The sequence below is a fragment of the Megalops cyprinoides genome, chromosome 9 (assembly GCF_013368585.1).
Source record: "Megalops cyprinoides isolate fMegCyp1 chromosome 9, fMegCyp1.pri, whole genome shotgun sequence".
In the NCBI taxonomy this organism is placed as follows: domain Eukaryota; kingdom Metazoa; phylum Chordata; class Actinopteri; order Elopiformes; family Megalopidae; genus Megalops; species Megalops cyprinoides.
In genome coordinates this window covers 19288258-19411233 of record NC_050591.1, presented here as the reverse complement: position 1 = coordinate 19411233, position 122976 = coordinate 19288258, and the positions used below count along the sequence as shown (strand labels likewise).

Sequence of the window (122976 nt, the reverse complement as noted above, 5' to 3'; positions counted from 1 at the left end):
AAATGGCACAATGCACCCTGTGGAATAAAACTAAATCGCAACAAACAGCCATAGTATTCAGTTAAACAGAAATCCCGGAATGTGACGACTCCAATGCGCATCATGATTACAGGTCGTTTATATTAATTACAAGGTGTGCTGGGTCTCGGAGTCCAGATCTTATCACGTTGCATGACATCACTCAACTGCAGAAATTTTTCAGCTACATATATGCGAAATAGTCTCAGTTGAAAAAAAAAGATCCGTATGTTTCCTTCATCTCTTACATAAAGGCTTGACGTATCCATATCCGGTTGAGTTGACACGAAGACGATATATTTCAAGTATGGGTTTTTCTACGTGAAGCATGGAGCTTTTCAGGAGAGGGGCCCCTTCGCTTGAGATGAAGCCTGAATAGCCCTGCAGATGTCAGTGTAGCCTGTATCACAGAATCAAGCCTGTTTTACTTCCACGAAGGAATGGCGAGAGGTGATCAAATTGCTTTAAAAAGGAAAGAAGCTGACAAAAACACTAGCCCTGTGAATGAGAAATGGCTGTTTGGTTACATTATATACAGACGACTGTTAATTCTGGATCCCTACCTGTATTTCACCATAGTCAACAGTTTCATGTTATTGCATTTACTTTCACGGGGTTTGCTGTATTGAGAACATCACGTGGACAGATCAAAATTATGTCAACGTCCATGGTACTGGGGTGAACTGAAATTTGTTACAATGAAAGCCGTTTTGGCGAGGTTTGGGTTACATCATTTTAAAGACCGGTTCATAAAAATGACGTAGCCAAGATAACGTCACCACCGGCCGGCCATGTCTTCACACGGAGCGGAGTGGCTACATTGAACCTGCCACAACCGGGGACCGCCTTCGCTGGTGCAGTGTCCGCCTTCCGTGCAAGACAGACTACGAGGGAGATCAATTGCTGAAAGGTAGATTTCGGGGGTGACCAGTTGCACATTGGCAGACTGCTTGGTGGGCGGGCGTTGCTATGTAGCAGTTTCGTATGAGCCTGACAATAGCCGGAGACAGACAAGTTTGTGGGGAAGAAAGGAGGAATTGGTGAGCAGTGCGTATGTCGTGTGCATGAGTGGACGAGCGAGCGAGAGCGAGTGGGAATAGCAACTGGGAATTTTCTGCACCAAGACAACAAGAGGCAAGTGTTTATGTGTGCGGATTCAAACGTTCGCCTTTCCCTTTTAGGACCGGCCGCTTTGAGCAGTGTGTAACCCTCGGAAGCGTCTGCTAGGGTGCTGTTATACGACCCGTTTGCTAGGGTATGTAGCTATCTCATGAGAAAGGCGAGCATGCCCATGCTATATGAGTAGGTAACAGTGCAACACTGAAACGGCAAGCTAGCGCGGATCATTCAGGCTATTCGTTTTTTGCTGCTGTCGACTTGAAGTCTAACCATTTCTTTTTGACACTTAACTCACCTTTTCAGCCCTTATTTTTTCCGCATACCATTATCCGACGTGGGTTAAATTCAAGATTTTTTTTGACCGTTACATGAAATTTACATTTTTATTCTTCTTGTCATTCTGTATGTGCATATCGTTCGTTTTCAGTTACGTGATTATACATCACAAACATATTTGAATACAAGTAATTATCATATTACATTGCCCATTAAGGTACATCGTTAGCTAGTTTGCTAGCCATGCAGTGAGTTGCAATGGCAACATTAGCCAGTATGTTGAGCCGACGATAAACTCACTATGTCGCTAGCTAAGATGGATTTTAATGAAAGTAATATTTCAGTGTCTTTCTTCTCATACTGAAGCTGTATTAAACACGATCACGTGATTTATTCACTCTTTAAGTAGCCTGTTTAGCCCTCATTTGGTTCATTCAAATTATTGGATAGACAGTTTAATATTGCAGATTGTTATGCGGAAAAGTAGCTTGTGATATCGTTATATAGTTGAACGATTATTTTTTAGTCATCGGTGCCAGTTTGGTAGAGATCTAGAGGGTATTTTTTGTAAAGAACAAAGAAATAGGTTGGCTATATAGGTCGTATTGTGGGTTGCTGTTTGCTTCATTTTGCTGTGCGAAATCCAGTCCAGTAATCTTTAGGAAGATTTTTACATTGGCATCGGGGTAGGATTATGGTACCCCCTCTCTACACACCTTTTGTTTTTGGTTGGTGCCACCTGTCTTAGGCAGGGGATATCACTGCAGTCTTTTAGACAAGTTGAAATGGGACTCACCGGCATCCTTTTCTCCCTCAGTATACCGTATATTAAAAACATGGCTACACCTAAATCTGAATACACTTAACTCGCCGTGACAGTGAAAAATAAACGAAATGGATGCAATTGAAAAAGGTAATCTTTATACTTTGGGTAGATACGTAGCGGTCCCTCGTCTCACAAGTTTCAACTTAATTCACTTGATGCTTTGTTTGTGTCGGGGTTGTAATTATTCATCATTGTGTGGTTGGGAAAGATAAACGAGGGAGGAAGGGTGAAACTGTGTAGCGACTTGATTAGAAAACGCAAGCGGCAGATCTAATTGAGACACATTGCCTGACGCTGCATTATTTTAAAATAGCACATTAGATTTATAATTAAAGAGACTGTCAGTTTCGTGTTTGCCTGTTTCTTGACCACCACGCAGATGTTGGCTACGCTGTCTGACAAACTCACTTGCGCTGTTCAGTCATATTACCGCGCAGTCATATACAAACATATATTCTAGGCAGGAAAACAGAGGAGACTGTTCTGGCTTTAGTGTTTTTCATCAGTCAGTGCTGTCCTTTTCACACCTCAATTTTACAAGTGCAATAAAATAGGCGTACCTTGACCTCTGATCTCAATAAAATCTGCATCGAATTAATGTTTACCAGCATAACATGTTACAGCATGGTAATATTAGCGACAGCTGAATTTGTGTAAGTTGACAGGCATAAACGGGAACCAAAAGGGGGGGTGTAGAATTTAACCATCTGATTTTGCTACAGTGGGTCAAATGTGTTCTCTTTGGGCAGGAGGAAATATATTGGCACACCTTCTTATACACTTCAAGTTACCCTACAATTTCAGCAAAGCACAGATCCTTTAGTGTAGGGTGCTATCAGTGTTAAGTAAATCAGTAAGACTCCATAACAACTGCAGGATTTTAAAATAGGGTGTGTCAGTTTAGATTTTCAGCTTTCAGGGTATCAATTTTTGAGGCCGAATTGAAGTTTGAATTTAATAGCACCCTTTGCAGCTGTGCGGTTCGTTGTGCTGTCAGAGACAGAGCGAGCAGTCCCACAGTGGCTGCACAATATAAAACCCTGCTCATCACCAGTTCAGCTTCAGCCACGCAGGCTATTTAAAAAAATAAAGCATGTCCATGAGTTGACACATTCTGACTAAACTTTCGGTCCTTTAGAAAATATTGTTTTTCTCTCCCAGAGGGTGACTTCACATCTATCCAGTCCTTGTAGGCTGTTTCCTGTCATGTTTCTGTCATGTCATGGAATTTGGTTGTGCCTTGCTCCATCCAACACCAGTTGATGTCTGCTTGAGGGGGGTACATGTATCATGTATCTCACAGCCTTCTGCTTAGCAGTGATATTGCTGATCTAGGTGATGTGGCCTGGGAGTATGAATCTGTGCTGAGCAGCGTTTTGGTGTGGGCTGTTCTGAGCCATATATCTCATGTGATGTGATAGGTGTTGCTCTGGGTGTGTGTTCGTATGTGTGTGTGTGTGATGGCATATGTGTTGCTGTGTGTCTCTGATGGGCTATGTGTTGCCCTCTCTGTGTGAAATATGCCCTGTCTGTGTGAGATATGATAGATGTTTTGTATATGTTGTGTGATGGGTTTTACCGTTGCCCTTGTGAGTGTCCCCTTATAGGCAGGGTATGTGTCAACCACATAGGCCTCCTGTGTGTGGCGGGTGTTCCCCTGCCAGTGTGTGTGATGTCTGCGCTCCAAAGCACCGCGCGATCCGTCTGCTTCACCCCTGATTTCTGCCTCACCTAGAGCGCTTTGCCGTATACTGTCCCTCTGTCTCCGTGTGAGGAGTGTGTACTTTGTGGCCGAGTCGCTGAAGTCCCTCAGCAGCACGTCCAGCAGCGAGAGGTGATGTAGTGCAGTGGAGAGATTGTGGATGGGTCGGTCAATCAGAGGTGTGGTCAGCCCTACGGCCGTAACTCACCATATGGTTACAGCTCGCCTGCTGTTGTCCGGAGCAACAGCAGAGCAGCAGAGGGTACGCCACCCACTCCCCCGATATGCACTTGGCTGAGCCTGTGAGAGACCTCTTCAGTTTTTTTTTTTTTAAAACGGTCGGTGGGAGAGAAGGAGGCGGGGGTGGGCGGTCATTTGGCCCCAGGCCAGAGGGTATAAAACGCTGACATCACGTAACTTGTGTATGGGACTGTCGTCAGCTGGGAAGCGCATTTGGCGTGGCCACACTGGTTTTTTTTCTGTAATGCCTCACAGCACAAGGAGCTTGTGTTGTTCATAGAATTAAATCCTGAAAATGGGTCTTGGTTTTGATGTTTATTTGAAAAGCTGCCTGGAGGCCTGTTATGTCTCCCTCTCCGGTGCTTTATCAGCAGGAAATCCTGGGACCCGCTGACAGGTCTTTGTTAAGATGAGTGGAGTTTAAGAAGCAGGTGTTTGCTCTTTAAGACGCCGCCGGTGTTTGAAGCAGACGCCGCCGGCGGTGGTGTGGGTATCACCCTGCCATATGTGTGCGCGTGCACGCATGTGCTGGCATGTGCATTTTGTGTGTGAGTGAGGGAGCGTGCCATTCCTGTGCTGATAGCTCATCGCTGCCAGGAATAGGAGGACGTTTTGTGATGTCATGGTTTATGGATACAACACTGTACACTATTTGGTAAATACCAGTACTGCTTAAATAACCAAACAGGACCAAGCTGACAAGGTCAGACTGTTTGGAAGCGTAACTGATAGGCACAGGCATTGACATTGACAAAGCTGATGTGCTTTTGACTGAGAACATAGGAAGTTGATACGTGGGGGGGGGACAGAGGCATCGGGCAGTTCATCCTATTCATCCTAAGTGCCCATTTTTGGATTGTTAAATTTCTGGGGTGTTCCCCGGTGCACAAGTCTCATCCTTCTTGGAACTGCGGGACACTTGGAAACCGCAGTGGCAGCGGGGACTGCCTGTTTGCTTATGGCTTCCATTACGCAACATGTGTCAGATTGCATCAGCGTCTCCCGTGTATTTGTGCCGGCTTTTTAAATGAGCGGAGCGCGAGCGTGCGCCGCTCCGCGTAGCCCTTTACTCCGCAGGCCTCCCGCGCTCCTCCGGTTGTGCATCCTGCGTCCCGTGCAATCTCCTATCCGCAGCCCTGCTCCGTGGGACGGAGCGGACCACTGTCAACGGGGGTACCGCGGCCAGTGAAGCAATAATAATACTATCAGCTATAAATAACTCTCTGCAGTCCCCGTGCTCCCTGGGGTAGATAATCGTAGTGTTAACACGTAAGGGTTGAGAGAAATGGGGGCCTCTGGAGAGAAAAAAAAACAAAAAAAAACGAGATGTCATAATCTCTAAGACAATTAGGATCTTGTTCATTTTGTCAGATGTTCCTTCTGGTTCTAGGCGAAACGGTTCTGCCATGCTCACCCCCTGGGCGGATCACTTAAGATCCCATCCTCGCTGCCGTGCAATGTTTGGAGAGCGGCCACAGCAGTCTGATTCCGTGGCTAGGGAAGAGGGTTAGGTGGAGCCCGCTGTAAGCAGAAGAGATCTGAAGAGATTTGGAATGACAGTTATCTCTCTGATTTAGCGGTTGTGGCGGGGGTGGGGGAGTTGGGGATTTGGGAACTTCGCGAATTCACAGCGTTGGCCTGTGTGAGACGGTCCTCGCGACACGGCGGGTCGTGTGATCCCGGGCCCCCCTCCGGAGCCAGGGCTTTAGACACCTAATTGGAGGATTAAACATCTGACCTGCAGGGTGATTCCGCCTGCAGGATGGAGCGTGTCTCAGAGGAGGTGTCGCCATGCCAACATGGTAAAATGACTCAACGTCAGGAGCGGGGTCCAGGACTCCTCTGTCTCTGTTATAATCACAGGTGTTAACTGGCTCAGAATAACAAGGGGTGGTTTTATTTATCATTTCATTTACCCAGGGAGCAGGGTTAAAGGGAAGGGAGTGAAAACGTAGCATCTTGTGTGTGTAGTGAGGTGTGATGTACTTCCCTGCATAACTGAGCATTCAAAACCGTGTCCTAGGAGCTTAGAACCTCACACTCCTCCTTCCAGCCAGAGCTTTTCACCAAAGAGAGAGCCAAGAGAAATGCAAAAAAACTCTTGAAAAGAGTCATGTATCGTAAAACAGTAAATTCACATTATATCAACTTTTAATGATTTGACATGAGTTTTATTTTAAGATAGAGTAACTTTTGTCTTGTGCTGGTCATGCGATCTGTGGAGATGTGAAGTACATCTTATAATGCGCAAAACCTGCCAGTAGGTGCTGTAAACTTGTAGGCAGTAGCTGTGAGAAACAGAATTGCTACAGAGACAAAGGGAGATGTGGTTGGATTCTGGAGAAATTGTGTACAATTGAGCTAATCTGTATTTTATGAGTAAATGGTTACTCTTATAGGTCAGACTTGCCTAAGAAAGTGGATTTTTTACAGCACAACAGTTAGATCTAAGCACAGAACTGCATGCAACTGGCCTGCATGCACACGAACGCACCAGTGTTTGCTCAACCGCAGGGACGTTCCCATTTACTGCTGTTACCTTAAACGCTCACGCACCTCTAGACTCTTTGAGGCGGGGGGAGGGTGGCGTTAATAATGACGGATCCTATTACAAGGAGTGCTTCCTGAACCCTGCGAGCCGAGCTGACCTTCCAGATGCAGCACCTTGCTTAGGTAATCGTGGGTAATGGCGCGGAACGTGCGTCTCCTGGTACCTTTGTGACACGGGTGCCGTGTGGCGGCTGGATACAGTGGCCACGACAGCGGGAGACGGCTCGTCTGCAAAGGAGCAGAACGTGGAGGTCGCTATTGGTTGTGGCAGCGGGGATAGCGGTGACAGGCTAGCAGGAATTTCCTCTTTTTTTTGTATGAGGTTTAACCTCACTTGTCCCCCCCCCCGGGAGTGAGTTGTCACACTCTCTGGACCTCCACAGCAGTGTTGGAGTGAGAGGCCTGAATAAGGCTACTGAGTGTGTGTGTTTGGTGTAAATAGAGAGGCCCTCTGGACTGACGAGGGAAGGGAAGGGGCTGCCGGGCCTTCAGGCGGAGAGGCTGGGGGTGGAACAGAGGGAGAGGGAGAGGGAGAGGAGGAAGGGAGATGGAGGAAGGGAAGGACGAAGGGGTTTGGACTGGCTTACGGAGTTGCGAGAAGTGAATGGGACAGGCAGGCTGAGATGAAAGGACCTGGGTTTTGGACAGGAAGCAGGGAGGCAGTCGGGGAGGGATGTCCCTGAGGGAGTACAGCAGGGGTCCTGTGTTTCGCTCCCTTTCCAGCTATAGAGATGCCCCAGCTTCCTCAGCCAGGGTGTGAGGAAGCGCCAGAAAGGGTATGTCAGGGTAAAGTCTCCCGCTCCCTCTCTTCCCTTTCTCTGTCTTTCTCTCATTCTCGCTCTCTCTTGTGTTCATCTCCTCTCTTTCACTCTTTTCCCCTGCCTCTCTCTTTTCCTGCTTCCCTCTCTATACTGCTGTCTTTCTTCCTCTTCCTGTCTCACCCACCCTCTCTCCCTCACCTGTCTGTGGGTGGGGACTGTCACACTAAACAAACACAATGAGGGGAACCAGCCATGGGTGCAGCCTCTGCCCTATTAACGCTGCTGATTACATTGTTTTACGGGCAGAGTAAAAAAAAAAAATCTTGGTTAATTATTGAGGTAGGGAGTCGACTTTAGACCAGCCCAAGGCTTGCTGGCTGGAGATCTCCAAGCCTCCCCTGCCGTCTCCGTTCTTCGTCGCATGTGCTCTGCTGGTGGGTGTGTGTTGGAATCCGTTGCCATGCCATTAGGTGCCCCCGAGTATCAGCTCGATGAGCGGAGCAGAGTTACGACATCGCTGTGACTGACCTGCCCACTGCTTCACCCCTTCGAGTGATTGCCGCCCCATGGGAAAGGTTTCTTGGTGAGCTCGTTCATTCTTCATTTTAGTGGAAGGGGTTTATTTTGGACAGTCAACTGTCACAGGACACAAACCTGATCTGCTGTGTGTGTGTGTGTGTGTGTGTCTGTGCGCGCCTGCGGCAGGGGTAGGGAAAGGTGTCATACCCGTCTGATATTGGATCATGCTCTACTGCCATATTTAGTACATGTCTAATTCAGAGCTGGAATCGCAGGTGATTCCCAGGGAATTAAGGATTCAGTTAAGCAGTGCACATCTAAGGGAGGGACTAAGACCACATCCCATCTGGCTGGCAACCCACGGCTTGCAGCACTTGTCTGTGGGGGACTCCGTAAAATGATAGAATTTGGAACGGTGGTGGGTGTGTGATGGGAAATGCCTTGACGTGCAGAGATTGTCGCCGCTCCGTGTGTTCAAAGGCGTTTTGGTTGTTGCAAAACTGTTGAAATTGTTGTTTGAGGAATCTCAGCGGGGCTGATGGCTGCAGCGTATGAGGAGAGCCTCTGGCGTGATATTCTCAAAGCACGTGATGCGCGCTTTGAGATGTAAATAGCAGATACGGTTTGAGAGGGAAGCGTTTACAGCGGGCTGAAATATGATGTGTGTCTGAATGGTGAATGTAATGGCTGGTCAGATCTTTTTCTCCCCATCTGACAAATTTATGTAGTGCAGGAGGGGGTTACGACCTCATTATAGGAGTATTTCTGCAGAGATCCGTTCTGCCTCTCTCTCTCTCTTTCGCTTTCTCCCTCCCTCTCTCTCTCTTTGACTTTATTAAATAGAAGGGGTTCTGCTGTTTCTGTAAATAGTCTGTATGATTAACGTGATTATCAAAACCGATCGAAAAGCCGTATGGATGCTAAAAACGGCTTTGAAGCTGTTTGAATGCATTAATATAAATTGTTTTTCAGAATTAGTCTCTTGCTTGTAGATCAACACTGGATAGATGCGTTATTGAACATGCAGTTTGCATATATTAAGTAGTGTCAGCTTAAGCATTTGTTTCATTACAGTATTGCATTACACTATTCATTTTCCTCAACGACACCATCACTCAGGCCCTGTATCATTGATTATACTTTAAATTGGAATTATTTCCACGGCAGATTTATAGGTGTACAGTGCAATCCCCCCCACCCTCACAGGCGTGGGATCTTTTGTACAGTGACCTAGCCGTTACTCTAGGCCGCTGCCTCCATGTGCAGAAACACTATGGGGAATAGGCCTTGGACCACAGGCCTGAAAGAGCAGTTGCAAACAAGGCTGGCCCTTTTACGGTCCACTGTTCCAGGTGCGGGCTCTTAGTGAAAGTTGCACAGGGGCCCAGGTTGGGAAGCACGCGCCCTGTTAACAAAGCCGATCGATTGCGGGACGCTTTGTCTAAGCGCCAGGATGTTGGCGGCGGTTCCCCCCCTTTCCCACTCGGACACCCCATTAATCAGAGGACTCCCGGCTTGCCTCACACTCACCCCCTCCTCCCACGTGTCTTTGGCCGTAAGTATGATGGAGCGCTCTTGTGCATTATAGGAACCCTCTTTATCGTTTCGCTCAGCTCACACCAGCGAAAAAGGCTGTCCTCCTAGCTCTCTGTCCTGCTGCTGTCTGTACACAGTCAATGAAAATGTTCCACTCCAGGAACCTGTGGATTCACCGTTACTCTGATGTTTGATCAGGGATTGGCAAAAGTGGATCATCTGATTGTATGACGTAACATCTTAAATTTCCGAAACATTTCCTAACAAACTTACCTCGACTTTAGATAAGAAAACCATTTGAAAGTATTCCGTCCCCAAAGAAACAGACTTTTATGGATTGAAAAAAGTTCTTTTTTCTCTCAATTACTTCTGATGCCTGTTGGGAAATCAAATGTTTGCACAGAGATAAAAAGATGGCTGTTTGACCAGACTGCTTCATATCGATTTGATCATGTTTCAGACCTCACTCGTGATGCTTTTCAGGGCAGCGTCAGCCAGGGATTTGGACCCATGGGGGCACTCACAAAGTCCCCGAAAACAGAGACACTTGAGCAGGACTCCTCCCCCCTCCCAGCTCTACCTGATACCCCGGCAGAAAAGAGCCCTGGGCCTGAAAGGGATCAACTTTGCACAATATTCCATGAATAATGGAGAGCTCTATTCTACCACAGGGCCTGCATTGTTTCCTTTCTGTGTCCCTCGGTCTCGCAGAGAAAGAAAGGAAAAAGTTCACAGCAAGGAGAGACGTATGAATTCAGCGGGAGCCTCTTTCTAGGATAGATTAAATAGATGGATAAATGACGAAAAAAGAAAAGAGAGAAAAAACGTTGCCACTTTTTGTGACTCGGTCACAATCAACGGCAGAAGAATGGCTGCGAGAAAGGGGGAAAAAAAGGCTTAGGATTAAGCCGTGAATGATGAGGGTTTTGACGGACCCCGAAAGAAACAGCAGAGGCTTGCTGTTTATCTGAAGTGGAAATTTTCGGAAATGTTTATGCGCCGGGCAAAATTATACAGGGTGAGGAAGAAAGTGAGAGCTGAGGAGGGTAATCGTTAAGTTGAGCAGGGCCAGACGGGTTGCCCTCTCGCTGCTGCCTGAACCGGCCTGGAAGCACGTCCAGGGTTTTGGTGTCTGCATTATTGAAATTGCCTGACGCCAGCAGACATTCAGATTTATTTCCCTCCCTCCTTTGCTCTTATCTTTGCATTAAGTGTAGGTCATTAAGCGTTATTAAGTAGGGAGGCCTGGTCTGGACTGGGTGATGGTGCATTGCGTTGTCGGAGTAAACGTAGCTGTCAGCGGGTGAGAGAGAGCGTATGAGGGAAGATGAACGGTGCTCAATAACTGTGTCTCTCTCCCTTTCCCTCTCTCTCTCTTTCTTTCTCTCAACCCCCCCCCCCCCTCCTTTCTTACCCCGTCGCTCAGTCTCAGTCTTTGAGATTATGCTGGATTTGGCCAGAGCATTTCCAGTAAACCTGGGGTCAGTTACCTTGTCAGAGAAAGGCGGAGGTGGCTGAAAGGTGAGGAAGTGGGCCTGCTTTTTGTGAAATCAGAGCCCTACGGTAAACATTTCCCCTTTTGTTTCATTAAAGCTGAGCTACCTTTGTAGGTGCTCGGATATGTGTATACTGAAGGCCCTTCTCAGTGCAATTTCTGAGCCATGTGGCAGCAGTGGGAAGCTTGTGTTTAAAGCTGTGGAGGTTTTGTTTTCTGTCCAGCAGGTCTGTATTATTAGAGTGAATGTAACTTGCTCTGGGCAGCACATGGAAATCGTCTTTGAAAGCAACCTCTGAACCTGAGTGATACCGGGAGGGGTGGAAGGAGTGAGGCGGCCACATTGTTCCGAAGTCTCACGCGCATTATTGGATTCACAACCGTCCTGTATTTGGAAGGGAATGCTGCCTTGAGGGGAGAAGCGTGATGTGTTGGGTGGAATAACTCTGTGGAGCCACCTTGGGCTGTTAACGGCCGGGAAAACAAAACCGCCCCTGTTCACGTTCTGACGAGGGGCTAAATATGTGCTGAAAACAGAGCTCTGCTGTCCTCCCTTGTCTGTGGAGCTTTTTTTTTTTTTTAAAAAAATCTGATTAAACTAATTCAAAACTCAGCACAAAGGCTGCAACATTCAGGCGGAGTAGAATTTTCTTTCTGCTGTGCCAGCCTTCCAGCTGTCGGGCTCTGCAGGCGGGTTTCTTTAGCAGTAATCCGTGTGGAACCGGGCGCCCAACGCATTCCACCCCCTGGCTTGGAGAAGCTTGCCGGTGGCTCCTCTTCATTCCCTGCTCGGTCCTGCTCAAGCTCTCGGGTTAACACACGCCTCTGACACCTCTGATGTCATCAGCACCTGCCCAAGTGCTCATGACCGTGAAGGCGAATCGGGGGTTGGTCTGAACACTCTCACCGGTGGCATCTGCCAGGCGGTGTGAGGGGACGCCCCCTTTCCCCTTTCACGCGAGGGGACGCTCCCCTGTGAGGTGTCATCGTCAGGGGATCGGGTTCCACACCGCTTGCCCTCAGGTACAGGGTGTTGCTTTCAGCGGTGAGGGAGACGCTGGGGCTGGGCTGGCTGACGGTGCACCCCCACCCTTAACCCCGCCACCACCCTACCCTGCTCTCCTGGACCAGCACAAACGGTGTCATTGTTCTAAGTGTTGCCCGTTACGGCAGCCCTCCAGCACCCTGCCTTCTGTTCTTTTTAACTTTGCGTGCCACGTGTAATCCTTCGCCTCCAAGCTGATCTCAGTACTGGAAGGGGGGGGGATGTTTGTGAAGGACAGGAGAGATACCTGTCTGAACATTTTGGTCTCCAGTTCTCCGTGGGAACACTTATGAAACAGTAAACGGGGAAAACATATCATTCTACCTACTGGATTATCTACAATACAAAAGAGCCCCCAAGCACCAGTATATCATCTGTTTAATGCTATAGAAAAACACCTGTGAAGTGAAACGCACATCATGTAAACAGATAAATCCTCAGCAGCAGTCCACACACTGCCCCATCCTAGAGCAGCAGCAGGTAACCTGCTACCCCCCTGAGCTCAACCCGAACGTGTAGCTCTGTCGTAAAGACACTCGAGAGAGGAGGCTCACCATCGACCCCAGCCTGCCTCAACAGCACATATATACGCACACCAACACACGCACACGCTCATACAGTCAAACACGGAGACACACAGCAATACGATCACACTAGTGCAGGAGTAGATACACACGTGTGCTACACTCGCACACGCTGTGGCGGTTATTATTCCGGTCTCAGATGAAAGGAGGGAGCCTGTTATTTGGAGGGAGGGGTGAACTGGGAGAGGTGGGTTCCCTGTGAGGTAGGGGGGATGGGTTGTGTTCTGTCTAATGAAAGAGAAAAGCACAGAAACCAAAACAAACCCCATAAATACCTCCCGCCTCCCAGGTGCTGCTAGCTTCAGCAATGAGACTGGGGAGTAGATTTTCTGTGACACTGTAATAAAGAGGCCCAGGAGTAGTTTACCTGTAGCACTGTAATAAAGGGACCCGGCAGGGGGTTTCCTGTGACAGTAATATAGAGACTGGGGAGTAGTTTTACAGTGACACTGTAATGGAGGGACCGGGGAGTAGTTTTACTGTGAGACTGTAGTAGAGATACTGGGGCATAGTTTTGCTGTGACACTGTAATAATGGGACCTGGTAGTGGTTGTCCTGTGACGTTGTAGTAGAGAGACCTTGTAGGCGTTTTCTTGTGACATTGTAATACAGGGACTGGGGCACAGTTTTGCTGTGACACTGTAATAAAGAGACTGGGGAGTAGTTTCCCCGAGGTGCAGTAATAATGGCAGAGGGTCGTATCTTGTAGAAATAACCAAGCCCTGAATGAAACTGGGAGAGAGCACCACCACTGGGAGAGAGGATGGGTGGATATGGTGAAAATTGCTCCTTATTTCATGAAATGCGGAGCCAATGTGATCACAGCAGTAATTGAATCAGGCCCCCTGTAAAATCACCCGAGTAATTACCATATGCTGGCTCAGGTCATGAGGGGTTTTCAGTGGGATTCGGCACTGGAGTGGGGTGGTGGGGGGTGAGAATAATGATGTTAATGTGTTGTGATACTGTATCGAAAACATTTGCAGCTTGATGATGGGAGTAGGCCCTCTCTCAGCTGCGTGCACCGCCAGCCCTTTCTGTCTGTGCGTGTGCGTGTGTGCGTGTATGCGTGTCCGCGTCTCCCGGCGCACACGTGTTTGTGAGTAATTACCCTGGAGGTTTGTTTGCGATTTGGGTGTGTATAGATCTGCGATGCAGTCACCGCCGCTGTAGGAATGGGCCATCACTCTGAATCGGTTACGCATGGGACGTCTGCTAGTCCACCCCCCCCCCCCCCCCCCCCCCTTACACACACACACACACACCCTCCCTCTCTGGGCTCACTCATCCTTGCCCATCCCCCCTCCCGCTGTGGCTTGTGAAGAACACCCCCCCCCCCCCCGCCAGCCGGCCCATGGGGACAGAATGATGCTCTCAAAACTAACAAGGCGAAAGGCATCTCGTCGATTACGCTTGTTAAATGCACCAGACAGGGCTCTCTGTCCAGGACACGTCTCTGGAAGTGGAGGGAGACGTGGCGGATGTGAGCGGGATTTGGATTGACGTGGTGAAAGAGGACTCTGCTCGCGCTCCCAGCTGTGTCCCGGCACCTCAGTATCTCATTTTGCTGATGCTGTGCTTGTGCTTTTGATTTGACTTTTCACCTCTCCATATTTGGAATCTTTTTTGCGCAGTTATGTATTTTCAGTCAGTTCGTCAGTCATTGTGCACTGTGGGAGCTCTCAGAATCAGACAGTGAAACACACCAGGGTTTTAAACTCACAGAATCGATTGGTAGCCTCTTGGCTCGATGTCTGAATCGGAAAGGAAGAGTTAAGTGTTTTGTGTGGCGCCGGCTCTGTGTGCATGTGTGCGTGTGTTTGTGTGTGTGTGTGTGTGTGTGTGTGTGTGTGTGTGTGTGTGTGTGTGTGTGTCAGTGATACTGCTGAAGACTGGATGAGAGCGATCGAGTGGCTGATGGATGAAGTGTTGCTCTTCCTCTCTGTGATTGGAGCTGTCACAGCTCATCCGTCAGAGAGCGTTGCCCTGGGCGGCAATAGGCGGGGCGTCTGCACTGATAGATCTTACACCAGCAGATGGACACGCCCAGGCTGCTCCCTCTCAGGAAGCAAATGCATTTGCCCCGCAGTACCGTTTCACCCAGAACAGAGGCTTTGCAAAATGATGTTGCAAGCTGATTTTGAATCCTTGTTTCTCCAAGATGAGGACAAGACTTATTTAAATGTGCTCATGAAAGTGGTGCTGTCTCTTTTCAGTTTGGATCAAGTGCAGGCTTCTCTTTTTCTGGAGTCTGATGCTGTCCAGGCAAAGCAAACTGTCCATCTGCTAAAGGTGTAATAGCATGTGGAGAATAACTCTGATCGTGTTTATTCACAGTGAAAGCTGTTTATCTTCAAAGACTTGCCTTTGGGGAGTGTGGTGTGGTTTTTTTATTGGTTGTTTCTTTTTTTCTGATACTCCTCCCCCTGTCCCACACAAAGAGCCCGCAATATACTGTCCAGAACTGGCTTCTTCCCCGTTCATGCGGAAGAGAGACCCCCCCTCACTCCCTGCCTCACCCCATCCCGTCCCGGAGGATTTTTGACCAGCAGGTGAACGGAGTCTTGGTGCCGCAAAGCTTTTACTGGACCCATTTACATGCAAATTGGCCCTGCCTGCTTTAATGCCATCTGCTGTCCCGCGCTGGCCCTTCTTACTGGCTCTGGGGACAGGTGGGGCCTCCAGCAGAAGGCCCGAGCAGCCCCTCCCTCTCTCACGCCCAGCGTGTCTCTACCTTGTTTTTGATAATTGATGAGTCGGCTGAACCGGCGCGCTGTGTGGCAGGGTGTGAGTAACGCACAGCCTGGCCGGGAAAGGACGGAGGACCCGGCCTTCCTGGCAGCGTGGCCGAACGGTCGGTACTCTCTGTCCCTTCATCGCAGAGCGTGCTGCTGCCGTCCTGCCCCCCTCTGCAGCTACACACACACACACACACACACACACACACACACACACACACACACAGAAACACACACACACACACACACAGAAACAGAAATACAGGTATCAGTACCTTGCTAATCTATACCTATCAACACGTTAGATATTAAAACATGTAATATTCTGACTTATGTACAGACCCTCACCGCAGGTATATGCTTGTGTTAAGCACTGAAAGTCCAGTTACGTCCAGTATATTCTTGTCTTTTTAGCTTTAGTTGTAGTGTTTTTAGTGCGGTCAGTTTCAGTCCCGGTTGAGTGGCATACACATGTGCTGCGCGTTACGTGGAAAAGAAGCGCGGGTGTACGTGTGTTCGAGGGAGAGTGTGAGGGGAAAAACGTGCTTCATTCCTGTAGGCTGCGTTTGGCTGGGAGTTCTGGGAAGCCTTGAGGGGCGAACGGTGCGCTCGCATTAATGAGACACTTGTTCTGCGCGTGGGCACGCAGTGTGTTTGCTCTGTGGGCTCTGAGGGAGCAGGAGCCGGAGCCGGGGGAGAGGACGTGCCGGGGGCCTTTAGCGGGGTCTTGCATACTTTGACACCTGAGATCTTTGCTGTTTTTCCACCAAAGCCGCCAACAGTCAAAGTGATTTTTTCTCTCTCTCTTAAAACCAAAATGATCATCATTTCTTTGTCATTCCGGCGTTTGACACCTTTGTTATCACGCTGTGTGTTAGTTTCTCTTTGCTCTGGAAAAACAGCAAACTTAACTGAAAAAACAAAGCCAGTACCATTGTGTCCCTGGGGACAGCTTTAAAGAGGGGGGAGGCGCGTTAGGAAACAGGCGGGTTATTTGAGCCTAAAATATGGTAAAATATACACTTGAAGTTCCCTTTCACTCCCCAGCGAGGCGTTCATTAACATGTACATAATACCATAATACCTTTTAAAATCTGGAACAAGCAGAGTCTTGCTGACAATGTTTCCTTTTTGTTTGCACTGACACATACGCGAACACCACACGCACACACACACACGCACACACTCACAAAGCAAAAAGGAGGACACTGCTTTTGGGTATATTCTGCTTTTTCAAGGCTGCTTTCTTACATTTTCCCCGCATCTCCAGGGTGCTGTTTAGATTGCTTTTTTTTCTGTGGCTGCTTTGAACGTCAGAATTGAATGTAATTGGTCAGACTCGGGGGGGGTCCCCCGGCTCCGGCGGACACCACAAAAGGATCCGTGTCTCCCCGTCTCTGCCGCGCCGCTGCCCTGTAATAGAGAAGGCCGCCGGCAGCGAGGCGGGAGTGGCGCGGCGTGCGGCACTTGCGAAGCGGGATAATCGCAGGCGAACGAAGCGGCTGCCTGTCCCGGGCCATATTATGCATTTCAAGTTCTTTAATTATCAGGTTCATCAGGTGATTACGGGAAACAGTGCTAATCAAAGCTGAGCTTATTTAGGTTCAGAAACAGCAAGGTGGGTTTTTTTTTCAGTGAGGGCTGAAATGTTAGTAGTGTTTGATACTGGGTTTTTGCCGTGGTGGTATGAGGCACGTGTAGCGGTGGATGAGACCGCAGCAAACTGCACACTACACTGGATGGACTTGGTAGATACCAGCGTTTTGAGCACTGACCCCAGGAGAGGCTGCTCTTTACTGAGCTTGTTCTAGAACCACCTCACTAAATGAACCACAGACTCTGTCTGGGGCAAACATCTACTTATAACACACCTGTGCCGTGCTGCCTGTTCACAGTGACCCAGCCCGACTCCTTCCCAATGGCAGGAAGTGCTTGGGAGCGCATCGAGGGTTGCCTTAAAGCCCTCCCCCCGAAGAGCAGCTTTTCATCAACTGCCTGGCAGCTCTGCAGATTGCAGATGTGAGGTGTGAAGCGGGCGATTGGGCTGCCGATAACGCAGCGGTCCTGTCTGCTGTGGGAGCGGAGTGTGGAGAGGAGCTCGCGGATTTCCCAGCGGAGCCGCGGCACGTTTCCCAGTAGAAGCCCTTCCAGTAACCGGCCCGGTCTTGCGAGGAATGTTAACAGCGCGCAGCTGAGCGAGCGGATGGTAAAGACTCTCGCGTGGCTGCAGGGCCGCGGTGTGACTCACTGAGAGGAGCGGTCACTCCGTACGCGTGGGTAGTGGTGGGAATTCTGGGATAGCTCCTGGCCACACAGGGCTTCTAAAAACCAGAGCAACGAGCGGGACAAGGTTCTTCCTGTGTCCCATCGTTGCTTTTGCTGGACTAGGAGGACCTGGAGACCTAGCGTTGCCTCTCGGACGCGGAGAGTGGTGGTTAAGTGGCAGCCTGTCCAAGGGACTGTTTGAGACTTCGGGCATCTCAGGGCTGAAACTGAGAGCTGATTCGCAAGTCAGTGCAGCAAAAACAATCCCCGCTAAAGCTGTTATAGTTCACGTCAAGTCATGTCAATCCTTCTGTTCCCAGCACCACTGCAGAGCTGAGCACAGTGGCCTCTCACTGCACAGCCAGGAGATCTGGCCTATTACTGGTGCTATTTCTGATACCTCAGGGGCAGTCAGCGACGTAGCAGGGTTAGTCCTGTGCTGTCTTCATCTCTGATACCGCAAAAGCATGTCATCTTAACAGCAGCTTCCCTTGTCCAGGGACCGATCTGTACATGTTGCTACTCCAGCAATGTCTCTTGACTAACTGTGGCTCCCCTCTTGCTCCTTGATAATTGAACTGAATAAATCCTTGAGTTCTGAATGAATCAAACCTTCAGTTACCACCCCTGCTGCCCCTGTACACCACACCCCATTACAAGTCCTGCCCCCAGAGTCCCCCCCCCCCCCCCCCCCCCGCGCCCCAGCTGTATCCCTGGTGTATAGATAATAGTTTTAATAATAATAATACTATATAGTTTTAGTGAGAGCATCATTCCAAATTCACTTATGTGATACAGTGTGCTTTGGTGATCATAATGACAGTTGGTTCCTTTCTTCTGACATTACGCCATGTAATCCCTTGATTCAGTGGGTAACCTCTTCCTCTCTCCTGTTTATTTGGTATTTTTGAATCTGTTAACATGATATCTTAGTTGCCAGTACTTGTTTTCACCCCCTACCCCCTCCCGACAAACAGATGGCTCAGAGGACATTCTTCTATGATTAGATGTGTTTTTGTCTGAAGCATTTGTGTTGTTTGCAGTGATAACAATGATAATAAATAACATTTATACAGGGCCTTTCCTGGGTCTAAAAATGCTTTTACATGCTAGGATGATTCACGGCAGTCATTTTTTAGCCTCTTTGCACCAGTATACTCACCGCACATCACTTAGTAAAAACAGTAAGTATTTATTTAGCTATTTAGCCGACCAAAGTGGGCGATGCTTACATGGCTAAATTGAGAGGGCCTGGTCTGAAATGTCGCCAGGATGCTGGGAAAACCCCCCTTTATGTCAGATACCATGGGATTGTTAATGACCACAGATAGCCAGGCCCTTGTTTTTGAACATCACGTCTGAAGGAAGAGGAGGCCGCAGTGATGGAGGCCGGATGGAAATGCGGTAGTCGCTCAGAGGGAAGCCTCTGGTGAACGGCACACACATGAGGCCGTAACTCACCCCTGTGCGGGGGTGGCCCCGACGCTGTAGGCTCACCGTGACGCAGGCCGGGGGAGCTGACACGCCGGGTGCGTGGGGTCAGGGTAGCTGAATCATTTCCCGTTTTTACTGCACACAGCGAGACCTCTCTTTGACTTTGTTGTCAGCGAAGCCTAGAATTGAAGGATTGTGTCGACCCAGAACATGGCTTGAGAGGTTATGTCTCAAATGGGCAGACCCAATATGCTTTTTCCAGTACAATGCAGTTAGTTAATTCTGCTGAACGTCTCTGTCTTTCTCTTCCTCTCACCATGCCTCACTCATTCCCCTTCGTCTGTATTTCTGTATTTTTCTTCTTTATTTCTCCCTGGGTCTACTGTGCTCTATCTTTAAGGGTTCAAAGGATTCTCACTGGCTGTATTACCACAATGAGAGTTACTCTGTTTTGCCAAAAAGTCTTGAACATAGAAAAACTATCGCTATCCTCCCTCCTTCACTCTCTCCCCCTCTCTCCATCCATCACCAACAGCCCATGTATCTTGAGGTGGCAGCTGGGAGGTGTCAGAGCTCAGAGCGTTTCTTATAGATTAGGCCCAGTTCCTTCCCAGAATTCAGTTTGCTGTGACGAAAGGTATGTGCCTGTTGACTAAATTGGGTCTGCCTGCTTGAGAATGTGTTAAGGCATTCTCCTGCAGTTTTCTTTGTGTTCACACATAAGAACTCCCTGAAATTTCGCCAGCTGTTGCCCTTAATTCTGAGCTCCATGAAATGTGCCAAGCCCCTATTTGCAAAGCGAGTTATTGAGCGGACCTGTAAAACACAGATACCTCAAAATGTCATGTTGCAGTTTCAGGTTATTATAAAATGAATTATTACTCCCCATTTCACTATGTGAGTGACTTCCAGGGTTAGTCCGAAAATTAGGCTCCCTCCAAATTCATTTTTTGAAATGGAACAAGGCTATTATCTCGTGCGGCTGATTTGTCTCCGCAGTACAGTTAGTGTTGGTTGTTTAATTGGTCTGTCAGTTGATATCAAAGGGCTTGATGTGCAGATTATTTTGGTAGGCTGTGTTGCTGTGATACTTGTGAATGTGACAGACAGGCGGGTCATAGCCTCTGGGAGTTGACATTGCACAGTGATCGCTGAGAGAGCTGACAGGGCAGAAGAGTGAACCAGGCCATGGCGGTCCAATACAGAGAGAGATCTGCATTTAAGTTGTCATGGGTACACGGTTTGGCCCCTGGGGCTCCGGGCTTCCTGTGCAGCTGAAGGTAGGGGTGCATTGCAGGGCACTGTTAGCTGACCTCGTATTTTAACAGCTGATGACAGATGAGGTGAAGAGAGGGCTCAGAATGGATGCCCCCCCCCCACACACACACACACACACACACACAGACACACAGACACACACACACACACACACATGCAGACTGTGCCAGTCATGCTCTTAGCCCTGCAAAATATGCATTTTGAAAATATGTACATTTTTAATGGATTGTAACCATACTGTCTTGAATAAATTTGACCTATTTGAATATTTCTGCTACCATTTACATTTGCCCCTCAGTCTATCGTCAGTGGCCCTTGCCCAGGGAGAGCAGCCAGTCAGACCCTGGTTCCAACAGTTCAGTGAAACTGATTGGCTAAATGTGCTGCTGCTGTTCATCCAGGGATAAGTTAGTAAACATACACTTGTACACATGGTTCACAGAATAGATAAAGAAAATATAAGCTACATCCTGTCAGCAATATGACCAGTCAGGGCTGGGTGCTTTTTTTCTTCGTTTTACCGCTGGCATGAAGTGGCACGTGGGTAAAGAGAATGGCTTTGGTTTGGTAGCGATGGGGAAACGAACCCATCAGCAGCAGGCTGTGAGACGGCATCCTGTGACTCGTGTGTGACTCCGCACAACCCGGATTTGAACCCCCTGTCAGGGAACCCTGTCCCATCGGAAGGAAGATATTTGGTTCCCTTAAGCGATTTACCCGATGAGCTGTGTGATACGGGCTGTCGGGGGGTCAAGATCGTATGAGATAAAGGCAGAGAACGGACTAGAGAAACCAGAGTAGAGTCAGGGAGAGAGTGGGTGTGAGACAAAGGTATGGTGTCTATCTTGCTCTGTTGGCTCAGATTGGCACTGAGAGAGAAAGTCACCACAGTGCATCGTCTCACTGTGAATCATTACACACTTAACCAACTCTGAGCAGACAGGGAAATACACCAGGTCTGATTCACAGTGGTGAAGTTTTTTTGCATTCATTCATTTGTTTTTCTGAGGTATCAGCCACGCTGATGACTGTACTTTACAGTCTTATGTAAGTATCGGCCGAAAGGCGATCTCTGATACTGTGCTCAGCACACTGTATTGTTTGACAGTAACACTGGCAACACTGTTAACACTGAAAACCCTTTTGCTGTATTTCAAAACTGTAAGCCACATTGACAACTCCAATATTCTACAGCTTCACAGAGGTTTTAACCGCACTGATAGCTCCTGGCTATTTCCTACTATCCTGCCAACTTTGGGCAATGCTTTTTGGCCCAGACCAGTTTTGGACAGCATTTTTTCCGGGTCCCCAAGAAGAGCCAGGCTGCTTTCATCCCGACAGCGTTCCGGTACTGGTCCTGCAAAACTAGGCTTGGGTTAGCTCTTTCCAGACAGGAAAGCAAATTTCTTTGTAATCATCTGAACTTAGCCTACTTCTTCTTATAGCACAATGTCAAAGAAGCACTACTTGTTTTTTGATTTTGAACCGTGTGCCCACCGCCACTGCCAGTGACTCCTCTGCCCTGCATCCGTGTTGGAACACAGCTTACCTTTAAACATAGCAAACAAGTAAACAGTGAACAAAAAAAAAACAAATTTAAGAAGGCAACACCTTTGTAAACTGCCATTCTCTCCACCGATTATGAGTACCTTTACAAACACCGTTTCCGGCATTGGACAGTTCTGGAATCTCTCCGTCTGTGCCCTCCTTGTGTGCTGTCCTGCAGAACTCCACACTGGCCTGCTTTATGAAATTGCTGTTGAAACACGACCATGCTGTCCTGGTACACACAGGCAGGTGCTCAGTAGCTCTGTCATTGGTCCTGCACTGGCCTGGCACTGTAGTGGGAAAACGGGCACCCGATGCATTTCTGTCTCGCAGCAGTGAGGTGTCCGGGCCCCGGGGAGACCATACAGATCTGTGACTCACCCCGCTGTGCTAAACGCCGCGACTCCACTCCCTCGCCAATAAGTCAATAAGCGCCACAGTTTAATTTACAGGGCAGTGCCTGGGAGCGCCGGTGTCGCGGAGCTCCCATTCAGAGGCTCGTCGGGCCATCTCATTACACGGCGTATCTAGCCGGCCTCTCCGTCTGGGGTCGCGTGCGGTGACCACGCTCGCCGCTCAGCGGTGACGCGGCGCAGGTGGACCGTATTTCGCAGATGGCCCCTTCGGGTGATGAAATAAAAAACAGAATTAAAAGGGAGGCCGGCTAAGTGCCGAGGTACTGACCGCAGTTTGACACGTCTGTGATGTGGTTGTGTGGGCTGTCTCATTTCCTGTTACAGTATATCTGCAGGCTCTGTAGCCAAATGAGGAAATGTGCTGGGAGTCTTCACACTGGTGTGTGTGTGTGTGTGTGTGTGTGTCTCTGCACCATGGCCTCCTTGACTGTCTGCCAGTTTCTGTGGAAAGCACCGGTTTGTGAAAACATACACCTGCATGAATCACTTACTGCACTTTGGATCTTAAGAGTGTGGTTATTTAAAGGATGAAAGGGGTCAGGGTCATTGACTGTTAATGTACCAGGATGTTAGGAGTCACTGGCTGAGAAAGGGGCAGTGTGTGTGTGGGGGGGGGGGGGGGGTCAATGACAGAGAAAGGACGGTGTGTACTGATTCCAAAATATTGCTGTAGCTGAGTCACCTACAGGGAAGTCTGCATTTAAATGACAAGAATGTTACAAACAGGAAGGTTAAGACATCATTTACTGAAACAGTGCCCCCCCCCCCCCGACAACAAAGTAAGGCACCTTTCCAAGGCCTGCCAACTTAACTGCCAGTTAAAGATGGGGAACACCTTCTTTACTTTTGAATTTTTTCTGTTGTTCTTGTCAATTGTCTTGGTCATTCTGATATTTAACCTTGAATTGACAATATTTTTTCTTAAATCTGTCTGGTGTGCTGTTCATATGGGCTGGTTTGGGTTATGGAGGCTTGCAAGAGCTGGGCTTTGGAAAGCCAGTTCTTGCAAAGAAGGCCGGTGTGAAGAAGTATTTACGCAAGTCGAGTCCCAGCTCCTCCAAAGGGCTGGACCACAGTTCAAGGCCAAGCCTTCCTAAGCAAAGCCAGGCTGTAAATATGTGATTTCATGCGTGAGATCACTGCATATATATGTTTGAGTGTAACTCTTCCCTCGCCCTGCTTCTTGACCTGTTACTCCCTCCATCTCTCTCACACTGCTTCTGTCCATCTCCTTCTCTGCTTTCCTTTCTCCTCTCCCTGTCCTGTTTTCCGTCTGCGTTTTCATTCTGCCCCTCTCCTCTCCCTCATTTTCGCCCCCCACCATTCTCCTGTGCTCTCCATCCTTCGCTCTCCCAGGCACCTTTCATAGCCTCTGTCCATCTGGTTCAGGAACCCCACCGTTGTCTGTAAGGGCTGGTCAGAGGGATCAAACTGTGTCCACATGTGTTTCTGCTCAGTGTGGCTGCCTGCAACATCTACCTGCACTTTGTCATCATAGCTGTCTTTTCACATGCCTGCTGTTAGCCCAGCCCTCAGCACAGTGATTACCATTGTTACCGTAGCTGCAAGGTTTTATTTTGTTGCGGCGTGTCTGCTGTCTGAGATCTTTGATCTTTTGTACAATCCCTCTGAGATGAAAAGGGAATTGAGCGTCTCTCGTGTTATTTCCCTGTCGCGTTTACGTAAGACGGGGTAATCATATTTGTGCGGTCGCGGACGGAGCTCCGCGACGATAGCGGGGGCCTGCGAAATGTGACAGCAGTGTCTGAAATGTGACACGTCTCTCACATTTCTTCACAGACACTGTGGGATTGGGGGGGGGGGGGGGGGAGTTGGGGGGCAGGGGAAACCCCATACACCTTTTTAACAGAGGTGTGAAAGGTGCCATGCAATTAGAGAGCTGTCTCGTCAAGGCCTCAGACAACAGGGTGTTGGTCTGTGCCAGTGTGTGAGCAGCTGGCTCTTTGTCACCACAGCTGTGTGTGTGTGTGTGTGTGTGTGTGTGTGTGTGTGTGTGTGTGTGTGTGTTTATGCTTGTGTGCTGTAGATGCAGGGATCGGATTACCCCATTCATGCCCAGTTGTGAGGCCAGTTTTGCAGTTGCAGGCCAGGCCCACACACCCTTAGTCACCTCTGACATCATGTCTACGAAGTTCCATTCACTCCACGGTGGCTTGTTGACCAGGCACTCTGCATGCAGCCCATCTAAATCTTACTCTGGGATTACTATCGAAACATTCCCATTTCAAACACATGAACACAATATCCTCAATTTGCTGCTTTTAACACCCTTACGTTATAACTCATACCCTTTGATTATCTGATTACTAATTTGAACCCTGAATTTAATCATTTGTACCTTCACATTACTAATTCAGAGGGTTCTAATTAGTGATTCGAGGATACAGAATAAAAGATTGAGGGCTCCAATTATTGAATTGAGGGTCACAAATAGTCATTTTAGGGTACAGATTATTGAATTGAGGGATCCTGTTAGTAATTCAGTGGTAATAATTAGTAAATTGAAGGCTTGAAGGAGTAATTTGATGTTATCAATTAGGAGGAGAATCTGTTTAAATTTGGAATTTTTCCCCGCTGAGGGACTCTGCATAAATGAGGATGAGTACACTGTCATTTTCCACTATTTGGTTGATTCCCTTATTAGTGTGCACACGTGGATTTTTCCATCATGACTGAAGTAATTCAGGTACTGTACCTAGTACAAAGTTGCAACAGCAGCTACACAACTGGGGTTTATGTCAGCAGCCAGGTTTAACATTGAGATCCAGAGTGCTTTGCCCTGACCATTACAGCCCGCTGCTGGACAGTGCTCATTTCCAGGCTCAGAAACCTGGATTTCCCTGATTTAAAATCTTGTTACATTTTCTAGAGTCCTCGAGGAAAATTGCGTTGTAATTTGTAGTGTTTGGTAGTGAGGTTTGCCGTGAAATAAGTGTGTGACTTGTTTATGTGTGCGTATTCGCCAAGACAGAGAGCTGGTATCGGTTCAAAGAGCTGGAATCTTACGTGTGTACAGTTTGCGGTTGCACTCTCACTGATAGCAAAGATTAGACCATGGAATAATTTGCTGACATTGTGTTTAGTCATCAGTAAGAGCGCGCCTTGGCCTTCGGTGAGGATGACTTCATCAGAAGTGGGTGGGTGGGGTACCAGAAAAGTTCAACTCTAAATCGGTTCTGGGGCTGAGCCACGCTCGAGCAGCAGGTGAGATTCCAGCAGTCGAAATGCGAAGTGCCGTGTTGGGTCGCATTAGAAGGGCAAAAGTCCAGCCACGGCGGCCGGCGGTGTCAGCCTCAGGGCTGCTCTTTGAGGGTCGGCGCTTGTGTGCCGGGTTACTGGATCTGAACCGCCGCAGCGCATATGCACGCGCTCACACATGTTCGCGGCCAAAAATAACATCTGTTAGCTCATGCAATGCTGCTTTGGGCGGGGGGGGGGCAGTGGAATCTGTGAAAGTGCTTCTGCCAGGCCAGGCCAGGCCAGGTGCTCTGTTCTATGTGTGAGGGTGAGGATGGGGTGTAAAGCTGTTTCGGAGCGTGCTGATGGGATGGGGGAGGGGAGGGGTGAAGCGCGCCTCTCTGTCAGGATGACGGGAGGGGGCTTGGGGGGGGGGTGCGATCTGTTGGTGGGACCCCCTGCTGAGAGGTAGTGAGAGAGAGACACACAGAGATGTCTTTGAGACCGGGCCCCCCCGTTGCTGGGCCAGATATGCGCCCGCGGCTCATGCGGAGCCTCCGGACACAGGGACTCTCTCATGCAGATGCTACATCTCTCACAGGGCCCCCCTGGCCCAGCCACCTTCCCCTCTCAACGGACAAACACGGCTGCAGTGTGGCCAGACTTTTCCCTCCGTGCCCCCGCACACCCCTTTCCCAGCTGTTGGGCGCTGCTCTCCCACACAGGCACCCCCCCCAGCCGCTCCCTGGCAGCTTAGCAGGAAGCATGCGGCTTTCACTGGAGTGTGACAGAGCCACAGCAGACCCCGCTGCTGTGGGCAGACAGGGACAAACACACGGCTGCCCACTGTGTCACAGCCAGAAATCAAACAGGCCTGCTAGTAAGCAAACGGGAAGGCACTAGCAGCCTCTGCCCTTTAAACTGCGCTATTAACCTTCGCTCACCGTAAGTGGCTGTTAGGTGTGGCTTGCGTCCTTAACCCCTTCATTCCTGTTTCTCGCAGTACAACGGGTGTGACGTGAGCTGTAAAGACCAGTTGCTTGTTTCTCTTTGGAGAATCTGACCAAGTTGTTGGTTCTCTGTCGCTGAATGTTGAAGAAGCTGGAACTCTGATTGACAGCATCTCCACAGCAGAAGAGGCTCACTCTGATTGGCTGTTAGTCTGTCCTTTTGAAGCAGCATCTCAAACCTGATTTGTCACCTTTGCAGGAGTCAAAGTATATTGGCTACATAGTCAAAGTGTATTGTCTCTCTGTTCCATCTGCAGAGGTAGAAACTGCCGTAGCCCAAGATGTCTGACAATGGGGAAGTCGAGGACAAGCCGCCGGCGCCGCCCATGCGGAACACTAGCACCATGATCGGGGCCAGCAGCAAGGACACGGGGCCCCTCAACCACGGCTCCAAGCCCCTGCCCCCCAACCCCGAGGACAAGAAAAAGAAGGACCGCTCCATCCGCTCCATCCTCACCGGGGGAGGGGACAAGAGTGAGTGACGGGCCTGTGTGTGTGTGGTGTATTGTGGGTGAAGTCACCCCCTTTCTTAAACAGAAACAGTTGAATGTCCTGACGGGTTTACCTCCACACCCAGCTGAACCTCTAACACTGCGAGCAGGGGCGCAGTGCCTTGGCGGTGATCAGTAGCTTACCCCCAGAGAAGGCAACTGTAAATCAGGGAGAGAGGTGGCCGTGTTGCTCTAATGCTCTCATGTCTGTAATGGAGGAGCGTATTTGGCTGGAGAAGATGTTGAAATGACAGAGCGATTAGGCGGGTCATCGGCAGACTGCAGGAGCACTGCGCTCCTCTTTACTCCATGATTTACTCAGCACAGACTCCGCCGTGGCTGTCCCTCCCCCCTTAGAGACTGGCTCCGCAGCCCTGTCCGCTTTACGGCTGTCTGTGACGTCACGTGACGACCGCCGTGAATAACAATGCTCTCTCAGTCTCTTACCCTCTGTCCACAGAGCTGCTGAACAGAAAACCCAGCGCTAAGCTTGCTCTCTCTACAGAGGGGATCACACCCGGTGTGGGGAAAGTTGTTTTTTTTCCTCCTGGCACCTTTTATTCCTTGTCATTTTCGGGAAACGCACACGCACACACACACACACACACACACACACACACACACACACATACTCTTTCGCTCTCTTGCCTGTGATTAATGTGGAAGTACTCTGAGAGAAGGCAGTAAGCCCCACAGCCCTGTGAAAGTGTTACACCTGCCACGGCATCCACATTAATCATTTAATCACCCCTGTTGGATGCGGATCCTCTGTGTGTGCTCCTGCAGTCTCACATCATGTGTCAGCCTTGATCACTTGACCTCTTGCCTTGGGTTCATAGTGGCAACACTTTCCTTTGACAGGGACTGTAACCCTTGACAACTGTTTGTTTAAACATATGTGGAAGGTCTCTGTTCTTGTTAATAAAATGTCCTCAGATTGACATTTGACTGTAGTGCTTGTATGCATGTGATATATTCTAGCACAATTGGCCCAGCTTTTTTTCCCAGACTTCCTAGTTTAAAGTAGGACCAATGACAGCTGTTAACGATCACATGTATCATTATTTGATCCCCCTCTCAACAAATGTGTGGCAAATGTGACCTCCAGATGTAGACTTGCGTGGTCTCCAGCTTTCTTAATTTGTTGTGCAGTATGGCTGCTCCGTTCAGTTACCCCTGTGTAATGCATTTCCTTTCTCTTTCACTCTCTCTCTCTCTGTCCCTCTCTGTCCACTGTTCTTCATGTCTCTCGCTCCCTTGCTCCCTGGCGTCGCTCACTTGCAGCTAACAAGAAGAAGGAGCGGCCGGAGATCTCCTTGCCGTCTGACTTCGAGCACACCATCCACGTGGGCTTCGACGCCGTGACCGGAGAGTTCACCGTGAGTGTGCGCCCGACAGCGGTCCCAGTCAGAGGGCAGGAGAACATAACTGCTCTGTCCAGTCAGTCTGTCTGTCACTGTTTGGACAGTCTCTGTCCGGAGGCCAGTGTTACACTGATGCGCATTTTTTAAAAACCTCTTTAGTAAAAAAAAATCGAGTTGTCTCTGGTATCTTGAAGAATGAGTCATAATTAGCGCCTGGAGTCAGTCGGCGTGTTTATTAGAAACGCGCTGCTTGGATAATTGAGTCATCTAAATGACTTAAGTGAATTGGGCCCCTGAGGGTGACCTGTTCTCCCCTGTTCTCCCCTGTCCTTGCCACGGTTCAGTCCTCTGCCGTGCAGGCCTGTCCTGTATCTCAGAGTCACGCTAACTCCTCTCATTATAGAACAAAGGCCTTCTTTTCTGGCCCCTTCAAACTCTCCTGATTTATTGTCACCTACACCACTACCTGTCTCCTGACCTCAGCCCCCAGTTCATCATTTCTGTGTGTGTGTGTGTGTGTGTGTGTGTGTGTGTGTTTGTCACAGACTCATTGTAATGCAATAGTGCGTTGCATAGTTCACGTTATCCTATAAAAAGGTAAACAGAACGACACAGGTCTCTGCGTTGATTGACGCTGGCCTGGGGCGCTGCTTCTTGATAATGATGTCTGTTATGATCAGCGTGTGTGTGAGTGTGTGAGTGTGTGAGAGAGAGGTGCTTAGGCGTGAATGAGAGAGGAGACATGAGGAGAGAGTTCTGTGCTGCGTGATGAGCAGGGAACGACAGTGAGAGACAGAGAAATGAGGCTGAGGTCTGTGACCTAGTTCTCTGACCACTGCAGCAGAGCAGAGCGAGGCCAGGGAACTATTCTCCTCCTTCAGCAGCCTCCTCCTCTTCCAGTTCCTCTTCCTTCTGGTCCTCCTCTTCCTCATCTTCTTCCTGTTTGACTTCATCCTCCTTGGCATCCTCTTCTTCCTCCCACTCCCCCCCCCCCACCATCTTCCTGTCATAATTATCCTTCTCTTTTACCCTCACTCATTCTTTCCCTTCTTTCTACTTCTTCTCTCTTCCTGTCTCCCTCGCCTTCCTCTTCCTCTTCCTCTTCCTCCTTGTCCTCTTCTGAGCATGCTCTGTATGTGTGGGTGCACAGGGCATGCCGGAGCAGTGGGCGCGGCTCCTGCAGACCTCAAACATCACCAAGCTGGAGCAGAAGAAAAACCCGCAGGCCGTGCTGGATGTCCTAAAGTTCTACGACTCCAAAGAGACCTCCAACAGCCAGAAGTATATGAGCTTTACAGGTGAGCCCACTCTGTAGTACACAGTACTCATGGGTGTGAACAGCAGTCAGAAGTGGACAAGAACAGTGTCATGGAGGAAGCAGTGAAAATGCAGTGGTCATAGCACCAGAGGGACATGGGTTTGAATCCCAAAAGTGCCATTGTCCTTGAGTAAGGGACGATTGATCCCCATTTGTTCGAGGAGAGGCCCAGCAGTATAAAATTCCTCTGCAGACTGCATAAGATGTGAAGTTGTAGCCTGATAACATGAAAGTATGTCCAAAATACAGTAGATTCACAACTGGGACTGTAAGATAAATGATTATACATTAAATGTAGACTGTAGAAGACTATATAAGACTATGGATTAAATTAATTTCCTTGTTTTAATCCCTGAAGGTCTTATATGAGCTGGCAGTAACAAGAGGTTTGGTTAAGATGTTTCCTGTTGTTTACCTAACAGAAAAATCTGTTCTATCCACAGATAAAACCTCAGACAGTTACAACTCTTCAAATGTTCTGGTAAGAGATAACTCATGCAAGTCACAACCTATCTCTGCGTTTTGCTGCCTGACTGCCTTGTGAAAAAGAGAAATGGTGACAGGGAGGGAGAGGCATTGTGAGAGAGTTATTAGTTGCTTTGCTGATACCGTACATTGTAAAGTCTCAGCAGTAAAGCCTGATCTGAATTTGAGAGAGAGAGAGGGAGAGTGCATGAGAGAGAGAGGTACTGTGAGTGTCTTAGAGGCAAAGTGAGAGAACTGGTTTTTTGGAAAAGATTTATACTGTTTATGCTGACACTTTTCATTTACATTATTGTTGATAGAACATTTTTTCATTTAACTGCATATACTGACATGTACATTTTTATGTGTGCTGAGATGTGTACAGTACATTTGAGATAAACCATGAAGCCTTTCACAAATGGCCTTTGAATCGTAGACTGTTACCTTCTGATGTTATTGGTGTGAGAAAATCTGAGAGAATTCATTTGGCTTAACCTTAGTCAAAGGCTGTCTCCCAAGCTCCCAAGATGTGAGACGTAGTTTCCATGTTAACATTAATCTGTCAAAGATTCATGTGATTTTACTTATTTTGTCTAATACTAAGCTTGGTATTTAAACAATAGCACATCAGTATGGGCAAAAATGGAACAGCAGGGTTGTGCAGCCATGTCTTTTTTCCCCAGTGGACTTTTTTTAGAGGAAAAGGGGCCCCAGAGGCTCATGGGTAAGGATGCATTGAGGACTCTGAGGCATGCCTTTTGGCTGCCACTTTAGCTAAAGACTAGTTAGTTGCTTAGTGCTGCCACTGTTGGTGTGTTGGACATGTACTGGCTGTCTGTGCACTGTATGGTTACCCAGGTCAGTTTTTTGTATGTACTGTGGTATCCAGAGGTAGGGATCTGCAGGGACCCAGAATTATTGATGAAGAGGAGGGAGGAGGAGGGAGGGGAGGCAGTGGAAGTAGCAGTGTAAGGCACTGCTTGTCTTGGGGGGGGGGGGGGGGGGGGGGGGAGTGGAGGGGGGGGAGACGGATGCAAGGCTGGGGCTGCCAGGCACTCCGCTCCTCTCCCTGCCAGTCCTTGAGTCGTACCCTGCCCCTGCTCTCCGCACCGTGAATCAGCATCTTTTTACAATCTTTAATGGCTTTCATCCGCATTGGCCCCCGTCTCCCCCGTCTGAGCACGGGGACGGCTGGCACGCAGGTGGGGCCGCGCGGGCACAGCCCTCTCGGAGCTCGCTCTCTCTCCCCTCCCGGCGCCCCGCGCTGTCAGACGCGGGACGCCCATGGCAGGCTCCGCAGCTAGCTGCAGGCATGATCGGGATAAGCTTGGTCTGGCTCCACGTGATGACGGCAGGGCGCGCTAACCGCCTCGCCCCCTCCCTCTCGGCGCAGAACTCGAAGGCCGTGTCCGAGACCCCCGCCGTGGCCACCGTCTCCGAGGACGACGACGAGGACGAGGCCACCCCGCCGCCCGTGATCGCCCCCAGGCCGGAGCACACCAAATCGGTGAGTGTCCTGCTGGCCGTCTCCCTTCCCTCTGTCTGTCTTTCTCTCCTTGTCACGATAAACAGGATGTTGCTCTACCTCTCTGTCTAGCTTCCTTTCTCCTTATGACTGTTACTTTTTTCTGTCTGTCATTACCACTGCCTGTCTGTAGTTTATGTTTTTGTCACTCTGTTTTACTTTCTTTCTCCATTGCTTGGCTTTGGTTTAAGTACTTTGACACTTATCTCCCTCCATCCCCTTTTCTGTTTTGTGTCTTGTTCTCTGTTTCGCCCTTTCTTTTTCTCCCTTTCTGTTTGCCTTTCTCCCTCTGTTCCTCTCTCTGTTCGTCTCTCTTTATTTTCATGTCAGTATCCATTTCTCCCTCTGCCTTGCGCCTTCATTCCCAGCCCTGTGCTGCTGCTCTGTTCCCTCAGACTCAGCCCAGCACTGCTTAACTCTCTCCCTGAAACTCTGCCGCTAATATGCTCCTTAGTAATAACATAAGCACCGCGCGGCGAGGAAAGGCATGAGCGACGGGCGGCCAAAGTCCAGAGATGCTAAATCACGTGAGCCTGACTCATCGGGCTTCCCGCTCCCTTTGTGTCGATACGCGCCTGCAGTCTGCCTTTTGATGTGCCGGGGGAGCGTCGGGAGAAGCGCAGCCTCCCTGATTAAAGCACCTTCTCCCCCCCTGCGCGTACGTGACGCTCCGGCTGACAGGTGTGGTGGTTTGTCTTTGAAATCTGAGCGTTTGGTGGGGGTGGGGGGCTGTTGTGGGGTGGGGTGGGTTGGGTTGGCTTGGGTGGGGGTGGGGGGGTGTGGCAGACGGGTGGGGGGAGGGGTGCTCATTAGCGTTCCCCTCAGTCTCCGTCACTCGCGGGAGCCTCGAAAGGGAGACTCAAATTGATGTTCTCCTCAGTCGGCAGGTGCCGGGAGCTCGTCCTGCCGCCTCTGGTTCTGCGCTCCCTCTGGGGCGCCGCACCGCGCCACATGACAGTTCTGCCGTGCCGCTTGCCGGTTTCTGCCCTGCCGGGGTAGGAATTTTATCAGCAGCCTCGCAGACCGGCGCCCATGGACCCATCCCAAAATTGCGAGCGCTGCGCCATTCCGGTGTGGGAAGAGCGTGGCGATCGCGCCTATTGTAAATGTGTTGTTGTGGTTTTTGAGATCAGCGAGCGTCTTGGGCAGTGGGTGCGTTTGCGTCTGCCTTGTTAACACTTGGCTGCGCTCGCACATATTACTGGTGGTGGGAAAATGATTTCTAGAAAAAATGTTTGTTTAAAATGTCTCTCTGTCTCTCACAATAAAACGCTCAAGCTGTTTTTGCTTTTAAATCACTTGCAGCCATAGAGCTCGCTAATAAAATGTGACGCATCAGAGACTTGAGTTGGAGAGGGCCTGGGCTATTTTTAAAGTGTTTATATGACAACATAATTCTTTTACAGGCCAGTCTTGTAAGAACCGGAATTTAATTTTTTTTGATGAGGAAACGGCACCCTCTGGGTTTTCGTGTGTACTCTAGTTTTTTTTGGCTGCTTTTTTTTCCCCCTCGCATTTTAAAAGCAAATTAGCATGACATTCTCTCTTCTGTGGCAGGAATAGAAATAATTAGTTTATTGGTGATTCACGCATCTCCTCCTGTTGTGTGTAATTGTTTGAAGTGGCAGTGGCTCGATATAAATGATGCGGAGAAAACTTCCTTTCATGCGTCGAGAGCGATGGGATAAGTGGCGCACACATCGTACCTAACCGCATTAATGGTGGAGTCTGTTCGTCCGGTCGGAAGTTGCCATGTGACATCGCTCTGAAGGAGCGGTCCTGGTGAAGGAGGGGGCTGTGTGAGAGGAGAGAGGAGCCTCTTTCTCTCGTTTCCTCTCGAGACGAGTGCCACGGCTGGCCACATCCAGTTGCCTCTGATCACGTCCTGCCACGTCCAATCCGGCGCGTGAAAGGGACCCTGGCCGTTCGCCGTGTCAGATGCCCGGTTTCAGGCGGTTTGACCAGAGTTCACCTGACTAGTGACTCAAGCTGGTTATGTTCTCCTCATCCTGGCACGCCTGCCGATGTAATTCAGCAGCTGAGCCCACACGCCCTGGGCCCTGCCCCTGCCTGCCAAAAGCTGTAATGTAAGGAATGAACAGCAGGGCAAACCAGCCACAGAGGTGTCCCGTCATGCACTGACCCCCCCCCCCCCCCCCCCCCCCGTTCAACACACCGGACCTCACCCTGTTTGTTTCCCTCCTCCCCCCACCCTCATCCTAACAGATATACACCCGCTCTGTGATCGAGCCCCTCCCGGCACCTCCCACCAAAGATGCCGCCACCTCGCCCATCTCCCCCCCGGCAGAGAGCAGCAGCCCCACCCCCTCCGCCACCCTGCCCCGCGCCGCCGACAAGACCAGGAAGAAGACCAAGATGACGGACGAAGAGATCCTGGAGAAACTACGTGAGTGTTTCCACTCCATTCTGCCAGTCACAGCGGGCTATGTGCTCAAGTCCCCATGAAAACAGAGTCTGTCTCCTCATCTGTTACCGGCATGCGCTTAAGCGCCTTTCCAAGATTTTAATCAAAGGGTTGTGCATTAGAATCTGTGATGGGTTGTTATGTATCACAGTGTTCATGAAGTCTGAAATTTTGAGCACACGGTGTGATTTCTTATGTTTGGCTGACAGCTTCATAGTGTGTCCATGTGAATACTCTAACTGTGGAACGCTTATTGCTGTTACTATTATCACTGATATTTAAATTTAAAGTGATCATAAACATTTATTGAGTTTTGGAAAAAATGTTGGCAATATATGTATTTTCTCACAAATTTTGAGTTTTTTTTTTTAAGTCAAATTGAACTGCATCTTTAAGTCTGCATTTTGTCAAATGCTCTATGCAACAGATGTGCTAAGGTCGCCCTCTACTGGTAAGAAAGCGAAGCTCTCAAAATGAGCCGACCGTCAAGTGTCTCTCCTGTTCTCTTTCCTCTCGTCTGTGTCGCTCATGTCCTGGTTCCTGTCACTTGGTTCCGCACTCTGAAGTTTCGCTGAGATTCTGCGGTCACCAAGTGACTGGGCAGAACAGAGCGTTCTGCACGCCGTGCTCCCCGTCTGACGTTGATGTCTGAACCCTGAAGGGGAACAGGGACGGAAACTTTCTCCCTCTTCTGTCTGCAGCGCGTGTGTGTGCCTCTGCGTGCGTTTGTGTGTGTATGTGTGGTTTCCCTGACTCTGATTGGTTTACATTCTGCTGTGGACCAGCATGCACCTGACCTGTATGCCGTCCGACCGCGGTCTTGCTGCAGAAGTAAATGAGAGACCCCTCCCTTCTTCAGAGTGTCTTTACCATGTTCCCGTAGCCGTGATGCCTGCCCGTCTCTCCACTCCTACAGTGGCTCAGACTCCTGTTGCACTTCCCCTTCCCTCTGGGTACTCGCAGAGACGGGGACAGTGTTCTCTATCTGCATGCTGTCTGTGGATTCTCCCACAACGCATTCATCTGCAGCAGTCACCACTCTGGGTCTATACTGCAAGAAAAAGCACGGGTGGGGGGGGGGGGGTGTTTATGCCACTGCATAACAGAGTCTCTCATGCACTGCACTCTCTCTGTGAGCAACTGAACCATTTATGGATTTCATTCTGATGCGATGAATCCCAAAGCCCAGTTGCTGCTTGAAATCCCTCTTACTCTGAGGATTTAAAGGCACATCTATGTTTGCCGCAGCCTACAGGACAGTACGGACGAAACCGACAGGCCCCGGCTGCTGCTTGTGAAGGTTTCTCTCTGTCTTTGTCTCTCTCTCTTGTTCCTCCTCTTTCTCTGGCAAGGTAAAGAGGATTACTGCCCCCCTTCCTCTGAGGTTATGTCTCGTCTTTGCACCCCACCGTTCTGCAATATGTTATTCCCCTGACTCCCATCTCTCTCGCCCCCTCACACAGGGAGCATCGTCAGCGTGGGTGACCCTAAGAAGAAGTACACACGCTTCGAGAAGATTGGACAGGGGTAGGCCTCACTCTCTTACAATCTCCCCAGTTAAGGAGTAGAGAGAGGTTTTTCAGGAGCACGTAATTCACCCAGATATGTGTGACCTTGTTATGAAGCTGTGACAGCATTAAAACTTAATTACGCTGCAACCATTTGTGAATCTCAGTTCAGAATAAGTGAACCACTTGCCACAATGCAGGAAATGGCAAATCAGGCCTAGCTACTGCTAGCAAAGAAACATATGGTAGTGAAGTGAGATACTGGATTGCAATAACATGATACTCAGGATGTTTGGTGTTTTGTTATGGTGCCAGTTGGTCACTCTCCCTGCCTCCTCCTTTCTTTCTGCCATCAGGGCTTCAGGAACAGTGTACACGGCAATAGACATCGCTACTGGACAAGAGGTAAACCTTCTGTCTTATCTCTGTTTTGTCAGTAATGGACAGAGAAGTGTTCAAGGCTCTGTAAAGCCCAGTTGCACATACAACAGTTTGTGTTCTGACATATTCGATTCAAGTTCCAAAATTAAACAGTGCTCAGTTTGGCGTTTCTAATTTCATATGTTTGCTAAGCTGTATGGTGAAGTATCTGTCCCACCCAGGGACAGCAGGGCCCTCTGCTGGCCACCAGTGAAAGCACAGGATTGAACCACTAAACTTTCTGTCAAATGTGGTAATAGAAGGTGCTTGGCTGTTTGATATATGTAAAAGGTCAGGCACACTGGTCAGTCACAGCCAGTTTAAAAACCCACAAATACCCCACAGAGCTGTACAGATCCAGCTCCAGGGATGTGTGATGGCCATCGGCCCATGTTAATCGCTTTTCCACTGCAGAGCTGAAACCAGGCTAGCACAGGGTGGAGCCAGAGTTGGCTCTCCTGGTGTAGCATGATTGCTTTTTCAGTCCCAGAAGCCACACTAGCCTTTGGCCTGATATTGGCCTATGCACAGATTGAGACAGTTGCCTTGGCTTTGTCTGCAGGTCATCAACGTGTAGAAGTGCGAAAGTGAACATTTTGGATCGCGTTTTTTTTGTTTTTGAATTTTTTTGTTCATAATCTTAGAGCATTCAGTATGTTATCTTACCCAGACATTATTCTGTAACCCTCTTGTTTAGGCATGCTCTGCACAACAGCCAGCTACAGTCTGTATAACCAGTACATTAGCAGCCGGGGTGACGTGTATTGATGCCCCCCCTCGTGTTTGCTTGAGTTCACTACATACTGGAACCGCATGCATTATAGATGGCTGAGCCGTAGGGAAATGGATCAACACATTCAGTTTTAAAACTGTTGCAGGGTGTGGCGCAGACTGATCCAAGGTCATTTTGCACAGAGGCGTGGGGCGGGCCGAACTGCGCACAGGAAAAGAGGCTCTTTTTTTGGCAGCGGGTTTCTTTGGATATAAGACCTCCTGCAAGCCGTGACACCTGCTCTCTGTCCTGTCTCCCGCACTCAGGTGGCCATCAAACAGATGAACCTGCAGCAGCAGCCCAAGAAGGAGCTGATCATCAACGAGATCCTGGTGATGAGGGAAAACAAGAACCCCAACATCGTCAATTATTTAGACAGGTGAGGGAGAGGGGCGACACGTCCCGCAGAACCTTCACTGCGGTCCCGTGTGCGTGGGTGGGTGTGTGTTCCGTTTAAAATGATGGGTTTGGTTGTTCCAGGAACTGCAAACGGGAAGCCACAACATGCTAAACTGCCAAAGTCAATAATGAATCACAGTTTTTGGAATGAGTAGTCTACAGTACACATACATACACCCATGAATGCACACACATACATATACTAGTACCTTAGTTACAAGTGCATTTACAAGTGCAAGTTGTGTTATTCACAACTAATTTGATTTTTGGGAAACACTGCAGAGTTGACACTCTGCAGTCCATTTTGAGCAGAACTGTAAAATGTGTCAGATTCTTTTCTGAGTGCACGTGTCTTTTCTGCCCTCGGTTACTTGATGTGGACACTGTAGTTTGTATATATATGCAAATTTTGTCAGACACGGACACTGCAGGAAAAGAGATATTGTTACACAGGATGGGTGAAAACTCATATTGTCATTAGGGATATCCTTAGGGATGTGTTTTTAAATCTGTGCAAGCCAGTTACATTGTGAGCACTGTCAGCAGTGTTATCCTCTGAGAAAAGAGTCGACACCTCGTGTTCATGTTAGGTGCTCACTCTGATGCACACGGTATTGATTAACACGACATTTGTGTGGGAGTTCAAGTATCCGTCCTGTTTCCATAGTTACCTGGTCGGGGATGAGCTGTGGGTGGTGATGGAGTACCTGGCAGGTGGCTCTCTGACGGACGTGGTGACAGAGACCTGCATGGACGAAGCACAGATTGCTGCTGTGTGTCGTGAAGTGAGTCCCTCTCTCATTAGACTGCAGTTAGGTCTGTGCAGCGGCTCTACATGAGGGCCCATGGTGGAGCTCTGTATGAGGCCCACGGTGGAGCTGCATGTTGGGAGCTGTCACTGAGCTCAATATCAGGGCCTGCAGCAAGTCAGCAAGCTTTGTATAAGGATTCAAGGTGGCTGTAGATTTTTGATGGGGGTGTGGGATAGTTGGCATTGGTGTATTATATTGTGTAATGAGTACAGTTTTTGAAAGTCACTGCCTCCTTTTCACACTCAGTGTCTACAAGCCCTGGAGTTCCTGCACTCAAACCAGGTGATCCATCGGGACATCAAGAGTGACAACATCCTGTTGGGCATGGATGGTTCTGTCAAGCTCAGTGAGTGCACTTCCTGTTCCTCTGCCCAGAGGTCACAATGGGAGGCTTACATCAGAGCCCATACAGAAGAAATTATTCTTTTTGGGTCCAATCTTATGTCATCGTTTAACTTTAGCCTTTTATTCAGGAAGGGATACAGTCTGAAAGAAAGAAGAGTCTCCGGCATTTTAATTTTTTAATGTTATTAATATCATTAATGTTTACTAACATGAATAGTTACTAACATTAATAACAATTATTAATGTTGTATTTTAATATTATTTCGGTGGGTAAATGTAATAAGGCATAAATAAGCTCATGAAAAAATCTTTTGTGGTAGGTAATGTAGTTTTGTGTTTTCAACAGCAGAGGGCAACATTGATACATTATTTGTGCCTTATTTGTACTTCAGACTGTTTCTCCCTCCAGTGTCTAACATGGTCCACTTTTCATTAAAAGATAATCCGTTTTGCCAGGAATGCAGGGAGTACAACCTAATCACAATGAAGAATGCAACGCATGGACCAACTGACCCAAACCCTCATAATACCACTTTTGCACTCCTCTCCCCTCCTCCAGCTGATTTTGGGTTCTGCGCTCAGATCACCCCAGAACAGAGCAAACGCAGCACCATGGTTGGAACGCCCTACTGGATGGCGCCAGAGGTGGTGACCCGCAAGGCCTACGGCCCCAAAGTGGACATCTGGTCCCTGGGCATCATGGCCATCGAGATGATTGAGGGGGAGCCGCCCTACCTCAACGAGAACCCGCTTAGGGTGAGCATGTTATCACAGAAAACACTGTTATGGTTTTAACATTGCTTTCAATAGTCTGATAACCATTTATACATTAAAACACGTTAACAGGATATTGAGAGTCTCATTTTAGTATGAAGGGTTTTCTGAAATAAGTTGTAGACAGGAAATAATAGTCTTTTGTGTCCAGAACATTGTAATGTCGTCCCATTCTGCTGAAATCTGAAATCTGTAGCGATTGACGACCTCCTGTCAGAGGTTATCAGCACACAGTCACGTGAACAAAAAGATCAAGAGCCACATCCAAGTAAAGGTTATATGTTTGTGTTTTCACATTCCTTTTTCATAGTGATAAATTGACAGCAAACTCAATAGATTGATGGGAGTATGTGACGGAGCTGCAGTGGGTTTATTGGGATCATCATTGTGGGTCGTAGTGGATAGGTGAAATATTTATATGCAGGGTGGTTGTGCAGGGTTTTATTGTGGTTTACCTGATCAATATTGTATAGGTAACATGTATTTTGTGTGTTGTGTCGAGTTTGATGGATGTAGAAGGTGTCTGGGATATATTATAGTCTGTATGGCAGACAGGGTGGGTATGTGTGTGTGTGTGTGTGGTGTATGTGGTTTATTATAGTTTTTGTCATGGACATTGTGTTTATGTTTCCAAGTGAGCCGAATATTGCAATGCAATGTCAGGTCAAGGTGTGTAGATACTCTTAGTAGAAGCCTCTGTGAAGCTGATTGCTCAACCTGCAGTATGGTAAGGGATCCAGGGAATGGGGGTTCTTGTAGTAAGCGAAAATAACTCCCATGTTGTCAGACATTTGGTCAAAGCAGTGTTGAAAATACGGTGTGCTCAATACTGTTTCTGTCCCGCACAAGCAAAAACATGGCATCTCACTGGAGCAGTACTGTGCCTTGCGACCGTTTTGTGCTGTTTTAGTTATTTATTTATTTTTTAACTGAACTGATCTCCCTCTTTTAGGCGCTGTATCTCATAGCAACCAACGGAACTCCGGAACTCCAGAACCCAGAGAAGCTGTCAGCGATATTCCGAGACTTTCTGAACCGCTGTCTGGAGATGGACGTGGAGAAGAGGGGCTCTGCCAAGGAGCTGCTGCAGGTGAGCTGTCTGAAGATGTCAGGCCCAAGAGGATCCCAGTGTTACCAAAGAGTTAAAAATTAAGATGCCTTTAGACACAAGGGGTCCTACTATTAATATGAATAAACAATGAATAAAGAGAGTAAAGTTAAATAAAATACAAATAAACTATAATGGTTTATTTAACTAAATGAATAAAATTGAATGCAATGTAATTTCTAATGTAATTGTATAACAGAGACTTCAGTGAGAAGCTATTTTTGTGAAGTGCCTGTTCTAGCTCCAATAAGTGTATGTACTATTTTTTCATTTGTGTAAAAAAAAAAATGGAGGTTTCATAAGGTACCAATGAACAAAGCCAGTGGCCTTATCTGTGCCTGCCTGGCTAACAGGTGCCAAAACCATTCGGGCTGTTGTAATTGTACTGGTGCAATTGAGGTGTGTCACCCAGGATTTGAACCAGGCCCAGAATTTTCTCCATTTAAAAACATGAGGTAGCTGGCTGAAAAAGGTTTCTCTCTGTGAGGAGAAATGAAGTCAGCAGGACCTCTCCGAGAAAGAAAGCAGAAAGGCCTGATGGGAAATGTGGCAAGCGGTGTGTCACACCTTGGATGACTCAATGGCAAGAAGAACAGAGTGAAGAGGTGGGGGGAAATAATGGGGAAAAGTTATTAGCCTCAGAGGTGCACACTGAAGGATGAGGTGACCCAGCAGGAAATGAGAGTGAACAGTGCCTACGTGAGTGGGGTACTTCTGACCAGCATGCACCGTGCCCTCGGCTCTGCTGTGCACCATTTTGTTTTCTTTTGAGCGGTGGAAGAGGAACAGGGACAGAGCATGGGGGTGCCATCCAGCTAGCAGCAGCCCGACTGCATGTCACTTCATGTGAAACACACGCTTCATGATTTCTGTTCACATGCTTTCCCATTCTGTGTGTGTGTGTGTGTGTGTGTGTGTGTGTGTGTGTGCGCGTGTGTGCGCGTGTGTGCGCGTGTGTGCGCGTGTGTGCGCGTGTGTGCGCGTGTGTCCGCGTGTGTGCGTGTGTGTGCGTGTGTGTTGGGAGGTGTTCTTAACATCATCTGCACAGTTGTGTTTCATTTACTCCAATCTGGAAGCAGCTTGTGTGAGCCAGCCCTGACTGCTGGCCAGCTGAATCTTGTTATGGTTTAATGAAAATCGGTTCAGTCAGGCTTGTTACCTCAGCCATACCGCAGCTCAGGAACGATTGCACTCCTGTCGCTGATTTCAGGGCCTGTGGCTACTTCCTGGTTTCAGTCACGGGCCACCATGTGGCACACACACTCTGCTAATAGTACGTCTGCACCATGCCAAAAAGTCACGCAGTGCCAGCACACCTGGCACATTGTAAACGGATATGGCCATTGTATGGAACCTAGCGAGGGGCTGTATAGCTGCACACTTGAGCAAGGTGGTTTAGCAGGATGGATGGGTTTCTGACATGTAAATTCAACTCGGTTTATCCATTTAGCAGATTTACATAGGTTACAATTTTACGTTATTTATTTATATTGCCCAAGGGGAACAGCAGCTACGTACCTGCAGGGAATTGAACTAGCAGCCTCTTGGTTACAAGTTCTGCTCCTTATCACTATGATACACTGCTGCCCCATTTATTTGATCATGTTAGCCTTCCTTTGATGTTGCTTGCTGGATAAGCAAAAATAAGAACATTATAAATGAGAACATGAATGAATTTATCTGAATTTCTTTCTCCGTCTGCCTCCCCCTCCAGCACCAGTTCCTGAAGGTGGCCAAGCCCCTCTCCAGCCTCACCCCCCTTATCCTGGCGGCCAAAGAGGCGGCCAAGAACAACCGCTAGCCACGGGGCTTCCCTCCTCCCCTCCGTCTGCTCCCTCTCTCCCCTGGGGGCCCGTGGGGGGGCCCCAGCTGGCCCCCTCCCACTCTCTAGGCCTTTTGTCCCAGTGGCAGGGTCAGGTACGTCACTTCAGAGGCTCCAAACGAGGACAACGAAAAACTAGACAAACTGCCGATCTCCCCCTGAAGGTCCGTCTGGGGAAAGGAGTTTCTGTACACTTCAAACACTGAAGGAGTCCTCCTGCCTCAGTTTGGCATTTTGTTTATTTGTTGTTTTTATTTTTTTTTTTTTCTTGTAGTAAAAGTGTGTTTTGACTCCTTTTTTTAAAGGTGTTTTTGGGGGGGGTTCGAATGTAGGTTAGTTTATCTTAATAAATTAAATCTGGTTCTGTTAAACTGCAGTCTGAGCTTTGAAAAATAGAATGTTTTTTCCGTATAATGATGCTGGGATTGTGTGGAAAAAGGTACGCATGTCAACCTATCTCTGAAAATATGTGAAACAATGATAAGAAGAATTTAAAAAATAATACAATTGTAATAATACCCAAAAGATGCCTGGATAAAATGTTTTGGAGTATACATTCAGTCACGGTACAATGGCACAGTGTTTGGCCTCTTAGCTGTTTTTCCCAGTTCTTATTGAAAACACTGCAGAAAAATGGAAATTTAAATAATTCACGAAGGCAACCTTTGTGTGTTGTATTAGGTTCGAATTGAAAATAATAATGGTTAAAACCTAAATGATCTAAGTGACCAACTTTTTTTTATGTAGCATAAATGTACCTCTTGGCCTTAAACCATCTTGCAGGTATTAGACCTTATCAAAATGGCATGACATGTTCGTATTTGCCACCTGAGGATTCGCCCAGACCTATGGGCAAGTTGGGAACACACAACGATGTCATTGTTGTAACAAAGAGTCTTGCATATTTGAGCCATAGATCAGAATAAAAGTAATTTTGAATTTCTTATTGAAATGGTACAAATGATTAATGGCATGGCTAGATAAAAGCTTATATCAGGTGTTTTTTTTTCTTTGTATGTATTGCCTTATTTGGATTATTTTATCAGAACCCAATTGTCAGATCAGGAAATATGATTCAAATTTAAGAAGGTCACATTAACAGCTTACTCTGTACAGAGAGAGAGAGGCACCGTACTGTGACAGTTGTTTATTTTAATTTATGTGGTTATCAGTTGAACTTTTCCCTTTTTAGATTTTTTTTGTGTGCTTGTTTCAGTCTCTATTGTGTGCGTGTGTGCGTGCGCGTGTGTGTGTGTGCGTGCGCGCGTGTGTGTGTGTGTGTGTGCCTGCATGTGTGTGTGTGTGTGTGTGCGTGTATGTGTGAGAGAGAGAGTGTGAAGCACCTTCATGGTGCTTATTGGCAGTGTCCAGTAGGCTAATATTGACAGTGCGCAAGATTTTGCAGGCACTGTTTGAAAGCTTTAGGCTTATCTTGTTCATTATTAGCCTCAGTGTTGGTAAAGGATGAAAGTTTATGATTTGATGAAAGATCAGTCTTGGTTAAAGCGTTGGTTCTTTTAGTTTAACGTCTAATAGCCTGAAAGTCGTGTTTAATCTTTCCCACACAAGTGGCTGTTTTCACTGTGGGGAATTAAAATTCTTTTCATACTCAAGCACCCTTTGCAACTTCAATAACCTGTCAAAATGAAAGTTTTCCTTTATTGTAATTGCAAGTAGCTGGACAAACAACAGCTATTGCCCCCACCAAGCCCCCTGTCCCAACGCGCACACACACACGCAGACACATAGACACACACCTGAGCAGACATATTTTGTTCTTCAGAAAGACAAGAGTTTGGTAGTTTGACTAGAAACAAAAATATTTTTGGTTGTTTGAAAGGTGTAGAGAGAGTGGCTTCCTGCTGTATTGTTGCCCTTGTGACCTGATGTACAGACTCTTGGCTCGGAGAATCACTGCTGAGCGCTTGCAAGGAAATAAACTCCAGTTCCAGTTGTAACATGCCTACCTGGTTTGAGTCATTTACTAATCTGATCCCACTTTCAAGTGTTTATTTTTTCAGCACCAGTTACATGTGTAATCCCACTGTGTTTGTAGTTTGTAGTTTGTAACGTCTGCAGTTACTCCCTGGGGACCAAGGTACAAGCACAAGTGGAATGTGGTTAGTCTTCAGTGCCAGAATTGTGCCCCGAGTGCTCTGTGCTTGAAAGCTGGATAGCTTTCAGATGTACATCTAAGCAAGCAATATTCTCCCAATTTCTCATGGAGTAGCTCTAATATATGTATAGTTACAGCATCAGCATACTGTGGTCATTGCTGTGAATGCATTTATCTACTAGAGATGACTTTGTAGTAGTGTCATTCTTGTTCCAGTTTGGACCGTACCTTAAATGACAATTTTAACCCTAACTTGTTTTGACATGTCCTATCATACATGTCTTGTTTACATATGTAGGTAAAGATTAACCATATTATACTTGAAAGGAAGTTAAACAGGGCAGGAGAACCTGCTTAATATCACATCTGCCTCGCTTAATATTATTTCAAAGGGGTTCCAGCATTATCCAGTGTCACTTTCATATGAGAGAACAAAAAGGCATTTAACTGTGCTTTTTCATGCTATTTACAGTCAACTAAAGAAAATGTGGCATTCTTCAGGTTTTTTGCCATATTGGGCTGCTATTGCAGTATCATAAATTATTTCTCCGGTCCAAAGGTTTCACTAATGATGTACTGTGCTTGACCCATCATCATACTCAATTGTCAATATATAGGATAGTACTTCAAGACCATATGAACCATTATTCTGTATTTCACAAAATCTCTTACTTCTCAATCTAGCATTGAAGAGATTAAAATAATCTGTTTGTTCAATGATATTGTATTTTAATTGCAAAGATAACTAATAACAGACTTGCTGTTGAAAATGTTCAGGCACTATATAGGCATATATATGGTAGAAAATACAAAGAATAAAGACAGCCAGCAGTTAGCCAAGGGACTGCAGGTAACTGGTCTCACTGAAGACAGTTTTGAATGCTGAAGCTCTGGGTTAAATGTGTACTATACCTGTTTCCCTTTGCAAAAACTGACTTTGACTGGTGGTTCACAATGCTTCTACAGCTAAGTGTGGTACTATTTTTTTAATCGATTATTTGACGCTATAGCCCAAAGGGCATACAGTTGATCTATTGACTAGACTAATTGACTAGTCTGAGGCTGACAATAAATGGGTTTCCTGGTGATATTACAAGACTCTAATGAACACTGCAACCAAGTGGCTTTGGAAAAAATGACATAAAGCCAGTTGTTGATATTAAGGTGACATTAACTGGACTCTCAATATATAACGCTTCCATGAAAATGAAACTTGTGATCATTATATCATTTATGATTGTTTGCACCCTAAGCAACCAAATGGATTAGCTCTGCTTATGCCGACCAATCCACACAGTTTCACGTAGTTGACCTAAGCCTGAGTTCTGTCTCCAAAGTCTGTGTCTTGAAAGTCATGTAACTGCCATGATGAAACTACAGGATTTGTAGAGATTGGCTGAAATTAGTCCAATGGGCCTGCAGTTGCTTGTTGATTGGCTGAAATCAGTGCAAAATGTACTGGTTTGAGATGTGATAGGCTGAATTTAGGCCAGAATGCTCTGTTTTCCTCATACTCCTCTGGGAAGGATTTGTCAAGGTCACCATCAGGTATAAATTCAGAATGTGTGTGTATGCAATTTAATCCACAGGAACTGGATCCATATTTGTCAGGGATGAAAGACAGGAGAACAAAAAAAATCTCCTGTGCAATATGCCTTATACTTGTCACCTTAAATGACATGTTTTAAAATGTGACTTTTTCCCATTTGTGCTTCCTGTAGCGAAATTAGTTCTGTAATTAAACCAATTGTTAATGCATTCAAATTCTTAAGCTGCTGTCTTATCCTGGGGGGGAGTAAGGACTTTGAAATAAAGAGAATGCAAATGGGTTTTGCAAAGCTAATTCGGTGTTATGTAATATAGGCTATTACTCAGTTTTTCGCCTGAGTAACACTGAGGTTGTGAACACACCATGTGTGCACAACAGATGTGCAGTGAGGCCTCCCAGGCACTGAGCCGACCCCCCTCCCGTTTCGCCATAGAGCCTGTGAGTAAACCCCCCCCCCCACACCACACACACACACACACATACACACACACACACACACACACACACACACACACACACACACACACACACACACACACACACACACACACACACACACACACACACATTCACGCTAAAACACAAACAGACTGGCTCAGAAATCAGCTAATACATAAATAAATAGAAATGAGTTGCAGAAAGATGAGATGACAACTGTTTTCTCTCAGGAATAGGGGAATGAGCTTTGTACATGGGCACAGAGATACCTTCTTTTGGATGAGACATTAAACCAAGATCAATTCCAAGGCAATTATTAAGGTCATCAAAGAGCATATTAAGTGCATACTGACTGAATTGTTGGCTAACCCAAAAGAGTTCTAGAGTGGTTCAATAATTGTTCCAAGCATAGTATATATTCTCTATATAGTCTGTTTCACTCATTTTACATGTGTGTATCTGGGAACCTGCTATTGCAATCAGATATCGGGACATCATATAGGTGATGTATACTAATGAGCATTATGTATAGGCTTCTCAGTTTTATTTCATTTCAGACATGTTTTTAAAATGTATTGGACGATTTAAAAGTATTTGCTGGAATGACTGCAGGCAGGCATTTTGTGTGCTTGTCCTGTGAATTGATCCCTGGATTTTGATGTACATGTTACAATTATCCCCTGCCTGTTCTCCCCTTTCCACCCATTCTAAGCAGGACATTGTTGCTGACTTCACATCGACAAGATTCAGTTCCATGGGAAGTTTCAACGCACACGACAGTTGGAAGCAGGGGAGCGGAGCAAGGGAAACGAAGACACGCTCTCTGCAAATCCGCTCAGGCTATGAGCGTGTCTCCGTTTCGCAGGGCATTATTGGAATTACTCCAGCATTGTGACAGCATGATGTGAGAGAGAGAGACCGTCTGCCCGAAATTAAGATCAGTTAATGGGCTTAGCGCCAGAATTGTGGTGGATTACTCAGCAAATGACTTAATCGTTTACTTAAGCCTCCCATGACAACCTGAGAACATGGATGGCACGCTTCATTTATCTGCAAAACGTGCAAATGGAATAAGACACTGGGTCTGCGCCTCTCCTGCTGTTCTCGCAGGAGACGCAGAAATGCAGGCTTTTGCGAAGGTAAGTGAAATCTTGTTTAGACGTTTGCCTTCTCTGCTGACTCCACCGCAAGGGAGTAAAGTCATGTGTGGGGGATGGTCCCACTCCTTGCCAGCTGAATACTCTGTGTGTTAGCTAAGTAACTGAAGTCCGTTTCGGTTGTATATGTTCCCAGTCAGCATGACACAATGATGGATCTCCTTCACAGTCCCACTGCCATCATTCACCCTACTGGCGCCGGGAAGCCAGTGCTGCCAAATCTTGCATAACAGAGACTGCCGCAGAGCAATACTGCAGAGCCCCCCGCTCCCCAAACACACACACAACCACATAGCTGCATGCACAATATTGCTCTGACAGGCCATCTGAATGTATGTCCTGTTAGTGTACACATTGCGAAAACACTCTCACACACGTGCACACCGGCATCAGCAGTGACACAGAAAAGTGGCTGTGCAGACAGGGGCTACTTGCGGTTATTGATCCATGGCTTCGACTCTGCTGCAGCCAGCAGGGGGAGAGGATCCATTATGTACTTAGCCTCAACGCTCAGGCTGAGGCGTGGCGATATAAAATTCACAAGAAATGAGCAGTCAGACCTCATATCCACACAACATATCCCCATAAAAGTGACACCATCAACATGCTGTGGAAAAGGCATCTCACACACAGAATTAACTGATCTTTATGAATGGGTTGTGTGTGTGTGTAGGTGGGTGGGTGTGTGCTGCTGGGATGTTACTTCACAATCTGTTGTGTACTGTTGTTGTATACACAATGACCTCCCTTACAGTCACACCTGTGGTGAATTTGAATCCAAGTCACAATGCCAATTTCTCCAACATGGAAACATGTCCTTCTCTCTGAGCGGGAATCAAACCGCCAAACTTTGTGATTACATGACATGACTGCAGGGAAGATGATCTCCACTAAATAATATCATCGTCTGAGAAAAGGTATGTACATCACACGTCTGACAAGGTTATTTCTGTTCCAGGCTGGTGTTGGATGCTTTGATTGTGGACACTTGGCTATTTCACACATGAAATCGCTCTAATAATTTCAACAGCCTATCTGGAGATCTGCCAAAAACTAATTACATAAAAATGAGTCATCTTGCAATAATGACTCGGACGATTTGGAAGTACAGGAAAAAAAAATTAATTTTCTCTAAGGACAAAGGGTGAAATTGGTGAATTGTACACATTATTCCTTGGTACCATTATAAGTTATGTTGCCAATATATCTCTAACTGCAATCATAAAATTTTACACCTTATTTTGTATGTCAATGGCCACTGTCCTGCCAAATCTAAATCTGAGATCAGTGCTTTCATAACCTCTAACCTCACCCTGTCCTCTTAACCCAATTCATGTATCCTCACAGATCCACATACACAGCAGTTACGGAGTACTTATCAAGCTACATAGTAACTGTGTATGCAAATTATGAACTTATGTAAATTATGAACTTTTCTTCCATTAAACAGACTTCCCCCTAAAGATGCCCCCTGCAACCACTCTCCTACTAAATGCAATCATCTGGTTTGGATTGACTAGGCTTTTCATGCATCGGTATGCACTGATTAGAATGATCATGGATTAAGACTGCAGTGAAGCTCCATACCATTGGAGATAGGAAAAAATATATAGTAGATGCCTCACAATCAGTGCTCTCTGTGAATTAGAAAGATTAAGTTTTCCATTAACCTACATTTCTACCATGGAATTTCATTTGTTCAATCTTTTTTTACAATGTGGAAAAGAACTGGGTAAGTAGGAAGTAACTAATTTGTGCAGCATAAATAGTATGAGCACAGCCTGACAGAGGTTTTCGATGGCTGCTGCCTCTCATACATTTCCTATTTAAGGTTTGAAACACCAGTAAGATTGTAAATATGCAGGCTAACAATTATTACTAACTCTGAATAATTTTTCAAAAAAATTGACATCCCTGTTCTTCCCCTTTCTATATTGTGGCCTTGGTATGTATTCTGGTAAGATGTAACTTACTTTTTTCCTAAAAAAAAAAGGAGGCTGGAATATTTTCATGTTTTCCCATTTGTATTATGCTGGGTTTTCCAGCTTCTCTCTAATGAACTAAGCTGTCTTCACCTATCCAAAATTTTTATTGACATTTCAGATGTGTGCTGTTTGGTGACCTACAAACTCTTCTGATTGAGAGTCCCCACTAATCTTTCTGATTAAAAGGCCTGTAAATTGAGAGAGTCCCAAAATCCCCCACGGCATTAGAAAAGACATTTCGCAGTGAGGGTCACAAACTCAACATTTTACAAGAATTTGATCTGAGCACTCTGGAAATATCTGAGACATTTCACCGCTGGCCTTTTCACCTTGCAGCGTTGTTGAGCTGAGTTCACCTGGAAATGGCTGGAGCAATAACTCATTGGTGCTGTTTTTCTCCCTATAGTTTCCCTTGGGTTATCTGAGAGGCAGCAATCTCACAGCAAGCAATTTGTCTCTCTCTTCCCTGTCTCTCAGGTCAGGACTGCAAAGATCCGTTGGCTTGGAAAGTCGCACTGCAAACTACAGTCATCAAGGGACCAGCTTGGTCAATGGAAAACATCTGCTCAGAAGAATACTGAAGTTACAACTCTGAGAGTCTGTGAAACTCCACTTTAAAAGATTGGGGAAAAAAGCAACTAGTCAACCAACTAGAAAGCAGTGTGATCAGAAACTGTTAATTAACTGTAATTAATTAGCTGATGTGCCCCCTCGGACACAATAAATAGAAAAAATAATCCACTCATCTCCGTAGTAATCTCAGCAGGTCTGCAAGGGATGTTAATGCAGAGCGCCTCCTTCAACAGTGTTAAGTGTATTTTTCTCCAGGGTGCGCGCAATGATGGGAGACGGGGTTATATAAAGACAATCGATCGTCCTGCTCGAGGGAGCACTCCTTGCGTCTGCAATCGCGTATGCAAGATGCAACGAAGGCTCGCACACGCGCGCGATCGAGCCTGGCGATGAGGAGAAATAAGTGTGGCCGAGACTGCAGTAGACTAGCGTGTCCGCCCCCTGTTAACCTTCAGGTACATGCATGCATGCATGCATTTTCCCGTTCCAACATCACAAGATTGAACGAAGCTCTTAAACGAAGCCGGTCTCAGCTGGTAAAGAAACTAAGAGGGTGTAGAACGGTACATCTCCTTGACTACGCTGAAATTAAATTTCCGGGTTTCTGCATCGCAATATACTGTATAAGTATACTGAAGGATCTGTTTAACACCCGCTGCGGTGAATTTACAGATGCGGGGACCAGTGGTGCAACCTCTAGGGTAAGTATGTTTTTTTACGTAACTTGTTTTTAAGACAGTTTTTCGTGGAGATAGAGCGAAGCATTATTTTTATAATATGCAACGTTTAATCCGGGAAAGTGAAATCGAAAACTACTCATAAAGTGTGTCCTACTCATGTTCATGGTTGTTCGTGGGAAGGCATAACGCTCCCATTGATACTTCAGGAGTCTTTTTCACCAGACTTGCTCTTCACTTGCAATGCTTAGACCCTTGGAATCTTATAAATAGCCTGTATAAATCTGTTTTGTGTGGGATCATTTTACAAAAAAATGCACTGACTGGAATTTTTACCCGGTACACCCAGATAGGTGCCGCAACACTAAGAAGGAAATTACTTTTCAAAAACAAATACCTTAGGCGTTCAAAACATAAGCCATCGCTGTACCTAATGTGGGACCCCAATTAATCCTAAAAAGGCTATCTGATCGATTTATGCGATTTGTAAGTGCTAATTCCAAAACCAATAAATAAAAATTCATGAAATTACCTCTGCATTAAACTAGGCCTATGTACTCCTAAGACTTTTGAGCACACTTGCTTGATATATGCTATGATACTTCAGCTACCGTGGGTTACTTCACACAACATGTAGCATAGTGGTAAGGAAGGTTGCTGTTTCAAGCCCCTGCCAGGTCACTGCTGCTGTACCCTTGGGCACGCTACTTATCCCAGAACTGCCTCAATAAATATCTGTATAAATGGAAAACTGTAAAAACTGTAACCTGTGTACGTTGCTCTGGACAAGAGCATCTGCTAAATGACAATAATGTAATGTAACATGTACTCACCACTGAGCAGATTGTTGAAGACCCAAACTTTATCTCAAACAACAATATATGTAGTCCTGTGTGGAGTAAAGGAAATGACCATGTATGTGGTTAATATATGTTCTGGAACACAAGCTAAGAACAATAATTATTCATTCATTCAAGCTCCTGTTAGCCACAGCAACACCTCAAAGTTCTCACTACACACTGTAATGTCACCCTCCCCTCCCAGGTGTCTGACAGTAATTCTCCAGTGGCTCTGAGTCAGAGATAATGGCCATGAACAACTGCGTGGGCGCATGTACTGTAGCTGGTCACCCCTCTCTGGTTAGTGCTGGACTCTTATGTAACCCTGCGCCGGCCTTGATCGATAAGCAGGTCTGAGACAGAGAGAAAGGAGTTCCTCTTATTGATCCAACCAAAGTGGAGTGTGTCTGCAAGACTTGCAGCAAGTCATCCACGGTGTGTGACATTTTCTCTGCTCTGAGCTGGGTGGGTGAGTCTCGGATCAAAAAAAGCATCTCTCTTCTACTCTGGACATGTTTGACTGCACTGTAGTCAGGAACAAATGGATGTGCTGGATATGATAGAATCGGTATCAAAATCAGATTATGATTTGTTTTATCCAGAACAAAAGCCACTAAGATTCCAGAATGTCAAGGAGTTTAGCAACATGTCCATTAAGGACACCCTACCAGATGGAAGAGTTTTATGGAAATGAAATGCACTTATTAACAGTCTGGAAGATCTGTTCCTGTAGTTCTTGCTTCAGATATGTGGGGCAGGCACTTCCATGACCCCTGGGCCAGAACCATTCTATTCTGAACATTTATTGAAGCAGTGATGCACAGTGCCGTAACCTTTGAATTTTAGGTGATATGATTTTCTCTCAAAACAAGGACCCTCATTAAAGCCACTGTGGTCTTAGATTTAAAGAAAACATTATTTGCAGGCTGTCAGCGACAAAGCGTGACCACAGTCTGATCATATACTCCATCTGTTACTCCAAAAAATTTGGTCTTACGTGGCATTGTTAATGCCCACATGCCTAATGTCAGATTTAGAGATGTGTTAGAGATGGGCAAACATGAGAGTGTACAGCTTTTCTGAACAACAGATCAATCAATGTGCAATCTGTCCATTTACACAGAGAGGAGGGGTTCTTTTGCCAAATGCTACACTTGCGCTCTATGCTCATAGCAAGGAGGTGCTCATGAATAATACAGTGGGTGTGTAGGGCTGATTTGCTACACCATGGTGGCAATTCCTGCTGCACTGATGCATATTTATGAGATAACTGCAAAAGGAATGATGTCTCATTACCCTTGACAGGAGATAGGCACACACATTTTAGCTGATCAAACAGTGGATGATACTATGATAGACAGGCGCATTCCTGACTGCAATAATGATGATTATTCTGGTTCATATTAATTTCCTGAATGACTTGGTTTATGGTTTATGGTTACATGTGTTAACACAAGTTTCATCACCCATCACTTTTCATAACTGGACATGTGCTTTTATACCTTTTAATTCTATACAGTTGGTTTCTTTAGCTTAGTTTTTTTTCTTCTTCAAAGAGGTGATGCCCTTTGCATAACATACTGTAGACAACCTGTGTGGTATGATTAGCACTAACCCTAATGTGAGAGTGACCCTCTAAACTGCACAGCTTCTTCTAAGCAATATCTAGTCTATTGTATTTAAATACATAGGTCTTCAATCATGCTTATGTTCTGGTTTATGGTTTCTTTGTTCCAGAATTATCAATATGATTTATTTGGTTCACAAACACAAATGGATGCAGTTTGAGTTAAATTTTAAATTCTTCAAAATTGCCAAAAATAACTAAACTTTTTAGAAAGAAATTCATACATAGGCATCAATTTCACTATTTATGTTTGTGTCCAAACTTTTGATCGGAACTGTAATTCTGAGGAATTGACATAAAACTGACCCATCTATTCGCTGCAATGTTAATTATTTTCAGCCCAGTAAAAGTGTTCAGAGGTAGACCTAAAGTTTTGAAATGGACTCATGGTGACAGCGCAGGCGGAAGCCTTTTGTCTTTGTCATGTCTCTCTTGAGTGTGAAACTTTTAATTGTTCAATTTCCTCTGGCACAAGTGGCTAATTCCCCCTGACTGAACAAGTGAATTTGCATTCAGCTCCATTATCTCCTCCTGTCAGAGCTGTTCAGATTCATTAAGATGTCACATTCAAAGGGAGAATTGTGGGTTTGCGTTTTATTCGCCTCAACTTTCTGAGAGGTTTCAGACAGGGAGTAGAACACTCTGTAATCTTGTGGGTGAAGAAAGATGATCCTTTCGTTCATTGACTCAATACGATTTTGTTGCCTGTGTTTCAGCTCTGTAAAAACTTATTTCCATGTAAATTTTTCATAGTGGGCAGCATTTTCCAATAAGTTACCTTTGTAAGGTTGTGCAAAAAATGATCAAGAAATTAAGTAATTTAATCAATTTGAGAAACTGTGGTTGGAAATTTCTTGATATCCGTGGTGTGGCATTTTCGTGCTGTTACTCGTTTATAGAAATATGCTCTACCAGGACTAATGTGGTTGAATTCCAAAACCAATGTCTTAAGCTAATGACTAACACACTAGAAAGACTGAATGACACACTTGGCTCAGCTCGCCTTTTCCATGGAGTGCTTTTTTGTTACTCCATAGCTGGCCTAGGATTACTCTGTGCTGTACATATTGTAGAGCTGGTAATTGAGTATTACCTTGAGTCTGTTGTATTACCAGTTGCGTGTTCACCTTTCATCACAGTGCACTAATCAGTGAAAGTATGGGAAAATAGCACAGTATAGTTCGAGGTCAACAGGCAAACGCTGATGCCTAAACTTGCCATCCCCTAACAACCTAACAAGTCTTTTGTCTCACTCCTTCCCCACTGATTGAACATGTGATTGGCTTTCAGATGAAAACATATATACAGTATTGTCATTTAGCAGGCAGTCTTATCCAGGGAGACTTACGTAGGTTACAATGTTTACATGTTATCCATTTATACAGCTGGATATTTACTGAGGCAATTCTGGGTGAAGTGCCTTGCCCAAGGGTACAGCAGCAGTGTCCCAGCAGGGAATTGAACCAGTAACCTTTTGATTGTGACCCCTGCTCCTCACCACTATGCTACACTGCCACACATACTACAATATATGCTAGTAGTCCTGAGTGCCATTTGGTGAAAAAATAAGTGACTACAACAATATCAAAGCAACCATGAGCAGTTGGATCTGCAAGTAAAGCATGTTCCTTCACCCTACAGCTCATGCTTTGTATGAAAGTTAGGATATGGCTATGGATTCTTTGATCTTGTGGATACAGTGCAGTTAGTGAAGGTCTTATAAATGCTTTAAATATTTATAGTCAGTGCTATTGGCGTGTATTTTTTGGGGCTGCTATTTTGAAAATTGTGTAAGCGTTCCTCAGAAGTATTCATAAGAAATCGATTCACCTGTTTGTTTTAATGCATTTCTGTGTAACATTTGCATGTTTTTTAAACATTTAATCCAGTTGGAAAAAAACATCACAGCAGTAATGAATACATCTTTTGTCACTTGTTTTTCCAATAGTTTTGAATGCCACACTGGAACAACTTTCAGAAATTTCTCTAAGGCTCCATTTAAAAATGTCAAGATCATTTATGTGTTTGCTGGAAGCTTTTATTTTCTTTTTTGTCCTTATTTTCCCCAATCTTTGTCTAAAATGGTAATTGATTATTAACTTGGCATTTACGGTAATATTATAGCTCTTGGCACTTTTGTATTGAATGTACAATGATTCCTCAGGGGAACGTATCATTTGTCTAATCTTTAGGCTAGGGCGATGTCAGCTGATACCCCATAAGCCACGCGCAATGTTCCTCATTTCACGTTACAGTGCACTTAATGAAGGTTAGTAGGTTAGAGGTCGTGTTATTAGCATAGTGAACAATAACCGTTTAAGTAGCCAAGAAGGACACGTAATTCAGCTGCCCTACTGTCCCCAGAAAGTACTGTGCGGTATCGCATGATCGTTGCAGGCGACCTGTCTGCCCAGCTCTCAAGAAAACAGCGTCAGTAGCGTTTTCCGTCGCTTTGTGACGCCTTTCGTAGCGGGGAGCGAGCGCTGTGTTAGCCGTATAATAAGGATCTGCCCGCTTGGGCACTGCTTGTTCGCAGAGTTCAGATAACACGCTACAGTAGGGACAGCAGAGAGCACCCGGCAGAGATACAGAGATCGAAGGGAGGGAGAGAGAGAGAGAGAGAGAGAGAGAGAGAGAGGAGGGAGTGAGGGCTATGCTGTATTTGCAACAGGTGGAAGCTGACGCTGAGCCTCCTTTACTGCGCTTTACCTGCGCGGGCTGCCTTCAGTGCGAGCTGATACCGTATATCTCACAGCTACAGCGCAGCACTGCGGCTGTGCATCGCGTGGACTCCACGGGATACAACGGGGATAAAAAGGAAAAAAGAATCCAAATATCTGCACACGTAAGTCGGAACACCATCCGGTTGCAATTTACATTTTTGTGCGTTTTTCATTTTCATGAACGATGTTTCATATAGCTGTGTAGCATGGGGAAGCATAAACGGGGCGTCATGTTGCCAATGTTAGATTTTTTGTGTTGTGTTAAATTGTATTAGGATTATAAAACCTTTATGTGAAAGTATTTTTGAAATAATCTAGAATTAAGAAGACATTGAAAATAGGTTCAAAATGTAATTTCAATAACTTATTTGAAGGACAAACGATTGCTTCTGTGCCTTGCTCTGTCCCTGCGTGTGATGTTACTAGCAGTGATACACCCTGAAACGCAGTTAGTCCGGAATGACATTTGGAGACTGCTAGAATTCTGGAGAAACAAAAACGTTTTGTTTGCCTTTCCCCTGCTCTGTTATGCGGGGTGTCAGCGGTCCTACTCTGCTACATTTACACGAGATAAGTGCCAGGCGTGTGTCAGTTGAAGGTTTGGCTCTGAGAAGAAAAAACAAAAACAAAAAAAAAACACGGACAACCCACAGCATGTCGGCGATAGTACTACATTTTAAAAATAATTCGTGTAATCAAACATTTACATTACAAAATGTCATTATCATCTTTTATTCAAATAATCGTGGAACCGAGTTTCGACAGCAGAGTTCTTGCTGAATGAGATAACTCGGTACTTTGCGAGTGAAAGAAGTCACCAATTCAGAGGAAGATTTTCCTGAATTTACCAACGTATCCTCCACCAGCATCTGAGTGGCTCTAGACAGTGTATAGTGGCTCAGCGGCACAAAATGTTTTTGTCTCCTGCATTAGTGGGATCAGCAAAACTCCCATTATTTTCATGTGGAGCCTGTATTATACGTACAACCGAGCAATAATGATGTGAAACTATGTGCTAAGTTGATTAATAGCGATTGGTTAATTGTTAATTGCTTTCGATTCAAGATTCTGTGGGGTGTGTGTGTGCAATTGCCCATTTCAGGCTGTTGTACCCTGTAGAAAGATTCTTCAGGGTTAACGCTGAGTTATTAGAAAACAAAAGCATAGCACTTTTATAGAACATTTCAAAGGCACCAGCATTGATGGTATAATTTTGGTTGTCTGTTAATATTTAATATTTTACAGGAAGATGGAAAAATAAAGGAAAATCATACTGAATTAATTAATTATGTCTGCTGCATTATTGGAAAACCTTTTCTGCTCCAAATAAAACCAGTGCTTGGCATCCTTATGCAGCATATCAGATCTAAGGACTATACAGGGTTTGCCGTGTTAAGTGGGTAAGGCTGCAACCACAAGTGTATATATGTATAAAAATATATATACAGCATAACATTAGCCAAGGCTAATATTGTTTTGTTAGTCAATAGGGGTGCAGGTTTTGATTAAAAATATTCTTTTAAGAAGTCTTGTACTTCACAGCTCATGTTTGTTGCTCCCTTTTGAGTGCACTGAACAGGGTAAGGCTGTGTCAACAAGCTTGGGGGGTTTGGCCTCGGAGTAACTATATATAGTGGGAAAGCACATGATGTAGCTGGCAGCCAGGGTGTGGAGCAGATCGCTCCTGCCCAAAGCCGGCCCTTTCACTGTTGTTGGTCATTTATTCTTGAACATGGGCTGATAAAGGAGAATGAATGAACAACAGTAAGCTGCCACCACAGTGATCTATTGTTCTCATGTTGTTCATTTCTCCTTTTTTTAATGCATTTGTGCCCCTTCCTTGGTCAGTAATCTCGGCTGAATGGGAGGCTTGATACTGTACGCGCCATGTCCACTCAGGCTTTGGCAGAGACAGCCCGCCGTGAGCAGTACGCATCGGGGATGAGTCAGAAACAAGTTGCGCCTGAAGGTTGTTAAGGGTGTTAGGCAGTTGTGCAGATACCTGGAGTGAATGAGGAGGATGCTGCGTTATCTAGCTCTCTGCTGCAGTACTGTTTGCTGTGGATGTTGCTGTGGAGATGAACTTGGGAGTTTGTGTGACACATCATCAGATCTGTCCATATGGAGACACATTGCCCTCTCTCTCTCCTGAAATTGTTTCCTGCGTTTATAGCTTTATAGTCAGACTGTTTGAAACTTTATGGGTGTTTTAACCCCTAGATGGTCAGATTACATGCAGATGAAGTCACTTTTCTTTAACACACACTCTGCCTCTTGGCGACGGTGAGCAAAATGCCCCCTCTGTAACTCTCAGCTAAGCTTTCTCACTGTATAATTTTACATTTTATTGAATGTTCATTGTGGGAATTTTGTATGCTGCAGTAGTATCTATTCATGAATATGCCATAAGTATTGATAAACAATTCTATTCTATTCTAGCCATTGAAAGTTGTATCTTATTCCTGTCATTCTCCAACCAGACAATTTTACTATGGCTGTCATGTGATGCTTGTGTCCTAACCCCCTCGAAATAAGAACATATTTGGAGTTTGTAACAGTAGAGCTTCCCAGACTCAGACACTTAAATGTTTAACCTGAAGGCTGAAGAACGTCATGTGTTTTTACCTGGGTCAGAGTGATGGTTGGGTCACAAGGTATTACTGAGATAAATATGGAGGAAAGGTGACTACAACTGCTCCTGTATATTAATGTACTTATGTTTGTGTGTATTTTCAAGCATTGCTTGTGTATAACTTTTTCTGATATATTTACTCATGGAATTTAATACTTTTGTTTTATGTAGTGACAACTAAGTATATATTAGCCACGGTTTGGTTTTGGTAGGGTAAAGGAGGAACTGAAACATAAATTGATGGGTGAATATGCTATAAATGAATGTGAATGCTAGGAAAAGGATGGAGTGGCTGAAGTTTGAGGACATTTATTTATCATTTCTGGCCTTGTCTTAGCGTGACAGGCTCTGCACACAGGAGCGCAGGGCAAGTCGAATGCACTCTTCCAATACACATGCACAGTAACGTGACTATTTTTCACACTGTAAGTCCCACTGTGCGCTAGGAAGCAGATGCTGTTCAGATGATTGGTGCATCTCCCTGACGTCATGTGAGAAACACACAGGCCCCCGCATGGCTCGCAGAGTGCTGAGAATGGTGCAGCAAGGGACCCCTGGCTGACATATTCACCCCTACCCCAGCACAATTATGCCAATTTTTTCAGCTGCTATGGGCTCCCAGTCGGTGTTGGCAGATGGCATGACTGGTTTCGAATGAAGACTGTAGGGCTCAGCCTGCTCTCGGAAGAAGCATGTTAACTGTAAGCCACTTGTGAACCCCTAGTCTTTTCTAATAGAATAAAGTGCTGTTTTTGTAATAAATGTTTTTTTAAACAGTGTTTGTTTATTTTGGAACCCTTTTGAATTCAGTCTAGACAGATCAGCAAGTCTGTGCAAAAGTTTAAGCTCTTTTTTGATTTGTCTTCCTGGAAATGTCTTTTCCGAGCATTGCTGAAATAGTTTCGTACTGAGTGTTGCCAGCTGAGTTTAAAATCTCATGAAATGTTTTTGTATATTTTATTTATTGTTCTAATTCCTCCTGTACAGCACTGACATATTTTAGTTTAAAGGATTAACCACCATTTAGAATGGAAAACTGGGGCAAATCAACAGCAAAAAAGCTTTCCCTTGGCACCTCTAGTTAACTAATATGCAGTTGGCTGCAGTGCTCAAAATGTCCTGAGTTCCACTCAGTCACATGAGGAACTGGGCGCTGGTGCTCATGGCCAACCCGGTTTCCTGGTCATTAGTTAATGAGGAACCAAGAGAGGTGCTGACCCTAATGCTGTCTTTTGGCTTTAAGAAGCTTTATTTCTTCTTTCTCATCAACTCATGGAAGAAGATGTGACCTGAAATGTGCCCTCAGATCAGGCTTAAAAAAAATAGAAGGGTGTTCAATCTCAAGTCAAATCATGCCAACAGTTTCACATATTACACCCATTGCCTCTCTGCTGGGAACTCAGAATTGTGACAGCATGCAGCTTCATGAGACAGACAACCGGGACTCCATCCCTATAAATCACTTTGGCTTCTATAAAGCTTCCAGAAAGGAGTGCTCTGTGGGTCGCTTATAAAATGTATTCCATCTTTTCTACATAATAGAATTACTGCAAAGGATGGCAAGAGCTCTGCAAATCCATGGTACTGTGGCCCCTGCTAGCATTTCTGGCCTAAAATGGCATCTTGCAGTTTGAATCTAAAAATACCCCAACCTACAGTGTAATATTTCACCTTTTATTGATGAGCTTTCAATACCAACAACTTTCATTGTTCATCTTCACCAGTAAGAATATTCTGGTTTCTGAGTGACTTTGAAAAACATTTGACAAACATCAAATTTAACAATTCAATCCAACATTTTGTATTCAGTTTTAGCATTTAGCAATGACTTTCATTATTTACAGTAAAATATGAAATTAGTTATATTAAATATTTAAATACAAAATATAGTTATATATAAAATTGAAGAACTACTTAAAACACACTAGCAGGAAAGAGACTAACTGTTACCACAATTACTACAGTAGTTATTTCTCCTGCATTCCAGCTGTGTGTTGACCAGAAGCAAGGCAAAAGAAAGGCAAGTTGATGGCTATATCCATATGAGATAAAGAGGGATGGGGATTTTTATTGGGCTTGACTTATTGATCTTCGTGGAAGGACAGCCAAATGATTCACCGCGGGAAGAGGAGGCGGCGGATTGGAGGATGGACTCTGAATACCGATGCGGGTTTCCATCTTGCACAGGACTGCTGGGTCCTGCTGCCAAGGACAGAAGTCACCATGACAACAATTGCCAGACAAGGACAGAACTATATATCCATCAGAGCTTCCTGTCACTCATGCAAATAGGCAGTAGCCAGAAACATGGCAGGACACAGGCTTTTTTAGCATAGCGATAAAGGCTGGCCAGAGCTCCATTTAGACTAAAAGCAGGCAATCTGCTGCTAACACTGGCAGGCGTCCAAGGTGTTTAAGACCCTTGACTGTGACCATGATATTGGGGCGAGAGAACACCAAGTTCTCTTTCCTCGCCCCTATTTCTCCGTCCTTGTTTTTCCACCTCATGCCAGCTGGTTTATTGATGCCTGTTTGAAATTGTTCTGTAGCCACAGAGGACTTAAGTGTTTGTGTGTGTGTGTGTGTGTGTGTGTGTGTGTGTGTGGGTGCCGGAAGTATTCCATATTTTCTTTAGGTACTTTTATGACACAGATTTATCCCATTTAACAGTCGTGTGTTTGATTTGCAAGTTGTTCACATGGTTCTCTCGCCCGCTCCCTGTCACAGACGTGTGTGCTGTACCCATGTCTCCATTCACCTCGCTAACATAACAGAATGACGGAGAAGGGGCTCCTATTTTTACCTTAATCTCTCACCCTAATACCCTCTGAAAGGCTTAGCCTCCCGCAGGAAGCAGTGGATCACTGCTGTGGGCTGCAGCTCTGCAGACGTCAACAGGTTGCCCGTCTGTGATCTCCTCTGATCGCCTCAGACGCTTCACCCCAGTCTGCCCCCGGGAGCCGTCACACTCCTGGCCACCCAGGCGCACGCTCACCCCGTCCTGCCTACCCTAACCCTTCTCTCATGAATGGGGCCCTGCCGGTGGATAGTGGAAGGGCCATAGTCAGGGCATTGCGACACTCCGAAGAGATATTTGGAAAAAAAAAAGAAAGAAAAATATATAAAGATAAAAAAGTAATCTTCTGAATGGTTGTGCTTTGTGGAGTAGTGGAAAAATGACCAGAGGATTATGAGATGGGACTCCTGGACAGACCACCAGTACCCTTGAACAAATGTGGCAACAGGGTACCAAGGCTCATTGCTCTTCCCTGTGCATTACCTGCTGCATGGCATTGCCATGTGTGTTTCCACGACTGAGTGGCATTCCGGCTTATTGGTTTTCCATGTGTGTTACCTTGACTGGATGGCATCTGGGCTTGCTGCTTTTCGCTGTATTAAGGTTTTGTACGTCAGGCAGGGTAATGAATCGTGTTGTTCAATTCCCTTCAGCTCGGGGTACCTGTTGATGACTCAGACAGCTGCTTCACATTGTATAACCTCTTGCTCTGCTTGAAAGATCACAGTCCTCCTGGGCCCGCCTGCGTGGAATACGCAGAGTTATTCATTTATAGGATAAATGCCGTGTTTTTGTCCTTCTGCTTCTTCAGTAATGAGAAGTGAACTGAATGAGAAAGCTGAAAGAAACCAGGGCAAACAGGGTTTGGAATTTCCTTTCCTGATGTAACTCACTCAGAAATGTGCCTGCTTATGCTTCCACTGAGCAGTGGGTGTTTTCATCACCAGTCTTCCTAGCCAGCTTCTGTCTTTAAGTATGCAGATGGGTGCATACAAATGGCCCTGAGATCTAAGATTAGTGTTTTGCTGTAATTTGCATGTTGTTATTAGGTCAGTTTATATCCTTGTCCTGGGTTACTTCATTGCTCTCATTTTTGTATTGTGCCCATTTTGGTAGCTGTCTTTTTACTGGACAAATTCAGGCCAAGTACCTTGCGCAAAGGTACTGAAGCGGCCAGGATTCATAGCCAGGATTCACAGCCAGAGCCCAGGGCCTTAATCCCTACTCAAACACAGCCGCCCAACACTTGAAAGCAAATTAATGTCTTTGAATGATTGCTCAAGATCCACAGAAGTGGCATTCAACAGTGACAACATCCGCACACACCCAAGAGGGCTCACATTTGCAGACACACACACTTATACACATCTATGTACGCGCACACACACACACACACACACACAGAACAGTATCCATATTGACTATTCCTTGGCCTCTGAATAAGGAGCCTTTCCCTTGAGTAAACAACAGAAGGGGCTGAGGGTGGCGTTGAATTTCCGTCAGCTTTCTGGTGAGTGTGAGGGGCTTGATGCCTCAGTAGTGGGTGCCAGTAGCACGAAGTGCACACAGCTTAGCACTATGTAGTCCTGGCCCTGGTTCAGAAGGAAAGTGGTATGCAGCTCACACAGTGAAACTTCGTGACATCATCTGGTAACCGATGGGCAAAAAGGAGCACAGAGAACCAAAGGCAGGTCTTTTACCACTGTATTGCACCCAAGGCAAATGGGAGGGTTGTGCAATACTGTACAAACATAGCAACCCAGAGACTGCAAAACAGTCCCTCCTGGGACTTGGCAAAAATTTCTCAAGCTACATCAGAAAGCATTGTGCCCTCTTTAGGAAGTAAGGGCAGTGCTCACGTGCAGTGGTGCTGTGGTGGGTGGGTGATGGGGGGGAGGGGGGTGTGATGGATCGAGCTTGCAGGGAATTTGAACGGGCCCAATGGGGGGGACTAGATGTAGAAGGGAGGCGCGGTGAAGGGACTCTTGAGCGATTTATAACCTAGCCTCATTCTGTCAGGGACAAAGGAGTGGTGGTTGGTGGTTGTTTTCCTTGTGCAGGAACATTAAGAAACAGATATCAGCTGGAGCTGGTTGATCTGAAATGTGGGTCCCTGTACGATTTCACTCAAATTTTTGAGGAGACACTGGAGCTGAACTGAACCTTCACCCACTGCTTGATCAGTAATTACAAACCTGTTATCATGCAGTAGCAGTTACCACTCAGTTCTGATTAGACTGCAACTCGCCTTACTGCTTGCAATGATATTTCAGAATGTTGCCTTTCCGAGCCCAAAGGATGCTGTCAAATGTACAAAAGCTGTTTGCCTACCATATATCAAACAGTGCATATGCAGTATTTTCAGCACCCTACCACAGGCTTTTGCTCACTTCATGAATTTTTCATTCAGGTCAAATGACCAGTTATATTTAATACACAGCACTGTTTGACCAGTAATAACTCTTTAAAAATTTGGGTCTGGGCCAAAAATGAAGGACCGGTCCCCTGAATTTGTCTCTCTGCCTCACTCTCCACAGCTCTCCTACAGCACTGACTGAAAAGTGAAGCGTGGGCCTGCCCCCCCGTCCCCGGGTGCCTCCACCTCCACTCCTCTTCGCCTCTTCCCTTACCCCCCCCCGTCCCGCACGATGGTGCGGCTCGACTGACCCATGGGCCGCTCCCCCACCTCCCTGTCCAAGCTGAAGCTGGGGAAGCTGAAGGTGGTGCGGCGGAACCTCCTGCAGCGCTATGAGCACCAGCCCTTCATCTCCTGCCTGGCGGGCCTCTACGGCTGCCAGTGGAAGCGCTACCAGCGGGCGCGCGCCCAGCCGGGGGAGTGCTGCTGCAGCAAGGTGACGAACGGCCAAACGGCAACGCCCCTCAAGCACTCTTTGGCCCTGGTCCCCCCTCCACCTCCCCCTGCTCTGCAGCCCCTCATAACTACAACACCACAACACCGCACCTTGTCAATCTGAAGCGCCTTGCAGCGCTGCCCTCGCCCCACCAGGAAAACAAACAGTTACAAATACAGAACCTCACACACAGAAACACACACACACACACACACATACACACACACACACACACACACACACACACACACACACACACACACACACACACACACACACACACACATATACACACGCACATACACACACACACACACATATACACACGCACATACACACACACACATACACACACACACACATACACACACACACATACACACACATACACACACGCACATACACACACACACACACACACACACACGCATATACATACACGCACATACACGCACATACACACACACACATACACATACACATACACACACGCACATACACACACACACACATACACACACGCACACATACACACACGCACATACACACACACATACACACACACACGCACATACACACTCACTCAAACATCCACACCACCATATGGTCCCACACTCACTAAAGCCTGACTGGCTTATTAGAAAACAGCTTATATGGTCACTTCTTTGCTGATTAAGCTGAAAGAGTGTTGGCCCTGTATTGAATAGACTACCCCATATGCTGACAGAAAATAATAGGCCCAAGGGGAGAAGTAAAAAAAAAAAAACAGCGAGATATTGTTTGGAAAGTGAGCTAGTTCTCTGATTTTGCTGTAAATGAACCTTTATCTAGGTCACCAGCAACTCTTCTCAGTGTGTTTGAAGGTTAGAAGCTGGCACAAAGGTTTATCTATAATGTGATTCAGCTGGCTCATAAACACTGCATTGTGTGGTTTTACAACCATAGGTATATCCTCAAGTGTCCTGTCTTAACTTTCACCTCCCCTCAATGACTGAGATTAAAGTACTCTTTAGAGTAGGACTGATTCATTACAAAAGTAAGACTTTAACGTTCTTGAAATACATTATCAGGTCTTATACCAATATTTTCTTTTCGTAAGTGGGCTCATGTTTTGCTCTCTGTCTTGCAGTTGGAGTGCAGCAGTTTTGGTCTCCTGATATTGACATTTTGCCTTACCTTGGTGTTCCTGTACTTCTGGAGCGAGGCACAGAATGACTACAATGACTTTGATTGGTAGGTCTGACACACACATCATTCAAAGCAGGGTTCCATCCACTCTGATTGGAGAATCCCATACTCCTGTGTCCTTTATTGTATTTGAGAGTTGCTGCTGGTTTTTTGAGGGGGTGTAAGATGGTCTCCATCTCGTTCTTTGCAGGTTCAACTTCGGCAATCTGGGTTTCTGGTTCCCCTGGTCGATGGTGCTGCTGGTGGTCGCAGCCGCGCTCTTCACCTACATTGCCATCTTGCTGGTGAGGACCTGCAGCTGAGGACTGTGGGAGATCTTGGTCCCCGATGGTCAAGGGGGGGGGGGGGGGGTGTTTGAAGTCTCGGTTACTTGGGGGACAAGGTATAGAGTGTGAAATTGGTCTCTTCATCCCTTGCAGTTCACTGGCATATGGTGATTGTTTTGGTTAGTATTTGCTGAATGAGAGGGATTGGCACATTCACCAAGGAGGTGTGGCCTGGTCCTGAATTAGAACAAGGTGTCATCATGGGGATATCAGGTTATTTATATTCAGAGATGCACTGCAATGCTTATGATTTTGTAAGGCAGATGGGAACCATGTATAAAAAAACAGGGAAGTGATGAATGAACACATCTCTACAAGGAAATGAATTATTGATGAAGCCATTGAAATTTCTCCGTAAATGCTGTGTGGAGACCTGGGGCTGAACTACTTGGAAAGAAAGTTAGTGGAAGGCTGTGAATTTATGGCAGTTTTGCAACTGTATAAAAGTAAAACATAAAGGATACAGAATTCATTCAGTTTCACTCTAGATTGAAACAAAACAATCAAAAAACTGCTCCACACTTAATGACATCCTGTGTGTGGGTTGTGGGTTGTTACCTGTGGATATAAGTGTGGACGTGTTCTTTTACAGGTGCGTGCAGTGCGTTAATGGGTTTTTATCTGTGGTATGTGATGCGGTGGATGTACATGTTGCAGTTGCATATAGTGTGTTAATGGGTTGTTATCTGCGATGTGTGACGCAGTATTCTTATCATTTGCAGATGCTTGCAGTGTGTCTGCTCTCTGAGGGACAGAGACTGTATTTGCATTGGAGCCACAAGGTAAGATATGTCTGCCCCCGCTTGGCCCTCCCGTTGTGGCCCTTCCGTTGAGTGGTTCAGTTACAATACATTTCACATTGTGACAGTTACCTTCAGCCTATAAAGAAATGCTCATCTTGGCAGTGATGATGTCACCTATTTGTTTGATTTTTTTTTATTATTTATCACACCTCCCCCACCACACACATGCGCAAACACACACACGTGTATGGACCCATCTCTACAGGGAAACTATTTGACTTTCATCATGGTTTGATCATAAAAACGAATGCAAGGACACTCATATAAGGAGAGTTGGTGATGCATGTGATGGGCGTTTGTGTTTGATGGCTATGAATGTGCTCCTTCCATAGATTGGGATCCTGGTGACCTTGACCTTCTCCATCAGTGCCACTGCTGTGCTGTCTGACCTGTGGAGCAAGGAATGGAAAACTCTCCTTCTCTCTTTTCAGGTGGCTTTTCCATCTACAAACGTTTTTATCCAGCTTGTCGTAGAAAAAAAAATCTGTTTGTTAGGTGAGGGCAAATAGTCAGAGGAGATTGTACAATTATTTTTTTAGAATTATGACGAAAAAATGTAAATGTTCCTGTAGACAGTTTGCTCTTGAATTCATACACTTTATGTCCTTTAATGTGTATCAAACTGTAACCAAAAGAGAAAATTCAAGCTTTTATAACATTCCATTATTGTCCTTTGCTGACTGGCTAGGTAACGGCACCATTCCTGCATGTGGGTGGAGTCTTGCTGATGACACTTTTGTCCTGGCCAGTAGCGTTACACTTCTTCCGCATGAGCAAAAGAGGTGAGTGTTCAGGTCAGCAGGTACTGACCAGGTTTTGAAAGTTTAGAGTTCAGCTGCATACTCAAGGGGGTCAGAAAGGCTCATGTTCACATCACCCAGAGCAATATCTCAATCACGAACCCAGCCAGGTTGACGCACAGCTTGTCCTTCGTCGCTAAGTGAGCCCTCTCGCATCACCATGGTCACTGTGTTTATAGGAGCCGTGGTGACGAGGGAAATGTGTGAGTCATGTCTGTGTTCTGATGGTAGCTCCAAACCTCTCAATGAATAATGAGCAACGGTGAGAGAGTGAGGACAATAGGAGACAGGCTCAGCCTGCCCATGTCACCCACCCACACTGGAACACTGAACAACCCCCCCCCCCCCCCCCCCCCCCCCCCTCAAACACTGCTGCCACTATACCCATCAAACACCTCCCCTCCCACCCACTGCCACACACACTCTGCTAAGCAGGCCCATTTGAGCAGCTCAGCCTTGAGCTCTACAATACAGAACATTTGCACGGAAGCGTCAACCGACTTAACCCAGTGTTTCGCCTCTTTTGCTGCTGTTTTCCTCCTTTCATCAGCTGTGCTCCCTCTGAAATCATTTCCACGGCGTAGGATCCCAGCAACCTTCATTCTGTGCTGTGGTTTAGTAAATGACACAAATACAAACGTGATCGATAAGCTTGTTTGTTCTGTTAAATTTGTTTTGCTAACAAGCAGTTCCGACTGCAGGAACAGCATGTGCAACAGTGACCCCTAGGTGACCTAGGTGGTCCAGTGATTTCATTTAATAGCATTGTGTAATTAATTAGGTGGCCTAATTTACGGGATATCTGCAGAATTAATGTCTTCAATCTGTGTAATCCAGCCTTTTGTTTGTTTTGTTTGAAATGTCCTTCTCAGGCCAGCTGGTTTCTGATCCCCTGACAATGCTAATATTGTAAGAGCCGGGTTTAATAAGACCTTACCGCTGTAGCAGGAGCACCTGACGTCTCCTGGCCAGAACCTGTGCTGGGGATATGTGGGGCATTTTGGTTAGCGAATTAAATTTACGTCTGGAGGGTGACAGATTAAAATTGGATTGTAGGGCATGCCTATTGTAAGACAGTTTGAGTAGTTCAAGATCAGGCTCTCCACCTCACCTGCACTGATCTGCACTATACCAGAGGTATCTGTGCTGCAGGTGGGCAGGTGGCTGTCTTGAGGCTATCGCCTGTATTAATTGTCACTTGGCTTTAACATCTGTCGGTCTTAGCTGTGGGGGATGTATCTGTGGCAGGTGGCCATCGCAGAGTTGCATCTGTTGCCACGTGTGTTAATTATCTGCTTTCATTCCCAACCTCCTGTGTGGTGATGCTCGGTGTCTTTGTTTATAGTGCGACAGGTGGCCATCGTGGGGCTGTTCCTGGCGGTCCTCTTCGCTCTGTACCTGGTGCCTCTGGGCATGTACTCACCCTGTATCAAAGAGGAGGGTGCTCTGGGGCCCCCGCCTGCCCTCTTTGGACACAGAGGAGCCCCTATGGTAAGTGTGAGCTGATCAATGTTGGCAGTGAACGCGATATGATCCGCGACACTGCTGTTTTAGCTGAAGCCTGTCCCTTACTCGGTCATATTGTAAAACACAACCTGCAGGGCGTCACAGAGCAAATCTTGTGTGTGTCTGAAAACAGCTTGCACCAGAAAACACCCAATTGTCCTTTGAGAAAGCTGTGGAAGCTGGAGGTGAAGGTTTGGAGACAGACGTAACAATCAGGTGAGGCATTCTGATGAGTGTACTGAAAGAAATTGCCTGTACAATCATGCAGTAACGGAGAGCTACTGTAGGCAGAAACTGTATTGCAGATAGGATTGTCCAGGGTGGGTTGGATGCACAGGGCAATGTATGTTTTGTAGTCATTTTAACAACCATAATAATTACTATGTGTATCACAAAGGAAAAAAAACTAAAGTGGTTTTAAATGTGTTTATTAAGCCTGGAAAATGCCCACAGTGGGTTAAGAAGCACCTTATGTTCCCATCCCTTTTAATCTGTTTCATAAAAGCCCCGTCACAAGTGTTACTGTGCCGTAGCGCAAGCTGGCACATGAGGCTACAGCAGCGTTTGTCAACATTCACACTCTAAGTGAGTCACTACAAAAACAACAGTTTTATTATCAGAGCTTTTGTTTACCATATGATTGTGAATTTACACTGAAGGGAAGCTTAGGTTAACTCTTTTGGTGGGAAAGGCATTATTTGAAACCGCTAAGGAGGGAGTTGCTGGTTTTCTCAGTGTTCAAATCAGCTGCTCTTACTCAGTAACATTCCAGAATTCCAGCAAGATTCCAAAAAAAACAGCTGCTAATTAACAACGCATCATTCTGAGGTTCTGTTCCCTGTCACCAGATGCTCATACTTGTAGTGTGGGTCGGTCATTTTGGCCAGCTCTGGTCCCCCGAGGGTTACTTTGAGTGTGTGTTTGTGGGATAGAGGCCTCGCCTGATCCAATGCACTGCTGTATCAGCTGTCCCCTTTGGACTCGGGCTGGGCTGGATCTGAACCAGCTCGTCACAGCAAGGTCAAACTCAGCAGAGGATTCCACACGCAAACAATCTGTATTGGTCAGACCCTCAGAAATGATATCACAGCAAAAACACAAACGTGGAAAGACCAGTAAGGCCAAGAGAAATAAATCTCATTTGGCTCCATAGGTGCTTGGTAAGTGTTGCTCCAAAGCTGCAAACCTGGTAACATCTCAGTTAGTAAACAGATGTAATTGACACATTGAAAGACAGTGGATGGGGGGGGGGGGGGGGGGGGGGGGGGGGGGGGCAGCTATAAATGTGCTGTGCTCCTGAGTTCCTGCGTTAGAGCATGTGTGTCCCAGAGATAGGTGACAGCTACCGGTCACTGCAGATATTAATGCGCTTATGGCTCAGCGTGTCCCCATTCATAAAGCTGCTCACTGTACGGTGAGTGTGTCGAGTGCCGGGGGATTGGGTGGAAGCGCTCAGGTACAAACGCAGGCCTAAAAACAGATCAGATGTTCGTTTCCCCACTCCTCCCAGTGAGGCTATTACAGGGACTAATCCATTTAGCGGTCCTAGCATGACTTCTTGAGCCCCTACATGGGAGATGGACAACCCTGGCTGGCTCCTAAACCGCATATCATGCGACTCCTACATATGGACTGCTTGACGTGGGTTGCCTGACTCAGCATTGATGATAAGCTGAAACAACGTGAGGAAACGCCATAATTCCAAAGTCCTGTGTCAGGTGGGACTGGCAGTTCCCAGAGGTTTTGCTCTGTCTTTGAAGTTGTTTTTTGGAAAGGAAGTGAAGTGATATTCCAGGTGTTAATCAGTCACAAACTGAATGGTAACCATAAAACCTGCCAGTGATGACCCATGACTGTCTTATGTGATATTTTACAATGAAGCGATATTGTGATAGTGTTTTGTCTCTTTTCTTCAACTGGGATTGGCTCTGAAATGTGACATTCTCTTGTGTCAGCTACGACGGGGTGCCTTTCCTGATGCACGACAGCACTTTGCGGAGGACGACAAATGTGCATGAGGTATTCCCCAACCGCTCAGACACTCCAGCCGCCATGTTCACCTGGAGTGAGCTGGAGATGCTCAACGCTGGGGCCTGGTTCCTTTTGGTAAGAACCCATCTCTCGATGTGTTGATAAATACTTGATCTTGCTGAGTATGTGCCCTGTGTCTAGAAAAACAGGCATTCGCCATTATGTAGAAATAGAGTGAAGCCCGAATCTCACACCTGTTTCCAACCAGATTTGTGTGTATTTATTACCCAAATATCCACCTTTGAGTCAAAGACCTTCACCAGACATAGCACTGTAAGTAGATTAGTCATCCCCAGAGTAATTGTTTGAAGAGAAACACAAGGTGACTGTCATTTAAGTAAGATTAGCGGTAAGGGATGCTGTGGAGAGAAGTGACGTGATACAGCTGGCTATCAGCTATGTTCCTCCGTCACTTGTTATCACATTACATTTACATTTAGATTTATTCATTTGGCAGGTGCTTTTATCCAAAGCGACTTATATTCTATGTGTTTTTGTGAAAATGAATACAGTGATTTAACCACGCCATGGTCTCTCTACAAAAATATGCAATTCATGCTTGAAACCCATTATTAGTACCCTGCAGAAAAATCAGTTGGAATTAAGAGATTTTATCTTTGATCACTGCACACCTGGAGGTACCAAGCATACACAGCCTTGTGCTGAGCATGTGCAAGTGCTGGCTGCCCTGATTTTCAGTGATCGTCCTCTCCCTTACCCCCTTCTCACTCTCAGCGCGACCCCTTTGGGACCGCCTCCTTGCTTGACCCAGAGGACCAGGTCAGGGCACAGAACCAGACGGTCCCCACGCTGAGGGACTTCCTGGACCTGGCCGCCACGCACGGGAAGCTGGTGATCTTTGACCTGCACCGCCCTCCCAGTGGGCACCCTTACAGGGACACCTGGATAGCCCGCACTCTGGAGGTCCTCCACAACGAGTCCTCCATCAACTCCAGCCAGGTACGGTAGATCACTGTCTGTCTGAGTCCGACAACTGGGGTTTACCAGGGTATTGCCAATGAACCCGTCTTCATCCTATAACAGCATCACTGATAAATCAAAATGTATTTGTTCTGCCGCAATTTCCTGTGTTGTCACCGAGCACTAGACAGAGTGCTGGAAACCCTGAGCCTGTAAGGGGAATACTTTAAAAATTATTCCTTGACTCCAAGAAAAGAGGGTCAGCATAACACCCCAGGATAAAAGTGTAATAGCACACAAAAGGCAGAATAAAAACAAATGAATGCTTGTAAATGAACATATTGATCAGTTCACTGAAAAATTCCAAAGACTCCTAGATTGCTGGAGGGGTGGACTGTTGTTGTGCTGGTGTAAAATCATGTGTTTATGTGAATATGTGTGAGTGGTTTGTGTGTTTGTTTGTGTGTGTGTGTGTCTAATGAGTTTTTGTCACACCCCGTAGGTCCTGTGGCTACCTGCAGAGCAGAGGGACCTGGTGCAGGAGCTTGACCCCGCCCTGCAGCAGACCTCCAGCCACAAGGCCTCCATCGAGGAGTTGCAGGAGAACCACATAGTCAGACTGAACCTTCACTACAGCTCCATGTCTCAGGAGCAGATCAGGTACTGTGCCTCCAAGCTTTCATACATCACATCTACTCACTTACTTTGTCACTACTCCTCTCCTCCTCTCTGGTTCACACTCCACTGTCAGGCAATCAGGTCAAGTCCTAATCCAGCCAGGCTTTTACTCTGAGCGAGTGTTGTGGAATAGAAATCAACTGATAAAAAGCTAAAGTGTTCCTTATCAGTGTGGTGTTATGTAAGTCTGGGTGCAGATGGGTTCATTTAAGTGCCCTTGATAACACCCACAGTCTGGAGAAAGAGAGGAGAGGATGAGAGAGAGGGAGAGAGTGGGAGGGCAGAGAGTGACAGGCTGACAATAAGGTGCGTGCACAGCTGAGACTTTCACCTTACTCACACACCCACGCACACGCTCACAAACTCACATGCACATGTGCACAGATTTGCACATACCCGCATGCACATATGCACACTCGGACTCAACACAAACACACACACACACACGTCCTCACATGCATTCACATGTGGAAGTGTTATGTAAAACCATTATGGGCATCACAGGTACAATTACCCATAAAGAGCCATTACAGAGGGAACAAACACCTTCACAAACACAGCAGCAGGGACCTGATTACTTCCCCTGAGTGTTGAATCACATCGGCTTCATCTCCAAATGCAGGCGACATTCCCTGTGGGACTCAATGTTTCGTGGAGTCACTGTACCGACAAGGGAATGTCCCAAGCAGGACTATGTCTAGGGGAAGATCACAGGAAAGATCAGGATTACAGAAATACTTATTCACACTTTAATGACACTTCCTCTGTATGAGAGAGATCACTCCTACCATAATGACACCAATGGTCTAATGGTCTAAAATGGTGATAGAAAAAAAAAAATTTTTGAAGCTGTTGAACTGAGCTGACAAAGGTCTTCCCAGAGGGTTCAACATCCCCTGAAAGGACCTGAAACGATTCCAAGCTGTAAAAATGTCTGAGTTACACAGCTGCCCATCAATGTCTCACGTAGTTTTATTGTGAATCAATGCAGACTCCAGTGCGGTACTGCCCTGGGTATTTGTCTCCAGCACAGTTTCTGAAAACTTTCAATTGCTCATTTTAGGTCAATAAATTTGCTTACTTCAATATTCATTTGCCTTAGCATTCTTTTGCAATTACTGCACTACTGCAATACCCCTTGTTGAAATTGTGCACCAGGAATATTGTCCCACACTGTGGAGGTGCAACAATAACATTGTCCTACTCTTTGGAAGAGGTTTAGTCTAATCACTTTGTGCTGAACTGTGAATATTGAAGCATGGGTTACATTTTTTGCACAGTATTTTTCTTTAATTTCAGTGATCAGCAAAATTATGACAAGTAAGAATTGAAAAGAAATGTAATACTTTGTTGAATTGTCATGGAAAATTAAGCTCCAGAGTAATTCGATGAAATGTCTTTATTGACCTGACAGCAAGGTTACCTGTGTCTTATTTATGTGTTTTGTAATGCTTCTATGTATTAAGGCTTATCTGTATATCTTGTCTGTGTGGCTTTGCAGTAAGTATGCCTCGGTCAACATTGGAACTAACCTGTATGTGATCAGCCAGCCCTGGCTGTACTCTCTGGCCTGGTGTGCGGGGGCCCAGTCTGTCACCACCAACGCCATGCACGTCCTCAAGAACCTGCGCAGACCGCTCTTTCTCATGGTGAGGGTCCAAACTGGACCAAATACACTGACAAGTCCCACTAACGATGGGCCAACCCTGGACCAAAGGCAGCCCTGTTCACACTGAAGGTTTCGGCCAGGCCTAAACCCAACACAGCCCTTTTTACTGTGATGGTTATGACCTTTTTAAATAAAAGATAAAAATCAGATCAAAAAATAACGATTAAAATAGATAAAGATCAAAAATCTCTCTTAACTACTTCAAATGCTACAAATGAAATGGGTGGCTGTGGAAGTCTGTGGTGCTACTGTATGTGTACAGGGGGACTGGCTGAATGTTGCTCAGTATCTCCCTCTTTTCTCTCTGTCTGTCCCTCAGACCCCAGAGGAATACAGTCTGTTGTGGATCCTGACTGATGTAGTGTCAGCTGTGCTAATCACTGCTGTCTTTGTGTTCCACTGGTAAGCATCACTCCTGTCCCCTGTACTGGAAAACACACTATCCCAGGGGACGGGGTGTTTTCCCTGGGGGGAAAGAGCTGAGTTTTGCAGAGGGGGGTAATGTGTATTGAGAGTAACAGCTGTGTTGCTAAGGGTGTTCCTGTATTTTTAGAGACCACATTATCTGTTTATTTTTTTAATTGGGTGTAGGCATGTTTTTGGTGAGAGATTAGGGTGTTGGGGGATGGGGTAGGAACATTATAGTGTCACTCACAAATTTCCATAGTCAATATAAGGATGCTGTTACACTGTAGCTTTGAATATCCATATCCTAGTCATATCCAACAAACAAAACATATCCTAGTCTTCGTAGCATCACATTATATGTGCTCTTTTCAATCTTATAATTTCTATACATAATATGTATAATTGTATATAAAATTTACTATATATAATGTACAATGTAAATGGTTGTCTGAATGTGTGATTCCATGCAGCAGCAGGAAGGATTTGAATCTTTATGATCATGTAAATGGGCATCTAAAATAAAGGTACTATTTTCTTTCAATGTGAACATGCCAGCACCCGTAATGGCAACTCCTTTTCATTCCAGGTGGCGAGAGAGAGGCCTGCCTTTCTGGTCAGGCAGCAGACAGACAAACGAGAACGGGCCCTACAGCAAGTTCAGAACTGGTGAGAGCTCAAGCAGGCTCTCCTGCCCAGACTGCTGTAGCTTTTCCTCAGTGAATGTGCTGTGTTGGATTTGATAAGCCACTTCAGTGTGAGCATGTAGCCTCACCTACCAGCTGTGTGTCAGGCCTGAGCCCAAAGGAATCAAAAGCAGCCAGGTGTTTCACCCACTCCAATCAGCACACAATAGGTGTTTTTCATTACATAAGGGACAGTAATGGCTAGCAATCAACGCTGCCCCAGCAGTCCGTGCGTGCTTAACTCCAGACGTATGTAACCGTGCATTCCGGACACACAGTCGTTAAGTGAATGCTAACTGTGGTTGTGCTTGTGACAGTAGAATCATTGAGCCTGCAGTGATCACAGAGTACTGTATATATCCAAAGGGTCCCGGGCAGGAGACGGTTAAAGCCATTGAATGAACATGGAATGGGAAATGTAATGGTGCATCTGTAATGTTACTCTGCGCTCTCACATCCCATAAAAATGTCATTTCTGTATCTCAGATCATTCAGGACCCTGGCGGATTCGATGGATTCCGTTTCTCTCTGAACCGCCCAAACGGACTCTGGTTTCACTGCCCATGGAGTCTGCGTTGTACTTGCATGCGCCACCTGTGCACAGCTACCCCTTGCATGTGTGAACCTTTCCGCCTCCGTGCCCCACCGCCATGACCCCTTGACACTTGACCCTTGACCCTTGCTCTTTTGTCCCTAGCAGAGCTGAGCGACGTGTGGTCCATCTCCAGCATCAGTGTTCGAGGAGAGGCCCGAAGCCAGCCCACCACCCCAAACCTGCCCACCATTTCAGAGCTGCAGGAGCCCCCTGTCTGAGAGAGAGGGGCGGGGACGCTTTTCCTGTGTCCTTAAACCGTCCAGCCACAGCTTACACAACACCCTCCTGCCTCTCTCTGCAGACTAATGAACTCTCACTGCTGATTGGCAGTGTATTGAACGTGGACAAATCTGGCTTTCAGCGAGCCTTCCAGAGATTCATGCTGTGATGTTTTTTTTTTTTTTTTTTTTGAAGTACGTTTTCTGCTGCAAATGCCTGCTGTTGTGGAGCAAAGAAAAAGAAGAAATTATTTTATTTTCATGTTTACTAGTTTACTAGTGATGATGCAGTGTGCCCCTGGACCCCTCCCCCCCCCCCCATGGGCCTGCCTGGGCGGGCTGCCGAATCAGCCAACAGACCCAGACAGAACTGAAGAAACCCTTGTGTCCAGCTATAGTTGGACACCTCTGTCCCCGCGTTCAGCAGTGCTTCTCTAAATTGCAATGGCTCCAATGTGGAAGATTCCCTGCGTCACCCTCTACACAGCTCACGCGGGTCAGCTCGGCGAGTGGCAGGGTTAACGCGGAGTCACCTTACATTTTTCCTCTTCAACGCTGAAATGGGACCTGAGCATGAATAACTTGAAAGTGGAATTTCATGTCTGCATATGACAAACATTTTTCTATTTTTCATATCCACAGCAGTAGCACCGGTGAGAAACTGAGAGTTATGTCTTATATTTATGTTTCGGGTGTGGGTGGTGCATTTTGTGTGTGCGCATGTGTGTGTGTGTGTGTGTGTGTGTGTGTGTGTGTGTGTGTGTGTGAGGGAGAGAGTGAGTGAGGTTTTAATACAATTAAATTCTAGCCATTTTAATTATGTATGAATGTACCAGAAAGCAGGGGGTGCCTTGAGCCCCTGACATTGCCAAGCTTTAGCATGACATTAAAAGATATGTCCTGCTTGCACAGCTTTAAGAGAGGTGTGTAAATACCTGTCCGCCAAGTTTTCAGGGACACCACCCTGAATGAGAAGATGGGACAGACGAGTGAAGAGAAAGTCCTCTGAGCATCACCTTTTAAGCAAGTGGAGATCAGCTGTCTAGACCTCTGCCTCTAAGTGTCAGAATTTCAGCCCTTTTCAAAAAAGAACCCCAAAGCAGGAAATGGTATGTTTTGAGCCAGTGGAGTTTTAACCAATCAGAGTGTCTTGCCTTGGATGAAGTCTTTTGATTGGTTCATATAAGTCAGTTATTGATAGGATATGGCAGCTTCAATTATAATGGTTCATGAAGCCTCACTCTCCCATCGCCAGTTATTTCTGTAGCCTGTTTGGATGTGTTTGTTTTAAGATAACAAATATAATTGAAAAAGAGACAGGGCATATGATTATTTTACAGTTCAACCAAAAATACTTATCATTTCAGCAAGGAATAGAGAATAAAATGGTTGTTTGAGCCTGTGTTACTAGCTGACAGTGTAATAAAGTACCTGTACTTACTCACAGCATATTGCTCTGCCCCCTATAACATTTCAGACATTTAAAATGAATTGGACGCCCTCAAGAGTGAATGTAATTTAGTTTGCATTTGTCTCAAGGCAGAAAGTGGAGGAGAAAGTTTTATTCTGTGGTGCTTACCTGTGACATGCAGTGAATAAGAGCCATTCATCCTTGGTTCAGTGCACATGCCGTAGACCCTGCAGACAGCATTGTTATTAAAGGGCAACCATGTAGTTACATTCAGGACTGTGTAATATAGAGTGATGATTTTGATTTTCTTCATTTAGGCTGTGTGGACTGAGGCATGATGTCATTATTTTACAGTTACCCTTCCCTGGTAAATATAACGTCCATCTGGTATTTAAAAAAAGAGAACTTTGTGCTTTTTTTGGCAAGGCACCAAAGAAAAGAAATATGGATCAATACATTAAACTGTCTGTAAAAACCTGCCACATTGCTTTTTCACTTCATCTGTAATTCTGTTTCAGATGCACTGCCATAGAGGTAGATTGAAAGATGTCTTTATTAATTCAGTTTTACAAAACAGCAATTTTCTTTCACAAGGGAAAACTCAAGTGTGTGCTATGGGGATAAACATTCTCTGAGCTGTGGACACTTTAAATACAAAATTGTGCATTCAGCATTACAGCAGTATTACAACATGGTTACGGTTTACTTTTGAGTATATATATTAATCCTTTTATCTGTTGGAGTAAAACAAACAACCTACAAAACACAAACCTGAAACTGTTATTTCTTACATGCTTTAGGTCCAGTCCTCAAAGGGTGCCTGATCAGGATCATTTCGTACAGGTAGATGAAACTAAAATATGCAATGCCTGTATTTAGATCAATACTGTGGAAATGTTGTATTCATGACCAAAATGTATAATATACGGACACACTTCGTCAGTGCCCACGTGCCTCTTTGGTCAGTGTGCACAAAGAATTCCTGCAGCATTGCTGAGACAGAGCTGTTTTTTCAAGCACATACTTGACTTTAACTGTTTTGTCTTTAAAAGAACAGCAAAAAATAGGCCAGCATGAGGTCAACGCTCAGGCTGTCTCCTGGAGGGGTTGTTTGAAGATTCATGGAAATTGACTTGCTGATTCTTCATCATGCACAACATACATTATATGTTTTATGCGCAGTCAATGGGGGATGATGAACGCATGAGAGCCAAACATAAACTTGTAGTCTTATTGTCTGCTCCTCACAAAATCAATATTAATGGGACACTCTCTTAATGTAACGTGTTTTCTGTCAAACATTACAAAGGCCATGGGTGAATTTAAGACTAGACCTCACCAGACTTCAATAATAAGTACTGTGGTCTATTTAAACTTTCATTCACAAAAAGCCTTTGCAGACACTTCCAGCCATAGGACAAAGACTAAACAATCACTGGAAAATCATACAGCATACAATCAGTGTGTAGAACACACCCTCATATAGCGTAAGTGTGTTTTCACAGGGCAGTTTACTCCTAAGTCTAATTGATGCATCCCACCACTTCACTGGATTCTTCAGCCCAAGGACAGACAGACATGACATAAGGCCATAAGGAGCTGTCAGAGACACCTCTTTTATTAACTGCCACTCCCTCACCAGCACTTGAATTGTTCACGATTCGTTTTTTTTCCTCCCTCCCTCTAAGACTAATAACATAGTGCTGTACTGAGGGATATGAAATAAATGGTTGACACCTACAGGAAGCTGTTACCGTAGGCTTAACAAAATGAATGCAGCAGGGATTTCTATACATGAAATCTAGGCCTATATAAAAAAACATTAAACTCAATAGGGAAAAATAATCATCTTAAGGCTTTCAAAAACAAGGAGAAAAATCACAGAGAATATATCATACAGTAATAACAAAACCCATTCAGTTATGAACATGTAAACCCATATGACAACACCATTAAACAATATATTAAAGCTTTTGTAGCATTTCTATCCGGTAATTATCTAGAGACAGCAGCTAATCACACAGTGACAAAACTGAAGATATCCATTTATGTAGTACACTCAAGGTTCCTGGTCCGGTGTGATGACATCACTTGCTAGTGTTGGTCAGTGCTCATACAACACTGTGAAAAGAAACTGCGTGACAAAGAGACAAAACCTTGTTGTCAGTCCCTCTTTAGTCTGTCTGGAGGCCTCACCACTAAATCCACATGGCCAGAATCTGTTGCTCGGTGGAGAATGCAGGTCCAAGTACCTTTCTTATTTTTCAAACACAAACATGGAGCCTTCATGTCAGTAAGTGTGTGAGTGCGTGCTTGTGTGTGTGAGATGGAATACCTGCATGCCTGTGTGTGAAGGAGAACAAAGACTAGACTATGATCATCAGAGTGTGTGTGTGTGTGTGTGTGTGTGTGTATGTGTGTGTGTGTGTGTGTGTGTGTGTGTGTGTGCTTGGGTATGTGCAGGAATTTGCTGCTGTGGCTGAGGGAAGTACCCTTGGCTTGTGCTGGGTGGAGGTTGTGACTGGCAGCTTACGGTGTTAGAGGGACAGGGCGGGCGAGTGCGTTACAGAGGGTCAGATGGGACTGGGATCAGAGGTAGTCATCCTCACTGGAGGGGGATGAGAGGGAGGGCTCTTCAGTCTCTACGGAGCTGAGGGAGGGGCTGCGGCTCATCCTCCACAGGTGGTTGGAGAAGCTGCGCCCCCAGCTGCAGGGCTGTCCCATGGGACGGAGCAGGCGCACCAGCTCCGCCGCCTCTCTCCAATAGTCAGTTCACTTACTGATGCCCCGGGAGTTGCGCTGCTTGCTCATAGTGGTCAACATCTGGCTGATGTAAGAGGTCAAGAGGTCATCCATCTTATAGCCCTGGGAGGTAGAAAAAAGTGTTGGTTACATTGCATCTTACTAATACCCATCTTGTAGCGTTGTAAGGTGTAAACACTGTTGACACTGTGGTTTACTAATTTGACGCTTGTGCTGAAACAAAAATACTAATGAATACTTATTGCCAGTGAGATCATAATCCATTCTGTTATGAACCTTATTACTTATGATATGTGTAGCAGCAGTACCACTGCAAATCATTCAGAACCATACAGGTTCAGTGACACTGCAGTGCACTGCACTGTTTCAGGACTTCTGTCTGACTCTCTTTCTGATTTTCACACCCAGAGCAGAGTGAACTGAGTTTCGCACCAGTGAGGTTTCACACAGCAGCTTGCTGCCGCGGACCAGGTTGCCAATGGTGATGTGGAAGTAGGTGTTGCCACTGCTCCAATTGGAGATCTTTGTGAAGGGGTGTGTTGTTAAAATGTCCTGCAGCGAAGCAGAATAGGTGCATATGAGAAATAAACAAAAACATAAACATGTTGGTAGATGTACTTACATGAATATATTCTCTAACACATACAAAAACATACACACTATTTGCTTAGTGTGTTCACTTTTACATAGCTCATATTCTAAATTTTATTCATTTACACAACCCGGTATTTAATATAGAAATTCAGGCTTTACATATTTTAAAGGTAAAACAGCAGTGCCCATTCAGAATGTGAACATGCGACCTTAAGTAAAATTAAAGTAATCAGTAAAATTTGTCTGACCCAATACATGCACTGTACAATATGTTAATGAACACACACTGTATACTGTGTGCATGTGCATACACACTAACACACACACATTTTGGTTACATCACATACCTTGGTCTTTGGGTCAATCAAACTGACACCATGCTTGTTGATCGCTATCAACAGGACCTCTGGGAAATTTGGCTCTGTGGTTTGCTGTGTAAGACATTTTCAAGAGAAAAAAATCAAAGTACAGGATGAAAGAACAGACCCAAGCTCCCATGACATGTGCTGGCCCAGCCAGTCTGCTGGGTTTAATTATGGTTGAGTGAATCTCCAGCACTCCAGCCAAAAAGTAGGTGACAAAACTGGGTCAGCCAAAACTCTGCCAGGCCCAGGCATGAAATAGCCGATGTACCATGGTGGTACAAAATTTTATCCCATCACATCAAAACTCAATGATCAAAGCATTTGAATTCATACCACCTTGTTACAAGTACAAACAGAATAGCAACAGATGAATATGAATGTGCTCTTTCTTACAGTATCCCTTCATGTAGACGTATCACATGAAATATGTATTAGTAGCCATTGATATCACATTCAGAATTAAAAAAGAGGATTGATTACCTTCACTTCAAAAAAGGCTGACCCGAACGTTGGCCATTTGAAAATGATTTTTAAGAACATTAGCTTGGCCTCCTCTCTGGATTTCCCTGCATGCTTGTTGAAGTATGCCACGACGGACTGGACAAAGAAGACATGAGAAATTCAGCAAGCTCTGCAGTAACCATCACAAACTCATCTTGCACCTGAAACAGCCCCCCCTCATGACTGCTACTGACCCCACATACCTATACAATCTGGTACATATCTCTACACTCCATACTTACTCTCAGCGTTAAGTTGGCTTTGATGCCATCACACACAATGTCATGTTAAATTAACCAATCATTTAAAATCCTGTTTCAGGAATAGCATTATTAAATATTACATCAATAATAAGAGCACCCAACATAGCATGTATTTTTGCTAGAGGTCTATTGCTATGCAGCTGATCAAAACTGAACAGAGGGGGAAAGTGACTGAATGTCACAGTGCAGGTTTCTGCATATTGCCTGCACAAAAGTAGCACAACACTATCATTTACATTTTTAGCTGCAGCTAATTAATGCAGTTTGATGCCTGTAATGAGCATCTGTATCCGTGATCCACTGTGGGGGCATGTATTCAACTATACACATCTGAATCAAGATACAGATGGAGAACGTTTGATGTGCACCCTAATGCATACATTCTGAATTCACGAGTGGCCACTACATTGGACACTGAAAACGCAGTTAATAATTTAAAAAAAGACATGACATTTTTGTAAGCTACAGGAACATGTTTAATGTTGTGTTGACTTGACTGGCTCACCCGTTTCCAGTCATCAGGTGAGAGTTGTCGGATCAAGTCCTGGGGTATCAGCTCTTTCAGCATTTTAGGAATGCTGGGAAAGTGGGACTTGTCATCCTCAAACTTGACGCGGTAGATGAGGGCTCCCAACTGGAAAACCTCCTCGCGGGAGCACTTGTGGTAGCCACGCAGATACTTAGGCAGTTCCTGGAGAACATGGACAGAGTGAATGTAGAACACCCCTCAGTCTCTATCACACACAGACACAAACACACATGCACACACACAAACAGCTGTGCGAAGTTACACAGAAACACACATAGACAACCCATGATACCTGTACACGATGCTTGTGCTCCTACCAACATGCATGTTACACACAGACATACATACCAGCAGAAATCTAGAGTTGCATTTGAATTTAGTTCAGTGTGATGATTTAAGACTAAATAAATTCCAGAGAGAAGTTCTTGTTTCCTTTTTAAATACAGCAAATGGAGATTAAATGAACAGAAATGAAAGGAAGTACTGCCCACCTGGTAGTAATGGAAGATTGAGTCAGCAAAAGAATCCTTCCCTGGGACAGTGTTGGTCCACAGCTTCTTCATGAAAAACACCTGGTATGTTAATGAAGGCACTATACCTGTAAGGAAACAGTCTTTATCACACATTTTTACACTGTCACTGTGAGGTAACACACCATTATGAGTTTGTGTTGATGTGACTCCAAAAATGTACTGCAGATTAAAATATAACCCGAATCTAGGGCAGACTATACCATCCTTGGCAGGTCTGGCTTTCTTAATCCAGTCGGTGAGGTGCCTGACAAAGTCGAAGAAGAAATCTCCCTCTGGCACACTGATCACCTGAAATACAACTTCATCTCAGCTTCATCATAACACCCCACGCTCAGTTTTGCCATTAGTGACTAATTCATGTCAATATCATAGTATTATTGCTAAATCATAATGTCTCAGCTTCACCAAGTGACAGCTTCATGAAAATTGCCTGGTGCATCATAATACTTCAGCTTTATCATAATGTCCCAGCTTCATCACAGTATCATAGCTTCATTGTTATTGTCTGACTCAACACAACATCTCACCTTCAATAAAAAGGGCAAGTTTCATAAAATGCCTAGGCTTGATTATGTCTGTGTCATTATGATTTCACTGTTGAAATATAATGTCTCAGCTTCCGTGCTGCATGACAACGTCAAAGCTTTGTCATGACCACCTGATTAATTATAGTGTTTCAGGTTCATCCTAATGTACCAGCTTGCTTGTGATGTTTCAGCTTCTTCATTATTGTCTGAGTAACACTGAAATGTCATAGCTCCGTCATTAGGTCCAATTTAAATCAGGCTTAGCCCTGACAGGAGAGATGTGACAGGTAGATTGATTGCTTGACTTATGAATGCAGTAGGGCTGTGGTGAGGAGTGACAGCATTCTTTACGTCAGTAATGTTTGGAATCTGATATTCCCTTCAATCCCACAATGCCTCAGATTCCAGGCGATAAAGTTGTTAAAGGATTCCGTCTGTTACCTTGTCAGAGATCTTCACAAACAAGCTGAAGCCCTCAGGGGACTTGAGCAGCAGTCTGCCAGCAATGTTCAGGCAGAAATCCTTGGCTTTTGTACTTGACTCCACTTCAAAAGCCTGAAATTACATTTCAGAAATGACTGTGCAAATCTGTTCGCAATAATTTCTGGGAAGGGGGAGGTGTTTTTACTGAGGTCTACAGTTTAAATCCTCCGAACCATCATCATGCATGTAGGCAAGCAGATCTTACTGCACAATATCCTCATTAGAAATGGTAAATTTGATTTTTATGAGAAGAAAAACTAAATGACAATCTGATTACTGTTTTTTTTTCTTTCAAATGAATCAGGCAAACCTGATTCATTATTCATTCTTTCCCACCGCAGCCTCTCTGTCTCCCTCTCACTATAATCTCTGAGGCCCAAGTAATGAACCACTACCAGATGAGATGATTTCAAAGACTATGGAAATGAGATCTAGAGGTAAACACAAGATGTTTTTGCATAGGCTGTTTTCGTCTGTTCCCTGCTGGGGAGTTTTTTTTCTTCTAAATGAGAGTACTGTGGAAATACAAGCTGTAAATACTTCTTAGAATCACTGATCAGGTGGGTCAACAACAGAGGTGTGTATGCAATGAACTCATTTAAACTCATTCATGTGTGAAGACCTTGGTGTGGATATCGCCTGGCACAGGGATTTCAGTCGCCAGGGCTTGGCACCTTGGATTTGTTGTTAGAACACTGAGTGGAGACCCTGTTGGACTCAGGTCACATGAGCTATGGTAACAGTGGTGAGCTGTGGGAATAGTTTTTTGTCTTGTGACACTCTCACCTCATCTGTGTCATCAGGGAAGTACACTTTGTGAAAGATCTGGGTGGTTTTGTGTTGGATGGCCTCCACTTCTACTAGATGCGGGGGGTATTTCCTGGACCCATTTCTGATTTGTCCAAAAAGAACATGCAAAAAACAGAAAGGAAAACATTAGTAAAGCCCCATTTACTCGCCAAAAATATAGACATTGAGCAGTGTAGTCATTACACCTTGTACTTAGCAATATGTAATGGTGAACTGTATGAGGATGTGTGACGTCATCACAGAGGTGTGGTGTCTCCACCTTCCCTGTCACTAGGGGAACTGTAGATAGGCTCTACTGTAGATAAGGACTGGGTCCCACTCTGGTATTTTAACAGAAACATAATTAAACTATTGTTGTGCCCTAGATTATCACATCTGAGGAAATAAAGTCCAGTAGAGAGAGAGGTGGAGAGAGAGAGACAGAGAGAGAGCAACTGAAAATGAAAGCCAGAGGAAGCTTTTTAACAAGTCTCTGGAGTGTCCAGTAAGTTGGAGAGAACACATATGCTGTGTATATTTATCTCAGTAAAGTAGGACGACGACCTCACAGTTCTGTGTCTTAAACCCTCTGGACAGTTAAGTTACTTTTTCAAAGGAACTGAACATCTCTCCAAACCTAAGAAAAGCAACTTGGGGCTCAGGGAAAGGCAAGTCTAAATTAATTTTACAAACATAATATATATTTATAAACTGGCTGTGCAGTACTTACTGATGAGATGCAGAGAGTTTATCGAATGACACAAGAGAGAGAGTGCAATTCATTTAATCAGTCATGTGTGGGAATTTTGTGCCATGTTACCGAAGGGCCTTCTGCAGACGCTGCATGCAGTCTGCTGCGAGGGGGTGGTACTTCTTGGACTGAAGAAATCTCTGGACGTGCGGCAGGAGCACATTGCTGGGAGGGAAGAGGCCTGTACAGAGCCACAGCAGCTCCCAGCCCTTCTCCTCACTGTACCTGTGAAGAACGCCACACACAAGACAAACCTGCCACGGTAAACCGAAAGAGGGCCGCAAAAACACAACCCGCTGTAACGCCTGACCGAGGAGCTGAAAATCAGTGACCGAGACGGGACAATGCAAACATGGTACGTGATATGCTGTTGTCAACACAGAGGGCTAAACAAAAGTACACTGCAGTCACAACAAAGAGAACCACACAAAAAAACACTGCAGTCAACAGAGAGAACTATACAGAAAGCCCAAAGCTGTCAGCTGAAAGAGGATCACACAGTCAGTCCCTCTGCTGTTAACCCAGACCGGATGCCAACAATGAGGAAAAAAGAACATTTGTTCTCCATGACTCAGCTACTTGACAGTGAGAGAGAAAGAGAGGTAGAGAGAGAGAGAGGACAAAGAAAGGACAAACAGATTTTTTGCACAGTTTGCAGCATTTCACTGCCCCACTGTTCCCTGACAGCACTGCGGCTTTGCTTTGCCATGGTTACATTTTGCAGATACAGGGTAACGCCAGTGTCAGAAATATTGTTTCTGACATTTTTGTTCATTAAATATAATGATGACTGTTTTTCAAGAACCAGGCACCAGCATAGAAGATAACAGTTAATCATCATCTTCCTTCATGTTCCTATTTATGACAGCAACTGCTACAATTCTGAAGCATCCTACACCCTGTGTGTATGTCCATTTACTATGCTATATTGAGAATGATACATTTATGCAAACCAAACAGGACTACCAACCACTCACATGAACCTATACACCTGTAACGCCACCACAAAATAGAGTGAAGTTTATAATGCGGACTGCCTATATTGAAAAATAAATTGAAACTGCAAAAATGACAATACAAACTAGACCATGAGGCAATGGTAGGCTAATCAAGAGGACCAAGCATTTGATTGCCCCATAAACCTGAGGTACATACAAATGCATAACTTACTTGACGTGATTCTCTGTGAGCTGCTTGAGGATCTGGCAGAAGATCTCATCTTTCAGTGGCTCGGCCTTTAAGGCCCCCTCGAATATCTGGTCGGTGAGCTCATTGACTGAGCGCGTTCGCTTGGATGGGTAATCGCCCATGTACTTCATTATGGGTGCAGAGTCAGTCAAGGACTAACACATAAGTCGGCCTTCACTAAAACGCACCACCAGGCTGGCATTCTCAAGCACTGATCCTGAATCAGCCACCACCTTTTACACACAAGGGTGAGGATGGTAAAGCTAAACTTGGAGCAGTTGCTATGAGTAATACCCACAGCTCATAAGGTAAAGGGGGAGTAGACTACAGTGCGCTGTAGTGTACAAGGTTGAGACTACAATGAGCTGTAATATAAAAGATGTTAAGACCATGATGAGCTCTATGGTAAAGTAATGATGAGGAGGAGGAGCCTGCCTCATTTGGTGTGAAGGATATCAATGAAGGCCATGCAGGCCTCCTGGGAGAGCTCCTCGTGGTTGATGACCTTCTTTAGCAGCGGCTGCTTGATGGGCTCCCTGGTGCAACACCACAGCTTGTCCTTCCCCCGGTTCTTTGTGATCATCACCCGACTCAGCGTATGCTTAGGAGGAGGCCTAGAGGAAGGGACAGCAAGAGAAAAAGTGTTGTGGGAGGGGGGGGGGGCACTGTGAGCACAAAGCCTGTGTAAGCTGAGGAGAGAGTGAGGGCTTTAGGAAGACGCAATAGCAACAGGGGTTGTGTATACGCACATTCTGCAGGATTACCTGAAGTAATCGTAGGAGAACTCCTCCAGAGTGTATGGTTTTACCCTCTCTTCGCTCTCTGTCAGTACCAGCTGGGACATCCGAATGGACTCCTGACGCTGGTCTGGTGTCATAGTGACCAAAGCCTGGACCAAACAGAGAGTGAAAGACAGAGAGACAGAGAGAGAAACTAGCTTCAGCCCTGGTTCAATGCACGAAATGCGTGAGGTGTGACACTGAGAGAGTGAGAGAGTGAAGGCCTGAGTGTACAATGGTGTGAAGGTGTAAGGATTCAAGGATGTGAGGCGTCACTTACTACGATGTCGGGTTGGGGCCTGGTGACTGTGGGGAGCACATAGACACAGTCGGCTGGGAAGTCACCCTTCTGCTTGGTCCTGTCATTGATTCCATGTGCCCATCCTGAATTCATCACCTGCTCCCCAGTGTCCTGGTCCAGCAGGATGAGGTCACCCTTTACAAAGCTCAGGAACGTGGAGTCGTCCCCAACTAAAACACAGTCAGGTATAAATGTCTCTTTTCATTGTATTTCAGGAGGCAACACTTACAGGTCATATGCTCTAGTAACAGTGTTATTTTGTCTGTTATATAATGATTTCAACAAACTCTTTCGTCACAGTTTGTAACATTATCATGAAGAATGGGAAAGTTGGCCAGCACTGATCAAAGTAAAAACACTCAATATGCGTGACAGGAAGCTGCTGAAAATAGTATTTACAGTCCATAAAGATGGATCCTTCAGCGGGCTAGTAGAGGTGTAGAACATGGTTGTCGTGAGATTTGGAGTCTTGTGAAGTATGATGCGTATGATGTGCAGAACTGCCCTCACCAGGATTGGGGTTGTCCTGTATGGCCACGACAAACTGTGACCTCTTCCTCAGGCCCTCCAGGAAGGTGACGACGAGGTCCCGAATGTCCTCGGCGTTGTTGGAGGTGAAGGTGTACTCATCCCCCTTGATGGTTGCCAGTGTGAAGCTCTGCCCCTGCAGCTTGCCCCCTCTGTGATAAAGAGGACAGACACTGGTTACAGTGACACTCCCTGCTCCCTACACTTCCAAGCTGGTTATATCTATAGCTTCTGGTGCCTACGAAGCCACAGTGTCTGCTGTTTTTTTTTGATGGCATCTCAATCTCTCTAGACTTACTATCATGCAATGCTACCTACAATAAATGAACATATGCGTAGGGTAGAGGAAAAGATGGGGGCATTGACAGCATATGAGGATGTCAATGCCCCCATCTACTGAGTTCATAGTGGGACACTACTATTTCACCCTTGAGCAGTTCTTGCTGCAGAATCTCGCTGCATAGAAGTTTACAAAATGCGCAACATAAAACTATAAGCATTAAGTTGCACCAGCCAAAGGCCAGTGGAAGGGATAAAGAAGCATATTACAGGGCATTTAGGCTCCATAGCATGTAGAACATAGAATAAAATATATTATATGTCTATTCTATGGTTAGAATTAGAATGGAAACAAACAATTGTCTTTCTGCTCAAAAGCCAATGCCTTCCCCTAAACTGTTCAGTTCTTAGCGATTCATTGACATGTTGTTGCATTCTCAAAAACAAAGCATTCTCATAAAGCTCTGAAACGCTGATCCTCTTGATTGGATGATGGCCTGTTGTTGTACCTGCTGCTGGACACTGCAGTGATCTCTGGGAAGGAGAGCTCCAGAAGAACCTGCTCTTGTTCATCCACAAAGTAAACTCCTGTCCAGTTCACAGCCACAATGACATCATTCTTTGGCAGGCTAGGACCTGAGGAGGATGAGGAGTCAGCAACATTTGACAAAATTCAGGAAATGAATGGCAAAGTAAAGTGAAAGTGAATACAGCACGCACCTGAAAACTTAAAGGCCTCGTAAAATCGGGAAAAGAGCAAAGGCCACTTGTATCGAGCAAAATCCACCACTTCTTCCTTGACCTTCTGTGGCTCCATCCTCTTCTGTGTGTAGATTCCCTGCAGTGATGAAGGCGTTAAAACAGGAGGTGAAGAGGGGGGTTTAAGACAGCTGCAATGGGTTGAAGAGGTGAGGGCTAAAGCACATTAGGTATTGAATGGGTGAGAACAGGTGACGAACGGGTAATCACAGGTAGAGTAAAAACAAGTGGGGTTCAGATGAAGGTGAGAGTGATCACCCTGTAGTAACAGCACCGTGACTCAATGAAAAATAAAACCTTTAAAATGAATAGAAATAACCTATCATGCACATAAGACAAAAACGATCAATACAGTGTGCATCACCTAACATTAAAATTTATAAGACTGCAACCTTGACTGTATGAGTGTCATGCTCCTCTCAGTGATGTGTCTCTGTGATGTCAATAGAATGTGGCAGAGACAAATCTGCAGTGTGCCCTTGCAGAGTGAAACGCAGGCTAACCCACTGCATGTCCTATAAAAGGCAGTACACCGCAGTGGCCTTGGCCAAGTAAACAGCAGTCATCACAGTGATTGGACTGCCAGGTAATTTTAGAGACAGGAAGTGCCAGGGCTCCTGTTAGGGTAAGATCAGAAAGGGCAAATCCACTGACGGCACGGCGTCGCGTGCTTGGACCGTACCTTCTTGTGCGCAGCCATGATGAATTGCGCCCACTTCTCCACAGTCTTGGAGGAGCTGATCTCACGGTCAGGGATGTAGGAGGGGATGAGGCTGAGAAGGCGCTCCAGCAGGATCTCTGACCCGTAGTCCACATAGTACTGCTGCGAAGCCAGCTCTGCCAGGTCCTCCTCCTGGGGGGGATTCAGAGCCCTCACTCACCCAAAACTCACACAGCACCATCACTGTGAACAAGGTCAGTGCTCTCCCACACAGCACACAGCCTGACCGACTGGTGCCCCCCTCATTGCTGCATGCCCCCCCCCCCCCGCCCACGTGACTCTCACCCTGTCGCAGCGGTACTCCCCGAACTTCACCCCCCGCACGATCTGCTGGTAGATGAGGTTGGTGGCCACGTTGTCCTCGGCGGGGTTGTGCCAGGGGGTGAAGATCTCCTTGCGGAAGAACAGCCTCCAGGGGGCGTTGCGCTCCTGCGCCCCCTGCTCCTTGGCGTACTGCTCGCACTGCGACACGGCATCCATCACGTGGTCATTCCCGCTGCCCAGAGAGGACACCTGTCAGGGGTGTGAGGGGGAGGCAATGGGCAAGCAAACACAGAAGAGGTCGTTAGCACTGGATCCACTCCAGATGACACTCTTTTGTAGCAGGGCCTAATGCAGCTCTTCAGAGCCCCATGAAAAGAACGTGAAGGGAAAAAGCATAACCATTAAGAACTAGATTCATGCTATGATTAAAAATGTTACTGTTATTTTCCTGTGAAACACGTAAAATTCTGTTACAGGGTAGGCAAACATGAGGTTGTTCTTGAGTAAGGAATGTTCAGGTTATCCCTGCTATTTCAGCAGAAGCATAAACCCAGCAGAAAATAGACATAACATTGCCTCCCCCTCATGTCAGGTATAAAGCAAAACAGATTTCAGAACAATAAAATAACAGAATATAAATTTTAGATGGTCTAAAATTATTAATATTAATTCTGAAAACTATTTTATTTTGACACTTTGGCAATGACACTGATAAATCTGGGTCCCACTGAGCGTCAGGTTGGCCATGCTTGTCCTGTAGAGCGGTCCTGCAGGTCTCTCTACTCTAGACTAGGGCTAGAGTTTGTATCCCCAGCAGAAAAAGGTACCATGGTAGCCCTTCAGTAAAGCTCAACTTTTAGATGAGTGATAGCATGTAAAGCTGTCAGCTATCTGAAACTGCAAAGTGACAGGCTGTGACACAGGCTCACTGACTAATGGCTAAATTACACTGAGCGGTAGTAATACTAATGAAATGACAATGATGATGTGCTGAATGAATCACGTCAGAAGTGCTGTACTGTAGCAAAGGCTCAGTCCCACACAGTCAGTTAATATGACAGTCTGGTGCGGCTTAGTCGCTCCTGTACCTTGTCGAACAGGGCGATGTAGAGTGAAAAGCCAAACCGGTCTCTCAGGCTGATTTTATCAGACAGTGCATTGCACAGCTCCTTGGCCGTGGTGGCCGAATCTGTCAGCAAGGTCTTGGTCGTGCCGTCCATGAACGTCACCGGCAACATGATTGGTTTCTTAGACTTTGTGGCCTGAGGGACAAAGACAAGAGAAGCTGTTATTTAAAGCGTGCAGTGAAAAGGGACAAAAACATGCGGCCATTGTGGTTGAGTTTGATGCCAAAACTGAATTGAAGTATTTGGAGTGTACCCACTGACTTTTAGAACAAAAAACAGACTGACACAACCGATGCATTGATGATTTGCTTTTGGCAGCCTTGATTTTTGGATTGTGTGTCCATATAAGAATCATGTAAATGTAAGGTATTTCAGTGTGGGAACATGGTCCGGTCCATGAGGCTATTAATGAATGCTATGTTAGAAAGGTAGTAATGGCCAAGACATGCATTAGAAATTAGATCAGCCTAGATAGTTGCACAACAGGGACTGATTAACAATGGATTGTGGCTTCATTTTTTTTCTAAATAAGTGAAACCTTGGTGTGGAGGCTCTGGGAAAGTAACCTAGATAAACAAAGACAGTACCCTCAGTCCTGTGATAAGCCTACACAGCTACACACCTAACCCCACTGAATGAGTTAGATAAGAGTACCAAATGATTAAATGTAAATGTAAATGTAAATATGCCTCATAACCCTGACTGAAAGGACTCTGTGGACCATAGTGCATGGCTGTGGAAGAGTGATGGGGGTGTGGAGTAGGGTGGTGTACCTGGAGCTCCAGCCAGGAGGGTGGCTGAGTCCTTGTCCCATTGACAAAGGTCCTCCTCAGACGCTCCTCACAGTAGGGGGCGTAACCAGGGGGCCCGCCACCAATGAAGTTCCTCAAATACTGAAGGGTTACAAGACAGGGGAGGGTGTAACTTTAGTCTGTGAAGCTGTTTTAAGATTCACAAAATAAAAGTGGAGTGGGATGAATCATGTGGATTGTGGCTTACCACACAAAAAGTACAAGGATAATGGTCTAGACATTATGGAAAAATGAATGGACCATTAAACACAGAGGCACAGTAGGTTGGAGTTGCTTCATACAAAATTCATACAAAATTGATGTGGTATAGAAGTAGCCTGCCCAGGAGATAGATATGAATTACAGGATGCCAACTTCACAGAAGGGAAAGTTCACCGTTTTTGGATCAGCCTATTACATCATAAATGTCATAAGTTAAGTGCTACTTAGTCATGATAGTATGACATTTCTGAGTCAGAGCCCAAGAGGCATGTGTGATTGAAAAGACCATTAACCAGTCAAACACCTCACATAAATTATAAGAACAGATGAAAGGCTAAACATTTGCAGCAGGACCCTTTCCAAAGAGGGGTGTCTTGTCAGCAGTGCAGGCAAGCACACTAGGACACAAGAAATAAATGTACGGTGTATGTAAAGTAGCTGTAATTCTTACTTTGACAAATTTTTCAGAGGGGGCAAAGCAGCCCACACAGAGTGAGATGAGGATCCACCCACGGGCGTGGCTGCTCTTGGAAGGATTCTGGGTGAGCTGCTTACAGATCTGACAGTAGATCTCATCTCTGTTGAGACAGGATGCAGTGGTCAATACGGTATCACAGAAACTTTATTTTAAACCAAAGAAGAATGTCAGACCATCTACTGTTGGAGTCCTGTTATGTTACAGAAAGGAGCAGTTCTGGGCTGTTGTTGGTAATTAGATTCTAAAACAGTGCTGGAATGTCTATGGATGTAACAGTGAAGAATCTTTCTTGTATATGATCACCAGAGAAAACAGGTCTGGGATATCTATGGTAGTAAGAGTGAAGTTTGGTTGTCACCTGAGGGCGGGGCGCAAGATGCCGTTGCCGATGATGAAATGCAGCTTCTCCAGGTTGGAGGTGGGCCGATCCTCCAGCATGCTGTTCCCATGCAAAGTGTACTCACCATCATTAAGACGCTTGGTGACCTGGAAACCAGCAAGAAGTGCATCATTTTCCCAGTACAGGCACTTCCGTCTCCTCACCTTAAATACTGTCAATATCTAGTTTATATTGTCTTTTTCTTTGTTCAGCTACTAAAAATGTTCCCTATTGTTGCCACAAATATGCTAACCTCATAAAATATCTTTTCTGCAACAAAACTAGCCTTATTTAATCACAGAAAGTTGACCTATATTATTCACTGTAGTCCTCAGTCAAAAATATCCTGCAGAGATAAAATTAGCCTGTTCTGTCAGACATGTGTTTAGGCTTTTAATGCCCAATACAATGTCAACATTCAGCAACTAGTGTGTCCCTGATGAATTGTGCTGTTCTCCTGTTATGCATGCTGTTTTGCATGCATTGCATGCTGGGAGTTTGACGCAGTGGAGGAAAGCTGCGGACACCCACACTCACCTCCTCGGTAATCTTCGACTTCTTCTTAAGAGTGAGGGACACTAGCTTGTGACGCACACTGCTCTTCTTGTGACTGTCAATGTGAGCACTCTGTAAGGGGGAGCACACCATGGAGACTTTATAAATCATGCTGAACGCTAAGCTAACGGAGCTGCAATGACTCCGAGTGTATCCCCACTGACACTGGAGTGAGGGGGCAGCAGGCAAATTGTAGGCCTGCTCGTTTCAGACAACAGAAATCCAAGATGGGTTAGTAGTTAAATAAATATTTTAGAGAGTGGATAGATTAATCAGGTTTTTTAGTTTGTTTGTTAGTAAAACATGATTTATAAAAGGTAGCTTTATACATTCTTGGCTCCTAGAGTACATTGGATAATATAGGGTTGCACGCTGTCGTGGCTTTGCAAGACTGCGCAGCGTGAGGGTTAGCACTCTATACATCCTTTGTAGCTGAAGTCACCAGATGTATGAAGCTTCTAAAAGGTACTTTTTTGTCTAGTTAAACACTACGTTAGTATGGGTTAGTACAAAGACATGAGAAATTCAAAGAAAATTTAAGTATGGCTCTATTTATACAGGTCTAAATAACAGGTCTACATATGACACAAACACAGACACACATACATTCCATTGCACAATTCCATTTCAGGCAATGTACGATGCCATCATGATTGTGGAGCATGATTGCATCACTGTGTGGCATCACTGTGAGGATGGGGGTCCTCAGGTAGGGATCTATTGAAGGAGGGCACATCTCCCCTGTGTTCCCATCCCGGGGGGCACCCCTCCTCACCTCGCCCTCCCCCTGCAGTGCCTGCAGCTCTCTCTTGTAGGTCTTCTTGCCCAGGGTCTCGTAGATCTTGGTCATGACAGGGATCTTCTCACTGCCGTCACTGATGGCTGTGTGGTACTTGGGCTCGGGGAGATCTCCCATGAATCTCAGCACTGTGATCCAAACAGCCAGTGCAGCCTTGGGTGGAATACAGAGAAAGCGAGAGAGAGATGGATTAAATGTTTTTAACAGAGCATAGGATTACAGAGCTAAGGTTTATGGGTGCGAATCATAGTTGAGTACTTGTCGTTGTTGTGCTTTTGAGGGATCTGAATGACTGGACACCTGATATTGTGTATTTGAATTGAATCAGGTTGTTTGCTAAACAAATAAATAATGGTATGGAAACGTAGGGATTTGGGCAATTGGATTGATTCAGTTGGAATTAACATGAGTAGTAAAGAACCTAAATGTTGCTAGATGTGTGCAGATCAAAGCTGAACTGAATAAAATGTTGAAACACTGAAAACCCACATGTATGAATTGTAAACCTGGTTGTAACAGCTTGCTTTTTACTTGGCAGAGAGGGTTAGTTTGTGAAGTAGACCTAGCATCTGTACTAAGGTCATTCTTTTAAGTGAACTGGTGAAATTTTGGACGGTGGCTAGACAGAATTGGGGTACAGGGGGAATATGTGCGGGGCTCACAGGACATGTACCAGCTGATCTCCTTCATCCTCGTGGAAAAGCAGGGGCTGCTTGAGGGGGCGGCGGACGTAGGTGTGAGTGGTGGTGCCCTGGAAGTAGGTGGCAGCAAACTTGGCGAACTTGTACTCAGAGAGGTCCTCCTCCTCGTCTTCAGGAAGTGGCAGGGCCTCGTCCAGGTCTTCCTCCTCCAGTTCCTTCTGAGTGCGCTCCAGATCCTTTCACAAAGACAAACACACACACACACACACACACACACACACACACACACACACACACACATACAGACACGGTCACAAACACAGAAACACAGAGACACACACAAAATCCAAATGACTGACAGAATATGAAGTACTACAGTTTAAAATGCTTAATGAAACTAACATGTACCATAATGCATAAAACCATAATGCTCCAAATTATGAACTCTCTTAACATGGTTTGTTTTATACAGATGAATCTATAAGCAAAGGACACAAAGAATCCCCCAACTAAACCAGGCTGTTGACATCACATTCTTGATTGCAGTTCCCGGGTGTCGCTTTGGGGGGGCGCTGTCTTTACCTCAAACCCTGCAGGCGCCTGGCCTTCCTGCCCGGGGAAGGAGTTGGTGGTCCCCAGGAAGCCGAACATCTTGTCCACCATGTCGGAGTCGTTGACGGGCTCGTGCCGTGCCCTCTCCATCTGCTCCAGTATCTCCTTCTTGCGCCGCGCCTCCTCCCGCTCCTTCTTCTCGCGCTCGGCGTCCTCGCGGGCCAGCTGCGCCAGCCGCTCCTGGTGCTTCTTCTCCGCCTCCGCCTTGGCCTTCTTAGCGCTCATCTGGTTCCGCAGCTTCTCCTCCTCCGCCAGGCGCATCTTCTCAGCCTCCAGGCGCCGCCGGTACTGGATGGGAAGAACGAGGGGGAACGGCTCAAACACGGGACAACGCTTCCACCTTCTTTCTAATGAGTAATGCCATCACATTTAGCGTCTGGCCAATACTGCTACAAACACTCTTAACAATGCAGGATATGCTGGGGTCCTGTCTTACATGGAGTTTGACTCTTTAGTAGACACAAGACGTGTCGGACTGAGAAATGTTTCTGGGTTTACTTTGTTAATGGGTAGTGACAATGTCAAGCTTTATGTATGTTGATCATAGTCCAGCAGACATATCGAATTTAAAATCATTGCTCCCTCTAACCCTTTGCTTTCAAGTGGTGCAGTTGCGAACATGTGAAGTGTACATGTTTGTGTGTGTGTGTGTTTATTGAAGGGGGCTCTCACCTCGCCTTTGAGTCTCTTGTACAGCCTCCTGGAGATCATGCCGCGGGTGTAGGCCTGGATGGTGATGACAGCCCACAGGCGGTGCCGGAAGGCTCGTCGGACCAGACACCCCCGGCACCGCGCCTGGAAGTGTGTGATGCGCTGCCGGGCAACGTGGTAGGTCTTATACAGCTTCCGGGACCGGTAGAGGGCCTGCAGCCTTGAGAAACCAGCCCGCATCTGTACAGAGGGTTAGGGCGGGGTGGAGAGTTTGGGTTAAGACCGGGCTCACTGTATCCAATGTTGTGTCATTATCACCATGATAAACATAAAGATGTTGTGTACTATCATGATAAATTGTAGTCACAGATGGATTGTATAATGATCTGCCAAAAATTACATTATGTAATCAGGGTACATTTGTTTGGATTAGCATTTGTTTCTCTGAAAGGCCTGGGCCACTGCTCCTAGCTTTGGCCCAGCTGTGTTTTGACTGCTTTTTTACATGACTGCCAGAGAGCATTGTGACGCTGGTAATCATGGTATGGCAATGCTAGTGTACTTTGGGTATCACATGTACTATAGATAGGCAGCTAGCTAATAATAAAATCTGAGGAGAGAGGTAAAATTTTTCATGAAAAAAACCCAGAATTTTATATTAATATATGCATATCAGTAAAACCCCTACTCTTTAAAAATATTATTGAAACAGAAGGGTACCCTGCTGAAGGGTCTGCAGGTTCTGGCGGCCGTGATCTACAGCAGGCCTGGTACTAGCCTTGTAATGGCAAAGAGATATTCTAGATTTTCACCACTCTGTGTAATAACAGAGACAATGTAACTTACAGCACTGTAGTTCTTGCGACAGTGGTAACCTCTCCAGGTCTTCTGGATCAGCATGGCTGCCTTCCTCATCTTGAGAAAGTTGGATCTGTGAGAAAAAGGCAATTATTACAATGCAACTCTCCAGCTTACAGTGAAAACAGAACTGATGGGATACAGGCTTGCCACCTGTTTTCATTTCCACGTGAATATTTTCCTTACCGCACACAACAACGTGTGAATGTCGAAATGACATTTCTGAGAACCTTGCAAATCCAGAGATGGAAATAAGGACTAGCTGAATGATTTTGCGTCTAACACCCTAAAAACAAGCTTTCCACAAAGCACTCCAGGATACATCTGTTCTCTGTTGTCACCTTAGAATCATTGCTTATATTAACACATAGCTAGATTTAAGCCCACTGGAATGATGTCTTTGAGACCTTTGCATATACAAAACAAATTATTTAATCAGAAATATACATTGGTCTTAAAGTAATGCACACAAGTGTGTGTGTATATATATATATATATATATATATATATATATATATATATATATATATATATATATATATATATATAAAACTGCTTTGACAATCACTGAAATCAACAAAAAATGCTGTGTGTGTGACCACTGAAATAAACACGCCACATGGACTCATTACTCATTATTAAGGACAAGGCATACTGCAAATAGACTGAATCTGGGTCTGTATAGTCTTCTATAAGCTGAAACACAAAACTTTGAGCAGAAGTTTGAGTAGAAGTATTTCTTTCCACTGCATGGTCCTAGCCTGTGGCTGCAGTGGAGCTGATTGACGGATTGACAGATATCACAGTAAAAATATATCTCATTGGCTGAGCTCACGACAAAACAGGTGAAAATGTAATCGGATCTATTCCTATTCTATGATGCTTCCTGGTGATCTCACCTGTCCTTGAAGCCTCGCACCACCTTCTGGATGAGGATGACCTTGTCTGTGATGGCCTTGTCCCTTTCGATCTCCAGCAGCATGTCGTGGTGGTCCTGAGAGACAAGCAGCGTTAGGACGATTGTTTTCATCATTATAATAAAGCAGCTTTAGTGGGGCATATTTTTTACATATCATCACTCATACAAGTATTTCACTTTTTCAAAGCATAATGTATTGCCAGCTTTATGTAATCAAAATGTGTCAAATGTGTTCAAATTAATAAATGTATGCATTTCATAGTAAATTACAATACACAGTGTCAGTAAGCAGATTCATGTGTAACTTCCTGAAAATTCTGTAAATACTTGAATGCAACATTTTCTGGTTTTCTTGCATAGTTCATTCATTAAAATGATTCAAAATAAAAGGGCTGTGGAGATGTCTGCGGTCAGATCCATTGTTGCCCCCCTCCTCCTCCGCAGTATGGCCACTTCCTATAAGGAAGTGTTGACTTTGCCCTTTCTCATTCCCTGCCTAGTGGAACTTCCTGTTTCAGCAGCTGGCCCGCTCTGATAGTCTCCGCTGGTTTGGAAAAATAACCACAATGCTGGAGAGGCGGATATGATTTCCAGGAACCCCTGACCTAGATTCAAGGCCATTTTTTTCCTGTGGTCAAACTCAAAACAAGCTTTTCTGTGCAGTCACAAGCTGACTATGTTGTGGTCATGGCACAACTTGTGTTTGAATGACATCATGTCATCTGATATTTTCACAGCGAGACACTCCAGCACACTAGGTGTTGCCATAGGTGTGGCTGTATTTTTCAGTCTGATCTGGTTGTGGTTGTACTTGTATTCTAGTATTTTTGAGTAATAGCAGATATGTATCATATTATACATAACATTATCAACAGATGCTAAACCATGATGGATGGATCACCTTGAGGAATATTTTGGTCTTTCCCATTTGCCAGTCATCGTCTCTCCCCAGGACTGCTTCTGCAATGCGCTGACATGTCCCACGAAGGTCTTCCTATCACCCGGCATGATAAATGCAAAATCATATGAAACATGCGTTTTTCAAAGACACCCCCTCCCCTGTTACCTGTGAGCAACAGTCATCATGGTTTAAAACCATGTTTACATTACATTTTGGCAATCATACACATGACAATAAAAACTGACTGTGTCACCATGAACTCAAAATAGACACAATTCTACACAATAACATATTGTTCAAACAACAGTACTTAGTGCACAGCTATAGAAAAATGAACTTTGCAATTTTACCTAAACACCCCGTATTTTCCAATAAACACAGCCAAAGGCCATGAATTTTCACTCTAGCAGCCTCTAGCAACCTAGAGGTGCAGCCTCTACAGTTTCATTCTAGCAGCTTCTAGCAGACTCAGCCTCTTCCTTTAAGGTGAAGTGCATCATGGGAGCAAGGAAACACAAGGTAACGGCAGCTCACCTGCTTATAGGCGGGTTTGACCCCCGGCATGAGGACTCGGTAGCGGTCCACAAACTCCACGAAGGTGTAGCGTATGGGGTACCCGGCCCGGCGGATCCGAATGGTTTCCATCATGCCGGAGTACCGCAGCTGCCGGACGCACAGCTCCCTGTCAAACAGCTACGGGGGAACAGAAGCGCACCGGTCAGCTGCTGCTGATCCCCTGCATCTGGCAGGGGAGCACATCTGTAGCGCACAGGGTCAGCGTGCAGTGCACAATGGGGACATCAAACACAGCTTTCATCTTCACAGCTGTCTCCTGCACCAATCAATCCCAGCGTGACATCGAGAGAAAAAAATAGCTCTTTACTCCATGGAGTATGATGCACAGACTTTTCCTTGGTTTTGTGGTCCACTACTCTCAGCTGTCATATTAAATACTGTCTTTCATCTTCTACTGTGTGTGCTCGCGGTAGCCATTCCCTCTCCATTCAAAAATTAAATAGCTTATAATATTTGAGAAATACGCTGTTCATACCAAGAATATATTGCAAATACATTTAAAATACATTAATGCAATGCAGAAATATATTGCAATACACCAGAATGACAACAATTTCTATATTTTCAATATATTGAAAAGCTGAAAAATAGATTGTAAAAAATTGTACATTACATTGTACATTGTACATTATTTTTTTTTGTATGGGTTAGGTTAGAGTGCATTCTGCCCTACCATCCATGTCAGCTACCCTCTGCTCTATGTCAACCAATCACCCCGTGCCCTCCTGCCAGCCAATGCTGGCGTGACAGCAGGGTGCTGGGACTCACCATGGGCTTCTTGAACTCGTTGGGTTTGATGCAGCGCACGAAGAAGGGCTGGCACACGCTGAGCGTTCTCATCAGCAGCTCCAGGGAGCGCTTGAACTGGCTGCTGAGCGTCGGGGAGCGCTTCCTAGTCTCTGCGCCCTGCGATGGGGAAAACACGCGCACACACATAACACGGCGTGAACACGCTCAGGAAGGAGGGAAATGAGGAAGCCACGGGATCCTCTCTCACCTTCCTGCCTCTGTCGCCTCTCTCTCACCCCCCCCCCCCCCTCCTCCCCACCTATCATTCTCTTTCAGGCAACTGAGACACGAAGATTCAATTTGGAACGTCCCCTCCAGTGTATCATTAGACGGGGCAGAGAGTCCAAGGTGTTTTTCTTTCATCTTTAAATGTTGAAACTCTTTGACAAAAATGGAGCCTTCATAGTGGAAGCTGCCTTTTTGCCACAGCTCCAAAGGAACATCACTACTTACTGAACAAAACAGATGAGGCCACATCCTTTTTCTCCAAAAACAATCAGTTGTCTGTGGGCTTAATCACTCACTTTCCCCCCAACTTTAACTGTATTTTTGGGAAACTCTCTTACATTAATGAACGTACACCGCAGGCAATAGTGATGTATCTAGTTACCATATATTCCTGTGTATATGCCCTGTGGATATATGGACTGTTTTTACAGTTCTTTCCTTCAATACAAAATAGTGTCAACTCACATGACACTGAGAATGTGTATGTATCTCTCTGGTCCTGTTGGAGACCATGAGAACAGGACCAGCTGATGACTGACACTCACAGTGACAGGAAACATGCTGTTCCTGTAAACCGTTAACAATCTCACCCAGGGGTTCCAAAACTCCCCTGACCACCCAGTGCGTGCTGATTTTTGTCCAAACAAATCTCTTGTTCAAGCAATATTACTGAAAATACATATTTAAATGTTTCTATGGTTCTGTTTATGATTGAACAACAAGCAGGTTCTATATGTGTGGAAACAAACAGCTGGATACTAGCTGAGGCACTTTGAGTTAATTAGCTTGCTCAAGGACACAAAGGCAGCTCTCACCTGGGAACTGAATCAGAACCTTTGGGTTAAGAGCCCTGCCTGGACCAGGCAACAGTGTAGCAGGATGGAGTTAGCATTATACTACTGCTTGGTCAAGAGGCAGGTGTTTAGTGTCAGTCAATCAGGTGCCAATATTTTCAACATTCAAAACTCCAGTATGATTCCACCTGTCCTATGAATTTATGAAGAAGGAACATAGCTTCTTTTAAATACATTTTCTGCAAAATAGAACATTACAGAAAGTGGATGCATCAGTTGTCTGAGAATGGACATATTGATTCCTTGCAGAATGAATATCTATCAGCATATGCCTCTAATGAGAAATCACAGTATGTGTCTAATTCAAATCAATTAACAGCTCATACCACACACAGAGCTTTAGAATTTTGGTTGGAACAAAAACCAGCATGCACAGGAAAGCCCCAAAATTGGGTCTGGGGTGCCGTAGTCTAATCTGTTACAAAAATAATGTAGCGCTATTGTAAACTATGAGTTAGTATGTGAGCTAAAGCTAGAGAACACTGTTGGCTATTATCATACTTATAGAAAGCTATAAAGTTTGTTAAAATGCCTACATGACAAACCCTGTCAAAGACTAGGTTAGATTAAATATATTAATGGGATGGTCCCTCTTGCAAGTTTCTGGACCTTCTGTGCGAGAGAAAAGATACAGACTTTCTCAGGTAATTTCAGGTAGCGTACATTACAAAATCAGATTAATCAAATGAAAATGAATATGACCAAACCAGATGTTGTCTGGGCTGGTCATGAGTTCAGCTTGCCAATAGAAGCCATTCATCTCTGCGTTCATCACTCAGCACAGAAGTGAGAGAGAAACAGGAAGTGATGTTATGATAGTGAAGGAGGGGGCACAGCCAAAGTTCCCAAAAGGTGGTTATGGGATGGGGGAGGTGCTGTGCATGGCACCACCATGATGCAAGAGGGAGGGATGTGATGCAGGGTTTTTGCTCTTTTACCTTTTGGGGTGGGGTACCTGGCTGACCAAGCACACCACCAGGTGTATAGCCACACAGAAACTGAGGTAGAGTTTCAGACAGAGAGACAGGAGAAAGAGGAGTAATGTTAGCCAAGCTAGCATTACAACTTGTGTGAAAAATAAGAAAGAACTTTGAAGCACAGAGCTGCCTCAGAGTTACAGGTAGCACCCTTCAGATGATACAGCCTTCACAAAGAACACTGTATGCAATTGAAAGCTTGAAAATACTGGACAGTCGTATTTTAAAGATACATGACTATTTCACCCTTCCAACAACTCATGCTTTACACATAAAGTTGTCCAAAGTAAGCCACTAAAAGTAGATGCTGGGACATGCTTGGCCTATTCAATGCATCATCACTAAGGGGCAGTTGCTCTGGGAGCTGTACATTACCATGGCGACATCAGCCTGGAAGATCTGCTTGATGAATTTGTTCTTGGAGGAGTGGACCAGTTGGATTATGTCACCATGCAAGGTGTCTCTGTTCTTCTCCAGGAAGCCTGCATGTATTGTGGTAAAACAAACAGCTTCAGTAACCTCTAAAGCCACAGAGTTGGGTATTTACAATGACGTAATGAGCTGACATCAGAAGTCATAGTTCAGAGTCTGTAAGTGAAGACACATACAGCATTCTAGCCTAACCAGAGTGCTAAGCAATACACTGTACCTCTGGTCTCATAGTAGACCACACCAGCAAAGTGCTGGATCCCGAATTGCGTCTCGTAGGTGTTCTTCGGTGGGATGTAGTTGGTGTTGAGTTTGTGCTGGGAGTTCAGCTTGTTCAGCATGGTGGTGTCAGTCCCCTGGGGATCAGCCGTAAAAGAAGTGAGACCTTCAAGCTGACACATTTACCACAGTAACTCACAACTAACTGAGTGAAACAGTAAGGAAAAATCTGAAGCCAAGGCTCGTAGATAAAACTAATGAAAGATCACTGCTGCCAAAGGTAAGGCAAGTGCCCAATTTGCTCCATAATTGTAAGGTTTCCACGTGGAACATGCCATTACAGACTGAGACAGAACCCAACCACCCCCTTCCTCTGTGCTGGCACTGTATGTTTCTAAACTACTCTTCTGTTCAGCCGGAAGCTTGCCTCTTCTATGGACTGTTACAGTTCCACTTCTCTTCCTCTTCCCATTTTGCCAGTATAGACCCCTCTCCCCTCCCCTCCCCTCTCATTCCCTCTGCACCAGCACTAGCTACATCTGTACACAGCATCCCTGGTTTTCCGAATGCTCTGGCTTCCACTTGACCCCTCTCCTCTTCAATTCTCCCCCTGCTGTGTCTCTCCCATGCCCTTCCTTCCCCTCCCTCCCCCACTGAGCCTGTGCAGTATATTTGTACATCATCCCCTCATCCCCTATTTCTCCTCTGCCTACCCTCCGGGCTGGTACAGCCTCCCTTTTCTCCCCTCTCTCCCCAGTACCTTAGGGAACTTGCTCTCCTCATCAATGAGGGAGATGATGTTCATTGGCTTGATGGCGATCATGTCCAGGGCGTCCTGGTTGTCGGTGAACTCTATGTGCTGCCAGTTGATGTTTTCCAGGTTGTACTCTTCCTGCTCCAGCTTGAACACGTGGCGCACGAAGAACTGCTGCAGGTTCTCATTGGCGAAGTTGATGCACAGCTGCTCGAAACTGAAGGACCAATCAAAACCAGTGGCTTTAAACAAAGACCTATCATTGACCAATCGGAGCCAGCATCTCAAACTGAAGAGTAGGCCTTCAACCAAGTATTCGGCATGTTCGGGTGACTGAAATCTTTAAGGAATTGTTTTTGATATGGTGATGAGTCTGCAGCAAAGGGTTGGAGTGACATTAGGAGTGACATCTCTTTCAGCAGGATGAAAGAGAATCTTAACATCTCATTGCAGGAGGTCCTTGAAAAGTTAATGCTCACATAAAAGCTTTGACTGAGTGTGTCTGTCTGAGACTCACCTGTTGACGGTGAAGTTTTCAAAGCCGAAGATGTCTAGCAGGCCGATGGATCTCCTCACAGCCTTGGGCTCAGTGGAAGGGGGCTTATATATGGCAGCATTGATCTTTTCCACGATCCATACAAACAGCCTGCCGTAGATGCCCTGGGAGATGGAAACACCGAGGCATAACATGAAAAAGTGAACTCACTTATAATATTCCACTCAATATTCTATTTTACAGGAGTCCTTTTCCTGCATGTGATACATTCACACAAACACACATTCATTACTAAACACACACAACACATGCACACATAGGCATGCACTAACAACACAACCACAACCACATACACACACACACACACACACACAAAGACGTATATTCACACAAACACATACACTAACATACACCAAACACACTACTTTTTGGATTCCACTGCACCTGATGAGGTGAGCCAGGAGGTGAGGGTTGGATCTCACCTTTACAAAGGCATCCCGCACGTCCAGCGCCTGTTCCATACTGAGGGGTGTGGAGACCGTCTCGCCTCGTGTGATGATGGTACGACTCGTCAGGCAGTTCATCAAGTCCTTGGAGTCCACCTACAGCACAGCACGACAGCACAGCTTCTCAAGAAACAATATACCACTATCAATATAGACCACCTACACAACAGCGCACAACTACACTTAAGGTCCACTCATACAGCAGCACAACAGTCCAAGACACTCTCTTTAAACATACAGTATAGTTCACCTACACAACTGCATATCATATAGTGTAATTATTCATATGCTCAACACCCAACAGCACAATTCATTAGTCCCTCCAACTAACTGTACAGTGAACCCTTACTCAAATGTACATCTGTATAGCTTTAGGGCAAAGTGATTGCCTTTAACCTTAAGCTTCATTAATCTTCACTAGAAGCCAATGTAGTCCTTGTACATATGGACTTGGAAACAGAGGGACTGTATGTACCTAACTGAGTCACAAGGGGGTGCTCCTGTCCTTTGTATTTGAAGGAGACAAACTAGGCTCATTCATTTACAGAGACAGCATGACCATATCTATTTCCCAAGGCTGAATCTCATCTTCCCTGCCTGTAGCCTGCTGTCTATGAATGCACTTCACTCAACAGCACTTTTCACTGTTGCATAACTGTGATCTCTGATCCCTGTTAATGATGCTCAGGAAGGTACGGGGCAAACAAGACGATGATGGTGACGCCTTTGAGCTGCCTTCTCTCATGGGGGAACAGCTGCCTGCCGCAACTGATTACACACTGCAGTCACTTTCATGACAGAGCAAGGGCAGTTCAGTACAAACTCATTAAGGCAGGTCCAGGAGTTAGAGTCTGATAGTGAGGGCTTGTATAAGGATGATGATAATGATGCTGGTGTTGACGTTGATGTTGACAATGAGATGGGCAATTTTTACAGTTTACAATTTTACAGTATAAAGCCATATATTGTAGATTTCCTGTTTTGAGAGCATATCTTAAAGATATTTTTCTTCTATCCTATTCTATTTTATTATGCATTCTACGGTGCTGCATTTTGCTGCAGTGACTTTGGAATGAAACAGGTTTACCAAAGGAAGTCCAAGAAGTTTTTTATGAACACAACGTGCTAATAATAGATATTAGTAAGAAAGCCAGTAAAAAAGAACACATAATTATAATACATAATTATGTGTCTTACATTAGATTAATATAATATATTATATTGTGTTATAATTATAGCACATAATTATACCTCTAGCAGTACGGCAGCAGTGGAGAGATCCGGGCAGTGCACCACCTCACATGCATCCAGGTTATCGTACGTGCGGGCTGAGAGGGTGGGGACAAACAGCAGACTGGGGTTATGTTCCAATCCCATCACGGACAGGAAACAGACACTTAATCTTTTCAGGTGTAGATTATTATGAAGTCCAAATTCAGTTTCTGTGTTGTATATGTACTGTAGGTTCACAAGGTTCTACATTACACTATCACTTATTTACTGTAATTTTCACCAGAGACGTTTCTAAATGGCACCCTGATGCATTTACAGAGGTTGACAAATCAGATAAGTACTAATGGGGCACCTCCACACCCAAGCACAACACCCAGAAGCCACTGTTGAGCATATGCTGAATGCAGCCATTATAGTGTGCCGGCCGTGCTGTGGCGCCCTCTACAGGCTCACCTTCATAGCGCAGGTTGCCCATGTGCAGGATGGAGGCCAGCAGCTTGGAGATCTCCCAGTTCTCCGTGTCGGTGAACATGAGCACCTTCATGGCCGAGCGGATGTTGGAGTACTCCTTCATGTCATCGCGCCCATCACACACTGTGCAGTTTCCCTGGAGACGGGGAGCGGGGATGAAGGGGTTAGTGTTTACAACCTGACGCTCTGTCATGTTTAGTTTTACATAAAATACATACAGTATAAATGACCATGATTCACAAGTAAAGGAAGAGGTGAATTTGATTTTTAACAAATCTATTTTTAGTAGGTATTGCCTTTGTTGTTACAAAGCAATATCTCGCTGTCTCTATCTCTTTTGTTGAAGCAGGACTGATAGTGGGGATATTGTTACAATGTAGTCTCTTTAATCATGGTGACATGCATGTAATGCTACCCTTACACAATAAGAGCGTCTTTCTCAGGGAGGTGTTATGTTCTCACAATGTCTGTCACAGAGGCGCAGTAGCGCAGTAGGTATAACACTGTAGAGATGCAATAACAGTGTTTTTCTCACTGCTGCAGTGGTCATGACCCTGTTACATCCCAACAGCAGTGTTTTTGTCAGTCTCGTGGAAGGTGTGACGTTACATCTCTCTCAAGGCGAGGTACAATGCAAGTCACAAAGCAAAGGCACTGCTCTCACAATGGTGAGGTAGGTGTAGTCGGTGGCCTTTCCCAGGCCCAGCTTCTTCTTCTGGTCGGGGGTCATGCCCTTTAGCATGCAGTAGAAGATGTGGTAGTTCCTCTCGTCTCGTGCCTGAGGAATGCACAGGTCAGAGTTACTTCAGCGGGATAGGACACGGTTAATGCAGCAGCAGCAGCAGCAGGCTCACATGTCACAGAGAGCAGTAGGATGCCAGCATGCAGGGAAACCGGGTGTCTCTTTCTGTGTTTGTGAGGCTCCCTGTGCAGGGGCTGAGCTTTAACTGGGGCCACACTCAGTGCCAAAGGAGGAGTTCTTTTCAATTACAAAATAAATGTAACTACTCTGAGGTTTGGAGTGGAAAGATTCCTTTGGTCTCAGGGCCCTGTACAAGCGCTTGACTTTCATCTTCAAGTAGGTAAAACAGTCTGTGCTGCTCTTTGAAATGAATTGTGCCACGTATCTTACCGAGCACATTTGACACCAGAGGGCCCCATGCAATTACCTTTCTTGACCTGAAACCATCTGGGGTCTCAGACATGCTGCTCATTTATTTATATATTTATCTTTTTATTTGGCAGATGCCCTTATCCAGGGTGACTTATAGAGCCCCTGATATTACAGTGCAGAATACAAATAGCAAATAAAATGGGATTTGACATTCTCTTGCGGGAGTTCACTTTCAGCAATCTTTTTCTGTTTTTTTTTTTTTTTGAATAGTGTCAGACAGCCAGCCACCAGAGCCTGTTTAAGTTGATGGAACAATGTACAATGTACTGTACAGCAACCCCTATCTCCCGTTCCCTCTCTCTGCCTCTCTGTCTGTCTCTCTGTCTGTCACTCCCTCTCACTCTGTGCCTCTGTCCTCTGTGTCTCTCCCATACCTGTCTGCACACCCTGGACTTCTCCAGAAGGTACTGCTCAATCTTGGCTCCCTCGATGGCCCCCCTCTTGTTAAAGTGGATGTCGATGTATTTTCCGAAACGGCTGGAGTTGTCATTGCGGATGGTCTTGGCATTTCCAAAAGCTGAAAAAGGGAAGGAGTTTACAGTCAACACGGTGAAAAAGCAAGAAAAAAACCTGCACAAATATTACTGCATGACATGTAACACAACAGTAAAACATAAGCTGCTGGGAACTGCAGTGCTTTTGTGCAAGTTCCTGTGCACTTTCACTTTTCATCAGTATAGCACAGCGGTCATTAAACAGAGTTTGTCTCCAGAACACTACAGGTTCAAATCTCTGGTGGGGTGTTGCTTTGCATTCCTGAGCATGGTGCCATGGCACTGGCTAGCATAAATGGACAGGTTGTGCAATTTAAAAAGTTATCTAAGCTTCCCTGGGTCAGGATGTCAGCTACAAGCAACAGTAACCTCCCTGGCAGGAAAAAGACTTTTGTCAGTACAGTGGATGTACAGTAAATGAGCTATAAAATCATGTTTTTAGACCAATTTTCTAAAAACGTCATGCCCCTGGCTATGCCCGCTGCCTCCAACGGCCCTCCCTCTCCCTTACCTTCTAGGATGGGGTTGGCCTCCAGCACCTGCTGCTCGATCCAGGAGTGCTGCCCACTGATGGCTGCCAAAAACTGCAGGATGAGCTTAGTGCTCTCCGTCTTCCCCGCACCGGACTCCCCGCTGGGAAAACACACATATGTACGATCAAACAGACAGATATATAACTGAACATATTGCCGAAAGTGATTTTGAAATTCTGGTTGGTGGCAGAATGGGACTTTAATGCGCTTTGTCAGGCGCATTGGGTCAGAGCTGACCTGATGATGCAGCACTGGTCCTTGTTGTTGCGCTGCATGTTGAAGTAGCAGTTGTCAGCGATGGCGAAGATGTGAGGCGGCATCTCCCCGATCTTCTTGTTGGTGTAGAGGCGGATCTGGTCAGCCGTGTAGATGGGCAGTAGCTGGTATGGGTTCACTGCCACCAGAATGGAGCCTGTGTATGTCTAAGAGGGTCAGGGGTCAAAGGTCAGACATGTGGAGAGAGAAAGTAAAAAAAGAGTGTGTCACAAAAAGCATAATAATGTATCTGTAAATGTATGTAACTGCAGAATCTGGGCCACTGCCTGACCCTTAGTCAATTTGTGATACAGTATAATAGCGCTAAATATATATTAAAAATAAAATTTGATTGGTGGAATTATCGATTTTCCAAAAGCCCGTAAGTTCTAAAAAATGTGATTTTACTCAAAAAGTTGGCATAAACACAGCATTGTGTTACAGTTAAGTAAATGATGATATGATATATGCTGCACAGCTCCTTGTCCGGGATCTCAAGACTGGACTAATGAAATGCTCTCTTGGCTGGCCTGCATGCAGCTGCGCGTCTGGTTTTCAACCAACCAAAGAGGGCCCATGTTACACCTCTCTTTGTCTCGCTCCACTGGCTCCCTGTAGCTGCCTGCATCACCTTCAAGGCCTTGATGCTTGCATTCCGAGCAACCAACAAAATTGAGCCTAACTTATCTGAATACACTAATACAAGCCTATTTTCCCTTTCAACCACTACGCTCTGCTCCCAAATGGCGTCTGGCGGTCCCATTGCATCGTGGCACAAAATCACTATCCAGAACTTTCTCTGCCGTTGTCCCCCATTGGTGGAATGAACTTCCACACTTCCACGCACCGTTCTGCTGAGTCGCTCATTATCTTCAAGAAACATCTGAACACACAGCTCCTCCATGCTCACCTGATCACCTGAAACACTACCACCTAAAGCAATTTCTTATGTCTTAAACTTTGTTTTCCTTTTATAAAAAAAACCCCAAAAAAACAGACCTAATGGTTTAATGCACTTGTATCTCTAGCAGCAAGCTTGTACCTCTGGCCAACTATTGAAACTTGGTCATGCAGCACTTCAAATATCGTTGACTCCTTATATGACTTTTTGCTCATGTTGTACTCTGCCTCACTTGTAAGTCACTTTGGATAAAAAGCATCTGCCAACTGAATAAATGTAAATGATAAATTCAGAGGCTGTAACAGCCTGGAAGATGTAATGACATAGATAAACAAAGATTATATAGATAAATAAATAAATTCTTCTGTGATGGTTTTCATTTTTCAACACTGGCATTTTATAAAACAAGCATCATTCACTTCCAGCATTACAAGCAGTTTGCATCGTTCCTTGCCTTTAAAGTGTTAGTAACCAAGTGCATGCTTCATGCTGTAAATACCCGATCACATCCCTTACAATATACATGATGGCTACGCTTGCGTCTAAATGCAGCACTTGAAATGTGTAAGCCTGTGCAGCAGCTGTGCACCATTGGCTAACTAGTATGGAGGACAGAATAAATACCATCCGTTACCGTAAATAGACCATGCAGTATGAACATATATTCATTTTCATTGTGTAGAGTATCAGCAAGCCATGGAGCAATCACGCATACAATGAGCTGTAAAAACACTAGGACGCCATTTCTCTGGCCTTGGAGACCTGCAACAGCAGGATCCCATTTCACGCCGTAGTAAAATATGCTGATGGGCACAATGCACGATGAGTGAACTTATGAGCCTTGGTGGCCTGGGACTGCCCCTTCCCATCATGCAGTGGGTTCAGGGGCGAAACAGTGACCAAAATAATATTGGTGACACAGAAAAGCTGTAACATGGTTGGGCTTGGGAAGGGGGGGGGGGGGGGGGGGGGTGGGATGAGCAGTAATGACAGACAACTCACGTATCGGGTATTAGCGCAACAATGGCGGTGTATCAATGTCTGTTACCGTAGGCAACACTTCCATGTTGAAATTGAGTACTTAAGCGATGGGACTCAATGGATTGTGAGCAGCCATGCGGACCATGTCTATACTTACCCTTCCTCCACAGTTGGTCTTTATAAAGAAGAGACAGGGGGACACAAAGGACAGCAGGTTGATTAAGGACGAGTGAGGAGATGGAGTGTTTTTGGGGTGGGATAGGCATAGATTGGACCTCCTGTCCACAGTGCTCTGACATTGACCATACTGACATGGATTAGACTGATTCCAGCACGGCAGATTCAATTCAGAGTAACAAGGCTGTTACGTCTCCTCCTAGAAAAAGAGCTTTGCCTTGTGGAGCTGTTAGAATTCTTTCCATCATCTACACATATTAAGGGCCTGATAATTAAATGAAGTTCACTGAGTATGGCAAGCCCTTTTTAAATTTGGCATTGCCATACAATACTACAAGATAAATTTATGGCAGGTGCAAATGAATTGATAGGCCCAATATCTCATGGTCTGTAAATTAGTGGCATTGGCCACGGCTATCTGCACCAATCTGTGCAGTATGTCATCGCTGAAATTATGCTAAGAAATATTCCACTGGTGTACAGCTCAGAGAAGGAGATGACAGTAGAGGGTAATCAGAAAGAAGTGTTCTTTTTAGGTTTATCCAGGTGAACGAAACAGTATTCCACGAAGAGGGTGGGCAAACAATAACGCATGCACCACTGCAAAGTGCCATTAACATCAAATACGCTAGCCCTCCCCTTTGGCAAATTCATGATGATTGAAAATAGAATATTTTTCAGGATTTTTTGTTTATAAGAAAGAAGCATTTGCATGAGTGAGATTTCCACTGTTTGTAATGGTGCTTCAGAACTTCTTGGAAGGAAAAATCAGCAGATTTAGTCCATCGACACACAAAGGGTTTGTGTATTCCTGTGGCTGAGATCTGAATAGGCAAGAATATAATTGGTTCCTGGAGCAATGGACCTGTGTGTTACACTCAGTGAGCTAATCAAGTCTATTACTGGGAGCTTTGCGAAGTGGTTATTAGGGCCTGGGCTGGGGACCTGGTCCAGGACTGGGGCTTGTGGGTGAGACTCACATAGATAAGGTGCTCCCTGTAACGGATCAGCAGGTTTCGGAGGATGCCGGCCTCATTCAGGTCCCCCAGCCTAATCATGTCCTCCACCCCATGGATAGAAGTGGGGTGCATGGGCTTGATGTTGGTGGCATTCTGTGGGGAGATCCAGTGCTCCTGGGGGAGAGAGAGACACACTGGAAGTGAATTGGGGACAGTTGTAGGGGTTACACCACAGTTCCCCCACACACAGCGCAAATTTTCTTGCTTAATCGACACACCATCACTGACCATCAGCTTGTGCTTCCTAGAAAGTAGGTACCAATTATATTGCCACAATATCTGGACAAAATAGAGTGAGAAATACTTTGGGAGTGGAGGTTTATCACAGCTTCACCATTCACAAAAAATGTAACATGCAGCAGATGATTTACAACCAGAAGGCCATGGGTTTGAATCCCTGGTGAGAAACTGTACCCTTAACATGTTCCGGGACATATCTGGCAGTAAAACTGTAAGTACCATAAGTTGCTCTGGATATGGCTGTCAGTTGAACAAAAAACTTTCTCAGGGGTTTCGAGCTTTCAGAGTGTTTTGAAAGGTGTTTTTTCAGTCAAATTGACCCATTCTCGTTAAAGGTCAGCCTGTCACTTCAAGGATCCATACTTCTGGGATTCCACTGCACTGCCTGTCCAATGAGTGTGGAGGTAGAATCTGAATACATCATATAGCCACAGGATAACGCCTAGAAGTTAAAGAGTAAATCCAAAATTCAGCTGGTAATTTATTTATGAAAGCTATGGTGTACAGATCGTGTGTTGATACCACATTAGCCATTCATAAAAAAATCAGAAAATGATTAGATGGGATTCAGAATCTGGGCAACAGTAGCAGGCAGAAAATTAGATGAGACTGGATTGAACAAGATTAGACTGAACTGAGGAGAGACTGGAGAAGGACCAAGGAATTTCACCTAACCCTGCCTAACTCTAAATCTCATTTTAAAAAAAAACTCATTATACATATTATTATCAGTCATTAGGCATTAGCTGAAACCAGGGAGGACCCTCCCCATCAGTAATTGGCTCTCTGTTGAGACTTACATTTCCCTCGTCGTCCACAACCTGGATCTGGCCTGAGTCACACAGCTTGACCACGGCGCCAATGGGGACAACAAACTCCCGGCCGGTCTTGAGGTCCAACCAGACATAGTCCCCCTGGAAAAGAGCACGGTCAATCCATCGGTCAATAAGTTAATACATCAACCCATCAGTAAATTTTCATATTGATCCATTGTACAGATCTATCTGTTTGTCCCTCTTGTTTCTATACAACAATCCACAAATGTATCTATCACTCCATAAATCATCCATCCATCTACATTTATTCATCCATTCCTATTCCAGTAAGACCAAGTATTCAAATGGAGCTACTGCTCCACACACCTCAGCTATTGAGAAAACTGCATTTTTTTTGTATCAAATATGACATCTATTTCCCTGATGCAGTAGATTATAATAGTTTTAAAAATAACTACAGCAAAAACTCCCGAGTGACGTTTTGTGGGTGCAGAACTTATGTCATTGTTCAGTGTGCATATCATTAGGGTTCAATGCACAAATTAAAAGACTCTTTGTCTGACAAACAAGAACACTGAGGAGAGAGGAAAAATGATGAAGGAATTCAGTGAATGGCATGATCACAAGACTGAAAACCCTAAACACAGCAGATGAGAAGGAACCACTGTGATTGCAGAGCAAAAAACAAAGGCATACATGCACACACACGATACATGTGTGTGGATACACTCACACATACACAGTATGCACATACACAGATACGCACATACACACATCATTTGTGGGATGATCTGGTCAGGTTTCACGAGAGGCAGGTTTTGTGTTGCTATCGCTTGGCACCTCAAACACTGCTAGACTATCACATAGACTTTCAGACTATATGATGTATAGAGAAATACTAGACTGGCTTCCATCATTAAAAGCAAGTATATCTGCAAAGGCAGGACTAATAGGATGGATTGGACTCAATCAGCATCTCTTCAAACTGTAATGTGATTACATATTTAAAATAAAACCTGCTTTTGACTCAAGAAAATCAGGTAAATGTGGCAAATATCTGTTTATCTAGAATACCACATCGCACAGGATCAAAACAACACAACTTTTGACCAAACCACTAATTCTATACCTATAATGCAAAATGCTACAGCATTGTAAATTGCATATGAAGCAGAACCACAGCAACTTAATCCAAGATGACTGATTAATTTGTAAACAATTTCATACCCATGGGACATTTCAAAAAATTCTCACATGTGATCCTCTAAAATCCTATCCACCTTGGGCACTAAATTGAAATACCAAGAGAAAGGAAAGAATAGGGGAAAAGGCTTAGAAGATATCAAAATAACAGGATAATGTAAACCATAGTATGATTAAATAAGAAGTGGACACTGGTTGTAAGTTTAAGAAACCTGATCATAGGTATTTCAACAGATACATAACCTGGAGCCCCCCTCCCCCATACATGCACATACACCTGCTCACGCATGCACATGTACACACACACACACACACACACACACACACACACACACACACACACACACACACACTCCTCTTTATGTCCATCCTACCGGCAACAGGGTGGAGTGTTTGAACACAGTGTTGACATTGCGCAGCAGTGCCCACTTGGCCTGGTCTTTCTCGTACAGCTCCACGTAATCCCTTCGCTTGAACATCATGCAGCCACAGACTGTCTTCCATAAAGCCCCCCAATGCTGTCAATGCTGTGTCCCCAAACACTATGCGCTGCTCCTTTCTTAGCAGATGCTACTGTTAGGTGAAGGAATTACTGTCCCAAGATAAGGTCTCCTTTCAACAAAAACAGCCCAGGCCTGATGTCGTTAAATGCTAATGCCAAGAATCAAAAAATGGAATAAAAGCTAGGTACAAGCACGGTCTTTGCCCTGCGGCATCAGTTTAAAACCTCTGGGATGAGAGGTGAGGTCTGACACCAGTCCTGAAGCAGCTCCCGGGCTCTATCAAAAGAAACAGAATCTGGACTGTCAGTGTTGGCCCCAGTCTGGACCTGGCTACCTGTGCCTAAGAACACCACTCCCAAATGGTATCACTTCACGTGTCAGTCCTCAGCACAGCACGCCTTCACCAGCCAAATGTGAGTCAGCTATCTGCTACAGGAGGGGCAGAAAAGGGTGGCTACTCCCCCTGAAAATATATGGCTTTTTAATTAGCTAAATATCCTCACTGGCAAATCAATACAGCAGTAAGGAGAACTCTACACCACTCAGCACAGCTGCCATTCCTGTGACTTACAAGAGGCCAACAGCACACTATCCTAGCAACCAACATTTAAATAATTAATTCTAACACTCTGTCTGGTATTTTTTTCTATACCACCCATCTGATAGTGACTTTTCCCCCCCAAGATCACATACTGTATGACCTAAGTAGGTATGTTCTAACACTACTGCTAACTGAGACAATTATGACACCACTACACACAAACTAACACCAGTGGGCAATACTTCAATACAATCAAGTCTGTCTGTTGTCACATGTATAGAAAACACTTGCACTAATGAGGGCCCTCTGATGGCACCTTTCCATCGATCAGGGTGATAATAAACTTCATTACTAAATCATCACATTACTTCCTAGAACTGCTGCCTGCAATGGTTTGTAATCACAACTGTGTCTTCCCGCAGAACATCATAACAGGCGCTAATATTCATCCTGCCAGAATATCACTCCTCCTGGCTACTTATTGTGTTGGTTAGTATTTGCACATTATAACAGACTGACAAGTGGATTCAGTTTGAACCAGTTATAAATACAGTATTATGTGTTTTGAAGTGTCTTTTGAAGAATTTCACATAAAAACATATTGTGCAGTTATTTAATGGGAGTCACAGCCCGTCGAAAATTAGGCAAATTCCAGTCATTTAAATGCAAAGGACTCCGGGTTTTTATAGATATGAGGCTCCTACCCTCAGCAATAAATTCTGTCTCCCTGACACTAGATTTAAGCGGCTCGCCAAGATAAAAAGGTTACTAACGTCCTCTCGTGCCCTGTAAACTGAGAAGACCTCGTAAATGTCTTCTCATGACATTTTTCAACTACACACGACGCTAACTGAGGTGTTATACACATCACACAGCTAGCATGGATTTAACATGATATACATTTTTATAAAGCAACCAAATGACACTACAATTCTGTATGTGGCGAATTAATATGAACGGGTCTCCTCTGGTGTGCAGGCCATTGCCTATTAATATTTCAAACGTGATGTCAGCTCGCTGACCGCGAGGGCGGGCGGTCTCGGCTGCCGAGGTCCGGCGAGCGCGAGTCGCGGGGCGCCGGTGCACCGCGCAGGAACCCGATCCCGCCGGGATGGCACGCGGGGCTATCAGGTAATCCCTGGGACAGAGACCTCTCACAATCAAACGCCTGAATTATTCACCGGCTGCTCCGCTGTCACGTCGTCGATAACGGCGCAAAACGAGAGGCACGCTGGGTTTGCTTACACGCGTGTTTCATTGCCTCCTAGCAAAAACTTTGCATACAACTCCGGGGCAAAACAAAACATATCCCACGCCAACTTCAGACAAAAGTACAAAGTATATCTTGAGCAGAGGCCGACATTTTGATGTTACAATTTCGGTATATGGTATAGATGCCAGTTTGTAATGTGCATAATATTTTACCGCCACTGAATCTTTTTGGGGAAATACTGAAGCAAAGTACACCAAAAAGAACCCCACAAGTAGCAAATATACTGTGCCACCGTCCTTGGTTATCTCTCAAACTGAGTTAATGTCCTTTCCGTTACTTATCACTTTTGCGTACGCAGTCAATCATAGGTGAGAGACTGCCCCCTGTTGTCTCCCATTGATTATATTTCTTCATTTTTCTCCTATGGCTCCTTCCCAGTAGTTACCGGGGTTGAAGTACAGTTCTGCTGTCCGGTGTAGACAACCATGGAAGTTAAACCGTAAAATTCAGAGTACTGCTCAAACTATTTGGCCTGGCAGTACTTGCGTGAAACTCAAACTAGGAAGCCAAATTATAATTACTTTCATTGGCAAGTGGCAATCTTTCAGAATTTGCTTTGGGCAAATTTGCAAGCACTTGTTTACTTTATGGAGGTCCACCCTTGATATGTGTGCAGGAGGTTCCTCACAATCCTGATTTACCTGCCTTTTCCCATACGTTGGTGTATGAATATAGATTTGTTTTGAACACTTGACATTTATAAACTAAATGTTGTTGCACTATCTGAGATACATAAGAAAGTGATAGATTCTGAAATCAAATTAATAAAGAAAAAGTACTGATGATTATAAGCCGTATACAACAGGTGTGAAAGAGGAAGCTAGTTGCTACATGTGACATTAGCAGTTTGTTAACGTGTAGAATACAACCTGCAGAAGATCTTTACATTTTGTTGCTCTGTTAGTTAAGGTTAGGCTTAAGGGAAACATAAAGATTGTATGTAGACTCTCAAATTCTCCTCCAGACTTCAACAGATTGCAAATTCAATAGAGGGAAGTTCAATAGATAGACGGGTAATAGAATGTATGGGGGTTACCATTTTTTCTCAATGAATACGAAGTTCATTCCAGGAACTCTTAAAATATTCCAGTCTTGTTTCATCTCATTTCACGTAAGGCATTTATGCCTCTGGAGATGTTGGGTGGTTATTTAAGAGAGTGCAGAGCAGTCAGGGTGCTTAATGCATTTGAGGATCAAAGAATACATTTAAATTTCAGGAGTGGGCCACACAGTTCAGCTTCTGCTGCTGTCGTTTTATGGGCTTCCTTCATTCCGTCCTTTGACTTCAACCCATAACCTTTTGGCCTGGTGCCATAACCATTACATGATCCTTTCATACGTTTCTAGAGGGATGTATATTTAAACTGACAGCTTTATGAACAGTTAGCAATGCTGCTATTCCCTCAGCTTTAGAAAGTGAGGACTTCTGATTCTCAAAGGATCTGAATACAGATCACACACACAGAGTGTGTCTGCCAGCCATCCAAGAATGAACCCCTTCAGTCATAACTGTCAAAACAGCACAACAGGAATCAATTTTCTTTTCTGGTACTCCGAAATACTACCACTACAGAAATTTACAGAAGAAGACAGGCTCAATTCTAATTGTCATGACACAATAGGGAAGGCTTAGCCCACAATCCATCATTGCTTTTAGAATGCCATCCACATACATCACGTAAACAGTATTTTTCTCCAATCTTCACAGAATGGCTTGATTTCAAAACCCAGTACCAAGGACAGGATCAGAGTTAATTAGCATTTAGATTGAAACACAAGTCAAAGGTCATTGGTGAAGAGAAAGATAGTTTGTCTGATGAAGATGACATTGCCTTTAATAAAAACAGTGAATCTTATTACTTCCACGCAATTTGCCCTTGCTCTAAACAGCAAGGCAGTCTATGACACCAGTGTCTCAGTAAGATAACTGATGTTTCACAGTAAAAATGAAACACCAGCATACCTAATATTTAGCTTTGATATCATTTCATTGGCAGCTCATTCTGTTTTCTGTTTGCAGTGAAATGTGTGCAGGTACAATCACAAGTCCATGAAAGACTGCAGCATCCAATTTAACACTGCTTATAGCTTTGTAATGTGAAATTAAAACAGCTTTAATGTCTGCCAAACATTCTGAGCCTTTTTGTAACATCCTTTTGTTGTGTCGTAGTTCCCTACACAACACAACACCCTCCCTATGACTGAACCTGAGACTTGAGTTGAGGTGATGCCTTTGTCAGAGGATGGTGAATAAAAAGGATCTACACTGGTAAGATGGCCACATCTAACAGGAATTTGTGGTGTTTTCAGATGGGGAGGGTGTTATAAAGCAGCCCATTCAGTAGCTGACTTCCTCAAGGCAGGCTGTCATGTCTAATTTTGTTCCCTGTGATTACAAAGGATGTGTAAACAACAAAAAAATGCAAACGCACGTAGCAACAAACATGCAAAACTAAACAACTTGGAAAGAAACAAGTGAGTCAGCTTAAGAGAACTAAGAAGCACAAATGTATCCTTTTGGCAGAGAGTAAATGACATTGGAATGAATACACTTCTATAAATATCAGTTGCTGAAATTGCTGTGTGTGTTTTGTCAGGTCTGAATCGCAGCAATGTGAGAAGCAATTGAGGGGGTATAATTACCTTGATCAGAGTGGAGGCTTTTTGGCTCCTTCTGTGCATTTCCCTGACCAAGCCCTTTGTTTCTCCGCGGTCTCCTGTCTCCATATTCTCTGCTATGGCAACCGCATGCCCCAAACCTCCCTGTATCTCTGGTCAAGAAGTGAGGGTTTGACAGCGTCTCTTCCTCTCTTTCTAGCCCTTGCGCTCCATTTACAGCCCTTGGGCCCAGTGACTCGCTGCGCAAGTTTGGGCTCTTTCTGTTGTTACAGCGGAGCTGAGTGCGCACGAGGGGGGTTGCACAGAATGGTTGGGTACTGCAGAAGGTAGGAGGGGATTGGGGTGACCAAACAGGCCCATGCCCCAGTTTCCCTGCACAAATCGTGCTCCTGGAAACATCCAGCACTGTGTCCATCTTTGTGCTGACAGGGGGAGTGTTGTCAGGGGTGATTAGGGGCTCAGAAAGGCTGATGAGTCGAGTCCTCACTCAGTCCCCTTCAAGAGGAGCTGCCGCCGTTGCTGGGCCCCTGCACGAAGCAGAATGGCCCTGCTTGTTTTTCAGAAACTGCCTGTCCTCCGTCGGGAGAACACACCCTTAGCCCAACCCTGGAGGTGGACAACACGGCCTTGCATTCCACCAGTACTAACAGAGCATCACCTCTATGGAGAAATATGGTGTATATTATATATACATACATATACATTGATATATAGGACAACAATTTCCTGACAGTTATAGTGATGCTGAACGTTTCATAGGGAGCTTCATATCAAATAAAGCTTGCACTGAAGTTTTGAAGGTGTTGGTAAAGAACATATTATTGATCTCTACTCAGAAAATGTAGTAAAGATAAAAATACTATTTGAAAACGGCAAGATGATGGAAGGCCCTAGATTCAATTGAATAAGCCAGCCACAGGTGAGAGAGTAACCTCCTCTAATAAAGGAAACTCTGTATCCCCTGTTTCTGAAGATCAGAATGATCAGTCAATCAGCTACTTAATTTGATCATGTAATCATGTAATTAAGAGCAGTCTGTGCCCGCTGCGGTAGGACACACAGGTAAATCGAGTGATCCCACCCTGGGATCTGCTGTTCAAGCCACACTGATCCCACTGAACACAGGAGGGCTCACAAATGCTCATCTCTAAAGCAGCCAGCCTTCACACAAAGCTAAGCACACTGAACGAGTGGCTAGCCGGCAGAGATAGTCCTGTGACCTGTAGCTCCCCTCACTAGCCTGTGACTTGCTTCACACTGTCTACTGCTTAAGTACTTCAGCTGTCTACTGGTTTCACACGTGATGCGCCTTAGTGAGAATGCTTGGCTTTTCAGGGTTGAGAAAGGAGCCAAATGAAACTGAATAAGTCCTAAATACCTGAGAGGAAAGGGGTCCAAAACATGTACAGGAAAATACATGATGAATACTGTCCAGCTTCAGCTCTGAGACACAGCAGACTCTGATCAGCTTAAGGGTAATTAACGGCCAGTGTTTATATTCCTTCTGTCAGTGACAGGGGGCTATTCTGGGTGACTCTTTACTTGGAATGATGAGGGAGTCTCATGCACGGCTCTGTTTTTCCGCTCTGTGAGTACTGTGCTGACATGTTGAGGCTGATGAAGGCCGCTGGCACTGAGCCGACTGTGTGGGGACTGTGTGTACCTGACACTCTCTGACCTACCGTCACAACAAGCTGCTACCCTGACCTCTGACCTAGGGTCACAACACAGTTCTCCTTCTCTCGCACTGACCTCTGGCCCACCGTCACAACAGACTGCTCGTTTCCTTATCCTGACCTCTGACCCTTGATCACACCACACTGCCCCTCCTGCTGTGTCTGTCCTCAGCTAGTGTCACAACACATTTTACTGGTTCTTATGATACAGTGCACTGAGCACTGCTGGGGATGCACACAGTGTACTGCAAATATTCATGCACCTGTGTTCACCTATGCACATGGCAACACAGACACATACATAGAGAAGAATGCAGCCATGGACACAATTATGCATAAATAAACATACACAGAAACACACACAAACCTTCTGATTAAAGGTAGAGTTAGAGATACTGAGTTGATGCAGCTGTGGTATATGGCCTTCTTCATTACCTTTTTCATCCACACTCATCCAAAATAAAATACATGTAGCTGCATGTTTACCTGCTGAAGAATGACCATGGTTCCAGTTTATTCCTGGACATTAGAAGTCACCATGTGGGGACCCTGCAGGAGAAAGGGAGAGGGAGAAGCGGAGAAAGAGAGAGAGGTGAGGACCTCGCCAGCAGAGCGCACACCTGGACCGGAGAAGAGCATACAAACATATCAGGAGACGGCACAGAGAGGGAGAGTGAGTCAGACTCTAACCCGCTGAGCCAGCTGCCTGTCATATGACCTGGGATAAAGAGTGAGTGGGCAGGAGCAATCCTTTGGCATTTGCTTCACTTCTGGGTGGACGGGTGTGTTGGTGGCGTGGGGGGGATTCTTAAGGAGCAGGCCTTGGAACCAGAAGGCTGCAGAATTGGTTCCCAGGGAAAGGGGCAGATACACTGCCCTTGAGCTCATTTGTCCTTGCTCTTTTTCCAGCAAACATCACAGTTTAGAAATGGACAATATGTAAAAAGGTAATCTATATAATTTGCCTTCAATAAGGCTGTGTGTTCGATGAATTCCTAAAATGTAAAAGTGGAGAGCAGGGAACCCTCTGGGGTATTCCAGTACACAGTCTGCCCTGCACAGAGGGACAATGCATACACACCAACAGCAAATTAGCTTGTTCCCCCCTAGAGTGGACTTTGCTCCTTCAGAGGTATGCGGTTCAGGCAGGTTTCTGGTTTGCATGAGGGGAAAATAAGTCATGCAAGTTTCCTCCAATTCATGCAGGTTTCAGTAAGTTTACTTCATTTGCTTATGTGCACATTGTAGATGAAATACAAAACTACTCCTGTACTAACTCTTTTAGGCTTTTGAACCACAGAAAGGACGGTGCACATGCTCATTAAGAAAACCCCCCAGTCTCTACTTTCCTGACATCCACAAAGAGCAGTCCCTAGAATAGTCTGATTCAGCTGCTTTTTCAGTGGACAATGGCTGGACATTGGGCCAGGGTAATGTTTTGTTTGTTGCCCATCTGACAGTGGTTATGGGTGACTGCATCAATACATTAGGAAATACCATGCCGCTTGTACAATCCATAATGGAACCATCGTTTGCATCCAGTTATGCAAATGCAGGCCTGTTCATAGAATGCAGTGTTGCCTGACATTAATTATGGTTACATCTGCATATAGTGACACAATTAAAGCATGTCTTTAGTACATGCGTGGGCCTTTGCAATGTAACTGAAAGCTTTAACCGAGACCTACCACTTCTAATAAAAATGCAAATGTATAATGTAAGCATGCTGCAATGCTGTAGCTCACCTCTTGGAGTAGTGTCACCTAATGTGCTTTTCATTTCTGGTGTGGCACTGTTACAGGGAATGTTACTGAACGTGTAGAACATTGCTTAAAACTTCAATCACTAATGCTGTATGAGTTAAGCCTTCCTGCGCTCCTGAGTCAGAGCACAGCACTCTTTCAGGCTTTGTACACACTTA

At 45.4% G+C, this 122976-nt stretch overlaps 3 protein-coding genes across 6 annotated transcripts; 2 read left to right on the top strand and 1 right to left on the bottom strand.

Moving 5' to 3' along the window:
• Positions 1-843: 843 nt before the first annotated feature.
• pak1 (p21 protein (Cdc42/Rac)-activated kinase 1) lies at positions 844-42372 on the top strand. Of its 2 annotated transcripts, none has more exons than XM_036536856.1 (15): positions 844-928; positions 26816-27032; positions 28334-28428; positions 29564-29711; positions 30175-30212; positions 31590-31703; positions 33948-34128; positions 35610-35673; positions 36011-36059; positions 37113-37225; positions 37913-38030; positions 38304-38403; positions 38962-39158; positions 40129-40266; positions 41999-42372. In XM_036536856.1, exons 2-15 carry the CDS (start codon positions 26840-26842, stop codon positions 42083-42085), a joined length of 1635 nt encoding a protein of 544 aa, XP_036392749.1. In that variant the 5' UTR covers positions 844-928; positions 26816-26839; the 3' UTR covers positions 42086-42372. The 2 variants fall into 2 exon arrangements, with proteins under 2 accessions (XP_036392749.1, XP_036392748.1); XM_036536855.1 differs by lacking the exon at positions 844-928 and adding an exon at positions 992-1152.
• A 13190-nt stretch (positions 42373-55562) lies between these two features.
• On the top strand, positions 55563-75962 carry gdpd4a (glycerophosphodiester phosphodiesterase domain containing 4a). Of its 3 annotated transcripts, none has more exons than XM_036536683.1 (16): positions 55563-55912; positions 63757-64071; positions 65201-65304; positions 65450-65543; positions 66308-66367; positions 66721-66819; positions 67077-67170; positions 68534-68679; positions 68828-68910; positions 70650-70800; positions 71461-71685; positions 72149-72306; positions 73826-73973; positions 74313-74395; positions 74988-75067; positions 75785-75962. In XM_036536683.1, exons 2-16 carry the CDS (start codon positions 63889-63891, stop codon positions 75895-75897), a joined length of 1821 nt encoding a protein of 606 aa, XP_036392576.1. In that variant the 5' UTR covers positions 55563-55912; positions 63757-63888; the 3' UTR covers positions 75898-75962. The 3 variants fall into 3 exon arrangements, with proteins under 3 accessions (XP_036392576.1, XP_036392575.1, XP_036392574.1); XM_036536682.1 differs by having other exon boundaries at positions 75782-75962; XM_036536681.1 differs by having other exon boundaries at positions 75571-75861.
• A 3761-nt stretch (positions 75963-79723) lies between these two features.
• On the bottom strand, positions 79724-114922 carry myo7aa (myosin VIIAa). Its single transcript, XM_036536321.1, has 47 exons — positions 114818-114922; positions 113265-113378; positions 112186-112338; positions 109129-109313; positions 108870-108991; positions 108239-108381; positions 107355-107468; positions 106673-106826; positions 106238-106314; positions 104963-105082; positions 104502-104644; positions 103991-104201; positions 103232-103367; positions 102958-103064; positions 100503-100640; positions 99693-99851; positions 99159-99251; positions 98238-98332; positions 97327-97411; positions 96502-96720; positions 95800-96117; positions 95250-95453; positions 94553-94729; positions 93760-93849; positions 93202-93329; positions 92817-92943; positions 92126-92245; positions 91314-91487; positions 90247-90474; positions 89923-90093; positions 89202-89319; positions 88991-89117; positions 88185-88354; positions 87654-87844; positions 87359-87483; positions 87051-87208; positions 86577-86730; positions 85476-85631; positions 84653-84758; positions 83825-83938; positions 83057-83144; positions 82815-82921; positions 82300-82485; positions 81511-81627; positions 81013-81096; positions 80504-80623; positions 79724-80173 (listed from the first exon to the last, which is right to left on the bottom strand). The coding sequence occupies exons 1-47, from the start codon at positions 114920-114922 to the stop codon at positions 80081-80083; spliced, it is 6624 nt and encodes a 2207-aa protein (XP_036392214.1). The 3' UTR covers positions 79724-80080.
• Between the last annotated feature and the right edge of the window lie 8054 nt (positions 114923-122976).

What these genes read in the sequence shown, in the direction of transcription:
- gdpd4a (XM_036536681.1), top strand. Translation starts at nt 63,889, where the DNA reads ATGGGCCGCTCCCCCACCTCCCTGTCCAAGCTGAAGCTGGGGAAGCTG. An exon ending in GGGAGTGCTGCTGCAGCAAG is followed by an intron (nt 64,072 to 65,200) that starts GTGACGAACGGC and finishes TCTGTCTTGCAG; the next exon opens with TTGGAGTGCAGCAGTTTTGG. An exon ending in GAGACAGACGTAACAATCAG is followed by an intron (nt 68,911 to 70,649) that starts GTGAGGCATTCT and finishes CTCTTGTGTCAG; the next exon opens with CTACGACGGGGTGCCTTTCC.
- myo7aa (XM_036536321.1), bottom strand. Translation starts at nt 114,922, where the DNA reads ATGTTCAAGCGAAGGGATTACGTGGAGCTGTACGAGAAAGACCAGGCC. An exon ending in ACGAGTTCAAGAAGCCCATG is followed by an intron (nt 99,852 to 100,502) that starts GTGAGTCCCAGC and finishes GTTCCCCCGTAG; the next exon opens with CTGTTTGACAGGGAGCTGTG. An exon ending in TTCTCCTACGATTACTTCAG is followed by an intron (nt 87,209 to 87,358) that starts GTAATCCTGCAG and finishes CCCTTCCTCTAG; the next exon opens with GCCTCCTCCTAAGCATACGC.
- pak1 (XM_036536856.1), top strand. Translation starts at nt 26,840, where the DNA reads ATGTCTGACAATGGGGAAGTCGAGGACAAGCCGCCGGCGCCGCCCATG. An exon ending in ACAACTCTTCAAATGTTCTG is followed by an intron (nt 30,213 to 31,589) that starts GTAAGAGATAAC and finishes CTCTCGGCGCAG; the next exon opens with AACTCGAAGGCCGTGTCCGA. An exon ending in GGATGGTTCTGTCAAGCTCA is followed by an intron (nt 38,404 to 38,961) that starts GTGAGTGCACTT and finishes CCCCTCCTCCAG; the next exon opens with CTGATTTTGGGTTCTGCGCT.